This window comes from Serinus canaria, chromosome 3 (assembly GCF_022539315.1).
Source record: "Serinus canaria isolate serCan28SL12 chromosome 3, serCan2020, whole genome shotgun sequence".
NCBI lineage: Eukaryota > Metazoa > Chordata > Aves > Passeriformes > Fringillidae > Serinus > Serinus canaria.
Window position 1 is genome coordinate 57,133,490 of NC_066316.1, and position 112,568 is coordinate 57,246,057.

General features: G+C 37.7%; 1 protein-coding gene across 1 annotated transcript; it reads left to right on the top strand.

Moving 5' to 3' along the window:
* Positions 1–6,706: 6,706 nt before the first annotated feature.
* On the top strand, positions 6,707–92,372 carry AHI1 (Abelson helper integration site 1). Its single transcript, XM_030236175.2, has 25 exons — positions 6,707–6,776; positions 10,766–10,837; positions 11,670–11,791; positions 17,642–18,252; positions 18,811–18,971; positions 19,277–19,490; positions 20,379–20,583; positions 22,067–22,162; positions 23,598–23,783; positions 24,753–24,893; positions 25,917–26,049; positions 27,037–27,160; positions 29,364–29,593; positions 30,625–30,728; positions 31,529–31,647; positions 34,605–34,735; positions 35,961–36,101; positions 38,059–38,261; positions 45,780–45,897; positions 66,447–66,505; positions 71,882–71,941; positions 74,263–74,425; positions 75,836–75,936; positions 86,176–86,255; positions 89,844–92,372. Exons 2-25 carry the CDS (start codon positions 10,828–10,830, stop codon positions 90,079–90,081), a joined length of 3,750 nt encoding a protein of 1,249 aa, XP_030092035.2. The 5' UTR covers positions 6,707–6,776; positions 10,766–10,827; the 3' UTR covers positions 90,082–92,372.
* The last annotated feature ends 20,196 nt before the right edge of the window (positions 92,373–112,568 follow it).

Here is a 112,568-nt window from a genome sequence, read left to right on the forward strand (position 1 = left end):
GACAAGAGGGTAAAATCATTCTTCATTTCCTACATAGAGAACATCAGAGAAACCACAGCTAAGCTAAAGAATTATGGACAGCAGAGGGATTGTACAGCTCTGAGCCCTGCTCGAGCATCTCAGCCTGCAACATCCAGCACCAGCCCTGCTTTGGGAAGTGGTTCAGCAAAACTGCTGTGGTGATCTGCTGTAGCCTGCTCCACATTTCTGTCAGGGGGAGCACATGTCCTGCACCCAAACTTGTTCTTCCTTGATTTTGTTATTCTCCTGCTATATTGCTGTCACCACCCTGCCTAAAGAGTGCTACCCACTCTTTACATGTGGGGCTGCCAAACACAGACAGAGAAGCAGCACATAATAGGGCCTGAAATGCAACTCACATGTCTGAGTTTTCTTTTAGTTCTGTTCTTGGAAGAGTCTGTAAGAAAGTGAGAATCTCTTTGTATTCAGGCTCCTCCAAGACTGGTGCATGCCAGGTCATTGCTGCAGCTCTTTGTGTTTAGCAGTTCCTGTCACTGCTGTTCCAAATCACAGGACTCAGACGTGAGCTGTGCCCTGGAGCCCATGCAGGGGGAGGCTTGCTGAACTCTTATCAGTCCTTCCTCTGACACCTAATGGTGCAACTTAACCCTTTCACCACTCTGTTCAAAATGTTTAGAGCCACTGGGGAGTCCTTGGATGAGGGTAAGGGCAATTTGGCAGCAGAATGTGAAAGAGAAAATGAAGAAAATAAGCATAACAATTATTCCACTTCCGGTTAGAAAACCAGAGGACAGACTGTGTGGAGAAATTTTGCATTTTACCCAACAGTTGTTCAAGTGCTTCCAAAGATCCCTGCAAATGCCTGCTATTTGTAAAGTGCTGTTCTGGTCTTTTTCTACACACTTAGGCAGTTTTATATAATGATCAGTGCTGCGGTGTTTTGCTAACTGATGGTTCCAGTCAGTGATGAAATCAACTGTCTAGAAACGTCATTGAAACAAGATGATTGTTTATAGTTCTTTACTTCTCTGACAGTTTCAGAAAAGAGGGACAAGCCACCTCCATTTTCCACACAAAGTGTATATTGACATTTCCAAGTGCATTTTCTGCTTGTCACTTACATATAGGTTTATTTCCATGCTTATTCTTGGGTCATTAACTTGCATAAAGTGGGGATGTTCTAACCAGTTTAATCTTTTTGAAATTAAGTGTTAAAACGGTAAGGCAGAAAATGATGGTTATGTTCCATTCAGGGCTGTTTGGAATGGTATCAGCTTAAGACACTTGAGTCACAGAGATTTTCAACAGTATGTCAGCAAGGTGAGAATATTACCTTCAGGTTTAGTTTAACATTTTGACAAATTGCATGTGTGTGGGGGGGCATGCATATGTGTGAGTGTGTTTATGTGTGTGAATATAACCTACTATAACATCTTTGTTTACAATCAGTTAATAAAAGTGTTAATGGCAGTTTCAGTTTAATAGATTTTGTACAAACCTCCTCTATTCTTTCATCATTTTTATGTCCCTACGCAAAAAGTCTTTGTCATTATATTCCACAGCAAACTGAAGACAACATTGGAAAAATTTATTGGTTCCTTTTTTTCCTGACTCTCATGTAAACTCCCAAGCTGAAATCAGGAAATTTTTTTTGCATTAGAAATCATGGAAAAATTGCTGATCAGCTTTATCATTTGCTCCTATTATATTTTAATTCAAAGTAAATTTCTAAAAGATATGCCATTTACATGTGCTGTGTGTCCCAAAGACTGTAGCATACCATGTTCTGGTTTTGGCATAGAAAGTGCAGAAATATGAATCACCACAAACAGTGGGCTGGAAGGTGAATGAAAGTGGGGTAAAAAATTAAACAGATGATGCTGTCAGCAACTGGAATTATCTTAATAACTTTTTCCAAACTAGTTTTGAAAAAATTTTAAACTTTTTAACTTTTAAAAAGTTTTTTACTTCTCGGAAAAAAAAAGCTTTTCTAGCATTCAGAAAGTTTTGAATTGTAGTGCAGTTGTCTACAGGGTTAAGATACAGGAAAATAAAATATTCAGTGGAACTACATTTGAAAATGTGACAGAATAAGGACACACAGATCACCAAAGCAGACCCAGACAGGTGAAATGAGAAGGACGGTACTTGTGTACCAAGAATCTCAGCAGAGTCCCATCCAATGATAAGTGCTGTAGGATCCAAGTTCTTACATTCTATGACAATATATTGACACAGTCCTAGTAGGAATGACACAGTCCCAGTACTCAACTGTAAATATGAAAAAAGATTTATTATTTAGGCTCATCAAAGACTGGAAAATGCATGAAATCTTGCCAGAAGGATCACCTGAAAAGGTGCCTGAATTAGGACAGATGACTGATAGTAAATCAAGAATTCCCAGGCTGTTAGAGAACGGATAAAACTGCAACTGTTTTCTCAGCTGGGGAAAATAATGCAAGATATCCAGACTCTAGTCTCACAAAAGCCAAAAAAACACCCCAAGTCACAGAACAACACCAAATAACTTTGAAATGAAGCCAGAGATGATTCACAGAATATTGCAAAGTGAAGGCCTGACAGTCTTCTTGAGAACATCCTATAGCAAGAGGATGGGCTGTTAATGAATCACACAGATTTCTGGGCAAGACACCTGATTTCCAAATGCGATGCTCAATAACATCAAAATTGCTATTTTGGCCGTCACCCCAAGTCTAACCAAAGAGCACTGCCAGGTACCGTGACAAAACTGTCTGAGAAGAGTAGCCTTTTTTAAACTTTAAAATCAAGAACCTTTGGTTTACATGAATCAGCAGCAGCATTTCAGTGATGTGGGGCTGGTGGTGGGTTCCATGTCTGTCCTGCTGTGATCTGTGCCTTACAGGCAGACTGTGCAAGGCCTCTGCAGGCAACAGCATCACCTTAGGGGGGCAGATCCCCAGCAGGCACAGTTCAGCATCTGCTAGCAAAAGACAGTATCAAATACCAGAAATTTCCATTAGACAGTGACCACGGGACCTGCAGAATGTCTCACAGGAACCAAAAGAAACAGGAACAATTTTTGGGCCAGGCCATTTATTACAGAGAATTGGTGCCAATGTTTTTTTAAAGAACAGCACTTCTGGCAGAACTTTCAAAGCCAACAGTGCATGGGGGACAGAAAGCAAGTGCCAGATGGCAGCAAGCCTTGTGTGTGCTCTGGGAAATGGTGCGCTCAACAGGTTCTGAAAGCATCCACATTTACTGAGCATGAAGCTCAAGAAAAGCCCTTGGGGCTGCAGTACAACAGGAGAACGAGGCAGAGACACACTAAGGACTATACCTGAGCAAGGGGTGCTGGTTTTGAGTTCACATTTCAGCTTTTTCTCTGATCTTGTTCCACTGGTTGATTAGTGAGGGAAATGGCAATATCAGGCTGCAGAAGTGGCTGTAGTCTGAAGCATGGTCCCCTGTACCAGCCTTTTCAGATGATCACACAGGAAAAAGTAGAGGAGAGCAACCACCATTTCCAGCATTCCTTGGTTAGAGTACAAGAGTCTGGGGTACTGTGAGAAACTCCACACTAAGGGCCACATGCTTGGAAAAGGCAGCCTCTAGTAGACTGTGAAAAAACTTTGCTGTATTACAGAATTTTAGCTTTGGGAGAACTGCCACCCACAAGAAGTTGGTAATACACAACAAAAATAAAATCCATGGTCATAACTGGTCTTGTACCTATTCTGGAGAGAACTTTGAGAAGGTAAATGTGGCTCAACAAAGTCAATGAGAATAAAGAACATTCTTAAACTCTCTTCTGAGAAAGGACTGCTTACTTGCCCCCAGTGAATTAAGGGGCCCACTTCAGGAGTAGAAGACAAGTTAAGGACAGAACTAACAGTGAAATCTTTTCAGTTCAAAGACTTTCAGATCTCTGAGAAGCAGCCACAGAAATTCAGATTGCCAAATTAACACCTACAGGCATTTCTACTGCCAATATCCACTTATTTGGGGTCCACCAGCTTTCCAGCATAGTTAGTCCTTATGACTTGCATTCAAAGCACCAGAAATTTAGCATACAAGATGCAATCATCTCAGGATGCAGAACATTTTGCACAATTGTTCTCTAATTACTAAAGAAATTGATTGTTGAACTTTAACTTTTTGACCCTTCTTTTTCTTATCAATACAATATACGTAAAATTCTTCTCTCAGTTGCCCCAACTCAGGCTTCAGCTTATGTCAAACAATCAGATCGTTTGCTCAGAATACCAAATACCAGAAACATGATTATATTATGCTATCAAGAGAAAATAACCTACTGATCAGTTAAACAACTAACTTCTGCCAAAATATCACTGCACCTTTAGCACTCTCTAAGTTATCCAACCACAGATCTTGTTTCTATTTTCAGCACTCGAGTGACACCTCGAGGCTGTCCCTGCATGTGACAGATCTTACCTTCTGTTGAAAGCTAGGCTCTGAGAAGAACCTTGATCCATTCTTCATCATCCTGGAATTCCTGCAAGATTTTCAGAATGTATCTGGTATCTACAAACTGTTCACGTGTAACCCACAATATGCCACCTTAGCTCGTATCCCTTTCTTCTTCCCACACATCCCAAATGTAAGATGATGGAAAGCTTTCTCTGTACAAGCCCCCGCAATTGAATTATCAGGTGAACACAGGGACCACATACTTTTGAAGCCATTGAAAAACTCCATACACATGTATGTATGTATGTATACCATGTATATGTTCCATATTTTTCATAAGCCTTGCTTTTCTCCTTCCAGCAGATCAGGAATTGCACACTTGTCTCTGCTTACAAACAGGATGTGTTGTGCTTGGAGTATGCTTTCTTTTCTTTGGTTTGTTCCACAGGCCATCAAAGTACAGACAAAACTCACCCTGGTATTTTGGGGGCTGTACAGGTTCCCCTGCATTCTTTAGGTGCTGCTCCTGACTTGCATTGATTTTGCAATAATGAGCAAAGTCCAATTTTTTTTTTTTTTAATGTCACTGTCAGGAAATGGAAAAAAAATATTTGTGACACTGACACAGGAATACACATTGCAACATCTTTAGCTGTAATGGAAGTGTGATTAGCAGCCTCAGTAACTGCTTAATATCAGCAGGTCATGTTTTGCACTGTGCAAAGTACACCAGAAGAACTGTAAGACACAGGACCTTGTAAGAAGTAACATGAGGTGAAAAAGTCTTCTTTAGATCAGCATGTCAATCCTTGGCTTGCAGCAGCTTTCTATCTGGAACATTCTTAACTCCAGAACAGTGATTTTTAACTAGTCCAGGATGAAAGGAACCAACTTAACATAGATTTGCTTTATCTATTATTTATGAGTAAGAACTGCAGTATTTTCATCTGTCTCTACCCCCCAAAAACCCAACTAAACAAGACAGCTAAAGAGGTCAAATTTATTCTCCCCTGACACAGAAAATGGCCTTGACCACTACTTGCTTGTAGAGCTCAGATGGCACAAATACCTCGTGTTTGTCAAAGGTGCAATGGTCACAGAAATCTTAAAGACATTCTTGTGAAACAAGTATTCCTGGAAACTTGGCACAAGCTTTTGGTAGTAATAGAAAACCTGTTAATGTCTCATGCCAGACTTATTTAGAAGGCTTTATAGCCCATCACTGCAGGTCAAATTAGACAATATCAAATCTGCTTTCCATGTCAGTGACTAAAAATGACTGGTTTTGAGTTTGCCATAACTGAGCCTCTCAGCTGCCAGGAAGTTAGTTAGGAAGGACTATCTGGATTTCTGGTCCAATCTCTTGTTCAATGCAAGGCCAACCTGAAAGTGAGACCAGGTTGCTCAAGGCCATTATTTAATGGAGTCTGGGGTACTACGAAGGACAGAGAGATAAAATAATGGAGATACACTAAGGATAAAGGGAAGCACACAAATGCTGAGCAGTTGGTTTTAATTGCATCATGCCAAGGCAGCCCAGGACACCTGCCTAAGGCAATCTGAAATATCCCCACCTATCAGTGAGTGCATGCCAGCATTTGAGAAAGCAGAGGACAGCTGAGTACAAAAAAAGAGATAATAGTGACTGTCACTAACAACACATGAGGAACAGGGAAGCCAGGTTTCAGAAGGCACATTCTTTTGGAAACCAGTGTAAATTCATTGACAGAATTTGAGGGATGCAATGCTTGGGAACTGTGTCACAAGCTGAGGATCACAAGCATTTGCTCACCTCTAATTTCTGCGAATTGCTGCCAATTGAGGCTAATTTTACTCAACTTTACTTCTGAAACAAAACAGCCACGTTCATCGAAAACCTTGCACTGATTTCTCAAAGCTTCTAGCCTATGAGAGACCTTTGCATCAAAAAAAGAGAAAGCCTGTGTGCACTCCCAGCACTTGTCGCTTGCATTCCAGGCACCCGGCACTTGGCCTCCCGAGCCCCACAGAGCCCATCACCCAGGGACTTCAATTCTTCCGCAAGCAGCTTGTTAGGCTGAACTCTGAGAGCTAACATGTACTTTCGACACTTTTCTCTAACAGCGGACCCCTGTGAAGGCTCCCGTTTCTGATGTTTTCCACCAGTTTTTGTTTGTTTGTTTGTTTTGTGTTTATTTCCTTTCCCCGCGCTTCCCTGCGCCCGCCGTTTCCTTGGGAGCCGCGATTGTTTGGGCGGAACCACCGGCGCTGCGCTGCGGAGGGGGGAGCGGGGCCAAGGAAGAGCCCACTGGCGGAGGGAAGGGGGGGAGGCGGGGCGGCCGCAGCCGGGCCACGTCGCGGCCGCCACGGGAGCGGACGGGGCCGGGTGAGCGATGGCCGGGGTGAGTGATGCCCTCGGCGGGGAGCGGGGCCGCGCCCCGGGCCGAGCCCCGCCGGGCGGGTGCCGTCGCTCGCCGCAGTGCGCGGCCCCGAGGGCGGGTAGGGCTGGGTAACGCCTCCCCGCCGCTGTTCCCTCCCCCGGCTCCCCTTCCCGCCCCGGGGCGGGGGGCTCAGCCTGGGGGCTGGGCACGGCTGCAGGCGCTCGGGGGCCGCGCCGGGACCGCCGCCGTTGGCGCGCGCAGGAGGGGATCGGGAGCGGCGCTGGGCTGGGAAGCGGGAGCGGGAGCCGGGGCGGGAGCGTGGTTGGGCTGGGCGGCGGCCAGCGCGGGCCGGGGAGCGCGGGCGGGCTCGGCGCGCTCCGGCGGGGAGCGGGAGCGGGTGGCGCACCCGGCGAGCGTGGCCGGAGTGGCCCCGCCGGGAATGTGCCGGGCAGGCGGGAGCGGCGGCCTAGGGCGACCCGTTCGCTGTCGCTGTCTGGTGCCGGCGCGGCGGCACGGGGCAGTGCCGCGGGAAGCCCTAATCCCCGCATCGGTGGTGTTTCGCACCCCTTCCATCTCTTTTCACCAGCTGTGTAGTTCAGTGGGGTGACATGCGTGAGCATTGCAGTGAACGCACAGTGCTTCTCCATGCCTGGCACCTTGGGCTCCAAAGCGGGGATGCCTCCCTGGACACAGAATGCCCACCTGCATGCACATCACATCCTCGTTGAATAATTCCCTCGGTTCTTCCAGTTGTGGTGTGCGGTGGGAATGTTCCTTTATATCTTTTAAATCTACCACTATTCTTCCGGGCACAGCAGAATGTCACATTGGAAATTAAAATACTTACGGTGGTCTCTTGCTGAGAGCACTTTTTTATAATTAGTGTCTAAAATAAGGCAGAAACTTAAAGCTTAATAAACAATAAAAGTCTTCTGTATTTCCTTACATAGAACTGAAATCAGTGATTTTGCCATCAGAGTCTGTTCACAACTTTCTCTTGACTAAAGGTGCCAAATTTCTGGAGTAAAAACCCCAACCTGACAGTTCCTATGAAGCAAAAACTTTCTTATAAATTACTACTAGAAAGCCGAGGGTAGCACCAGCTTTTTAAAACACTTTTAAAAACACTTTTTAAAACTTTTATTAGTATGAGTGTGAAGTTTTCACAGGCACATCTAAACTGGTAGAAAACTGCTGCACTCTTATTCATTTTTACATGAGTGTTTACCTCATCTGTCAGTTTTCTGGACTTAAATACTGAATTTTCATTAATAAAACTAGATTGTTTTTTGATGTCAGATTTGTTAGTAGTGAAGAGGAACAGATTCATCTCCATGTAATTTTGCTGCATAATTCTGAGCTGAAGCTCTTTTACATCTCAGAGTAATGATCCCTACATGTAGATAAATTAGAGGCATACAAGTAAAACCCAAGTTTTCCCCCATGATCTAAAGGATGAGAAATAAACAAGGTGTGATGTTCTACTGGTTTTCAGCCACTGAAGTTAATGCTCACTTAATGCCACAAAAGGAAAATGAGGAATGTAGTTCAGGAAAATCCTAAAGTGTGTAATTATATTTTGTCATCTCAGTTTCCTAAATGGTTATAATTGGGTAGAAAATTTTTCACTTCCCATTGCATAGTACAGATTCTATGTGTACTGCTCATTGTAGTATGGGTTTGATTTATATCTTTTATTAGTGGTCAGTAAACGTAGGTTTTGTTTATAGTGACCTTTGTGGCAGGTTTAGATAAAATCCCTGTATTACAGATACAGAATATAGCAATGCAATGGATGTTGTAAAATACTGTGAAAAGAGGAAGAGTTTAATGTAGAATCACGTTATAAATACAAATAGAATATTGGAGAGGAGCAAACTAGGTTATTTTCAGGAAAGTATAGTAATTGGAAGTTTAGGCTTTATGAATTTGTTTTGCTATTTATTCCTGCTGGCTGGACTATGTCACTTTCGAGAGACTTGTTTTTGTCAGTCTTGGATTGTCTTATATTTACAAACATGGATGAGATCCAATCTGATCAGCCAAAAATGCCTTTTACAAAATTAATGGTAACTGAGCTTTCTCAGACTGGGGCATGGTGGTTGCTGAACTTTGATACACAATTAAATCTCTCCTATTCTAAGGTGAGATTACACTAAGTAAACAGCCTTGTTTTATCCTTGTTGATTAATGATCTATATTTACACAAGCCTGATAGTTGCTTTAATGCAGCCTGTCAAAGAGCATGAAGCTCTAAATTGGAAATGCCTATTAAACAATAGCACTGTCATTAGAGGACTTTATCTCCTAATTTTATTGCCACAACAGTGTAGACATTGAATAAACAAACAGTGATGCAGTCATTGGTGAATTTTACGAATTCTTCTTTTTACATAGAGGGCTTGTAGATGCAAGGCAACCCTAGCCTTTGGTAAGATGTTTGTTCCATTATAATAAAAAATTATCTGTAAAATTATATCTTAACCTGCCTATAGGTTGGTCGGGGTTTTTGGTGGACTGATTTATTTAACCTTTGACCAGAAACTTATTTCTATACTTAGAATAGGTATGCACTTACTTAATTTTGCTTTTGTGTACTATATTGTCTCTCGTATTTTTTGCTTTAATTTTAAGAGCCCTTCAGTATTTAAGTTCTTGTTTTTAATTAGTTTTTGAGGGCTTATTGAAATCATTCAGCTAATTATAAGATGCTTTTCCATGTTTCTGTGGTTCTGTCAGTGATTAAAGTGATAGAATTTGCTGTATTTGTTGAATTTATTTAGTTTTCTACTCTTCTAAATGATGAGTTTTCTAGCCAATTGTGAATTGACTACTTGGAAAGTAGGACTTAGTAACTGCAGTACTTTTAAAATGCCCATTAGGTTTAACCAAGTAGAAATTGCAAAAGCAGTTTTATTTTTCAGTGGCTTCTCTTTTAATTTATTGTAAGAAGTGTTATTTTAACAGTTACTGGTTTAGTAGTGACAATAAAGTTTTGCTGTGGGAGTCAGAACATTTTAGATAGTGAAAATATTGCAACCTCATCAGTGTCATTTCAGACATAGTTTGATGAGTGTTAGGTGGCCAAAATGGTGTGAAAATAATGCAACCACACATCCTGGCAGTGTTTAATGCTGTGCCTTAATTTGTTGGGATCAGTGCAGTCTGGGTGTGCAGTGAATGTGGAGGTACTGGTGTCTAACAGGAGCTGTTCCCTAGGGAGAGCTAGGAGCTGTTACCTGGTGGTCTGTGGGGGACACAGGTACCAGAGTTCTTGCATGGAAGGCTGCAGGGAACATCACACCTTCCTAGGAACCTACACTTCATTGGTTCTGCTGTTTACAAAACAGCTCTTTGGATTAAACTTTTTTGTAGAGCAGTCTGAATTTTCTTGATGAAAAGATAAACCTGTGTGATATTTTTATTTGCCTTCAAGCTTTGTTTGGATTGCATTTGCAGGCTTTTTTCCACAACCAGGAGGGCCTAACATTTTTTTTTTCTTTAGAGAAATGAGTTTCATGTAGTTGCTTGTCTGCTCTGAAAAAATACAAATGCTTTATATAAACATAAATATTTAGAGATTTGTAATAAAGTTAGATTTGCTGGCAGATACTAACCTTTGTATTGAAAACTATCAGCCAGCCTCCTCAGTGATACTGTCAGGAGAGGAATCTGATTAGAATGGCTTCAATATAAATGGTTTCATTAAATAAACTGTTGGATTTTTTTAGAAGGCTGGAGGACTACAGTCCTGAATTATTTGGCTACCACCCAGAAATAGCTAATTCAATTACTGTAATGCTGGGGTTTTTTTTCCCCTCAAATAATAAGTATCAGAGCTATCAGAGCTGGGATTTGATAGCAGAAAATTTCTAATTTAGACAAACAGGGAAATACTTATTTCTAAATAAAATGTAGTCATCCCTAATACTAATTAGCACAGATTTAATTACTAACTTGAAGTCTATGGACCACTTATGCTAATGACAGTTGTTAAATACTTTAAATAGAATGGTGAATTCTGAGGAAGAAGCAGCTGTTGTGTTGAGCCACCTCTGACTGAGGACTGAAAATGCGAGCAGGTAAGGATACTTTGTGTTTAATTTCCTGTGTATATTTTATAGTTAGAACTAGGTGCAAATGATAGAAGTTATTTCTGTCCTATATAAATCCTTAATGCTCCATTGTCACCTTTTAGAGTTCATGATTATAGCTGGTTTTCAAAGTGGTAATATTTTTTTATTTTAAAAAATAATTCAGTGGCTTTTACCAAAAGTTGTAATGACAGTGGTAAATATGCTGTAGCTGAAAATTCAACAGCCTTTTTCAGTGGTGTTCTAGGTTGCATTTTGAATTCTTAGTTACAGATTAAGCATTACCTGAGGGGAACTAGAACACCTACTGCTTCGGGGGTTGAAATGCTGCTGATGGCAGTATCATGATTCACAGAAAGGCAAGAGTTCCAGCTCCTGGCTCTTACAGGTCTGTCTCAGGATGGTGCTGCTCTGGTTTCAAGACCCAGTAAGAACCCAGAGATGCTGCTTCTCCTGGAAGACTGTGTGTCACCTCTGCTCATAAACAGGGAGAGCAGTAATCTGTCCTCTGCTTTGGCTAGCCCAAGTTTTGTGCTGATCCTGTGTGTGCTGTTCAAAATGTGCCTTCTTCAGGAGACAGGGTAGATGGTGCTGACTTCAGCAACAAGTGAAAGACGCGTGTGTGTGTGTGTGCAAAGCTGCTGAGTTATCCTTGCATGGGTTATGTTGCCAGTGGAAATTCTTATCAAAGTGAATTTCTTGGTAAACTTTCCCTGATAAATAAATCTCAGCCTTTGCAATTTCAGAGCATGACTGTTCACCTTTTTTAGCAATGGTGATTAATGAGATAGCAAATCATACTCTTGATTTCTTTTTGCAGTTGAAAGTGAGGCGAAGGCAAAAACCAAAGTCCGCTTTGAGGAAATCTTCAGACACCGTGCTGCCCTAGCAGAAACAAAGAAACCAAAGAAAAAGAAGTTTGACTCTCAAGAGAGTATTGTGGTGAGTTGCAGCACATGCAGGCTTTGGTTGCCTTCCTGAACACCTTAACAGAAAAAATATCAGGAAAATATATTGCAGAAAGGAGATGTAAGCATTTAAAAAAAAAAATGAAGTGTAAAGTATGTGTCTGCACATACCCCTTGTTTTTGGTGTGGCTTTTATTTTCTTCTTTGTGTACCAGCAAAGCATCCTTGTAGCTTGGAGCTATGGCAAAATGATGTAGACTATAATAGTGGTGGAAAGAAGTGTCACCTGCAGGCATGCACTTGTTAAATGTCCACCAGTACTTGCTTTGCCATACCCATTTTACATAAAATTTTTCACATTTTTCATACAATTTTCATGCAATTTTTCGTAAAATGTTTCCAATTCAGTACTGACTTTACTGGGAGTTAATTAGAGGTTTGAGGGCTAGTAGAATAACCTCTGTGAAAGTATTTAATTTTGAGAGTACTACATCTCTGTAATACAGGCAAATCTGTCTAATACAGCTGTGATTTGAGAACTGATGAAAAAACATAATAGTATTAGAGATAATAAATAATTATTCCATTTTCTACTTTTTCTAATCTCAGTAATCAGTGAATTTCTGCATGTGCTGAGCTTTGTGTCTTGAGTGGTTCCTTGTTCACATGTCAATTTTTTTTGAAGATTTTGACCTTAGCTTGTGACTTGCAGCTTAGGAAGGATTCTACCACCCCGACTTTATAGTTAGATGACATTTTTGTTTGTGGTGTCACTAAAGGAGCCTCAGAAATCCCTCTGAGTTATGGTTCATATTGTAATCTTTTTCCTGAAGAGGAGAATAAAATTTTCGTATGAACTTCTTCTATATATACCTGATTATTGACTTAGAAGATTTTTTACAAATCTTAGAAGATTTGTAAAAAATGTAAATTGTTTAGAAGACAAATGTTCTGTTTTTTTATTTTCCTCCTGATAGGTTTTATATTTTTAGTCATTTTTCTTACAATTGTGTCCATATCAGATTCTGGAAATGAATGTTCCTTCATTAATACTCATTTAAGACAAATGGGTGGTATTTCATGTGCAATCATAAATGTTAGATGTAGTTAATATATATTAAGTATATTCAGAATAGATACATTAAACTTATTATTGCTGAATATTTGGTCTTAGGTTGACAATTTGAAGTTGGATTTTGTATGGACTTCTAAAAAATTTATATTCCTTGATGTATATGCTATTTAGTCAATAGAAAGAATCAACTTGATGTCTAAAAATAGTACAGAGAGTTAGAAGATGGGGTTTTTTCCTTATTTACTGGCAAATATGTAGATAAAAGACTAAGTTCTTTCTCAGTTAAGTTTACTTTTTTATAAAATGTGAATTTTTAATTCTGTAATATATAAATATTTTTGAACACATAATTGTATGTTCATATGCAACTACATATTACTTGTAAATATTTTAAGCTTGCTTTGGTTTTAGAATTGGTTTCTATCCCAGAAGTCTCTGATATGAAACGTTAGTGTTTTCGAGTTTTGTAGAAACACTTGAAGTCACAGTGACCAGAATCCATACTCAGGGGTATGCAAGCAAATTAAGAAGCATTTTTAGAATCAGGGTGGAAGCTAAAATTTCTCACTTTGTTGAAGCTATAAATATTACAAATTAAACCACTTAAAAATTAAGGATTTGAGGAGAGCTTGTATTGAAACATATTACTGACCACTTGGAGTATTTCCTTAAAGTGCAACAAAGTTGCAGGAGCTCAGGTTGGTATTTTCCATGCTGGTTGCATTCAAATGGAAATTTCTGTAAAAGCTTCAGCAAATAAACAGCAATTTCTCTGTAAAAAATAAATGTGTGTGGGAGTGGAAGAGTAGGTTGATGGAGGGGGTTGGCTGGTTTTGTTCCTGTTTTCTCAAGTTCATATGATTTAACAGTACAAAGTTTCACATATCTTGAAATAATGTGAAGTTTGTCAGTGATGGTTGGCTTCATGTCATGCACTTGCCATAAATGGTCTCCCAGCTTTGCTCAAAACCAGGTCATGGTTCAGAGCCTATTTCCACTTGAAGTGTTCCAGTTTGTTTTCTTTGTCTTTACTCTAGCCTTTTTTAAAGATTAATAAGACTTGTTCCCTTATAGTCCACTGTTTCTTTGAAACTTGAGTTCTGGAGCTGCAGGTGGTTGCTCAGGTTTTAAATGACAGAGGTGAGGATAAGGAGAGTGCCTGCCTGCTTGCTTGCTTTGCTTTGTGTGCCTATTGCCTGGAGAGCCTGCCTGGACAGCAGGGAAGCAGTCTGCTTGGAAGAGGAAAGGTTGATGTCTGTAGGGCAGGATGAGTTTGAAGCCACAACTGATTGGAATGAAGAGCTTGTAATGGAGATAGAAATACACATCAGCTGTAGCCAGTTAAAGCTCTGCTTTGCTGTTCTGTAAATAGCTACTGGGGCAGTGGGTGTGAAACCTAAAGGCATTGTGGAAAAAACAAGCAATTGAAACATAGTCAGAAAGTGAATTTGCTAATGTCTTTTCTAGGGCAGCCACCATATTTACTTTTTACCAATTGTGGCTCCTGTTACAGCTTGTTAGAATGAGGCAAGCCGCAGATCAGGCATTGTCCAGGTACATTAAACATGAAAGTCATCATGAAAATGAATGAATTTATTTCGTTCAATCTAAATTATGTGGCTGAAGAGAGGATGTTTAAAAACTTTCTACCAGATGAAAATGTTAGATCACTGTATGGAGGCAAAAATTTCTTTCTTAGACTTTAATCTGATCAGATTGCATTATTGGGATGGACAGGCATTGGTAACTTGGGTTTTGTGTTCAAGGCAGGGCCGCAGCAGATTTATCTGGCTTGTAGGCTGAAAGGCACTGAATAATTGTTGAGATTTCCACTGGATTTTACCCCTTTGTTTCTTGTGCATAAAATAAAAGAATTGATAATAGTTGACTATATAACTGATCCACACATTTTCTCAATGTTTTCTGTTAGAATTTGGTGGAAAAATTCCAAACACATAATTTTATCCGTAAATTAAAGTTCTTCTAGCTTTGAGTGTCTATATCTCATAGCCTTACGCAAGCAATGGCAGTAGAATTGTTTCCTAGTGCATTAAGATTTTCTTAAGCATCCCACCCAACAAGCCATCATCACAAGTACATTCAGGAACAATTCAGCTGTAGGTTAATGGTCTTTTACAACCAGTACATATCAGTGCTTCAGTGGGCTGGCAGTCCCCAATTTCTCAAGGTGTGCCTGTGTTGTTATGGGTGGAAATTCAGGTACCTCTGTAAATCAGGTTACACTAGTTTCAAACACCCATGACAAACTCACTCTACAATGCCAGCTTCCACTCATGCATGTTTGAGAAGTCCTTGGGAAGAGATGTTAGTCCTTTGAAAAGGCGTTGTCCCTGATGACAGCTCTGGGGCATGAATGGCAGTGATGTGACCTGTGATTGCCTAATTGTGCTGTGAGCCTTGAGTGTCAGCCCATGTGTGTGGCCCTTGGCTGGCATCCATCCCCTGCTCCTCTCAAGCCATAGTACAAGCAAGACTGTTTTCAGGGGGGAGTGCTTCCTCTGCCCTGGTGTAATGTGGCCACAGAGGTGTTGTGTCTTATTTGTTCCACATTTTAAGCTGAGAAAGCCAGGTTTGGGTCAGCAACCCTCTGGAGTTACTCCAGGGACAGGCCTGTCTTACTGAGCTGCTGTTCCAGCCTAACTCCTTTCTCTAACTCAGTTCAGTCTGTATGTATTGATGATTGCTCTTAGTTGGTATCTCTCAGTCCTATGTTTCAGAGAATCTATACCAGTATTCCCACCTCTGCCGGAATCCTAATCTGAAGGTTTTTTTGAACCTCTTGGCATCTTTCCTCTCTGTTTAATTATGTCGTGTAATTACAGCATGTGGGAAAGGTGGCCTGAATTGAGATTGTAAAGGCTATTTATCTGAGGAATTTATGTTTGAACTGCTGAGGCAGCTTTGTTCTGCCTGCAGTATCTATTAATGTTCCTGAAATTTGCTGTAGTTTATTTTAGGAAAGGGAAATGGCCTCAAGTTGTACCTGAAGAGGTTTAGATATTAGGAATTTTTTTTTCCATTGAAAGGATAGTCAGACATTGGCTGCCCAAGGAAATGGTGGGGGTACCATCCCTAGAGCTGTTCAAAAGTCATGGGGATGTGGCCTGTGGGGATATGGTTTAGTGGTGCTGGGTTAATGGTCGGACTTGATGATTTTAGAAGTCTTTTCCAACCTAAGTGATTCTATGAATCTATTATTTTTTGTTTATGGGCAGTAATAAATAACAAGTTCTAATAAGTATTTCAAGCCAGCTTTTGCATCAGGTAGATTTCCTTTAAGGAGATTATTCTTGAGTATCAGAGTTATTTCAGAAACTCTTGACCAGGTCATAGATGAGGGCTTTTTGTTTAGGATTTCTCAAATAATTCTACTACTTGCACTTAGTGGATTGATGTTTTATCAAATACAAAATCAGCAAGACTTTAGTTATTGGCCACTGTTGGGTTTTAATTGTCAGTGTGTTTTAATCTTAATTTCTCATACTCTACAGTGAGAGTTATTCACAGAAATAGATAAGGAAGTGAGCATTCTATTAGGAGCATTATTCCATTCTGGGGTTATTCGTAGTTTATACAAAGCTTTAATTATTTTATTTAATTATTTTCTTTTAATTATTTTCTTTTCCTTATTCTGTTCTGTATTTCAAATTGTTTCTATGAAATTTTCCACATCCTCTTGAATCATTGACTTAGAAATAAATATGATGTTAGTGGTTTCTTTAAGTGCGTATAAGAATGAAAATGAAAGGACAATTTTTTCATACTTACTACACATATTGTCCCTTTTTGCAAATGTTTGAGACAAACATGATTCTATGACTGGGAGTTGTGCCCTGACTAGAAGGGAACAATGTTGGTGTTTATTGAGGAAGAAAGTTGTGGCAAATAAAAATTTGTATGCAGATATGTATATTTTCTCCAAACTTTTACATTTGCTTTTGTTGTGTTTTAAAGCCCTTTCTAATGTTTCATGTTGAAGCTCTAAGAGAGTTTTCTGTATAACAAAAGCATAAATGAACCTCAGTGACTTTTTAGGAGTTACATCAAAGAACAGACATCTCTGTGTTGACCTGACAGAATTAGATCTCAGTTACTTGCTATGATCTTTGGGATTATCATAGAATCATAGCTTGGATTGAAAGGAACTTTAAAGGTGATCTAACCCAAGTGCCCTGCCATGATCAGGAAGCTCAGAGCCCCTTCCAGCCTGACCTTGAATATATCCAAGGAGGCAAGAAAGTGGCACTATGACCTTTAGTAGCCAGAAATTGAAACTTGAAGAAGAAAGTTTACAATGTGTTTTTATAAAATCATCAAGAAGTGCTTAAACAAATGCATCAGCTAAAATTTAGTTCTGACAAGTGGCTTTCAGTGTAAGAGACTGCAAACAACTGAGCCTGAAATCTGTCTCTAACTTGGATTTTCATTAGATGAAAGTATTTGTTTTTGTGGTGCATGAAGTCTTCTCATCCTCCACAGTGTAAAACACTGGCATCTGTTTGTGCAGTAGACTTGTTGTTTTCCTTTTTTTACTGGATATGTGTAAAATCATATGAAAATGTAGTGTAAGGTGAGGATGAGGTGCCCAAATACCAAATGGTTTTTTTCAGTGTGAATTTTCTGTTGACTTTCAATCTGTTTCTTCTCAAATTGAAACAACAAAATAACTAGATCTTTGATTTAATTTTACTTTGAGTAATGTTGCTGAAGGAATAACATGAAGTGCAGTGTTTATCCTTGGAACATAATTTTTAGTAAAAATATGTTATATGTTCTTTTCATTTATAGCTTGATACTTTTAGAAATAATATTGATCTGTCTAAGGAAAGTGTGAATGATGAAGCAATTATAAACAACACATATAATCCTGAAGAAGAGAGCCCAAGATTTACAAAAAATAAATTAAGAGAGAAAGAGTCAATTGCAAAGAAAATAAACAATGATGTTGTTAGTGGAGAAGAGAACAAGAAGCCAAAGTCAAACAGAAAGAAAAAGAAATCACTGTTACAAGAACAGTTTAATGAGGAGGACGATTTATATGAAGCTAAATTGGGGAGTTTTGAAGAAAAGACTAATGATTTTCCAAAGAAGAAAACAAAAAGTAAATCACAAACAGATGTACCTGATCAAGAAGGTGATAGAAAGATCAAAAATTCCTTGACTGAAGTGAGAAATTTAACTGAATTAGAAGAGGAAGAGCAGCTAATTCAAGCCTATCAGCTGCATGTGGCTGAGGAAGAGGCAAATGCAATTAAAATGAAAATGAGAAAGAAACTTAAAGAACAGATGTCTGAATCTACCTCCACTGTTCAAAGGCATGAAGTTGCATTGAATAATGAAGTGGGCAAAAAGAAGAAAAAGAAGAAAGAGCGAGCAGTTTTAAGTGAAGCTGAAACAAGGTAACATGACAAACTGTACATGGTGTGTCTGTGAATCTTAAACAAAAGGTTTCATTTAAGATAGGCAGCAGCTTTCTGATAAATTGTTCATATTTTCTAAGTGATTAACTGGATGATTCTGTTATGAAAAAATAGTACTAAATCCTTTCTCAAAAGGCTGCCATGATTAATATTTAGCTCATGGATTCTTTTTAACTTATTTTTAAAATATTCTTCATTGCTATTTGATGTTTGTTTACTGTGGAATTCACCCTTAACTAATGTAAGATAGTTTTGTGCATGATTTTTTTTAGTGATAAGTGATGGCTGTGATTCAGGAAAAAGGTATTTGTTTAACTTTTCCACAGAAATGGTTCTGCAATTGTCTGGAAATTAGGTGGAAAGGAAGAGGGGAGAGCGCTGAAAAAGGCAAGACACTAATGGGGCTGGGGGCTGTTAAGTTTTCCAGGTACACAGATGATGAGTTGGAGAATTTCAAATGGATTAATAATGGCAATGAGAATTGTATCAATATATGCAGTGGACTGCAGTTGCTGACAGCAATCCATTACCTTACAGTGCAATGTCCCTTTCTGAGCTGCAGCATCATCATTCAGAAGCAGGTGGCAATGAAAGTCAGTCACCTGAAAGGTTATTTACATCAGAAGGACAGAAACTGGAGGGAAGCGTGGAAAAGCAGAAACCTAAAGCCAAGAAGGTTAAGAAGAAAAGCAGAAAAGGTCTGCCAGCAAAATGTTATAATACTGTACCTACTTTGCTGTGCTTTATTTTTGTGCTGCTACTGAAAGACTTGTCCATAGTAGTAGCAGCACAGAAGTGATTAAGTTGTTTGAGTTACTTATATTTCTTAAGTTACTCAATTGTATCTCTGTTCTTCCAATTCTGAGGTTCATTTAAGAGGATGTTTATTTGATAAATCAATCTAAAATCTTGAAAATTCATTTACTTTAAGTAGTTTTGAGTTGAGACAGAAGTTACTATGTTCCACTAGTGACAGTTTGTTTACTTTTGCTCCAATTTCTAGAAGAAACTACAGAAGCTGCTGCAGAAAATGATGAGGAAATGAAGAATTCAGAAATTTCAACCCAGTCTAAATTTGGTTTTGGCGATGATCTTGTTTTGGGAGTTTATATCCATCGATCAGATCAACTTAAAATTGATCACTTGGTATCTCATCCTGTGGTCAAAATCCATATTGTTGATCAGAGAAGTGGCTTATATGTGAAGAAGGATTATAGGTGACATTTAATAAACTGTTTCTATTATCACTATTACAATAAATAGTATACTCTTCCCTACAAAATTAAATATTAGGATGAAAACAAGGGGGTGTTTTAAGCTTGTGTAGTTGTTCATTAGTTTCTACATCTATGATAATGTGTATGTATACGTACCATAAATGAGGATGATATTTTTCTTTTCCTTTTGGCCCTTCTAAGTGCTCTGTAGTGCTGTATTGCTCTTGAGGCTCCTTAGGGCAGTGGTCACAGCACCAAGCCTGACAGTTCAGGAAGTGTTTGGACAATGCTCTCAGGCACGTGGTGTGACTCTTGGGGATGCTGCTGTGCAGGGCAAGGAGTTGGACTTGATGATCGTTGTGGATCCCTTCCAGCTCAGCATATTCTGTGAATCTGTGATATTTCCAACATAGCTCATTCTGTATTCTTCCCAGAGGAAAAATTTCTCAAATGTCGGAAATATGTAAAAGCCAAGATCATATAAGCAAAATTCTTGTAGTATAAATAATGTCTGCCTTTTATATTAAAAACTTTTAAAATCATTAAATGAAATCAAGTTCTTTATATTTTTAATTACTTCAGTTGCTTGTTTCCATTGTCATTATCCATAATTTTCCTGAAACCAAGTTTTAATGGGGCTTAAGCAGTAGACTCCACCATGATCATCATGCATTAATTTGCTAACAGTAACTTAAATATTAGGATTTTCAACTTCTGCCTGTAGTTTTTCTATATGCATTGCAAATTGTCTTAAATTTTCTGTGGGTTTAGAACATTTTTTCTAGAATCAGACAAATAGTATCTTATACGTTTCTTAGCTTTCAGTGATTGAAAATATTGTTTTGTTCAAGGTTGTTTTTTAAATGCACTAACAATTGTAATTCTTAGGAAATCTTCAAATAGCAAGAAGGAAGATTCATCTTATGAACAAGGAGAAATAGAGCACATTCTTCCTATAATGACACAACCATGTGACTTTAGAAAGTCTAAATCAACAATTCCAGAGTGGGAAGAGCAAGTAATATTTAATGAGCGTTTTACTTATTTTATTCAAAACACTGAGGAAAACCCTCAGGTTATCCTGTTTTTTGAGGTAAGGTGAAATATTTTGCATCTGATTTATGCACATTTTGCTTTTTGGTTTGTTTCTTCAACGGTATCTATTTGACTGAATCGGGTGTTTTATTTCAGTTAAATTGGGTTAATAGCATAGCTTTAAGGTGGAGATACCAAAAGTGGGGTTTTTTATAGGGAAGGAGCCTGTTTTAATAGTAGCAAGGAGTACAAAGCTTTCTTACAAAATCAACTCTCAAGCTTCTGGGGAAGGCTGGTAAGATATAGTAGATATCACTCTTTTCACATTCTTGAGATTTGAAAAGAGGTTTAAGTACAAGAAACTCAAAGGTAGAATTTGTCTGTGTGTAGCAGCACCTCATTGTACCAATGAGCAAACCATTGCATTGTTTCCATTAACATTTTATGTATCCACCTCTCCTGTCCCAGTCTTCATAAAGTAATTATTAATTTGTCCTCCATTACAATTATGTTTAAAGGAAAAATTGTAGGTCATATATTCAACATAATTTTTAGCTTAGGCATTTCAATATTTGTACAAAGAGATTCTGTAGAATTAACATAAAAATGGAAACCTAATACAATAAATATATTTCCTTCCTTGGGTTTTTTCCTATTTCAAATAGATTGAATATGATTTATTGCCATATGTTTCTTAATGCTTTTGATGCTTGTAAATGAACATATTTATAGAATTAAGAATGCTTAATTGCTTAACACAAAACTAATTATGTTTGTATGTAAAGATTCTTTAAGGAAATAATGTTGGAACCAAAAGTATGATTCCACTGAAAAAAGGCTGTTTGAGTTTAGTGTGGTTTATGAAGTACAGGTTTGGAAAAAGTATTAGTATAAGGGGTTTTTGTATGCCTTGTAAACTTCCAGGAGTAGTGAAATATGGGAAAATTCAGGTCCCTGACAGAAAAATGAAGATTCATAGGCGCATCCCTGTAAGTGTTTAAGGCTGGATTGAATGTGGCTTTGAGCAGTCTCATCTCATGAAAGATGTCCAAGCCCATGGCTCAGAATGCTGGGATCTTTGAAGGCTGCTCTCAACCCAAATTGTTCTATGACTGACTCAATGACAAAAGTGATAAAGCTAAGAAAGAAAAACTAACTTTTTACTGCCATTTCCTATCTAGATTATTATGCAGCTGGTTTTAGCCATCAGATTTGTGATCTAAATTATTTCTGAATTATTAGGAAAATTATACATTATTGCTTTTTCTCTTTTAGTGAGATGTAAGGGGAGCAAGAATAAGTTTTTTTAAGACTAGACTTCTTTTTTAATGGAGTTTATAAATAGTCATTAGGTAAATGCATAAGGACCTGTTATTTCTTGTTTCATAGTTGTGTGGAAGAAACACTGATTTTGTAATTTCTTAAAATTTAAATCTGTTTATTTAATGAATTGACCAAGCATATTTTCAGCAGTTTATTATTATTTACCATGAAGTATACATTCATTAGAAATACATTTATATTTCTGCTGATACTTCTAGGTCCTTGATTCTCCAAGTATGCATGAAGTGAGAGCCAGCTCTGATGTAAAAATTCAGGAAGGTCGTTACCGAAAAATTTGCTGGGCATTTCTAAAGGTACTGTGAATATTTAAATGAAGAAAAAAATTTTCAGATTTTATCTGAAAATCTCTAACTGTACTGAGGAGGAAAGCATTTTAAAATATTTTCAGCAACAGAGATGGAAGAAAAAAATCCTTGATTTGTTGGCTGTTCTCTTCTTCCACTCCATGAAATCCACACAGTAACAGGCTTGACTTTAAAGTATATGTCTTTTCCAAGAAAGTGGAGAATGTGTAAGATTTTTTTTTTGTTTGTTCATAAAGTACAGAAGGTTGTTTTCTTTTAGGGTTTTTTTTTGCTTATATGTGAATGTGAAGAAAATGACAAATCCCCTAATTTCTGTACCTCAGCTGTTCTGTATTCTAGTGGCATTTTCAGTTGTCCAGTCTTTGAAAAGACTACTCAACTTAATTATAGAATGCTTTTCATTTTCAGTTGCAGAGTTTGAAATGCTGTGGCAATTGAGATACAAATTTGCCAAATGTGAGATATGGGTAATTTAGCCAGCACATATGAACCTTTCTACCCTTTTAAGAGAAACTTGAATGTGTCAATTAGTTCTTTGAGAGCTGACTAACTTCACTTTCCCTGAGGATTGTTTATTTACACCTACCCCTGTGTGTGATAGTCATTGACAATCATTGAGCAGTCTACAACATAGGGGAAATGTGAGAAATACAGGAGAAGATAATGGACTGCAAGTGTAGGTGAAGGAATGGGGGCCTCCATAGCAATTCAACACAGAGATTCTTCTGAGCTCTGCCTAAGACAAACCTACCAGAGCCAGGAGTCTGTTAGCAGAGCTGGTAAGAACTGTGCATCCAGGCATTCAGTACAGCCTACTCCTGAACAGAGGGAAGAACAAATTTTCAGCTCATAAATAGGGAATTACTGCATCTGCCTGCATTATCCTTTTATCTGTATCAGCCAGAGTAGAAATGTCAGTTCAAGACTGACCAGTGTTAATGGCAGTGTTCTGTTATTCTTCAGTTCAGTAGAGATTACTCTGTCTCCTCTGAAGTTGGAGAGGTTACTGCACTGCTGTATCTTCTGCTCTGAACCAAAGCCTTACCCAATGCCCTTCGTTGCAGCATTCAAAGAGGACAGATCTGGAAGAAGCTGTTTGTGGATTGGCAGTACTTTGAGATTTGGTTGATTTTAGCAAGTAGTAGTTTAAAAAAAAAAGAAAATAAGTACTGCAGAGGTCTGCCCACTTTCAAGATATTACTGCTGCGAAGCATCTTTTGAAACTAGGCTGCTGTCTAAGATTTAATCCTCATTATTTGATCCTGGGAGGATTAAATACATGCTTAGTTCATTATCACTTTTAGAGTTAGTATATTTCTCCAGTGGGAAGTGATTTCAAGAGTTTATACTGTTAGGTTAGCTATTAGAAATTATCAATTACTTTTGTGTTCACCTTTCTTCCTCTTTTCAATCACCCTTCCAGCTTGTAGGTGCAAATGGAGTTCTAAACGTTGGTGGAAAACTTCGTCTGCAATTATATTACCCACCTTCAAGGACTAAGTCACATTCAAATGTTGTTGAGGTTTATGACTGGTGGGCAAAATGTCCTAGAAATCGTTACCCATCAACTTTATACATAACTGTAAAAGGCCTGAAGCTGCCAGATCATGTAAGTTAAATATATAATATAGAAATGTATTTGCAAATATGCAGACTTTTCTGTAGGAACTAGTACCTAGGTAGAGCATGTGAGTCTGTGTTTGTAGGCATGTATATAAAAGCTGTGCTTACATGCAGTAAATAAAATATATAATAAAACTGTTACATCTCAAGATAGGTGTTTCAAACTCAGCCCTTCATAAGTATCTTTGAAAAATAGGCATACTTTTCTACCTACAACTTTGAATATTTTGCCACTGGCATTCTGAAAACTTTCAGAGTACTTTCTTGAAGATTAACATTTCTTCTTCTTAGCAGAAATGCCATTTTTAAGTCAGTGAACTTGCATCTTTTCTCAAAGAATTTTTACACCTGTGTAAGTTACTTATCTTTGCTTCTCTGCACCCTCTAGCTGTAATGAGCTGTATTTTTTTGCACAAATGAAAGCTACTTTAAAAATAGGCTTACAGTGGTATGTGCTGAGATGAGCATTCAAGATAATTATGGTGTTTTCTTTTCTCTGACGCAAGTACAATATTGTTCTATTATGTAACTTCCCATTTGTATTTAGAGCTGTAATAATACCTTCTTCTGCTCACTTTTGTACTATGAAGGGTGGTCTGTGGAATCCTGGTGGGATGTGCACCTTCTCAGTAGTACAATACAATACAGTAGTGGAGTAATTCAAATTTTCAGTGGCCTTGATAGTTACTAAAGATAGGAGATAATTGAGTATTTGAAAAACTTGTGATACCATTGGATTGACACATCATTGGAAGCTTGGATTGCTTTCTGACTCCTGGTTACTTTAAATGACATTTTTCAATGCAGTTTTCATGTATTAAGCTTTTCCAATCTCTGTATTCCAGGTATAAAATTGCAAGACATTTAAATTAAAAGTAACTTTTACCCTTTTTAGAAATTACATTGTTCACTTCAAAAATATTTTTCCCTGACACTTAGTTTTGTTTGCCTTAAGGTTGGTCCTTCTTTTCACTCTATGGCAGCTGTTCAGCAGGAACAAAGTAATACATCACTTTCTGAGCTCCAGAGAGAAGGATGTGAACCTTCTTTAGAGGAGAAAAAGGAGCCATTTAAATGGTCAAGATTGCCTGGACAGGTGAAGTGTTTTTCTTTTAAATTTAAATGAAAATAATTTAAATATTTATGATATTTTTATAAGTATTATGAAGCAAGTAATTAATTAAAATAATTAACAAAGACATTAAACAAAACATAAAAATCTCTCATAGATAATAGAGGAGGCTTAACCTTGGCAAATATGATTGATTTAGCCATATTTAGTTAAATATAATTTATATCGTTTTTTCACCAGAACAGTCAGGTTCATTTTCTATCTGCAGAACTTGCCAAGAATTTGAAAGACTAAGAAGTAAGACAGGAAGCCAGTTCTCACACTTCAGCTTGATTAGAAATATATTTTCTTGACTTTTCTTTTGGTTTGTTGAAGACATTTCTAAACTATGAAAAAAGAAAGAGCTTACATTGAAGAACCACGTAGCTACTGTTGGATAATACCCTTCACCTTAAACTTTTAATTTAGTTTTGGAGAAAAAGGCATTGGGTCAAAAAGAGGTAATGTTTTGGGAGAAAGAAAAGGGGTCTAAAATACCAGTTCAGTTTTTTGAGATGTTTCATCTCTGGTACTGTCTTTAAAAGTCAAATATTTAAATACAGATGAGGAATGTTAAAATTATTTGGTGGAAGACCGAGGGTTAGAGTGCCAGTGGTTGGGTTTCTGAGTTCACACTACAGTCATTAGTTACCAAAAGGTGTGCTTAGGCTCCTTAAGCAACCTTGACTTACAGTCTACTCCACAGCTTGCATCACTGATGGTAGACATTTTTAAGCATTTCTTAAGACTAAATAATTTAATTCAATTTTTATTTTTTTAGTTTTTTTAAACATGCTAGTTGTTTGCAATAATGGGCCAGAAAGAGATACACATTCATGGGGCCTAGGTTGTGCTGCAAAACTGTCTCTGTTTATAATACATTGAATTTTCCTTTGCAATGCCATTAAGATGTTACTAGCCTTTTAGAGCTTCTGCATGCCAGAGCTAAGAGTGTGTTCCCTGCATTGGGTAGTTAATGTTCCTACCAATTGTTCCCTGAAAAGCCAGGCTTGCCGCATACCCAACAAGCCCCTGTTTTCCCTGCGAGGTGGAGATCTGGGCTGCTTCTGTATCCGCTTCTCTCATGACGGGAGAACGCTGGCAGCAGCATGTGCAGGAAGGAATGGCTATCCCATTGCTTGTAAGTTGAAATACATTTTGGCTTTTTGCTTGTAATCCATCTATTTGGAAATGCAAGATTAAGGGAAGGTAATTTTTAAATTGTGCTTTTTTAGAGTTTCTGGTCTGTAGTTGTGATTAGACGATTGTTCTGTGCATTAAAAAGCTTTCGTGAAAATGCTCTTTCTGTGTTGATAGGGCTGGAATTGGCTTTTTCTATATGAATACATATACACAGTTTAATGGTATGAAATGACACCATTTCTGCCCAAGGCCTAATGGAACTACATCTGTTTGCAGAAAGAGCATAGTGTCTGATGACAATGTTTTTTAAGGGAAATAACATTTTAAGCCTCCACCTCACACACTTTTAATGTAAGTTTTTTTTCTAACCTGTCTGGAAGGTTAGATACTGGAATGTTACTATTTCCAGACAGACTACTGGAAGCTGCTCTCTTCCATGGTCCAGTTCAGCTGAAGTACAAACATTCCTTGTAACTCAAATTTTTGACTGCTTCATCATGGTAGCTTCAACTGCATAGTTCTTAAACCTTGCATAAAAGTTCTGAGATTTAGAGAGAGCAGTATTTCAAGTGTACACAAATAAGTGTTTAAATGCAAGGAACAGTAAATCTAGATTCCTTTATTACACAGCCCCATAAAATTATCTCAGTGTTAAAATATTTCCAAGATTGGCCAATTAGTTGTCAAAAGAAACCCAACATAATTGTAATCTGGTTCTAATAATGTAATGCAAATAAGGTGTTTCCTAAGGGGTGAGACATTTGTGACATCTGTGAACCACTAGATGGAAGTAGATGCTTGCTGTCTGTTCGTATCTAGCAATTATTTCAACCTGTTGCCTCAAAATGAGAAGATAAAGAAAGTGAGTTGATTTATGCTAGCAGAAAATCAGCCTAAGATTAGTCTAAACTTTGGCTCTAGTATGTACATCTGTTTGACTGCAAATACTTACAAAACTTTTATTTTTCTATTTCTACTTCCCTAGTGTATGAAATTCCTTCTGGACAATTCCTGAGAGAATTTTATGGTCATCTTAACATAGTGTATGATCTTTGTTGGTCAAAAGACAATCAATACCTTCTTACTGCTTCCTCTGATGGCACTGTCAGGTCAGTATGATGAGATGTTCTGGCAGATACCATCAGAAATTGAAAAGAAAATGGTCCAATTCAGTGTTTTACTACAAAATGTGCTATAATGTTTTAATTAAAGATTTGGTTACCGTATGACTAAAATAATATAAAAAATAGTGATTGGTTAATCACTCACACTATTTGTATTTACTATTTGATTTGTATTTACTGTTTGTAATGTATTTGTATTTGAAACCAAAGCTTTTCCAAAAACCCTAGTGTCTAAATCTACAGTGCAGTAAAAAACCAGAAGAGCTTTAATTTCGAGAAGACACTGAGACACTTGAAATATTCTGTTCCTGGAGAAATTGCCATTCTATGAATGCAGTATTAAGTTCCCAAATTTGAACACTAGGCAGGAAATTGAAAGTTTAAGATTCAAGTTATGTGTGTAAGTTTAGCACACTGCATATATGCATGTTGGTGGTGTTCTTTTGGTTTTTTACACTTAGTAAAGTAATTCAGCTTAAGTTGCTGTAAATTAATTTTGATACTGTTGTTTCTTAAATAGAATCCTCTACAAGTACAGTGTACTTCCCTACAATGTTAATGTTAAAATATTGATCTGCTCAGATTTAAAAACCAAAACCCTCAAAGCTGTAGATACATATGGAAATATCACTGGGACACTGTACAATTTTACTGTGAGCAACTTCATTGGTTTTCATAGTGCTTTTTAGGTTTTTAAGCCCTTCAGACCCTATCTATGATTTCTGTTATGCAGCTCAGTAATGGTACAGGCAGTTGCATAAATGAAATGCCAGAAGAATTGTTAAATGATATGTTGTATGTGTGGAACTGTTTTAGAAGGTGGGGTTTTTTTTCTGCTTGTATGTGGGCATAAAAAGAGTGTGTTGAGAGTTCAGCACTTTTTTTTAATTTGGGAGTGGATTAAGTAAGAATTTTTTATATTGAGGTAAATATCAATTTCAGTCATTCATGTTGGCTATAAGAAGGCTGAGCTGTTCCTCAGTTCTTGAATTTGTAGCAGCAAGTTGAAACTGCAGTGGTCTGCCTCCTTTTCTATATAGTTTGTGCAGTTACTGTACAAGTTATTAGTTCCTGTATTTGTTGTGAGTTGCCTTCAGCTCCTTAAAAAGTCGCAGCACCCCACTGCTTTAAAGTCATTATCAGTTTATTATTTGGATTATCTCATACTAAATTCTAAGGTAAAATTAAAGAGAATCCATGAACTTCTGTGAAATCTTCTTTATCTAGTGTTCTATGTTATCCTCAAGCCTTCCCAAGGTTTAGTCCCACGTTATTTGTGAGCAATAAGTTCATTTTTATTTTGTTAGATTAAAACCATTTTAAAAGATGGGTAAACTCTTTGTGACCTTTCTGCATCAAATTGCAGATTAATTGCTGTGCTCTAAAGGGTTGCAATTTTGTAATTAAGTCACCTCTGAGTAAGCTTAGAATTCTTCAGCAGCCACCAGAGTGGTTGCCTCACCAGAAGTGAGTGCCACAAAAACCATTCAATAACATTTTGTAACTGAATACCGTGTGTAATGTGCTGCTCACCTGTATTTAGTGATCTGGGTGCTGTTTTATTCTTTGTGGACTCATCTTTGGGGGAGGCTCACTAAGAAAATGCTTACCATCAAATAGAAAACACTAACAAAAACCTGATTTTACATCTATGGTTGGCAAAGGATAGGAAGTAGATTAATAGTAAGAAGTGAATTTATGTGGTGTCAGCATCCTTGAGATCATGATCACTGTGTGGCTGGTAATTATTATTCTAAAATTTTCTGGGATTGTATTTATATTTAGTGGCCCTATATGTTCCTTTGCGGCTTTTATTGTTCTAATATTTTTTTAATGAATTATACCCCAGAGGAGCTTAATTTTTTTTTACTCCTGAAAGAAAGAAACCAATTAATTTCATGGAATTCTTTATGAGTATTTTAAAATGAGAAATATATCCTATAAGTAAGTAGTCATCAATTAGCTTTGAAGACCAAATACTGTGTAAAGTAGTAAATTTTTCTTAATTCTTCTTAGAAAGTACCATAATAAAGGATTAAAAAGAGGTGGAACAAATTGGCAGAATAACAGGTATTAAGTGTTTGCAGGCATTTGCCTCTAGAACCAGTAGCCCAAAATATGGGCATCAGTTATATCTGTGTGTGTGACTGCTTTGTACAGTGGAAATTCTAACTTTGTTTCCTTTTAGAATGTGGAAAATAGAAATGAAGGCAGCATCTGCAGTGAGAGTTTTCCCTCATCCTTCGTTTGTCTACACTGCCAAGTACCACCCAGTTGCTGACTCGTTGGTTGTGACAGGATGTTACGACTCAGTGATTAGAATCTGGAATGCAAATGTGAAAGAAATCCATGGGCAACTGCTGCAGGAGCTTGATGGCCATAAAAGTTTCATCAACACACTTTGTTTTGATGCAGAAGGTATGTAGTTAATATTGCTTTTACAAATAGTTGTCTTTCCAGTTGAAGACCATCTTGAGTCCTACTAGTTTTCTTTACTTCATGGAGGCAGTGTATTCTTCTTAGGAAGAAATTATTTACTGGGAGAACGCTGAGGCACTGGGGCAGGTTGCCCAGAGAAATTGTGAATGCCCTGTCCCTGAAGACGTTCAAGGCCATGTTGGTCTGGGCTTTGTTCTAGTGGAAGGTGTCCCTCCTTATTTCAGGGAGGTCAGAACTAGATAATTTTTAAGGTCCCTTTCAAGCCAAATCAATTGTTAGAGAAAACGAGGTGGTAGTAATTAGATTGTGAGAATTTTAGCACTAGACTGAAGAAGTGGGAATGTGATGAACTTTTCAATATCGTCAGAGAATAGGAAACAGAGAGAAAGGAACGGAGGTTTGACCATTGTGAGTCATGTTAGCTGGTAGGTTGACAGCTGAAAGTGAATGTTGTACTGAGGTGTACTAGTGGAGGAAGAGCTGAAGATGGGTGAAAGTCAAAGCTCGGCTTTTTCTAGTATTAGTGACATCATTAGTAGTTAGGTGGTTCATTTTAGTCACTGAAGTAGGTACTACAAAGAGGAAAGCTGTATTTTTATAAAGAATAAATATTTGTGTTTAAAGAACAATTGTTGGGAAACACTATTTGTTCTAGTTCAAAGTTCTCTTAATGAATGTATAATAAATGTATAAGCATAGAGCTATCATGTGAAGCTTGTTGAGCTGTAAATGCTCACTTTTTGCTGTTTTTAGAAAATGAATAAAAATGAAAAAAAAATTAAAAGTATGTTCTGCACCTGAGTTGTTTAATGTATATGCTACATCCAGATTTATGGTATGAGGTTATGTCATGCAATATGAGCAAAGTGCATTTGCAATGAGTATATTATATCAAAAGAGATGGAAGAATTGGTATTTGCCTATGCACAAAAATGAGAGACCAAAGATTTTTTATTTTCTGTATTATTGTTTTGTGGGTGGTATTTTACTCATAAGACATTATTTCTCAGGACACCACATGTTCTCAGGAGATAGTTCAGGACTAATAATAGTTTGGGATACACCTGTCAGAGGAAGTTCTCCACACCTTTTTCAACACTGGAAGGTCAATAAGGTAAACAGGTTTCTTAACTAGCATTGTAATTTTTATGTGAATTGTTCCGAATCTAGTAATCTGATTTGAATGAATTTTTTTTGATACATTACCTTTTGTTTAACTGCAGAGCTGTATTTTCTTTAAAAATTGCTATAGAAGAACTGATACAATGTTCAGTGATTCACTGACTTAATTTTTTAAAATTGCTTCGCAACTTAATTGTGTTGGGCACTGGAACAGGCTCCCCAGGCAAGTGATCACACCACCAAGCCTGAGAAAATTCACAAATATTTGGACTTTCAAGGTACATGGTGTGATTCTTGGGGCTGTCCTGTGTAGGGCCGGGAGTTCGTCTTTGATGTTCATAGTGGGGCCCTTGCAACTAAGGGTATTCTAGGATTCTGTGATTCTGGTTGTTTTTTTTAATATATGTGAAACATGAAAATACTTGAAGTTTGATAACACTGTTTTAACAGGTAAATGCTTTGTTCTCTAGGGACAAAAATAAAATAGACCACAGGCTTTAAAAAACACATTTTTTCATACCTTAGAGCCCTGATATTCAGTCAGCATTTCTGTCATCAGCTTAATTATTTTAGAAATTCAGAAATTTGAAAATTCATTCACCAGAGAATCTGCCTCATGGTTGTAAAAACTTGATGTCTAGGATGTAATGCCTTAATATAGGAACAAACTTTTTCCTTAACCAAATAAAATAATTTGAGCAGAAAAATAGCCAATAATGTGTAAAAAGATGATATAATAAAGTGTAAACCCACAAAGTTATATAATTTTCTTTATTTTCCATCCTTCTGTAGGAAATAAAAGAAAATGATATCAAAGGGACACCAGTAAATCATTTGGAAGTGCATCCGAATGGAAGGCGTTTATTAATCCATGCCAAAGACAGTACCCTGAGAATTATGGATCTCAGAATGTTGGTATTTTTGATGACTAATCCTTTATGTTTTAAAATTTACATGGGGAAATAAAATAGTGTAAAGATATTAGTTGTGTGGCTGGGGAGAAAAAAAGATGTCCTAATAATCAAGGGCAGAAATGTTAGGGTTAGGAAATTATTTCAAAACACTGCTGTGTTACATTTTGGGTGATATTGAGTAAGTCTTTGGGTGATATTGAGTAAGTCTTTTAGAACAGATTATCTAAAATTTCCTCGATTACTTGGGAGCCTAAAGTGGCATGAAGAATACAATGTTAGTCTTCTAAAGATTGAAATCCCTTTAAAAATGCAATCTGGGCATGAAAAGAGTTTTGAAGTGGTAATATTTGTGTGTTGGTTTTGCACTTTTAAGACTCTGGGAAGCATATTTTGATGATGAAATGGAAGATGATTGTCATCATAAATGCTAAAAAATGCAGTGATATACATATTATGGTTTATTAAGCAGGCTGTGAGATAGTTTTGCAGTTTTTGATGATTTTCTCATTCTTAATTGGTATAAGCATGATTTTTTTAATGACAAAAATAAAAAGCAAGGAGATTATAGACTCCCTTGAGTTTGATGTTGGAGAATGAGCAGTTCAACCCAACCATCAAATCACAACAGCATGCTACTCAGAACTTTATAGCGTTGGATTTTTAATATCTTGATGGATGAAGATTTTGCAACTTCTGTGAGCAACATGTTCTAGTGTTCATTCACCCTCAAAATACTTTTTTCTTATTTTTAAACAGAATTAGCTATGTTTCAATTTATGTCCATTCCCTCTTGTACTTTCATTGGGTGGGAGTGAGCAGAGTCTCTCACTAGTCACTCACATATGATGATAAGATGCACTTAAACATTCTGTTCTGGAAAGTCAAATTAAAGATATGAAAAAATTTTATAAAATGTTTCATCCTTAATTTCATAGGTTTCTTTCTGCTCCTCAGCACACAGAAAACCCCTGGAGGTATTTAAAAGATGTGTAGATGTGGCCCTTAGGTGTATGGTTTAGTAGTGGATGGGACAGTGCTGTGTTAACAGTGGACTTAATGATCATTTTGAAATGAAGCAATTCTGTAATGGTACTGGATTGAATGTTTGAGCTAGCTGAGGACTCTACTGTATTATGGTACACGTTTCTCTTTTTCTGTAACTGATAAAATATAATGACCATGCTAGAAGCTGAGCTATCCACTCAATCAAAGCATGAAATTGCTGGATTAAGAGAGGAAACCTGTAGTTTTTTAGGCAGTGTTCTTCTGTTGCTCCTCTTTCTAAAACATGCAGAGAGTTTTATTTTGAGAGGGAAACATTGGCATGCATATTAATCTTTAAGAAAGGTTTTAATATGGGGTGCAATTTCACAATTATTTTAAGCAAATTTATCCATAGGACATACCATCTCCTGCAATCTCCCACACCTTTGGCCGTGTACTCCTACCATTTCTTTTTTATGATTTCTGTATATCTTTTGATGCAGGGTAAGTCAGATCAGTGAGCTGATCCAACTAAAAATTAGCCTACAAATACAAATGATTAATTTTCATTTCAATCAACTCTCTGATCAAATTTATCTGATAGCTGCCCAAACACTAGAGAACAAATGAGGGAGAGCCTGGGAAAATAGGGGTGGAGAGGACACCACCAGGACTGCTACTTTGACCACAGCCCACAGTTACATTGACTTCTAAGTCTATCAATAAACCACAGGGTCAGATACACAGCAGTGATAATTTTACACGTCAGTATTAACTGTTCATTCCCTGCATGAGAAAAGAGGGGGTGGAGGTCACAGATGAACACAATTCATTTTGATTGACAGCTGGTTGCTCTTAACTTTCCTCTTTCAACTTGCTTTTTTGATCTTTTTGGATAATGCTGCTGTCCAGTCACTTAGGTATGTGATCAGGATTTGGTTTTAGTTCAGCCCTCTCCTTAGGGTTTCTTATGAAGGTTAGCTTTACATCTTGCAGGGCTCTTCTCATGACATCTCAGAGATACTATCTTTCTTATTCATACAGCTAAAACTCTTACTTGGGCTAATATGGACTTGCTGTGGGATCATCTAGGGTGTATTTATTCGGAATATTGTTTAAAGTAATTTTCCTGTAATATTAAATGCACTGCACTTCTCTCAGCATACCTTCATTGTTTTTGCAGTAACAAATGTGAAATAATGCTGTCTTCTGTCCTTGAGGGCTATGGTGGCCTATTGCTGTTCTTCTTGACTTAGATTCTGCATTGTAGTACTGCTGCTGGGTTAGTCTCCATGTTGAACTTTGATATCTTTTTCCAGGCTATGCCTCTAACAAGCTGATTTATCCTCTTTCCATCCTTTTGTGGATTCTCTCCTACTTGATGCTGACAGACTTTGACAGTAGATCATTATTACGGTGCTGACCAATAGTGTTTCACTGAAAAAAGATTAGAATACCCAAGTTGAAAAATAATATCAAACATATTAATAGTAAATCAGCATTTATGTCTGATATTTGTTGATTGTACTGCTGGTTTTCTGACCAAGGAGACATTAGTCTGAAGAGCTGAAGAGAGGTGCTGGTTAGGTTTAATCATTCAAGCTCAAGAAGCATAATGAAAACTTTTCTAACAGAACTTGGTGCAATAGTGCTAATTTCCCTGTTTTTTTGCAAAGCCTAGGATCAAGATAGTGCAAATTACTGCATCTCTATCCATGGTCTAGATCTGAGAGTTTCCTTTTTCTGTTGAAAGACAAGGATGTACATTTTTATCTATACTGTCAGGTGCATTATGAAGGTTAGGGAAAATAAAGGGTAAATAAATACTTCACTCTGCAAAAGGTGTGTGCTTGCATATCTACTTGGGATGAAAAGTGTACTGATTTTGTTGAGAAATGAAGGGGGAACTGAGACTTAAAGTTACATTGCCTATTCTGAATATATCTTCTGTATTTGCAAACTTTCTTTAGCTTGGCAACGAAGAAATATGTAGGTGCCACCAATTACAGAGAAAAGATTCACAGCACTTTAACACCATGTGGTACGTTCCTGTTTTCAGGAAGTGAAGATGGAAAGGCTTATGTTTGGAATCCAGAAACAGGTAACTAATTATTTTATGGGCTTAGGCCAAATTGTCAAAGCTGAGTGGGAAAGGATTTTTTAAGGTTTATTGAAACACTTATGATATGGAATAAAACTTCAGTAAGACGTTCTTAAATCCTGAAGCTTTAACTCCACCTTCTAAATAGCTGTTATTAATCTCTGAGATTTAATTCTCTAGAGGAAATTAGTAGAGGTAACATTTGTAATATCCAGCATGACTGGAGCACCTGAGGCTCAGCTTTTTTTATACTGCAGCTCTTTACATGTGGTGAGGATCTTAAGATGGAATGCACAAAAAATGTTTTAGGTCAGGTAAGTTTTTCTGTTGTGTTGTTTAGATTTGAGAATGAGGCTCTTGTGCAGAACCACTTCATCTCTGTGGTGGGTGGTCAGAGACTGAATATTTTTAGTGTGTGGTATATAACATTTCACTGTGAATTAGTCCCCAAGCCAAGGAGTTTCAAAATAGCTAGCAAAATCTTTCTGAAAAAATGTGATGAAAATGTAGGGTAGAGGAGGTAAAAGAGATGAAAATAAGAATAGAAAGTAGCAGAATACCATTTTGGATTTGATGACATTATATTCTGTCTGTAATTGTAATTTATGTAGTATTTTAAAATAAAAAAGGTAAATATTTTGAAACTGGCAGATAACTAACAGTTCGGCTTTGAATTTCTTTCCGTGTTTCCAACTATGTTAATTTGCGTCTCTGTCGCTACATAATTTGCCTGAAAACTTTTTAACTTTTTGACTTTTGTTTACACACTGTATTTGCATTTATAGAGCCATCAGCTGAAGAGCTAATTTTATTTATCTTTTTAATAATTCTCTCCTCAACTTTCACTCCTGTTATCAGTATTATATAGCTGAAATCCACAAGTAAGATGGCTATCTTTGTACCATGCAAGCACAAACAAATACTGTGGAACGCCACCTTTCCAGAACGTGCTTATCAGAACAAGAGAACTCATCTAACCTGGTGCATCCTCCTCTGGCATTTCCTGCAGCTATTGCAACAGCACTGACTTTTCTGACTTACTGAATAACTTAAAAGCATGCAATATTTTCTTTGTCTTATGCCAAAATACAACTTTTCAATCAGGAAATTGACTGAAGAACGTTTATTTACAGTGGCAAACATTTCAGTAATAGCTGTTATTCTGCTGTATTTAATGCTTCAAATATTTTTCCATGGTATTAATAAACTTACTTCACTTCTGCAGGAGATCAGGTGGCCATATATTCTGATCTGTCTTTCACATCTCCACTTCGTGATGTTGCCTTTCATCCACACGAACACATGGTGTCTTTCTGTGCCTTTGGTCAAAACCATCCAATACTTGTATACATTTATGATTATAAAGGTACAGTGCAAATTTTCTTGATACTCACCTGTAAGTATTTTATTTTTAGAAGCAATTTGTTAGTATTTGTACTTCTTTTGAGAGGAAAAGAAAACAGTCATTTGAATATAATGCATTTCTTTTTTTCTGGGAGATACCAAAACTGAATTGAACATGATCCTGCACTATCTGTTCTATGTGATGCTGCTTTAAGCAAGGGGTTTGACCTAGCCAAAATCACCAGAGGTCCCTCAATTTTTTGGGGTTTCATTCTGTGTGATTTTTGCAGCACTTTATCATATATAGGCAGCATTATGCAAAACCCCTTTCTGCAATATCAAGGTAGATTATGAATCCAGAAAATACAATTATTTGGAAAACTAATTAGTAATTGAATTGGAATCTGATTAGTTTGTGCCAGCTGTGTTACAAAATAATGTTGAGGAGCTGTATAAAAATGAAAGAGTATATAAACTTCTGAAAAATAGTTCTTATAGCTGTGATGTCATTATATCAGTGGTATGTTTATTTCCCATGTTATATTGAGGACAAGATAGTAATAAATGCTAACTTAGAATTTTTGGTATACAAAATAAAATTCAGATTGTCCTTCACAGGCTTTTTTGATAGTTGTGTTCAATTAAGAACTTTTCCGTCTATGGAGTTAACGTGTTAATATGAATTGTGCAGTAATTTTTTTGTATTAAATATTTTTGCAGGGGACATAGATCTGTAAAATTAATCCTGTCTTTATGTACTGTGTTTTTAAGTAACATGTAGTAATAAGATTACTCATATAAAATCTCAGTGTTAAGATTCTCAAATCTTTGTTGAATTGGTTGACTTTTACAGGAACATTAAGTGGAATGACTTTGCAATCAATATTCAGTGCTATCCTCAATTAAGAAGGATATTGGTATTTTAAAAAACAATGAAATTTTTTGGGGTGAAGGGTTTCTTCAGAATTTTTTAATGAGCAGGCAGTGAGTCTAAAAAACTTAATGTAGTAGTTTGAAATATATATATATATATATATATATATATATATATATATATATATATGTGTGTGTGTGTGTGTGTATGCATACACATTTAGAGACCACACAGCACAGTTGTAGTTATTTGTGTCTTCTGACTGCTTACCTGCTGACAGTAAAGCTTTGCATAGGTTGTAGTCTTTTTTTGTATTGTTGGTTACTATCTTTATATTCCTTTTTTGGCTAAAAGCACTCTTTTTGCTTTCAGAAAATAGTCAAACTGTCACAGTGTTGAAAGAGTTAAACATATAGTAATACTAATTTTAGTCACTCACACAATTTTTAAGACTCTGACAGTGTGTATTTTAGGCACACCAACAGTTTTATTCGTGTCCTGGGCGGAACTTCTATAAAGAATTCTTTTAAACTTTGTTGGCTTGAGACAAAAAATTAGTACAAAAAATTGCAAATTTTTTGTAGTACAAAAAATTGCAAAAGTCAACTTGTCAGTCAGTGTGTGTCCTGTGCCTGTATAATATGTCTGTCAACTTATGAAAAATTGCTCAGGCGTCATAAACTCACTTGAACTAGGCTGGAAAAAATGTGAAATGTCACCAGCTTGAACTCAGTGCAGGCTTTACAACTTTATTGCCTTTGAAAAATTCCTTTCTCTTCCCACTCTTTCCCCCCACCCAATGCCATATTTCTTTATGAGGAACACTGTTGTTTATAAGCAATACAAAAATACCAGTTCTGTATGAGAGATTATTAAACACAAATATCTGAAAATGTGATATTGTGATCAGAAGAGTTAGGGGGAAAATGGGGTAGTAAGGGGATAATTTCATGTCACTTTCAGGTTTTCCCTATAGCACTGTTGGTACAGTTTTTGATGGTATTTGACTGAAGGCATGGCTGACAAAATGACTGTGATCCTTCAGTTTTTTTACCATGGCAGTGTAAAGCTTCACCTGAGACATTAATATTGGTTATTTCTACAGTTGCTCAACAGGAAGCTGAACTCGTAAGAGATCTTAGTTCATCACTTACCACAGCTGCACCAAGAGGGCCACACTTCATTGGCAGTTTTTCTGAAATTCCTGTACAAAAAAACTCAGTGATGTCTCCAGCAGATCAGTTTGCCAGTGTTGCAAGAGCATCAATGAGAATGCAGAAGGTGAAACAAAAACTTGATTCTGTTATGGTAAGTCAAATTTAATTAATTTCAGAAGTTTATAGTCTTCCCATATTCTGGAACTGGTATACTTAAAAAAAACACATATGTGTTGTCCTGGCATCTGGTCTTTAGAAATGCATACATCTCTCACTTATACTAATGCAGGTGTAAGTAGCTCTTAAGAAAAGAGCTATCATAATAACTTAATTCTGTTTTTCAAGTACTGATGACAAGGGAATTTTTTTTTTGTGCTAGTGCCCAATTCTGTTTGTTCATTTATATGAAATCAGGGATCCATAGATCATTATGGTCGAGATTTCTATCCACCTTAAAAACTGTATGTGGCATAAATGCTAGGGTTTTTAGGGAGCTGCAGGGCAGGAAGGAGAGCATGCCCTGTGCTGGGCACAGCTGTTTCAAGCCAGCTCATTGAAAGGTAATATGGACCCACTGCACAGCTGAAACTGGAACCAGACAGAATATGGCACCTCTGAGAAAACAGACTTGAGAAAGGTCAGAACCTACTAGAAACAGGAAACACCACAGCAGAGGAGAAATGCAAAGGAAAATGTGTCAGGGGGCACAAGTGAAGATACAGGAGGGGGGATGTGAGGAGTCATGTGAAGTGAGGAGATGTGAAAGAAGACACAGAAGGAGGCAGAAAGGTGATGCAAGAAACACAAAGCAAATGGAAATGCTAGAGAAATAACAGAGTAGGCTTGAAGGGAAAGACAGGAGATACATGAGGACGTGCAAAATAAAACACAGACGGTGGCACATCTCCGACTGTGTTGCAAACAGTGGAAGAATCCATGCTGGACAGATACAATCCCCAGGGATGTCTGGTGGAGGATCCATACTAAAGCAGTTGAAAAGAGCAAGAAAAAAGAAGAGTCAGAAAGTGCAAATTACTATGCACTAGTCTCGCTCTACTGCCCCACCCTTCCAGTGCCTTTCCAAGGGGACTGAGTGTAATGTAATGTCAAAATTAAGGAGACTGGGGATTAGAAAGGAGAAAAAAGAGGTGCCTGAAGTGAAGACAGACAAAAAGGGAGGAAAAGTGTTTTCTTTGGTTGGGTGTTTTACTATTTGTCTTGTTTCTCAATACTCAAATCGGTAATTAAAGCTTTTTTAATTGGCAACAAATTTAATTAAGTTAAATTCCCCAACTTGAGACAATTCTGCATGCAACAAGGATGCAGAATGTTCCTGAATAGCACTATGAAGTTATAATTACTTTTTACAATGACATGAACCGCATTTGAGTTTGCATTTACTCTTTTTCATTTTGAAGTACTTTTGAGTGCATGTAGATTTTTTTTAATGTAGTTTTAGGTTTTGTCTGCATTAATAAGTAGTGAATCACAAGAGAAGCAGATGAGTAGATGAAAGCTGTTGTTGCTGGGGTTGCTGTAACTACTGTCATGCTTTAGGGGTTTTACTTTGGATTAGATTTATTCTGGTTCCTTGGCTTTGGCATCCCCATTAGGCCTGAACTTTGAAACTGTCTGGAAGAAAGCTATCCCACAGACCTTCACACAGACCACAGATTTCTGAACTGTGAACTCCCAGTGAACCCCTTCATGAAACACCACATGGTAGCTCTCATGGATAGCAGTAGTATGCTGCTTCTACCTTTCAATTACACGTAGTCTGACACAAGGAAACAGTTTCTACTTTCTGCTCATTCTGTTCTGCTCACCTACAAAGTGAGCACTGGTGCTGTTAAGTTGTTTATCAGAGCAAGGCACAACTTGGAGAGAATGGAGCATGTAGCATTGTGCCTGGGACAAGTACTCCAGGAAGATACTCCAGGATAAATTTTTACTGTTCTGGATGTCTGGCCTTATGAAGAAAATAATGGGGTTACAGAATTTACGAGAGCCTTTATCATTGCAACTGTTTAGTCCCAGATTAACCAGTGGTTCTGGACTGTGGAAAACAAATCTGGTTTAGCAGAAGCATCTGCAAGTTCCATGTTACTGTGGGACTAGATGAAATAGATAAGCCTACAACTGTGAAAGAATAGCTTTCAGCCACTGGAGTTTTGTAACCCTAGATTTCCATTGACTAGTTTGGGATGAGTAAGTCAGCTGTGAGCAGAGTAATAATCAGTGGTTCTGACAGCATCCTCCAAGCCCTCTACCCATGTGGGAGATGTCCAAAAGTTCATCTGAGTCTTCTCCCTGTGTGAGTTTCCAAACAGTACAGGATGGTTGGTGAAAGAATGCACATCCAGTTTGCTATCTGTCACATAGCAGTAGTGTTTATAAACACTGAGAGTGCTTCCTTGCAGGACTTTATGAACCACTGAGATATGGGGACGGAAATTTCTTTGAAAGGAGTCTTGATACTCATCTTTTCAGTGATCCAACAGGAGACTCAGGTTACAGCGGTAGATACTTCTCAAGCAGGGATGGGATAATTTTTTGCATGTGGCTGCAGTATTGCCTGCCTGATGTATCACATTTTGGACAGCCCCAAAGTAAAATATACAACATTAAAACTTACAATTTCTACTAATTTGTAATTGGGAAGTAGTTTTTAATGTGTGTGCAATTCCCTTTCTCATATGAAAAATGATGTGTCTATGTAAGTGCTGGCTTTGCTGGAAGGCTTATTAGAATGCACACTCACATGAGTGGTTTGCTTAAGTGTTTGTCAAAGTAGAACTCTTAAAAGTTGCCACTCAGCCACATGTGTGAGAATGTGCTAATATTTCTGGGAACAGACAAGTGAAGATGGAGAAAGATGACTTTAGGAAACCACATGTAGGGTGGCTTGCTGCACTGTGGTCGTATTGGAACATTAAAAAATCCAGATGAGAACACAGGTGTTACCTTGTATGTATTTCACAGAATCATAGAATATGTTGAATTGGAAGGAACCCCCAGAGATCAAGTCCAGCTCCTGGCACTGCACAGCATCAGCCCCAAGAGTGACACCATGTGCCCGAGAGCATTGTTCAAACACTTCTTGAACTCTGTCAGGCTGGTGATGTGACCACTGCTCTGGGGAGCCTCTTCTAGTACCCAACCACCCTCTGAGTGAAAAAACTTTTCCTCATATTCAACCTAAACTTTCCCTGACACAACTTGAGGCCATTCCCCTGGGCCCTGTCACTGCTCACCACAGAGAAGAGATCTGTGTCTGCAACTTCACTTCGCCTCATGAGGAGACTGTAACTGCAGTAAGGTCTCCCCTCAATCTCCCCTTCTCAGGCTGAACAGACCAAGTGACCTCAGCCACTCCTGGCACAGCTTCCCCTCCTGGCCCTTCACCATCTTTGTTTCTGTCCTTTGGACACTCTCTAATAGTTTAATGTCTTTCTTATGTTGTGGCACCCGAAACTGCACAAGGCATTCAAGGTGAGGCTGCCCCAGTGCAGAGTAATCCTGGTCTTTGGGTCATGTTTGCATGCCCTTGTCACAGATATGTGGGAAATACCATGTTGGGACAAGCATGGTGACAGCACACCAGTAGACCTGGCCTAGGGTCACACCTGGAGTCATGTTTTATGAGACAAATGTGCTGGAACACAAAAATGGCAAATCTGCCAACGTGGGGGATCTCTTGTTTTCACATGTGTCAACAGCATACTGGATTTAAAACTTAAAAATTTAAAACTTTAAAACTTAACAGCTACTAGATTTAAAACTAACTTCAAAGCGTAGAGTTTAGAGTTCTGCAACATAGATACAGATTGCAAAATGTACTGTCAATACATTAAGTTTGGGTTAAGCTAGGTAGAGAATACTCTGATCCTGTATAAACTTGGGTTCTTTGTCTTATGGTCCATGCCCCCTTTCCAGGTCCCCTTAGAACCAATAGTTTTTTTATTTTTCTGTTTGTCTTCTTTTTACCTAAACATGAACCTTACCAAATGATAGATTAGGTTTCTTCTCTTCTGCAGCATTGCCATTCTTAGCCCAGAAATTAGAGCCAAGAGGTGATTATTGAGCTAAAGCTTTAACAATTCACAAAAGCTAAGACCTTTTGATAGAAAAGGAAAAAATTAATTTCTGTATGAAACCACTATGCAGAATTAGCTTCATTACCACATAGAGAAATTACAGGGTAGTGAATCTTTGCAGCAGTTGTTATTTTTCTCTACCTCAAGGAACTAATACTAGTGCATGATTCTGTTAATGGAGGTTTTTGATAGGAAAACATTTAACTCATCTCTGGCTCTTGGAAGTGCTCAAAAGAGTTTTTCATTCAATGTTACTATTTATGTTTTTTTCGTTTCCCTTCCATCTAGCAGTAAAAAAACCAGTTTGTAACTGTCCATAGCAGGGGGATGATGTATGTTGTGTGGGTATGGAGAAAAGAGCTTTCTTTGAAGATGTAGTATTCTAGCTCTGAAATTTGGCTTTTAGATGTCTGACACCTTTGTAGCACTTAAAAATTGCATTTGTAAATACTCTGTAGTACTAGTCTTGGAATCAACTGCATGTTGGCTGCTTTATCTCTCAATATATACTTTTGCCACACTGTCAAGTCTTAGAGCATTCTAGTTTTTGCCTCATGCAATTCACTTTCAATGTGAAAACTAGTTTCACTGAAAGTGTGTATTTGCATAATTTGCATAGAGCTGCCCTAACACAGAAAAGAAAATGCAAATCATCTTTCTTTAAGCCTGGCAAAAATTATGTAGGTATCTTTATTGTGATGAAAACAATAAGAATGTTTTAACTCTTAGTTTTACTCAATTCAAAGTAGTAGTAAACTGTGTCTTTGATAAAGCTGTGATTTATGCACGAAGAAAGCAGAGCCTGTTGTGAAAAATAAGTAAATTCATGGTTGGCTATCTTAGCCAACGATTAATTATTTTTCATAGAATAGTGTACTTCACCTGGAAGCAGTTGTGCTTGAATCACAATTCCTCACTTATTAGCTGAATGCTTCCCATTTCTGTTACAATGTTGTGCCTTTTTTCCCTCCTTGGGCTTCTTAGAGTTTTAAATAATACTTAAGAGCTAATGGCAGAAAGGTCATTAAAACCTGGTTTTGTCTCTGCTTTGGATGGGCAGTCTTTTATTGCTCACCTGAATTCAGCTGCACTGCCATGAAGGGGAGGAATAAATCGCTTCCTGTAAAACTGATTAAAACTTAATTTTTAATATCTCTTTTATTAAAAAGGTTTTCATCTTGTTTTTAAGGCCTTGGACAGGAAGGAAGTATTCTAATGGAACTTAAGCTGCATTTTAGAACAAGTGATTTTCTTAAATCCTCAGGACTGCACATTCAGCCCTCTGTTCTGTGTATCTTGTTGCATTTGATTTCAAAGCACACTATTTGGCATGTATTGTGAGAGTGTTTGCATAATACAGCAGGAAAATAAAGGGAAATGAATTAAGTGTTGTACAGGAATAATTTACATAGAGCTCCAAATCTCTTATATAATTTGTTCAAGGACCAGAATCAAGACAAGCTTAGCTTTATAATTCTTCCTTCCAGGATGAACTGGGGAGGCATCTTTTAAATGTTAGTTTTCAATATTTTGCTCTGTCCTGTTTAGCTTGATTTCCAAAGGCCAATATATTCAACCTGTCTTCATTTCCTGGTATTACCTAAAATCTAATTTTTGATAGCAAATTTGAAAGAGACTTCTGTCAAAGTATTTGACTGGAAAGTCTCTGTTTGTCTTGTGGTGTAGTGTGCACTTAGCAAGAAATTCATGCAAAGGGGAAATCTTCTCATTTATCTAGGGAAAGGTCTCTCCCTAGAGTTTACAGTGGATTAAATAAGATGAAACACTGGGAAGCTGAGATCAAAACGTTTGCAGAACAGATTATTTTTTCTGTGTTTGAGTAAATACGTAAGCTAATGGCTTTCCACAACTCTTTTGTATCAGAGAAAACTTTGTATTAATGAAGCTTATTTGCTTGCATATGTAAATGCAAGAAAAGCAGATTGATTTTGTTGTTGAAGTTATTCACAAAAACAGGCCTCCATTCTGATAACATTTCCCAGCTACTGTTTAATATCATTCATTTAAATTTGTCCACTGTAGTAAAATCTAGCAGGTTTAATGCTTTTTAAAAATCATGTTCAATACTTAATCTGATTTTATGTGTTACTTTTCTTTCTGTCAGTTTTGGATTATAGTCATTACAATTGTGCACTTTTGCTGCAAGATTCCTTGTTAGTCAAAGATAATTTTTGCTACAAGGTTTCCACATTAGAATTAAATCCATATTCCTGCACAAAAGCCAGACACATTAAGAGGAAGATCAGGTGTAGTGGTGCAGAGCAGTTGGTGGCAGATACCCTCTGGCCCAGTCAAGTAATTGAACACACATTTTTACTGCTATATTACCTGCATTTCAGTACACCTGCCAATACCCAAATACTATGCATTATTGAATTGAATAATATTTCTTGAAGTACAGAAATAGTAGTTACATAAAATATGTAATTTTTGAGATAGTTAAACCAAAGTGAATCTCTGATTGTCTCCTTTCTTTAAACAGAATTTACAAGCCAGTAATTTGAAAATTTGCAAAATATCACTGGCCCACCATTGAAGTTTAAGGTTCTGATCTAGAGGTTACTGAGGCCAAAGAAGTGCTCTGCTGATAGCGAGATTTTAGTTGGATTGGGTGACCATATGCTTTTATTCTATATGATGAAATAGGCTTGACTTTTGAAAGGATCAAGAATTATGTTATCTTATGTAAATAATTCTCATGAATTTTAGCATATGAATATCTTGCTTGAGGAAAGTTACAAATATTTTATTCAAGGCCTGTTTTTCTTCTGTCTTGGCTTTGGTGTATTAAGGCAGTGAAAATATATTTAACAAACAGTAAAATTCTCAATTGGATCAACCAAACACTTGAGATGATAAATTTTTTTTTCATAGACTGTATAGGATAATATGACAAGATTAAAGTTTGGGAATGGCTTTTGTGTTGTAGTTGTTTTGTGCATATATATATATATATATATATATATAGTCCATAGGAAAACAGATTTTAACTACATTATCTTTGTTGCTATGGAGATTAGGACTGTAATTATATTATGTGTAATTTACATGTTGGAAGTCCCTGGAATTTTGGTGTTTATTGCTTTACAGTAATCAGTTCTGTGCTAGGATTGGTTTAAGATTTTTTTTTCCTATGGTAGTGAGTATCTCTTCATGGATATAGTGTAGTTTGAGTACTCAAAAATGAGAAATTATTTTACATTTCTAAGTTTATGAGCGTATGTACATCTTGTTATTTTTATACATGAAGATGCCACAAAATGCTGGTTCAAACAGTTCTGTTCCATTGTTTGCACTGCTTGAGAGTTAGTGTGCATATATAAACACACAGTTCAGTTTATTGCTGTGCCAGTAATTTTTCAAAGTGTGTATCTCCAAATACTGAGAAGAAATAAATATTGCAGTTGTTAGTCTTCATCGATTTGAGCTTTAATTTTTTTCCTGGAATTTAATAGTTATTTACAGTAAACAAATATTTCTCTTCTAGCTATTGCATCAGTAAGTGACCCAGGAAATTACATTTCACTTTCTGATTTGTCTTCCTATTACAGGCAAACTCAAATCTCTTGCTTCCTGCACCATCATCTCTGTCACCACACTCCAAGCTAAGGCTGCCGGGTGCTCTGAGTATTCCACGGAATCCTCTGTATTCTTTGACTGCTGAAAGTGGTAAGTTTCTTCATTTCTTCACTCTTTGTACAGAAGGGGTGATAACTTCTATGAAAAAAAAAAAATTATTTTATGCCTTTTAAAATTTTGCTGTGCAGTTCTTTCAGGGACTAAGCCAGTTTTGTTATATGTGATACAGTTTTTTAAGTCCAGTGTGATACAGTCCAATGATGATGCATGTTTCTTTGTAAAATTTTTCTTTCTTTAAGCTGTACACCTATTTATTAGTGCTGTAAGTTCATAGAAGAGGATGAGTTTGTCAGCTTTTCTTAATTTAATATTTTGATATATATTTTAATGCTTACTGAAGAATCTTAAACATGGGCACTCAAAATGAATAGAATTTAAAAGCATATATACTACTACAAAACCCTAGTGATTGATAGTCTTTTTGCAGTTGTTTTTAATCTATTTTTGGATTTTTTTCCCCTAAAGATATTTTGTATTGAAAGATTAGAGAAAAAGGTAAGCAATGCAATTATGTACATTTGTGATGCTTACTTTGCTAATAATATCTGTTTTATTGATAATCACAGTATTTAATAATAAAATTTATAATTTCATGCCATTTTTTCTGGGCACCTGTAAAGTAAGACAGAAAATTGGCACCTTAATTTCAAAGTGTTTTTGTTTTGTATCCTTGAGAAGAGTAAAAAGAATTCCAGAGGGAGGGTGGAATATATAATGAAATAAAAACACGTAATAGAGATTTAAAATGTAGATAGTAAAGATAGGAATAATCTCTATAATTATATAGAATTATCTCCTAAAGGCAGACAATTTTTTTCCCAAATGAAGTTATGATTACTTTTTTTGAGCAGCTGGGGAAATGGTCCTTAGCATGGTGTAAAAGATAGAGCACTGGTCTCAGAATCACTCTTAGTCACTAATTCACAACGCAAATGGCCATGAGAAGAAGCCATGAGAACAGGAAGATTTTTAAGGGAAGGCAACCATAAAAATACTAATGGGCCACAATTGAAATAGATTTTTCTGTAAGAAAATGTTTTAAAATTGTGAATTACTTCTCTGTTGTTTTGTGGGCCTCCAGGTTGTTCTGTTGTGGTAGGCTTGTTTTCAGTGAATCGTGAAAATACTTACTTATCTATGTCATCAGTCTCCATTGGTTATAAACTGAAGATAAGTGCTGGTGTTCGTAGTGCCTAACTGCCAGATAAATTTTGCTTTTGAATAACAGAAAATCTGTACTTAAATGTTTCTATTGATTTATTGATTGTGCTGTGAGGACAGAACCTTTATTTTCTGTGTTGGTTGTATATATAAAATAGATTTTCATTTTGTGCTTTTTTTAATTGGGATGTTGCATTGTTAACAATTGCCCGTACTAGAGATCCAGCAGATGGTTACATATTCCTGAAGGTTATGTTGACAGTTCAGTTTTGTCACCTTTACTGTGCATTTAATGCTTCTTAAAGCAAAATGCAGAATTCCCATTTACATGTGTAAAGCTCTGTTTGCAGTATATTTAACCACGTGACTGGTGTTTATGCATACTCTAATAGTTTGGTAAGGTGGCAGCTGATATCTTGTAGTATGGGCAGCGTAGCAGCCTGAATATATGCAGCCCTTTCTTTTTAAAAGAAAGTCTAATTGTCTCAGTCTTGCCTGAGGTAGAAAACAGTGGAAAAACAGTGTTTCTATCTATATGTTACATGGGCAGTAGCAGTAATACAGCAGATCTTTCCCGATGTTTAAATCTTTTCATATCCAAATACATTTGCAGAATTAGCAGTTTGTGACTTTGTAATATAATACTTCAAATAAAAGTAATATTCACTGCTATCACTTTTAAATATGTGTGTTCATTTTGACAAATGGGTTCTGTATACCGTGACATATCGTGTGTTTTGGCTTTTCTTCAAGTGCGTAATTTCACAGATTTATAGGCTTTAACAAAGCCCCAGTCTTATTCTGCTGTTTATTCTGCTATTTCCCCACTTCCCTAAGAATAGTTAGCTCATGGATGCCAAGGCAGGACTGCCTTTGTTTCCAACCAGTTTGCTCTAAATAAAGTAATTAATTGTTTAATTATCTGATAGAGCGCTTCAGTATCTTTCTCAGTGACAGAATATTCTTTATGTGAGATGAGTAAAGACAAGATCATGATATTATTGACCATGGAGCCCAACCCTCCTCCTTAAAGTGGATTCACCTAGAGCTCAGGACTGTATCCATTTGGGTTTTGAATATCTCTAAGGATGGAGACTCCAAAACATCTCTGGACAACCTTTTAGAATATTTGACTGTTCTCACAGGAAAGGATTTTTAATTATCTTTAAATTATATTTTGTGTATTTCAGCCTGCTTTGGTACATGGGATTATTTCTCCACTAGTTCAGGACTTGGCATTTCCCATTGTTGAACTTCAAGAGGTTCTTGTTGGCCCATTTGTGTCTGTTGTCAAGGCACCTCTGAATGGCAGCACATTCCTCTGCTGTATCAGCTCCTCCTGCCAGATTTTTATCATCTGCAAATTCATTGAGGATGCACTCAGTCCTGTCATCCAGGTCATTACTGGAAAAGTTCAAGTGTGGACCCCAGTATAGACCTGTGGAGTGCACCACTGGTCTAAAGTCCCCAGTTAGATTTCATGTGAGTGGTTACAAGCCTCTAAACTCTCCAGCTCAGCCAGCTTCCAGTCTGTTGCACTGTCTGTTTTATACAGTGCACCCTTGAGCTGTTTGTTTGTGGGAATGTTGTGGGGGACAGTGTTGAAAGTCTTGCCAAATTCAAACTTAACTTCTACTGCTTTCCCATTGATTCTATGCAGCTCTGTTCAAGAGCATGGTTAGAATTATGTAAGAAAAACATAACAAATTTTGTCAAATAGTAATTAGCAAATATGTGCCACAAAGCAGGTACAATACATGGGTACACCTATTTTTATGTGGTATGTATAAAGCACTTCATTAGAGACATTTAATCAGATTTAACAGAATTAATTAAAGAAAATGTATGTTCTGTGCCTTCCTCTCACAAAGATTGTTTTAAATTTGAGGGAGAGGCATGGAACTGAGGTTTTCTTACTGTCTGTTATGATGGCTGAAATTTTTCATCAGGATTGTGACTCATTTTACCACATCAGGATAATTTTTGTGTCTGCCTCAGAATAGTTGTAGCTGTGCTCATAACAATGTCAGTAATTTGAAAAGTTTGCTGAATGTTTGTCTTTGGAGAAAGTCATCCCCTTTGAGATCTTCATTTGTAGTTTAGATTCATGAAGTCTTATGGGTGTTAGTACTGTAAGGAATCTCTCCCTATAGGTATGTAATATTTAAGGTTGCTGAACTTCTTTTCTACTTCCTTTTCTTTTCTTTTTTTTTTTCCTTCCTTGGTAATGCAGTTTGATTAAGATATGTCTTTGATAGTCAGAATTGAGGTTTTACCTTGCCTGTGCTGTATAGCCCTGGCTATGCTCATGCTTAGTGCTAGTTTTATCATACCTGGCCTGTAGTGCTGTTCTGCAGCACTGCACTGTAGCATTATCCAGAACTTTGTCTTAAACATTCCTGTCTCTTTCTTCTTATATGCTCCACTTTCATAACTTCTTCCAGCATGACCCATTTCCTAGTTGTTATTTTTTTAACAAATAGGAAAGTAGCAAAAACTTCAGCTTTTCAATTGCTCATTCTAGCTGACAGACATTAAAATCCCCTCTGGTTTTGTTTGCCTTTCCTCTTTAAGACTGAGAGCATCTTTGGACAGTGAAATCACCTTCCTATGAGACACTCTTTTGGAGGTCTGTGGCATGCCATGAAAGAAATATCCGGCATCTTTGGGCTTTATTCAACAGTGATTCTTCAGTAACTACCATTATGTTCAGGACATGCTTTCTAAAATAAGTTTTAGGTTTCAAGTCATTGTAATTAACAGTGACCCTAATTGTTAATTATGTGGGAGATTGAAGCTTGACTATAAATACTACACAGATCTGTTCACTGAAATTTGGACTTCAATAAAACCAGTTAATTAAACTTGCTCTTAAAAATTAATTACGTATGTGCTAGAAACGTGATGGTTCTTGTATCTTTAAAGAAAATCTCAAAAACAAAAAACACAACATTTTGGCAGGGTTGAGAACAATTAGAAATTTTCTCTCCATTAACACAACTGACAGTCAAAGGTGTTTTCCACCTATATAAAGGGAAAGCTTCAAAGCACTCTTTATTGCACTCTAAAAAAATTAACAAAACTGTCTTCACATTTAAGTCCTTTATTACATTTGATAGACTATTTAAAATTGCTTCTTTCAGTCCCAAGCAAATGGTGAAATAGGTTTCTACATCAAAGATATCAGAAATATTAATGCATCAGTTAAATGTTCTTAAAATACATTCTTTATTCTTGGTTTTTTTTTTAGTATCAGAAAAAGGAGGTACAATTTTGCTACACGAAGTAGCAAAATTCACATTGTGCAGAGATGCTGCAACAAAAGTTGCAGCCTCATATGTATGTTAAATCATCCCCCCCAATATTTAATACTTTCTCCCCAACTCTATCCCCATCTATCCTTCAGTACTACAACAGCCCTGAAGGAATTGGATGGACTTGTTTGGGTTTTTTGGGGATATATGCCTTTCACATAATTTTGTGCCACTCAAGGAAAAATATCTGCAGAAAGCTTGTTCAGTGTGGCCTTATTCTTTTCATCTCTGAGGATCTCTTAGGGGAAAGAAGACTTACACAAGCTGTAATTGAACATGTATCAAATGAACAATTTAATTCAATTTTGTTATTCTAATAACTTATTTTTTTCTAATTTGAGAACAATCATCAACAAAATATTCCAAAGAGACAGTAAAAAACAAGAGTGTATATTAATAGAAGAGTGCATATATGTGAACTACATAGTCCAAGTACAAGATGAAATACAGTATTTGTACTGTCTTGTGAAAGAGGTGTTTGAAAGAGAGAGGATGACTAAAAGAAGCCATGTGGTACAGGTGGGAGCATTGCCATCTTCCCTGCACTACTGTGCTGAAAATATGTAATTTTGACTTTGGGTGGGGGAATATTTTTGTTTAGAGGGAGTGCCAGTGGAAGTGCCCATTGGAGAAATCTGTTACTGGGATGCAGTCCATGCAGGCAAATTGAATAGCACATGGATCACTGAATACATACTTTTTTTATTCCCAGCATATTAGTGTTTATACTGTATTTTAACATAGGAGTGAAATATCTTCCTATGCACTTTTAAAGAGAAATATCTTGAGTATGTGCAAAAGACTTCTTGCCAAGAATATAAACATAAGAAAAGAACTCAATTTTGTTTTGAAAGAATATTGGGTATATCTGTTCCCTGTTGAATTGTAATGTATGCTGCCTCATTAGCTCACCCAGCAGCTTCATTTAGGTTTGCTGTGATGGTGAAAGCAATTAAGCCAGCAGGGCTGCACAGATCAGAGCTATGGAAATGCTGTAGCAATTTGCCATAAAAATGTCTAAGTTTCATTGACATTTTTCTTTTTATCTCCACATCTTCTTAAAATTGGGGCAGAAAAATATTATGGTGAAGAGAACCAAGTACACACCTAAAAGTGGTTCAGAACCCACACTATTGAAAGTTGAAAGTTGTTCCAGTGTAGTACAATCTGCTATAGGTAAAGATTGGAAACTAATTTTACTTTATTTATGAAAAAATTAAAAAAGGGAAGAAGGTAATGCATAATAATTTCACAAAGTTTCTTAATTTCATTAGCATCGGTGAGTCTGCTGGCCTTTTTTTGTGTTACTGATTGAGAAAATAATGAAGTGATGTTATGAGGCCTGTGCAAAATAGTTTAGTAGTATTTTCATTGTTTTCCTGATCTGTTTATCTTTTCTGTTTATTCTTACTCCTATTATTCCCTCCTTCTTCTACAGAGGGAAAAATGCAAGTTCCCCCTTCACTAAGGGATATTCCTAATGGCCTTGATGTGATCAGGCAGTCCAGTGGGTGAAATATGTTTTGATAGCAGTCTGCTACCCTTGGAATCTGGGACTGGACAGAAATGCAGAACACTTTCATTATGTACTATAGAGGTGCTGCCAACATAGGAAGTGATGCATGAGAATAAATGCTTGTGGAGTGGTTAGCTTCCTGCAAGCTGCAATCTGCTGCTAGTAGATATGTCATGTGTTTGAAAAAGGGGAATGTGCCTCAAGATGAAAGAAATAAGTGCCTAGTACTTGTCTCTCACTTTGCAGTTATTTTTCTATGGTCTTACACAGTTTGCTGTCTTCCTGCTCTGTCACATATCTGAAGAACTAATTCTGCCTGACACACTTTTCAGAAATTTAAACTTTAAAAAATTCTCAAGTGAACTATTCTTATATTTTTATGAGGTTAGATTTCTTTAAAAATGTGATCCGTTTCATTTAATTATTGTAGTGGGACACTGATACCAAAAAACTAAGAATTTTACCTAGTATTTTCTTTCACATTCCTAAATGTAGAAATGTGAGTTGCTTTCTGTTATTGCAAGAAATATATTATTGCTACTTTGAAGAATTCTCACATTTTCTGTAATTTGTAGGATGTAATTGATGTTAACTCTGTGACTGGATCAAGTATGTATGCTTACTTTCTTTTGGAAAATGAATTAAACATCCCCACCACCACTTGGTCTGTAATAATAGATAGCAATAGTGATAGTAATAATGCAGAATACCAGCACTTTCTAAGTGAGTAAACTTGACTTATTTTAGTCCCTTGGTTTTTGAGTATATTATTCTGTTGTAGGATTTTTTTTCTCCTATTAACCAAAGATAAACATTCTTTTACAGTCACTAAAAGCCTTGTTTTAACTAAAGATTACTGCATAGTCAGTGAGTATTTATTACTATGAATTAAGTTTTAGATCTAGTTAACAGAATTTCTCTTTATTTTTTAAAAGATGGAGGTAGGAGAGCTCAGTAGAGAGAAATCACCAGCTCAACACCACAGATCAGTTCTCAATAAGTGTCAACTGATGCAATTACACTGATGTTTTCTTAAAGTATTTTTACTATAAGCAGAAGAGCATTAAGTATAAAGTGTGTTTTTATATATGTTTGTTAATTTGAATGGGAACTCCCCTGGGGAAAATGATCATTCATTTTAAGATATTCATATCTCTCACTTTGACTTAAGGGAAGTGTGTAACAGGAGGGAGAAAGAAAGAAAATAAAACTTTTTTCGTTATTATTTGCTTATAACATTATGGAAGAACTGAAAAATACAGCTTACAGATATTTTTCTCAAAGATAGTTTTCTTTTAAAACAATAGGAATATCTATCACAAGATGTTATTATACCTTCTTCTTTTATAACCTATTTGGCCATACCATTTACATTTTGAAGTAGCTGTGACTCAGTTTCTTCAGTGCAAATAGATTACAAAGGCTCCTGATGTTCCAGCTTACAGCTGACTTTGGCAGTAAGTTAAAATCAAGAGTATCAGGACACACCTGTGCCTTCATCGTGGCTTACAGGCAGCTCAGGCCATTCTGCAGGAGAAGGAGCTCCCTCAGAGCTCTGTGACCCTGCTGTGCTGCCCGCATCATTGGGCAGGGTCAGAGTTCTGGCTCAAGGCAAAAATACAGGACCTTGTCTTACGATAGAAGAGTTGGGTGTTTACGTTTAGAAAATGAATAGTAAAAATTATTTTTTAATTTGAAAACATAAGTTGTATAAATAGATTCATCTAACCACAAAAATGTTCCAATAGAATAGTAAAGACGCAGAAACATAACCATTAACATTAATGACAATCTAGTTCTTCTATTGTAAAAGGTTGCTTATCCAGTTTCTTCTATCTGATTGATAAGATGTTATAAATGTCAGAAGAGTTTGTATTTTCTAGTTAAACTTGCTAGAATTGTTTATACTGAGATCAAAGATACACATGTTCCTTTTTTATATGTTCTTTCTCATATTTCTTCTAGGTAAGTTAATTAAAATATTTCTCTAAAAATTACATTAAATACAGAGCACAATAACAGCAATCTTTGAAGATTCCAAAAACTTTATCTAAAGAACACCATTTATATTTACTTGAAATTGGTGTATGTTAGGGTAATTACTGCTGAGCCTTCAGGCTAAAGGAAGTATTCTCAGCCAAATTATACAAGGGTGTGGATTAAATGAAGCATTACTCTCTGCTTGGCAGCCATGGATATAGATTGCAAAATCAGGGTGTGACGTAGTACTGTGGTAAGTCTCTGCCAAAAGAGATTTGGCCTAAGTGTGCCCTTACTTTCTCAGTTATGTGGATCCTAAAACAACTGAATCTAATTAATTCCTAAGTAGAGAGGTCCTGTTAACTGTTTTCACTCTGACCTTGTCTGTAATTTTGGGTTGTTGAGCCATGAGACAACAACATGCTTGAATGAACTTTCAGTTGGTCACTTTTCAGGGAGGGAAACAGTCCTGCCAAGGAGTGTGCAGTGAAGTATCAGTCCTCTTGTCTAGCAGAAAGCTCACATCAGCAAGGATGCTGTCTGTACAGCAGTAAACATGAGTGAATAAAATAGGGAAATTGATCCCTGCTTGTATTGCTCCAATCCTTCTGTTCCTGTCATTTCCAGAGGAGCCGGGAGGACAGTGCAAAAACCCCAGTAGCAGCCATGGTGCACATGGAGGGAGACATCTCCATCTCCCAAGAGGAGACCAAAGTACTTTGACTTCATTGCTGGTTTTGACAAGTTAGCAAATCCTAAGTGCATCAAAAAATTGAAAAATCTATGATTTAAACATACATTGGTATATGTAGTCTGTAGTATGCTCTGCAGTAGATTGTGTTCCTGATGCAGTTTGGTCATTGTAGCTTGATATGGATCATGTTGATCCTGTAGAAAGTAATGACAGAGGATGGTGGCTTGGAAAAGCATTAAGATGGCAGAAGGCAGATGCAGAGAAGTGAGGGCTTCTATAGGTGTGTAACTCAGACATTGGTGTTGTCACACAGCAGTTTGCTGTTATATACAGAGCTGGCCTCAATGTGCTGCCTTGATCCAGATGCAGTGAGACCTTCACTGGAGCCTGCATGCTCATTGTTAGCTTGCTTTCCTGCTCGCTGGAGGCTGTAGGGAACAGTGACTCGGTCCTTGTTGGCCTCAAATGAAGCACTAGAATTCTCTTAAAACTCTGCTTCTGAAAACTTGTATATAAGTGTTTTTTGCAATCTTGTGGCATGCAGTGAAGGATTGCAGAGATTCCTTTCTCATGTTTTCCTCTCACAATTAAGGCTCGGTTTCTCCAGTTTTTACTTCCTCAGGCAAAGAAAAAAGATTCAAGTGACAAACAGGCAAATTCAGAAAAACTCTTTTGGTGTCTCTCCTGCTCACTTGACCCAGAGCTTTGTTCTGGCTTGCTGGACAGTCTTTTTGCAGAAGGCTCTTACTCAACCATGTAACAGATAATATTTGATACTCTGTATCTCATATAAAGATTGACTCCGGCATACTGCATCCCATATGATTCAACATTGCACATCCCCTTTTCCTGTCCTGTCAGTCTCTACTTCAGCTGTCTATCTATGCTAGCTTCTGGTGCCTCATTGATTGGGGTTTTTTACAGATTAGCTGAAGGGTGTTGCAGTGGCATATGTTGATACAGGTCTTTCTGCAATCCTTTCAGGGCCTGACTGGTCAAAGGAAGCAGACTGCTGCAGCCAATATGCCAAATAATAACATACAGAAAATTGGAGCTTCTTTCAAAATATGTGTTGAGCATCTTATGGTGTGACAAATTGCCTAGTGGCAATTTGAAATGTCGTGAGAGTTCATTCACCAACTTCTGGTTGTTACTATTCACCTACAGAGCATAAGATTCACTTTGTGAGGTGTTGTATTTTCAGGTGAAGACCTTGAATAGGTTTCATTTTCCTACTCCTTGCATCTTTGAGTTTTCATTAATGGATAATCACATTTAAGCAGAGTTCACCTCTGTAGTAAAAAAGGATGAGCCTATCCTTAGAGTGTGTGTGTGGGGGGGAATTGTCTCTATACAGAGAAGGTATGTAACAGAGCTATGCATGCTGCTAGTTGAAGAACGTCTGTTGTGAGCTGGGCTCTCGCTAAAACCAAGCAGGTATTTCTTTCCTATAAGGATTCCAAGCATGTTCTTGGAATTTTTCATTTTTGAAATAATTTAAAACACAAGTTCTGAATATATATTGATTAATTGGTGGCAACTTTTCACTTTTTGTGTCCAGCAGTTCAATCTAATATAAAGTATGTTCTGCCAAATTGTATTTGCTTCTGATTTGGCTGCTTCTGCATAAAAAAACAGCAACAAGAGGAGAAGAAATATAGTTGTTCTACTGTTCTTACAAGATTTGGGGTGTAGTGCCCACCTAATGCACATCTATAACATACCACAGTACTTGATTGGAAATTTGTTTTCCTTCTGGTGCAGAACATAAAAGAAACTTCCATCTTTGTTTACTACTCACACATGTAAAGGATCTTCAGCAGTTGAAAATGTGGTTTCAATTAAGACTCTTCCTGCAAATCAGCTTTTCTTACCAAAACAATTTTCAGAGTAAGTTCCAGTAATCACTCAAAGAGAACAAGGTGTGTCCAAGGTTGTCTGTATCACCATTCATAAGTTAATAATTGGCACGTAAATGTGTGCAAAAACCACCTAGGAAGGTTTACTGAATATGGCTGTATAAAAACATATACTTTGAGGTTCCCAAACTTAAGAGTGTTACTAGACAATTTTCTGTGGTTTTCAGTTGTTTGGTCCTCTTGAAGAAGCAAATGTTTGTAGCAGTTGGCAATGAAGTCAGTTTTCAAGAAACTCAGATATCATTCATAATGCATAGAAATGGGTGGTTCCTTTTAGAAAAGGCTATGGAGAAGAATTTCCTGTCCTTGAATATTCAGACCTTAATCGCCTCCCTCTTAGTGATGATTATGAAAACTTAGCACTTGCTGCTTTTATGTGGGTTTTGGCTTATTGGAGATGCTGTATGAACATAGTCAGTAGGGATTTTAGCTGCAACTGGTAGTCAAACCAGAGAGGATGGGTGATATAATTAGGCTTACATGTTAAAGTACTGTAGTTTTTAACAATGTGGTACTATCTATGTGAGGATGTGAGAAAAGCTAGTATGGTATTGTATTAAGCATTTATATTGCATTTCATTATACTGTAAAAAATATTTAGTCAAATGCTATTTCTTCATTCAGAATTTAATTTTCATTATTATTTATGTTTACATCTTTAGATTTGCTGGACAAATAGTCTTGCTTGCAAAATTCCTATACAAACAAGGTACTAATTCACTGGATAGGACTGTTACTTCTACTTTCTCGCTTGCCACTGAGATAGTGAAAAGTTTTACTGTCTTCTAATCCCAATTTTAGCATTTTGTGTTCCTGATTGAACCTTTTAGAGAATTCTGTTCCCTCCAGGATAATCCAGAGTTTTAGAAATGTGGTCTTAGCCTAAAGCTGGACACAGCCACTCTTTATGAATCTGCCTGTCTTGATTTGCCTTCTTTTTACCTCTTCTCAGATCAGGTTCTGCTATTGTAAATTAAAGGGAGTATTGCCTCCTAATCATGTTCAATGCAAATATTTTCCATGCTTATTTTTTTGCACATCCCCCATCTAAGACCCAAACATTCTAAATATCCATTGCTGTAAAAGCAGTAACAGGTTGCTCTTGCATTCTAAAAAACTTTGCAAACCTTGCAGGTAAAGGAAACTGAAAAATCAATATCATTGAAATCTATGCCCAGTTGGATCTCCAATGTGTTGCTTTAATGTTGGACATAACATTTCAGTATATTTTCCTCTGTAACAGATGATACCAATATTAGTCTCAAGTGCTTTTTTAATATGTTATTTACAAGGAAATATATTCAGAGTTTTTTTACCAAAGTGGTTGCAGGCCATTATTTTATTTTCATGTACAATTGGATACTAATCAGAAAGGGCTTACTTATTCATACATGTTCTATTTACTGATATGTAGAAAATCCTTCTAAAAGTGGTTTATTCATAAAATTTCTGAAAACTCAAAGAGTGTGCATGTAGGAAAATTCTCATGGAGTAGCTTGGTTTCACCACACACATATTTCCATGAAACATCTGACCAGTCTTATTTCTGAACTACAAAATGGAAAGTAAACTTGGGGGTGTATTTTAAAGAGATGATCTATTTCTGAACATAGAATTATGTTTGCTGTGAACTTTTTTTCCTTACTCTTGATTTGAAGCAAAATTAAAAATCTTACATAATGGTTTCCTGATATAGTGTCTGCCAGTGGTCCTGCATTTTTAAGGTTTGATAATGTAATGATTGTTTGGCTATTTCATAGAATTTTCTAGTAATACTTTGTCAGAATTAATACTCAGTACTGGCTGAAAGTGCTAATGTCATAGAGAAAGTAGTGGCTATTCTGGTCATGATAAAGACCTGAAATATCAAGCTGATTTATTTTTTCCAGCATGTTGCACATGATGTTGGTGGTACTGTTTTACCTTGAATGTTAGGAAAATGCTACATAAGCATTTACAAGATGTGAAATTTTTTTTAGATTTTTTTCCAGTCAAGATGTGATTTGACATTGTGAGGCTTTCTGGGTAATATAGAAATTCAGAAGTTTATGCAGTAACTGGTTGTTTTTACTTAGCTGGCAAGACTTTGCATTGCAAAAATGGGTTAATGGCTGATTTTGAAAGATATTTGTGGTATCCTAAGCATATTTTCTTACAGCTTTCTACTTGTAGAATGACAAGCTAATTTGATTTAAGTAACTCTGAGTTACTAGCCATTGCTGAATTCCTGTTGTGGGAAGAGCCATGTGAAAAAATTACTTTGTTTTCCTTCCTTGCATAATTTTCATTCTTTGTCTTTTTTCTCTAGTTAAGTATGTTTTTTTTAAATACACAAGTAGAGTTATGAGGTCATAAGGCTCTTGACTTGAGAGCTGCAGATAGAGTTAAATTCTATTTAACGGTATTACATAGGAATTACCTGTATTAATAAATAAAATTTAACTGTTCTACATATTTTTAGCAAGCAGGTAATAATAAAGCCTGCTTAAGAGCTCCATTTCCTCTGATTCAGGGAGGGTAAGTTAAAGCAGAGGCAAAAACATTAAAGCCAAAAGTGAAGGTTGCTATTTCAGTGTTGGGCATTTACAGCTCCACGGGACTGCAGTTTTTATATTTGGTGATGACAGGGAGCACCACAAACTACATGTAATAAATAGAATACAAAATAAATTCCTTTTCTATTTTATTTTATTTTGTTTACTTTTAAATAGTCCAGGTCAGCTTTGCAAAACTAATAATGACTTTCTCAGGATATCTGCAGCACTAGAAGAAAAATAACTCTTATTAATACAAAGAATGCGTCATAGTCTGCATTTTCCTCACATCTTTTTTATCTGCTATCTAAAGCTTGTAAATAATGCTGCCAATCTGATTTCAGAAAGCTGATGTTATCTCTGCAGGCTTATTGATGTTTGCTGTAGAATCACCTTCTGTTCTCCAAGTTGTAGAAAGAAACAACTGGATACTATAACTTGTGCTCATTTTCAGTGATATCTACTGCCATTGTGATGTAATGTTAGAAGTTGTCGTAAATTAGCACGTTCCTGATTAGCATGAATTCAATAAATGTTCTTTACTTCAAAAGAATGCTTGGGACACGTGCTACTACTTGCATTGTTTATATATGGTACTGTAGAAACTTAACATTTGCAAGAAAAATGTAAGATGATGGTTTGATAAGATTACTCAGAAATAATTAGGTGGGTGTGTAGGCTGCTAAATGTATTTGATTTTAATCTCTAATTAAAAAGTTGGATTTTTAAATTGTTTTTGTGATGCAATAGTTTTTACTTCATTATGCTTTTTGTAAATAGGGGCCAAATTCTACCTCTTCATTGTGCCTAAGTACAGAATAAATGTTTTCAAATGAAACCCAAAGCCAGTGACAGATTATTTCTATAGTCCTCCTCATGGAGGATTATTCTCAGAGCAAACACACGTATGTGCCCTTGTATACCTTGAACCAGGAATGAAAATGATGGCTAACCTCTATGCATTCTTTTGGCTGATGGGAGATATAATTATGTTGTGGGATCTGGCACTGCCAGAAGCACAGTGTTTTCATGTTAGTGCTGTCTGATTCTGAGGTCTCTTATATGAGGATTGGAATTGGTTGATGTTACAGCAAAGGTATCTCTCTGTGGATCTACAGGTGTGAATTTAAGCCTTTCTCTGTTCTGCTGCTCCAGTGTTTACTTAACTCTGCTGCAAGGACAAGCTACCTGGTCACTTGAGCTGTGGAATCAAACAACCAGATGCATTAGCTAGAGAGAAGGAAATTACTGTGTTAAAGCACACTAGAGCAGTTGTGTCTCTCACTTCAGGAAAACTGTGACTTGCTCATGGTTTGGGAAGCCAGGGTTCTCCTAGTAGCTGCAGCTGAGGCATCCACTGGGAAATCACATGCTGTGTTAAAGAAGCTGCAGCACGATGTATGGAGCTGCATGGTCCTGAATTGTGTAACTCCCTAGAGTTTTTTTTCCAGATAACTCTTTTTCATACCAGTGTTTCATAAGCAATTGGTTGAAAAGGTGAACATTACTTACTTTTTCATTAAAAGTGTATGCTTCTGTACAGACTTTTCTATGTAGTGTAGATTTTGAATGGCAAAAAAAGCCTGATCTATTGACATAATTTCCCAAGATTATTTTGTTCATTTACAAGTTTTCATTGTATTAATAGGGATGGGGAAGGGAAACAAAAATAAGTGATGCTTTTCCACCTATCAGCACAGCTGTTTCAGCTGAACGGGGAGATTTGGGATGGATTTGGGATTTTTATACCTGCCATCTAGATCAATTTCCACTAACTGGAGGAGTGATGTCTGGCAGCAGTAGAGCTGCCAGAGCTTTTTTGTCTCTGATTTTACTGAGGTGTATATAGCATGTAAACAGCTCTCATATACAATGGGCAACATAAATAAATAGGTGTTTCTCTGTATAACTTATGAAAAGTGAGACAGTAAACAGAGAGGGATTCTATTTGTCCTATAGATTTTGAGGTTTGGTTTTAGGTGAATAGATTTAGTTTAATAAATTGGAACCCCACCTAGAAAATGAGAATGACATTGAGGAGATAGTTTTTCCAGATGCTTTGATAGAAGAAAAAGGGGTGGAAGTGAGGAGGAGAGTGCTAGTAATGGCATGGGCTGACACTGGGTGGACTTCTGTCAGTGCAGAATACTCTGCAAGAATCTCATGGTGTTCGTAGAAGACCGTTGCATTCAGTAACGTTGCCATCACAGCACCTTTGTATATACAGCATGTGAGAGCTGCCTGTTTTAAGCACATGCATTTTAAGTGGTTTGCAAGATCACAGAATCACAGCATTGTTTAGGTTGGAAAAGGCCTGCAAGATCACTGAGTTCAAGCTTTACCAAGTCACCTTGTCAACTTGACCATGGCACTAAGTGTCACATCCATTTGTTTCTTGAACACTTCCAGGGATGGTGACTCCAACACCCCCTTGGACAGCCCATTCCAATGCTCAGCAACCCCTTTCATGAAGAATTCTTCATGATGTCTAACCTGAGCCTTCCCTAATGCATTTTGAGACCATTTCTTCTTGTCCTGTCACTATGATACAGATTAAACTTCGCTAAAACAGTTTTCAATGCACTTTGGTCCAATCAATTCTGCTGTTCAGTCTGAATATCTTCAAAATCATAGGTGCTAGACTAAGTTATGTAGAACAGAACTGGAAGTGGGTTTTCACCTAAAGCAATGGATATTGGTGAAACATCTTCTTTGCTGGTGAAATGAAAAGGTATGCTTGTTAAGTAGGTGCATCCACTCATTTTGTGTGAACTGCACCTGAAAATGTTTCTGGTGGCTTTTTTAATGTATTTGTGATCATGTGTTTAAATAAAGGAAAACAGGTTCTTACCCAATATATAAACAATCTTTTTATATAATGAATTCTCTTTGATCTGTTAGACCATAATTGGTTTGAGCATAAAGTCTTTGAGGGAAGATTAATATATATTTAGATCATTACAAAATTATCTTAATTCCCTTACATTATAGATAGTTTGAAAAATAGTTTCAGAAATAGCTGAAAGCTTTTACTTTAAAAACCTCAAAACTTTCGTCTGAAACGTTTGGAACCTAAAGTAGAGATTATATTGTGCACTAAAAGATCCTTTCATCACAAAGGTCATACTTTTGGTCATACTACACTAGAGGACTGTGCTGAAAACATGATTCTTGTTACTGGAAACAGTTTTAAAGCCACAGAAGATGAGTAGGAAGAGGAATGAGCTGATCTACACATATTCATCTCATATCTGACTTGCCTTTTTTTCCAGTGTTTGTTATTTAATTGGATGTATTTTAACTACGCTGTGTTGCAAGAGACCATGATACAATTCATAATGTGTGCAATAAGAAATACCATTTCCTAGAGGCATTGTTTATTTTCATGTCTTCCAGGATTTTTTGTGGGTTTTGAGACATTAGCAATTAGTATAAACCTAAATAAAACTCAGTTAAAAACAGAATAATGTGTGACTAGAGTAGGTAAGATTTTTTTCTCTCTCTCTGCATGCTTTAGAGGTGTCTGTCACAGAAATCTCTGAATTTTAACATATTTCAGTTTTCTTGCATATATATTTGTCCTTTGCTCTGTGATTTTCTGGGAATTTTCCAGGATGAACTTTTGGATTATTTCATTAGCTATAGATTCTATGTGACTGGAAGCCTTAGTGATTTATTATGCTCAAATACCTTTATTAATATAAAATAATTTATTAAGAGCATTTCAGAAAGTGAGAAAAAGCCGTCTTTTGAAAAGATCATTAAAACAGGAGTTCTTCTGTAACAAATGTTCTCCTGGCCTTTTTTAAACAGCATTTTTTCACAAAAACATTTCACATTGGGTGATTATAGACAGTCCAGTAGGATAATAGTGGAATTATGTGACTGCTTAGAAAGACTTCTTTCCCTCTTCTGCTTCTCATGCTATTAGTTTAAAACAAAATCGCTAAAGATGCTGTGATTTTAAAGGAAGGGTTTCTAATTATTACAAGCTCTATTCAGGTGCTGCTGTCATATCAATTTCTATATAAGTCAAGTCTATTTGATAGTGAACTCATCTACTTTGTGCATTTCAGTCCAGCTACTTAGAATTTGATCACCTCACACTGATGTGAGGTTATCTGGAGCAGAGGGTAGCTTTTCAGTGAAAGCTTGCAGTAAGACTGAGACTTGGTATTACAGACATGTTTTGGACAGGACAGCTGCCTGACTTTTGGCTTCTTTCCTCTTAGGCTGCAGTCATACTGGCAAAGAGTAAATTGCCAGAAGTGACCGAGGGGAACTGAGGGTACCCTTTTATTTCTCTGTTCAAATTGTGTAGGAAACTACCACGGTTCCAGACTCCTCTCAGGGAGGAGTTCTTTGATAGGCTCACGACATAATTGTAGCAATAGGGTTACATGGACCCTAAAGAGGAGCTGTGCTGCTGTTAAATTGTGTGAATGTGAAAATTCTGATCATTTGAGGTAAAGGATTAACATCTGTTGTTTTGAGATGCCTGATTTCCAGCTAGACATTGACAGTAAGTTCTTCTAGACGAAGTATGATCTTCTCATGTAAAATTCCATGTAAAGGAAGCCACTGAAGTATCAATGCAGAGTAATAGGAAATGCAGTTATCCAAATATTGGTACTTTCATTGGGAAGATTATCTTCTCAAGATATATATGATTTTGAATGTGAAGACAGCACATAAGAAAGAAGATTGTTGGAGAGCACAAGTAAAGCATCTGCATCAATAAAAATGCTTCTCCCTTAGTGATTCTGAGGCAACCTTAAGAAAGGACAGTCCAGATTACCCTGTGAGTTGGGGCTGTTTTGGGCTTGACCTTACAAAGGATTTAATGACCTTTCTATGAGCTCAGACTAAGTGAGAGTCCCAGCAAGTCACGGTGTCCTGTAAACTTAAATTTTAGATCAAGAGGAAATGTCCTTCTGGAATGCAGACCTCAGTGTCAATATAGTAGTTTAAAAGCATGTACAGCCTGGATGGGAGAGAACCAAAGCAAGCACTCTGAGGCTGTTAGTCACACCTGCTTGAGGTCATTTACATGCTTCATCAAGCATGGAACCATATCAAGCCCATAGCTGTGGAACATTGCTTTAAATTTCTAATGCTTCATTTGGGGAAGAAGGGATGGATATTCCCTTGCTTGCTGAATGGAGCTTGTTTTGTGAATGAGTGAGATGTGAACAGGTTTTTTAGTTGGTTTAGGTTTGTTTTGTTTGCTTGGCAGTTTTTAATATGACCATTTTGAATGTAGGGCTACAAAAATGGATGCTTGATAGTTAAAAACAAGTAGCAGATAGCCCTAAAGTCTACTTTGGGGTAAGCAATTGGCATGATCATAGAATATTTGTGCCCAGGTGTGCTGTGGTCTGTTTATACCTCAAGCAAAGTAATAAGAATTTTCTATTTGTTTTGTCTCTAGTCATGGAAAACACTGAGTCTGAACCAGTGCCAGCTCCTAGAATTCCATACAGCACTCCTTATATCTTTGAGTAACACATCTGTCTGTCCTACACTTGCAGCATAGCAGTTCTGTGCTGCCCTTTATTGGGGCTGAATTGGGAATATCAGTCTAACCATATAGTTTTCACCTGATAAAGAGCTGAATATAGAGGCTACACAGGAGTACTGACATGCATAAACATAAAGTCCAGGAGCACTTGGAAGTAATGCATGTTTTCCTTAGAAATATATGAAGGTCAATGATGTTACAGATCAAAATGCACATTAATGTTGTTTTTAATTAAAACTTGAATATTGTCCCAGGCAAACAATTGTTTTTATCAAATATTTTATATATCTTTTATCTTAGTATGGGTTTGTGTGAGTTGGCACAGCACTCCCATGCTCAAATTGGCTGTCTAAAAAAAAAATTACCATGCAGATATTTTATTGGTTTTCAGTTTGTTTGTTTTTTCTTCAAAGATATAACATGTATATGTAGTAGATGATACTACCATATGTAGTATCATCTCTGTAGCATCTGGTTTTCTGACTTTGTGAGTGTGTGGATAACAATATTATTAGGAGTAATATCCCCACTGAGTTTTGGCTGGTGCTGAACAAATGTTTTAGCAAATAGCTTGTTTGAAAAAATGTTGTCTTCAGGACCACTGTCTTAAAGTATGGGTTGAATTCAGAAAACGGTTTACATTCTCATCTCTTTCTTCTTCTTAAAAGAGATGGGAAAAAGTAATAAAAGCAAAGTAAGCCTTTCAAAATAAAGTATTTTAGAATTTATACAAGATTTTTCAAAATTATTAAGATCAAAATGTTTTTAATTCATACATGAAGCTGAATAATCCATTATTGCATTTATTTAGGATTTCTTACAAGTTGATTAGTCACAAGCTGATTTACAGGAGCATGGATTAACTATCATTATTTGAGCTTGCAGCTTTTATTCTCGTTAGAAATATCTAAATATCTTAATGATTAAACATTTATGAGTAAATCTCCTGTGAAAGTCAAAACCACTAGGCTTTAGAAAATATACTGTAGGTGGAGTTGTGCAAGTTTCCTCGTGGAGCTCTGCCAGTACTTGGGAGTCTGAATCTGAAAAGTCTCCTTTATTCAGATACTAGACTCCTCAAAAGCAGGGTTTTGGTGTGGCAAATGAAAATGAGTTTTCAGAACTTATTTTTCTTTAAAAACAAAATTTGTTTCAAAGCTAGTGTCTCACAGAGAAAATCCAGTGAGCTTAACTCTGTGTTGCCTGGCATTTCTGTACTTGAGAAACTGTTCTCCAGCGAAGCGGTAGCGTTTTTCGCTGTCATGTTCAACGATTTTCCGATTTTTTTTGTATCTTTTCTTTTTAAGATGTTTTCTTAAGTATACAGCTGAGGAGACCAATAATAAAAAGATAAATCCATAGATGATGAAAGGATTTTCCTGAGCTTAGTAGTTAACATAATAGTCTGAAAAGAAAAGAATTTACAAGTACTTGTTCAAGTGTGCTATGTAGAGAGTGAATAAAATAAACAGCAAGATGTGTTGTGATAGGAACTCAGATGATCAAAGGGAACCACTGAATAGGAATAGTTATTCTTTCAGATAAAATAAGGAAGTAATTCCTTTGTGAGTTTTTGTGATCATTTCTGTTGGAAAACTTTGTATGCATTACTTGGAATTTCAATGAAGAGAAAAGCAATACAGCCTAGATAATAGTGTCAGCTTTGAGCACGAGGTGGCATGTGGACATAGCTTGAGCTACTTCTCCAAATCATTTGAATGGAAATATTGGATTAGTTAACCTTGTGTCAGGTCTGTTAGTTAAATAAACCCTCCAACTGTTCCTGACTGAAGGATGCATAGTTGTGATTGAAAGATGCTGCTGCTTTTCATTAGAATTTTGTCAAATATACCCTGCTAACATAATGATTTTAAAATAAAATGGTTTATTCGATGGAAAAGGATAACAAGCAGAAAATTCACAGCCTTTTCTTTTCACAGGGTGCTTCAGCCCAGTAGGAAATCCTCTTAGTCGAACACTATTGGGTAGACTACAGAAGGTAAGGAATTCTCTCTTTGCATTTTTTTTTTAAATTGATGTTTAACTATCAAATGTCACTATTCACAAGTTCTCTCTCTTGTAGAGAGGTTTTTTTTTTATCCTGTCTTTATTTTAAAAAGAAGTGTCTTCAAACCAATTGCCTACATGGCCAAATTAGCTTATGCTGTGACCAGCTGGTAGTGAGATCAGATATCTGCAAATCAAAAGCTTTCTATTTTTTTCATGACTTAATTTTTGTTGTTGAGAAATAAATAAATAAGATCACACTCATGTGTTTTTGTTTTTTACTAAAAAAACAGGCATTGATGAGTAGCTGAAAGAAAAGCAAAGACAATAACTTGGAATTAAATTCTCATTGCAGCGCCATGTTTTCATTGTTTACTCATACTTCATCTTTTTGTAACAAGTTAAATCACAGTTATCCTCTGTTTACTTAATTATTTATCTCTTAAATATTGATTGTAAGCTTCTCCTAATTGTATTCGTTATTCATTTATTTCTGGTTTCCTGATCACCATAATAAAAATCCAACAGAATCTTTAAATGCCAATAATTGCAACTGTACATTTGATGAACCTGTATTAAACACAAAATGTATGGAGAAACTAGTGAAGAAAGAAGCAGCAGTGCTTCTGAATACTGAGTGCATTTGTGTCTCCATGAAGCTGGGCCTGTTGTACTGGAGATGGTAATCCTCCTACTCCCATGGACAGAATGGCATATTCTGTTGTAATTGCACTAATGTTAATTCTTGAGAGAAATGTAATAAATTGACATAAGTTACCTTGGGTCATTTATATCGGTTTTACAATTTCAGTTTGGGGTTTGCTTTGGATTGCTTTAGGATTTTTTGGACCTACCTATTTTAAGAGAATCTGTTAAGATAGTTGTGGAAAGCTTAGATACATAGGATTCACCCAGAAATTTTGAAAGCATGGTTTTACACTGGTGTTGTGTTAGTTGCTAAATGATTCCTGTTTTCAAATATTTAGCCCTTATATGGAATTTTTTAGGGAAAAATATATATTGTTCAACCAGTATTGTAGTGTTTTCCACCAGAGCAAGCTTGGTAAACATTTGCAGGATCAACTGTTTTGTGAAATGCTAGGTAGCAGCTAATTTAAAATAGGGGTTTTTTTGAGAGGGCTAAATTAAGATTTTGAATATATTTTTACTCCTTCTATTATAAATGCATTAATATATATTAATGCAGGTTAACCAAGTAATAAATATAAAAAACTAGCATTTTAAGAAATAATTGAAGAGGTTTTGAAATAATTGAAGAGGTTTTGAATCATTTCAGGAGTTGGAGTATTTAACATGTTTTTGAATTGGTCTTTTTCTGTCTTTTCTCTCTCTTTTTTTTTTTTTTTTTTTTTTTAATTTTTGTAGGTTTACTGCAGCAGCTGTGTTTGCATTTCTGATTTCTGTTTGTACATTGCAGGTATCAATAAAGTGCAGCCTGGTGCAGTTTTGGTCCTTTCTTCCTCTAGACAAATTATAGATTACCATGCCTATTAAATATTAAAGGGCTGTAATCAAATCAGGATTGTAGTCATCTGAAGCCTAAGGAAGTAACTTTACAGTGTCTATGGACACATTAATTATGACTGAAGAAGAGTTTATCATTCTTGCCAATTATACTTCTAGCATAACTTTAATTTGGCTATTAATACTAGTATTTGTATTTCTGTTTCCCATAGACTAAATCTGTGGTTAGTTGTCCTGAGCTAGGACCAGAGAATACAAAACAAAATACAAAAGTGCTAACAGTATCCAGCTGTTTTCTTCTAAGTCTCATCTTACATAGCATTTAATTTAAAACTTCACTTAGTAAAGAGATTGCATAGCGTTCTTAGGTGAGGAGACAGTTAAGTAAATCTGTAACCTTTAGGATATTAAAGAAAAAGACAATGGAGCAACAGTAAAATCTCAGATTTATTCTGTAGAATTTTCAAGTGTTTTGCATATTAACTTTTAAGCCAACCAACAGTTTTCAATTAGGCTCTAGAAGTTAATTTCTTTTTCTTTCTTGTTTAAAAAAAAACTAATCAAGAAACTACCAAAAACTAAAAGCAGCAACAAAAGAAATCTGCTGAAGGCAACAGCCTCAGAATGTTGGCTGTTACACACTGAGGCACAGATTTACACAAGAGAAGCTGTAACACACATTCCTTGTGTCTTTTCTGAAGTGTTTGCATGAGTAATATTCCCAGTTTCTCTTACACTGTGTCAGCAGGTATGGAGGGGTGGAGTGGAGGGAAGCAGTGCTACTGGGAAGCATCCAGGCAATAGATGTTTGTCCTTCTTCATGTCCTTGAGTCTGTCACTGATGGGAAAAGGAGAGAGCATGACTTTGGCCATGTGTGCATACTGGGGTTCACTCCGGTATGTGTAGGGACTTCCTAAAATTAATCTTAGAAAAGTTATTTTCCACGTGCTGCTATTAAGAGTTAATGGCTAAATAGAAGTTGGATTTAGTCTATATGTTTATTTTGTTACAATGAAGAATAAATTTACATATAAGGAAGAAGCATATGAAACTATATGAATAATTTTTTTTCTTTAAATTTTAATATTGTAGTAATAGAAGTATATTGGTTCAGTAGTAGAAATTAAATCCTGACATTTTTACAGAAAAAGCAGCAATAAGATATCACTTGTACTTTTTCATTGCTCCTTCTCCTAAGGGAATGAGCACTATCTAATGCCCAAATTCTGTATACATGCCACTATGCTATACATGCATCAAAAAAAGAAAAGCTCCATTTGAGCAATCACTGAAGCTGGCGCATTTAAAAGAAGCCATAAACATTTTAATTAGGACTATTATCAGGAATCTATAAAACTTGGTACAACAATGTATCAGGTTACTCTCACATGCAATGGTCTCTTTTGTATCAGCATCTTGAAACATTTTTGTTTGGTTTTGAGTTAGAAATGTCAAGGGTATCTAAGAGGGTTAGTCATGGATAACCAGTGTGATACTCCATGGTGTAGAACTCTGCATCAACTGATGGATCTATTTATCTTCCTCTGAGGATGTTCCTTAATGCTGGAAGCTCCTAATAGCTTTGTTCAACCACAATCAGTGTGACATGCCACACTTTTTTAGCAATCATTTTGTTTCTGTTTCTCACAGATGGTCTGCCTCCCAAAAAGACCAACTCCACAGGACAAAGCTATAGCCACACATCTGTTCCAGTTCAAGAAAAGGATTAGCCAGTTTCCATCCTGCAGGAAAAAAAGGAGATATTAATATTGTATTAAGAATGATGTATTCATACCATTCAATATGCCTGTTGCTCTTTTCAGAATCCTGAAAATGTGCCCTAATCTTGTGACACAGCATGTAAAAAATTACATTTCTAAGTTAAAAGGCCACTAGTTTTTGTTGGATGTTTCTTGTGGTGTAACTGGTGCTTGGCAGTGCTTGAGGAATGGCTTGGCACTACTCAAGGGATGGCAGGGCACAGCAGAGGCAGCCTTGCTGTGTGTGTGGCAGGCAGCCATGGCAATTGCCCTTGACAGCTGGAGGTAGAGGTGTGTGCAGCCAGTGACGTACTCAGAGGCACCTCTTTGGATTGTTGTTGCCTTAAAAGTTTAAGGCAGTGTCTGAGAACATTCAGCATAGTCTTGGGGTGACTCATAGATGTTAGCTTGTTATTTCCACACAGCTTGCTCTCTTCAAGCTGTTCTCCAGTGTTTGAGAGCCACATAAATACTTTATTAAAAATGAGAGAGAGACAGATTGAGACACAATAATGGGGCAATATGAGTACCTGAGCTAGATACCTAAATAATACTGCTAATAATTCTGATGAATCATTTTTGAGCAACAGGAGGCACTCCCATCCCACAGGCTAAGCACATTGCCTGCACAGTTCTCTTAGCCTTGAAAATGAGAATTAGCTGAAACCTGTACAACAGTGCTGACTACCAATAGACCACTGAACAAGCAGTGTACTCTGAACTGCAGCTCCACCAGTCTTTGTTCAGAATTTGTTTATCAAATCAGGCAGTTACGCCTTTTTTTTTTTTTTTTTTTTTTCCTTCTGTGCTCGTACTTAATTATTCAGAACTCTTTAGGTGGTAGGCTTAGATGTTCTGGTAGATGATAGGAGCTGAGTGCAACTGTTTGCTTTTATACTGAGTTCATCTGTAACTGCTGTGTGTGTCTGTAACTAGTGTGGCAGTACCAAAACAATCTGGAGACTGGATGGAGTTCAGGATAGTCTGTGATTTCTTTCCCATATGGAATAAGCCCAGCTAAATTGTAGAAACCACACTGAGGGCAAGAATCCATTCTCAAGAATGGCATTTATTCTACTGAGGATTTGCAAGGATTTTCTCTGTAATTTTTAATGATGTTCCTTGGACCACCATAATGAAAAAAAATTTTTAAAAGTGCAAACACTGAAAATAAAACAACAATACATTTTAGATAGAGTTTTTAAAAGCAGAAGAAGAGAAAGAAGTTCATGCAAAAGATGTATTTGGAGTGGCTGTAAAATATGAAAGAGATAAAGTATGTTGGATTAGAATTTTCAGATTTAAATGGTTATAATGCAATATATCTGTTAGAGGTGGAAATGTTTACCTCACAAAGCACGCATTTAACACTTCTAAAATATTTTTATTGCTGTGTAATATTTCTATTCTGTATGATAGTGTGTATCCTGTGATGCACACAAAATGAAGGGGAAATTGGTTTCCCCTTTGTTTAGAAGACCATTGAAAAAAAAATTAAGTAACACCAGCAAAGGATTTCCACCTCTTCCTTTTTTTCCCCCTAGTCTGTTGTTCCTCTGCTAGTTTTCGTAATTTTTCTATTCTAAATCTTCTTTGGGCTTAAGCATATTTTACAGAAATCAAATTGTTTTAAGGTACAGGCTTATCCTGATTATTGCAATATATACCAAATATTCTTTTGAATTCATTGAAAGTCTGAAGAGCAAGTGGTGAGGAGAGAACAATTAAAATTAAAGTACTGGTTATTAAGACCAACCTAAAATTCTCCATTATATGGAAGTAACATTTTTGCATATTGGTTCAGAGGTAAAGTCCACTGCAACAACTTGTGAAATATGCAATTTAGTGTTTGCAATGCAAACAAGCTTGGACTACATAGTCTTCAGTCCAGTTGTGTCTTTAGTGCAATGTACATACTTGAAAAATTTAATATCTTTTTCTAAACATCTACCAGCCAATAGCCAATATTACTCAGTGTTGCTTAACATCACTTCTGCTTTTTCTTTTTTGAAAAAAGTATTTTGTTGTAGATAATTCTTACTGTCTTACAGGAAAAATGAAAATACAATCATAGTTTAGCAAAATGTTTCATATTAAAATTTAAAACAACTTATTCTTCTAGAATGATGACAGCCTGACGGGAGTGGGAAGAGGAAACAGTTGTCCCCCTGGGCAAGAGACAGTAAGTATTATGTAATTTTTTGCAATATATTCTGTACCTGTTATATTGTATCTGCTTTTGAAAGCATGCTTTTTTTTTTTTTTTTTTTTTTAGCATGATGGACAAGGACATGTTTTTTCTACTGTAGATTTTTTAATTCTTACAAAGATGTTCATAACTGTATAACTTCCTTACTTTTGGGTTTATATCAATCTTGAAAAACAATATCGTAAAATTTTGTGGAATATAGGTTTTTTTTTAAATTTTTTGCTTGGACATTGACCTAAATAAAACTTGACAAATCTTTAAATTTTACACCAGAAGAAAGTCCACTGCTTTCGGTGTAATTGTGAGTGGTATGTATTCTATACATTCTTCTTTGGTTCTGAGGTGCATTTCTGATATCCTGTTATGGTCATTTTTTGGATTATATTTTGACAGAGAATATAATGGCAATTTCCACATTTTATTTAAATTGCCAGGCTTACTAAACCAGTTGTATTACAGGACATATTGGTATATTAATTTCTTATTTCTGAGAGGCTTGATTGGTTCAAACTGTTTGTGGCAGTTTCCATGTGGCTGAATTTTTGTATTAAAAAAAATACAACATTTGCACCAGAAGTATCTTGCAAAAGATCCTGCATAAAAAAAGTAGTTCTTGCTCTGCCTTTCATTGTTTTTCATGCTGCCAAGTAATTAGTGTTGCGTTGCTACATTCTGTTTTGGGTTTTGGGTTTTTTTACCTTTAGTGACCTCATGGTTTTCATGAGATTGTCACTTAACTGAAGTGGGCACTGTTAGAGCACCTCTTACTGGACGTGGTCATGGTGCTCATTAGTGTGCTTTAGTTGGGATCTGTTCTGCAGTTCATATTTCTGTACTGCCAACATCACCTGTAATTACTGTTAGCTTTCTTAATGCAGAGAGGAGAGTTACGATAAAACACATTTCATGGTTTAGCTTCTTTATGTAAATTCAGGACTACTGAATGCATATTTAGGTAAATTTCCAGTCTACTGAAAACTATGCTACTACTAATTCTTTGGTGCTGACCCGCTTACAAATTGCCACATAAAATTTACAATGGTAGAATTACTTCCATCTTTTCCCATTCATAACTGATTTAATCTGTTTAATTGGTGACATGGAATTATGGAAATACAAGTGACATTGGCTATATTTCTACACACGCAACTTGCAGGTGATCTTGCTCAAAGCAGAAATGCAAATATAAAAAGCACTGTGGAATTTAGCAGTCTTAAAATTGAAATGCATGCATGAGTAATAAAAAATAAGGGGTTTTTTCCTATCCATATCATCATAACTTGGCTGTCTCCTTCAAACCCATTACCTCTCCTATTGCTCCTAATAATCCCTGCTTCTGACCTCTACTTACAGTGTAGTAGAGGAATATGAGGTGAAGATTGTTTGAGGAATATGAGGTAGGAAAGCAGCATTCTGTGTGTGTAAAATAGGTCATAATTTTGCTCTTCACTTATGATGAGGGAAGTGAGCAATTCCCTTGTTCTTTCAGTTCATTTGTTTTCCTTTCATGCTTCTCTGCTCAGAGTTTACTAGGACAGATTTTCGTTCATAGGGCATAGGAAATAAATAAGAAATTATACTTGATATTTTCATAATCAGGGTAGAAAGCAGGCTTCTAGTAGTTTATTGTATGTAATATCCATGGTCCTGATGACTGTTGGTATTTTTTTTCATATAAGTATAGCTGCACTGAATTTCACTGTCAAATAGATTTATTATGTGAAATGAAATGTAAATGTATTTTTTGCAGATATTTATAAAATTGCATATCCAAATGCTTACTGCTAAACAAAACGAATGAAAAACAGAAAAGAAAAAAGAAAAAATGGAGTGATCAAAGCAAAATTTTGCAATGTCTTTTTGTATTAAATTTTTCCTTGGATAAAGCTGTCATACTGTTGAAGTATTTATTCAAACACATATGCTTCATGAGCACACAGAGAATGGGATCTGAAGGTGGTGTAACAATTCTGAGAAAGTGACTGTATGAAGTTTTTTTTTTCCCTTTTGCTTCACAAGCAAATTGCTTATAAAACTAACAGCTGCTGTTTTGAAGCTAATCTTAGTGAATTGAATGTTCTTAACCATTTCTGCAATCCCACAGTCCTTTATCTTGCCTCTCCTGCTGCTTTCCCACCACCCCTGATCCCATTAGCAAAACTTGAGGCAGCCTCAGCTTTTACCAAAGTGCAGCTTTGGTTTCAGCTGCTTTTCTGCAAGAGGAAGTGAATGTTGCGCTTTTTTCTCTGTGGCATGGTTGTGATAAAGCTGTGGTGTTCTTATCTCTCTTTTAGGTAGTGGCTCTTTATGACTACACAGCGCATCGATCAGATGAGCTAACCATCCATCGCAGTGACATTATCCAAGTGTTATACAAAGATAATGATAACTGGTGGTTTGGCAGCCTAGCAAATGGACAGCAAGGCTATTTTCCAGCTAATTATGTGGCTGGTGAAAGTAAGTTTACTGCTGTCTTCCTGGTATACCGGTGTGGGTTTAACTGATGCTCCAAGATTTTACTGTGCTGTTCTGCTTATTGTTCCGAAGATAGAAATTTATGTAGTACACACGTGGCATAATGATGACTTATTGTGGTGCAAAAATTGTATTAAGTTAGCTAACCATTGCACTTTCAGCTTATGGAATAAGTCAGCTTATTACTGACTTAATTATCTGTCAGCTGGATTGATCCCTTGTCTCCTCTAACACAGAGCCGCCTAATTCAGGCCCCAGCTTGGCAATGTTTTAGGACACATCAGAGTGTTTCGCAAACATCTTGGGGTTTTTTCTTAGGCAATTTCCATTAAATCTAGCTTTTGTACAAACTCTTAATTTTCCCCCTGCTCTAATGGAGAATGTTCGGTTCCCAAATATCTGGATTTCAGTATGAAGTTTTAAAAGAACAGTAATGGTTAAATCTCACATCTGAGCATTGAAGTTGCTACAAGGTCCTTTTCATTAAAACAGTTTTGATTAAACTGATACAGACAAACCTAGATGAATTTGAACAAATAATGTAGGAAGCATCCTACTTAGTCCACTGCTGTAAAGATGCTCAGTGTGCTGGTGTAAATATTCAGCCTGTGGACACAACATATGGTTGCACACTACAAAGAATTCATTTGCCTTCCTAAACTATCAAACTATCAGTTATACTGGTATTTAGAAATCTTTTAACCCAACATTTCTCAAGATGGTTTTCCCCATTTTTTAGTTCCTCCCTATGTCTTTAAAGTGAAATCTAGTATTTAAGCCTCTTTCCTAAAAAAAAACTTGCACATAACATTGTGCTCACTTGATGTGTCAATTAAAGTTATATTTACTATGCCCTTCCCTGTTGTCTTCTCCTTGTACATCCTGTGCACTTTGCCCTGTCTTTCCTCCTTGTAAGATAACCCAGAGAGAAGTCTGAAGGAACAGTCTTCAGTGAGGACCTTAAAAAACGTTCTGAAAGACAAACAAAGACAAAACCTAAATAAAATTTTTGAGGCAGTTGTAGAATTGTGAAAAAAAATCTCTGGTAAATAATTTGCTATTGCAGTTGATGATCATCTTATTGAATAAAAAGAAATATGTAAGATACGTTTAAGTATCCACTGCTTCCTAACAGTATGGACTTCATTCTTAGGTAAATGTTTGAATGGTTTTGTACAGTAACCAATATATAAATCACATTTAAATCTAAACTTGCTAGCATAAATAAAGGTTTATGGGAGAAATTTTCATAAATTTTCATACAACATTTGCCTTCAAACATTTTTCACCTGTTTTTGTTCACATCCTCGTTTTGGCTAGATTGTAATGTCATGGTTGTTCAAAAATTCTTTCATAGCTCTAATAATGGTGAATTATGGTTCCTCTTTTCAGAAGAATGTGAAGATCAGCCTTCAGGATTAATACCAGATTCTGCTCCTCTCCTACCAGAAGGACCAACAGAAGCAGAGGAAGGTTTTCTGACACTAGATAAGGTAATAATTTGAGAAGGAAGGATTCTCTAAGTAGAGATAGATTGTCATTTGTGTGCCACATGGACTGTATTAACTTTTGATTTTTTTATGTAAAAAATACTTATGTGTAGATCTCGTTCCAGGCAAGTGAGTATACTTCCAGTAGAAGTTTAATATTTATCTTGTATGGAATCAGCTGTTCCATCACGTGGCAATTAAATATCCTGATTACTTTCAACATTCTAATGGGTGGCAAATCTCCCATTGACTCCAAGTTTACAGAAGTTATGTGTGCGTAAGCATTCCAGTTTCTGTGATTTTTATTAGTCAGAATATACAATATGTACAGAAAAAAAAAGTAATAGCACCTGGTTTTTAGTCCAGGAAAAAAAATGGACATTTGATTTTTGTGGACTGGCCGTTTTTTTTCTCCTGAATTTTAGAGATTCCGCTATATGCAAAGCAGGCCAATTAACTTTCTCTTCTTCAGAGGATTAGAAACTTTACATGCTCATGTTTCCCTTCTGTGAAATAAAACTAATGATTGCTTTCAAACATGGGATATCTTCTAAGAAAAAAATTAATTAAAAATTAGCTCAACAAGTTTTAGAATTCAAGACATTTTTATTTCAAACTGTTTGTATCCTTAATAAGTGTACTTTCCACAACTGTTCATTTTCATTTGCTGAGATGGTACTAACACAACTACTTTAAAAGTATTGTTCAGATTTCTTTCAAATTATTTGACTTTTCCATGTACTTTAATAAAATTGAATCTAGTGTTTTGTGTCTGATTTGCAAGATTCCAAGCATATTCTGTGTTGCTTAGCTACAAGTTTGGGGACTTCTCAAATGATTCATCTAATCTTTGCTCCGTGGTGTATACAATCATAGAATTATTTAGGCTGGAAAAGACATTGCAGTGTTCAAGGTTAAAACACTCAAGACTATTTCTGTTGGCCTTTTTTGTGCAGCTTCTGTTTTTAGTAGGTGAATATAGAGATAGCATTTAAGAAGTTATTGAGATTACTCACTTGACAGTCTTGTTGAAGCTGGCTGTCTTCTTGAAGCCAACTGCTATAAATTGAATTACTGAGTGTTTTGTTCCTAACTACACTTGAAAAATCACTACACCGAGTAGTAGTAATTAATCTGAAGTATCCTTTACCTCTCTGTAGCTGAGAAATTCCTAGGCAAACCATTGTCCAGGAATTACAAGGGTGCTCTACTTCCAGATACTTCTGTAAAGGTAGACTGGAATAAATATAGGAAAAAACACATTACTAGTGATTTCTTTAATTTATTGTCTGCATGGCTAGAGGCAAGGAGGGTATCCCAGAGTATGCTTTTGAAATCACCCAGTTTCACTCATACCTGGATTAGAAGAGAGAGAAGTGCTGCTATACCTATTTTTATTAGACTTGGTCATTGTTATCTACATATGTTTTTCTGTTTTAATCTGGTAGGAATTTAGTCAATTTACTGTATCACAATACTTTTATGCACACCAGCTACTGTTACTAACATTTGCAACCCATATTTTTTATTCAGCTTTATGAGAAGCAACATTTGATTAGTTTTGATTGCTTAGAATTTCTCAAGTGTCTATGGCTGACATATTTTCTAACACTAGATTTTTTATTACTGGTAGTACTTGTTTGAATAATACTGGGTTTTAATATTATTAATGCTCTTAAATTGAATTCTGCTTGTACCTTGAGTTAAATTAACTACATATTTAACAATTAGTTGGAATTTTATAGTAGTCTACAAGAAAGACATAATGAATCAAATGTACAGTATTAGTCGAAAACCAAGCATATACATTGCTTTTCATCTTGCACAGCAGCCAAGGGTAGTACAAAATAATACAGAGTCTAGAGGGAAATTGTGAAACAGGTCCTGGAAAAAATTATATAAGGGGAGATTAAACTAGCAAAGAATGAGTACTGGAGACAGCGTACAAAGCAGTACCTGATGTGAAGTCAATGCGTTCTTCTTTCTTTTACTTTTCTCTCCTTCTGCTGTTAAACAAGATCAGAGAGCATTAAACTGGAATCTTAGTAGAAGAACACATCTACTATTGGTAGAAGGAAATTTTAGTTTATGCCATGCTTAGTTACCCTGGTGAATTCAGCTACTACAAGACACTCTTAAATGTGTGTGCTTAGGGATTAATTGCTTTAATAACGTGTTTTAGGCTGATGTAATGGCTGAGATTTCAAAAGCATTGGAGTGACTGGAAAAGACAATTTGGTGGATTTTTTTAAATTTCAAGTCACATCAGCACCATATAAACCATCAAGAGGATAGTGAGCTTAACCAAATGATGAATCAAATCTCGGTAAGATTTATGATGCCTCGAAGTGTAATAGGTTTACAAAAGCTGCAGAGTTCTGGATAGAAGAAACAACTTGTCATTCAGCTGTTGGCCAGAATGAATGAAAGTTTTACAGGGCTTTGGTTTTAGGCAATACCAGAGACTTCTGAGACAAAACTGCTAAGATGACCACTGAGGGGGCTCATCAGTTATGGCAGTTCCTGTCTTGCAGCAGTGACACAGCAACTTTTCTTCCTATTCCTTTCACTTTTTTTCAGTATATGACCTGATGACGGGAAATGTCAATTTCCTTTATATGGCAGATAAGAAAAACTTAGCAAAACCCTGCATTTTGTTGCTTTCATTTTTTAATCCAAAAATATTTATTGAGTAATTAGGGTGTTGCTTAAGTTGTTGACACAAGCAGTAAAATACAAATTAATATTTTAGTTACTTGTTTTTTGGACACAAGAATGTTTCCCAAATACTTAGTTATACCTAGGTCTGTTATATCGTTTGCTCTTTCTGGTTTTTTTTTGAGGATTACTCAAATGTTTAGCACTGTTGAGACTGCAAAACAGTTACTGTGAAAATCATCCTAGCAATTACTTGTGAGATTTTGATTCAAGACTAAATAAGGCACTTAAAATATTGACTATGACTATGGTTTTAATTACTGAGAACACCATATAGTCTAATTAAGAATAGTTTTCCAACTGCAGATAGTTTTCCACAGGCATATCTAGCTAATCGTCAGAGCTTTACGAGTGAATAAAGTAGAATTATTAACATTATAAGAGGGTGTAATACTGAAGATCCAATATTAAGCTTTGCAAATAATTTCTAGAAAATCTTTAGTTCAAAGAACTTTCTTTCAAAATACTTTCTACCATCAGTTTTGCATTCATAACAATAATTTTATGCAAACCTTGTTTTCCTGCCTTAGGAGTTACTTAACTCCTGAGCCACAAAATTAGGTCATAATCATCTTTAATTACAACATGCATGTAAACTGCCAATTGAAATTTCATGGAGTGAAGTTCTCACTGCACTGATGATAAGACCATCTCTATTTCTTGGAATTCTTCAACTGGCTGCTTCAGTTAATGTGTTGTTTTCAGGTTCCTTAAGATGAAGGTGGAAAGGACAGGAATTCAGATAGGGTTCTATTAGAAACTGTAGTGTGGGTTTTGAAAAGTTTTGGCCAATCAGAAACGTTTCAAAGTCGATAGAGTGTCTTTTTTTTTTCCCCCAAAATTTACTGCTGGCTGTAATATCTTGTGAACATGTTTTTTAATTCAATGGCCTTCCACTCACTACATGAAATACCTGTAACTGGATTCTGAATATGAAATATGCAATGCCATGTTACATGAGAATAGTAGGAAGTACTAATAGACAAAATAGTAAATTTAAAACTTCCGTTAAAAGTGTAAGAAAGTATTTTTTCTGGTATATTTATCTTTGGAAAATGATGTCAAGATGTAAATAGAAAAAAAAGAAAAGGCTTACTGGCAAGAACCACATTATTATTGCACAATTTGAATAATCTACCCAAAGGTCATCAAAACTTAATTCCATGTATATTTAAACAAAGTTAGGGATTACCATTGTTCACATAAATAATTCATGGTCTCACTCTTCTTCCCCTAGAGGAGGTCCTTGTCAGACTTTTGAATACTTTGCCCAGTGTGTCCAAAACTAACCTAACTAACTAGCCAAGCAATTGATGCTTTTCCCCTGGGCTTGAGCTGTTTACATGTGGGTGATGGTGATTTTCTGGTCTTAAAATTTATTTATTAAATCTAAAGATTTAAAAAGCATGGAAAGCTTGTTCCATATTTCAGAAATAATAACTAGAAGTTTTTCTATTTGTTTAATCAAACACTTTTATTTTATAGTTTGTATTGTTTCTATTTTCTCCATTAATGTTACCTTTCTTCAGGTTACTGAGGAACACTTCAGAGACTGATTATCTTTTAGGAAGAGGAGGGGGAAATAGGAAGATGTGATTATGCTAATGAGGGAAATACTAAGGAATTAATACAATGAAACTCTTGCAGTGAATAGAGCTGAAGACTTTTGACACATCATGAGGTCTGTTCATTTTCAAGGTTCAGGGAGATAGCAGAAAAAAGTGATTTTCAATTGAATTAGAATGTATTGTAGTGAAGTTCATAATTTTGGGCTTCTTTCCTAGCTAATATGATTACAGATCTCTCTTTCTGAATATATTGACATCTGGGCTAAAAGAAACTATACTTTTCTAGAATCAAATCTGCAAAGCTACAGCGTAGTCTTCCACATATATTGTTTAATAGCATTATTATAAACTAGATTTTTTTTATAAATCCTACAAATGAAGTAGTAATTACTTTGATTATTCTTTAAGAAATCATTCATCTGAAGGAAATGTTACTATGGCACCACCTATGAGGAATGGGCAATTTTTTTTTAATCTTTACCCATTATTGACATATTTTAGCTTTTGAGTTCTTTAGTTTCCTATTTCTTGGTACTCCGTTTTTCCTTTAAAATGCAGTTTATACTGTTTGAGATAGAATCATAGAATGTGAAGGGGTTGGAATGGACCTTAAGGATCATCCAGTCCCAACCTGGTGTCCCTGCCCTCTGTCATGGGCAGGGACACCTCCCACTAGACCAAGTTGCTCAAGGCTTTATCTGAACTGGCTTTGAACACTCGCAGGGTTGGGGCATCCACAACTTTCTTGGGCGACCTGTTTCAGTGTTTCTCCACCCTCACATTAAAAAATTTCCTCCTAATATGTAACCTAAATTTCCCCTCTCTCAATGTACCCATTATTCCTTTTCCTGTCATTACAGGCTGTTCTGGGAATGGTATTCCCCAGTTCAGTGCCCCCACTGAGGCTCTCCCCATCCACACACCACTCTCCTGCTCCCATTTCCTCCCCCATCTCTCCACTGCACCAGAATGAAGTTGAGAATTTGAGGCACTAAAGGTGAAGATCGTGGGTTGCGATAAGAACAATTTACTGTAAACAGCAATGAGATAAGAAAATGAACAGTAACATCAGCAATGTTAATAACAAAAGTGTACAAAAGAGAGAGTGATTCACATCCAAAGATGCTCTCTGTGGAGCCTGCTACAATAAATTAGTGCCAGATGGCTTCTCCCCACCAAGTTTTGGACTGGAAGGAACACCCTCCTCCAAGAGTCTTTTTCCCCCACCCCTGGCAGTGATGTGAGGTCCTATCACATTTGAGTCCTGACTGTGCCTCTCCCCGCTATTGCATAGAATTTAATCCTGCCCTGGCTGCAATCAGAACACAGAAAAAGAGTCCCTCTCCAGCTTCTCTGTAGGGCTTCTTGAGACACTGAAAGGTTATGAGGTCTCCACACATTCTCCACACAACCTTCTCTTCTCCAGGCTGAACAGCCCAAACTTTCTCAGCCTGTCTTCATAGGGATGGTGCTTCAGTCCTCTAATCAACTTTGTGACCCTCCTCTGGATTTGCTCCACCAGTTCCATGTCTAGAACTGGGCACAGCACTCCAGGTGGAATCTCATAAGAGCAGGGTAGAGAGGCCAGATCACCTCCTATGACCTGCTGACCACACTCCTTTGGATACAGTCCAGGATTTTTTTGGCCTTCTGGGCTCTGAGCACACATGGCTGACACATGTTGAGTTTGTCATCAGCCATCACCCCCAAATCCTTCTCCACAGGGCTGCCCTCAATCACTTCTCTGCCCAGCCTGTAGGTGTGTCTGGGATTGCCCCAACCCAGATATAGGGCTTTGTACTTTGCTTTGTTGAACTTCATGAGGTTTGCATTGACCCAGCTCTCAAGCTTCTTGAGGTGCCTCTGGATGGCATCCCTTCCCTCCAGTGTGTCAGCTGCACGTGCAAGTTGAATTACTCTCTCTTAAACGTGTGTGGTGCTACTTTGATTGTAAGCTGGTAGCTGTGTCTTCTGTCTCAAGAAATATTTACACATTGAAAGAGAAGGTATCTGGTTTATAAGCAGATTAATACCTGTTGGGGGAAAAAAGAGAAGGGGCAACTTAATGCATAGAGATTTATGTAGGTGACCAGTCTGTTTAAGGATAGGAAGAATCAGGCTGAGCCACTGAGTTGGTCAAGTGGAACCCAAAATGCTGTTTAGTGGCACGTACTATGTCAGGAGCAAGCTGACTTCTCCCTTCCCCATTTTTCTCCTCTCTTTCTGAAGAGAATTGAACTTTTTAATGCAAATGTTAATGCAAAGCTGTGATCCCATATAAATTCCCAGAGGCCAAATCGTTAAGACTGAAAACAGGTGTTATAAACCATATTGCTTCAATCTGAAGTATCTTGTCTCCACTCTTCCTCCTCCCCCTTTTGTTATCCCTCAAAAGCTCGTGTAGTGGATTTGATTTCTGAGATGCAGTATTTGCTGGTGTTAAGCCATGACCGCAGTTTACACCCAACAGATTTTTCCTTTTATGCAAAAGAGAGAAATTCATGCCAATGTCTGTCTTGTATACTGAGCCATGGTTCTTCTAGGTTCTCACATCTAAGCTAATACTCTTAGATATAAGGGCCAGAATATGGTCAGTCTGATTTACACAGGCTTGTTCTTTAAAAACACTAAGGGGGGAGGAGGGGGGAAACAATTGTAAGTTAATTGCATTTTTAATAGGAAGGTCATGGCAAAAGAAATATATGTAATTCTGCTAGCAAAGGTCTTTGCCAGTTGTTCATTTAATGGGAAAATGTGTGGATGGATGCAGAATAGCAGGGAAGAAAATGATGAGTGAGGTGTGGTGTCACATTTCTCCTGAACTTGACTTGTTAGAACAGTTTTGACAGCAGGCATTGGCATAGTTTTGGGTAGTTAAATACGTGGCTGTGAATCTTTTATCCTCGGACTGCATAATAGAAAACGAGATACAGAGTTAGTACTGAGTGTAGTGTCCTAAAGACGAGCATGAAAAGGCACAGAGACATGTTCATTCTTGCCATCTGTGATCCAATGAGTTTTTAATTAGATGAAGTTCTGTAGAAACAGCTTCTATGGGAGAGTTCCTCTGTAGGCTTTAGAGCAAACTCATTTACTGTCATGGCTTGAATCATCCGAATAGGTTTCCTGCATCACTCTCTTCTGTCCATCTACCTCCTAGTCTGCCAGAGAATCTCTGCAGACCAGTCTTAGGGACAACTCTTGTACAGCCTAGAGGAGAGCACCATCAAAAATGTAGATTTGGGATGGGACTATGTCCTTAGTATTTCCTTTAGATGCCCTCTGCTTCAGATTCTTTTAGAAAGTGTGTTCTGAAATACCTGGTTGCTCCCACAAATTTCAGAGAAAGTTACTGCTGTGGATTCTATAGCAGGGATCAGGAACTTTATATGCTTTTGAGTATTTTGCCTTTATTTATATTGCTTTGGTTGCTTCTTATGAGGCAGCAAAAGAGAATGTTAAGTATGAAATGAAAGAGCTGTAAAGCAAGCAAGCCCTTTAGAAAAGGAAAATATGTACTTTATTACAATTTTTCACTTCTATGATCATAAAGCAAAAAAAAGTTTGGAAAAGCCAAGATTCTACAGTTGACATGAACTAATGTTCTCTTCTGGTGGGCTAGATCTCACAAACAGGGGGAGAATTAGAACATGGCAACAAAATTGAACACCATTAGTGGCACTGTACAAATAAGCTCATTTTTTGTACTTTGTTCAGCATTTGTTCTTGTGAACAGAAAAATATTCAGAAGTGTCTGAAACGTGAAGGTGTTTTTCTTTAAAGCAAACACTGCCCTAATAATGCTATATTAATATTTAAGCTCTGTAATCTGTAGGAGTGTCTGGCTCACACCATGCCTGTTCCAGCCCCAGCTTTACTTCATCCTAGTACAGAGGCAGTGATGATAGTGCAGAGCTGTTTGGAGCTTCCTGGGAGATTTGCCCATGCATAACAAATGATTGAGAGGTTTAGAAATGGACAAAGCTGAGATCAACAGCCTCCTCAACTCCTCCATATTCCAGCCTTCCCTGGCTTGCTCCTGACATTGACATGCCCTTAGTGAGTTCCCAATGTGTTACCACACCTTCTTTGCCAAAGATCTGCATGTTTTCCCAGCCTCCACTTCTTCCTCCTGATGCTTCATCCCCTTGTTTCACCAGCTCCTGCACTGCCTCCTTGCATCTGCCACTGATCCCCTTGTTTCTTCAGTACTGCTACTTCTTACATCACTAGGATGGGAAAAGAAGGTCAAGGAGTAGGCTGAGAGGGACACAAAGGTGTGTGGGACAGACAAAAGGATGTAGTGGCAGCAATATCTGATTCATAAAGATCTGGACTCTAGTTCCTCCTTTGTTACATGCTTGAAAGTTTGTAGGAATGAAACAAAAAGGTCATAAACAGTACTATGGAGTGTTGGGAGTCTGTCTCCACAGACCTAGGAATTCTCATGAGTTGCCATGTGAGATGAACAGCTATCTGAATGTCTCCAATTGTGTGCTCTTCTTTCCTTGGTACTCATACTAAAAAGCTGTGCTTTAATATATGAAAGGCTATGTGATGAGTTCTTTTTAAAGCAGATCATAAGAATTTTCAGTTAAGCAGCTTAGTTAAGTGAATAGTTTAAACTTCTAACTGTAAAAAAAAGGATAATTTTCTGTGTTTAGGTGTGTGAAAGTATTAAAAATCATATTGTATTTTTTATAAGAGGTCAGTCTTCTGTAGCAGCACTTCAGGGAATTCTACAGTTCTTTGGAATGGTTCATACTTTATTATAGTAATTGTACAGTGGGAAGATTCTGTAATATTCACTCAGAAATGTGGGTAAAATGGTTCAACATCATTCACACAGGATTTTCTGAAAAATATCTTGTTTTCACTGTGAGAAGAATGAATTAATGATTGTATGTATGGCAAGGAACCACAAGGTTATAAATGCTGAAGGAAGTATTAATTACTTGGAGTCATTCCCTTTACAACACTCCCTTGTATTTTTCATATCAGTGGTATTATATTTCCTTCTTTTGTGTTTACTTTTACCATTGACTTAGTCTCAAGTTTATTACTGTATTAACAGGGATTTTGTGTGTGAAATAGATGATTTTTCTTCCTAGCCCTGCTAGTGCTACATCATTGTATTCTAATAAGCTGACTTTTATCTAAACTAATCCAGCAATCTGTGTTTTTACAGCAGACTAATTCTAATGACTAATGTTTGAACATGGGTGTTGTGTGCAGTGTAAATGTATGAATTCAGTAAGTCAATGGGAGCTTGATCCTGTTTATTCTAAGTCAGCAGAAAAATAATATTAAACTAATAAAATAATCTGTCCCTGAAGACTCAGGAAGGGCATTCACATTTCCTTATGGGAATTCTTCCATTACGTTTGAGACCTGTTAGAATTAGGTTTATTTGCAGAGGGAGCAAGTTTTACAGAGACCCTCTTTGGAAGGGAGAGAATCACTTTGGAAGGGAGAGAATCTGCTTTTCCAGATTTGGGGAATCTTTTTAGCCCTGAACTACAGAGTAACCTGGAGTGATTTGAACTGCTTTTGAATGAAACTTGCAGGATTAAAAAATACATGTTTTTCTTGTGAAAACAATGCAATAAGATGGCTTTATAGCATTCTGCTTTTTTACTTGAAGAAGCACAAATAACAATTCTTTTAAAACAATGTGTGTTTTAAGCTGGCTTCAAGCAGATTACTAACTTCTTGTTTCTACATATACCTGAAAACTGTCTTTTATTGCAAGTAGCCTTTTTTTTTTTATATAGCAGGGCACTGTTTCCTTGTTTGTAACCACATAGGAGTTAACATTTTATGGCTGATAGACATTCTTTTTCAAACGAGGTATATTCTCTCCTTATTCAGGAAGCTGGTGGGTTTTCTATGCACATGTGTTGGCCCCGTTGTCTGTTGTCTTTTTACCTTCCTGCTTTTATTGTCTCTTTTACAGATGTCACCAGTCACCAGTAAGTCAGGGGACCTGCAAGTTACCTCCAAGCATGACACAGATAGAGACTCACCTGCAACACAGTAAGCAAGAAATGCTTAAAACCATTTGCAGTCTTCTTCCTACAACTGTTGTTTGAAAGCTGTGAGAAATGTTGGAAGGGTTGATTTTTTTTTTCAAGCAAAACAAAAAGTTAGCTTTAGGGTGATCAGTGGGAGAGTGCTTCACACCCAAAATGTGAAGGAAATAACAGTTCATGTGCATGTGCACATCCCCAGAAGAGCAAGGACTATAATGTACATGGCAATCAAAGTCAGGGTTACGTGGTTGCTCACTAGCATCCCTTAGCTATGTATTAGGATTTATTGCTGCAGACTGAAAGCTATTTTTACACCTTCTAAAAGTTAATTAATGTAAATTCCAAAAGGTTTTCACCTTCTAAAAAGAATGCCAGCAGCACCTTTGATGATGACACTTGTGTTTCTTAAAAATCGTAGCTCTCTGTTGCGTGAAAGCTGTAAGCACATTAGATCTCAGCATTTTGAACAGGAGCTTCCACAATATCTTTAGCTTTTGCAATCATTTTTGCTTCAAAAATTGATATCTGAAAATACTTCCTGTGTTTGCCATTGTATCTGTCACCTAAGCAAGGTTATTTCACTGATCATTTTCCAGACCAGTTCCTTCCTCATATAAATAATCTACATTATGCTGTAAATGCAGATACATGCCTCATTTGAACCTGCCTTTTCAGGTATCTATCTGCATTTATAGCATAATGTAGATTATGTAGATTATTAGTAGATACAAAATCTGAATTTGTATCTCCAGCTGTATCTTGATTTGAAAATAAATTGTGAGTGGAAAGCTTAACTCTCAAGCATGATGAGGAGTGAACTGTGCAACTACACATTGGCAGAATTCAGTGTTGAATTTTGGACACAACTATTCTAGTAGTATATTCATTAAGGAAGGAAATGCCTTAAAAGCACAGTTACTGTGACAGTTGACACAGTCTGTTAGAAGTCAGTATCAAAAATTTGGGATAACTCAACTCCATTGGTAGGACTTCAGGAAACAGTAATTTTGAGTGACCTTTCCAGAGCATCCTCTGAAAAATGTGGCACCACGAATTTAAAATGTGGAATCACAAATGATTTAAGAAGATTCCAGAATTCTGAGTCATACCAAATACAAATTTTCATTTTAATTGAAACTCATGCTATCCTGAGAAGATGTCACACTGAAGGAATGGAGCCCAAAAATTATCTCAGTTATATTTCAAAAAGGTGAGAGAAGACACCTACGTGCTTGAATCACTGGAACGTGCTCCCTCATTCTGAACCCTAGGGAGCAGGAGCATCATGGAGATTCTAGTCTGAAATCATGCATGCTCCATGACATAGCACTTCACAGCAGTGACCACATGGACCAGTTTTTTTTCAGAAAAGACTACAAGCTATTGCCTTATTTTGAAACTAGAAAAGAATCCTCTGACACTGCTGATGCCTCTAGTGTGAAAAACTGTCAATATTTCTGCTTATAGGTACTTACACAGCACACATCAGATAATGAAACAGCTCAGAAACAGGGCTGCCTATTTTTCATGAAAACTCTCGCTTTACTTTTACCAAAAACATAACCTGTCAGGACTCTAGTTTTCTTGGTCGCTGCAGTCAATGTGTCTTGAAATATCCTTAAAAATTTACATACATGCAAATGTTGCCATCTTAACTGGAAAGGGTTTATATTTCAGCATCTAACAGCAATATCAACATCACTTGAGATCCAGTCCAATCTGTACTTAAATATTTGGTCCACCTAAAACATGCTGTTGTTTACCTGTTTTCTGTGAAAATACACTTAATATTCATGTCTCATCGATGTATATGATATGAAATTTATTTACTGCATAATTCCTAAGATTCAAGTGGTTGTCAAGTACATACACACTTTCCATATGGAGGAGTGAAACTTTAGTACCTGCACAACTTGCTAAGCTAAATGAATGTTTCCTTATTAGAATAGTATTGTTCACTGCAGCCACAATACCTGCTGTAAAAGACCATGAATGACAAGTCCTTATGAAATGTCTGATTTTTGAGAATTTCTGGGTGTAAAATAAGGTTTTGCAATAGTAAAACAAATTTTGTACAAGATGGTAGTAGACCTTTATCTTAGCCAAGCAGTTCATGTGTCTTCTGCAGACTCTAGAAGAAATAGAGAAATTATGCTAAGTGATTTTAATCTAAGTTTTGATACATCATCACATCTGATGTTCAGATAATAAAAAGATGAAAACTGCTTCTCAAAATTAGAGTAGCTTTATATTGGAAATAGCATAGTAACCTTCGAATAGTAATGATTAGCTGCTGCTTGTCAGCACAGCCAGTATGTCCTTAGGTGTGTTCCCATAGTATGGTTTCCTTGAGCTGCACTAGGGAGAGCTCTGCATTAATTTACACAAGACCAGCTGAACACTGGGTTTGGTTACATTGGCACTTACAACACCGAATAATTATGACTCTGTAGCCCAGTTTCCTCATGCAGCAGTACTCCTCAAATTGTTCTAGGAATCCTAACACAGAGGTTCTTAGACTCTCAAACCTTTTCCTTAGGATCTAGTTCCAGTACTAGAGCTGCAGCAATCCACATATTCATGAGTATACAGTTTAGCTTTAAAAAAAGTTCCAACTACAGGCAGATATTCATCAGTTCATTAGCAAGGCTGATGTGTAAACATTTTCATCTGTAAAACCTGATTACATTAGGACAGTCTCATCAACAGTGCAGCGCTTGTAACACCATTTTTGTGGAAAAGACACATAATACATTCTTCAGTCTTGATTCATCCCTTTGCTTATGTGTTTCAGCAGCATTAAACAGTTCAGGTCATAAACCAAGACCTGTTGTGCTGGGCACAATACAAATTTTGAGCAAAGACAGTACCTTCCTTTGAAAGATTAGAGTCAAAGTATTGTTATGTATTTATAGTCAAAGTTACAACTTCTGCCAAGAGTGGGAATTCATGGTGAAAGTGGTGTAACATCTGCATACTCCCTGCCATCATGTGCAAGACCAGTTAGAGGCATCAGCTGGAACACAGGAGCTTGACTGATCCTTTTGGCACTGTATGAAGGCTGATAAGCAGAAATAAATAGACATTACAGCGATTTCTGACGCTGTCCTTGTTCAGGTATATTACAATGGAAAAACTAATCTTAGGCACTTTGACTGCATGTCTTACTCTTGTTGCATAAATAAACCAGGAATCTCTCCCTGATTTTAAGTATTTTGGTGTCTGAGCTTAGGAAAGTGGAAAAAAAAACAAGTGCAATTGCTTTTGTGAGAGAAAGAGACTAGTAATTTGTATTTTTTAATTACATCTATCGTCTGTTGATCAAGATGAGCTGATTTTTAAGATCATGAGCAGTTCTTTTCAAAGCAATACTATGATAAAAAGTAGACTAGTGGAGGGGTGTCATATTTTGTCTTCATGGTTTTTCTGTCTTTGTTCTGCTGTGGAACAGTAGTTTTTGTAGTTGTTTCAGCATTGTGCTCAAGAGGACAGGCAGACAATTGCTCTAACACATCAGCTGTAGGTGGAAAACGCTCTAAATTTGGGCTAACTTTGTGTTTCTTTTACTCTTTTTATATCCACCTTCCTCTAGAGGTACAAAGAAAAAGAAGAAAAGGATACAAAGGAATGAGGGAGAAAATCAGCACAACTTAATGAGCGTCGATACTCCTCTGTCATCAGTTACAACTAATGGTGTTGAAAACGAACCTGCATCCTGTGGGGTGGAATTGAAGAAGAAGAAGAAAAAGGCAGTGAGAGGCTCAAACTTGAGCACAAGTGGAAGGACAAATATTGCCTTTGAGCTCGAGCACCATGACGCAGAGGCGTAATTTATTTCTGAATACTGGGGCGATGTTCATTACATGCGTTGAAGGCTGCAATTATGATCTCTCTTCCAGGATTAACAACAAACAAATAAATTAAAATACTTAAATATGCAAAATGGTACCAGTTGTGACTTACCAATAGTGCAAACCTGTTTTGGATGACTTTTGCCCTGGCTTCCTTGAAATCAACAGAACTTGAAGGTTCAGCTCCTCGCTGGCCTGGAAAAGAACTGAAACTGTCAAATACAATGTTTCCTAATTTGATATCTGATTAAACTGTCACTTAGGCATTTGTGTAGGCTGTAGATCAATCCATGGAAAGCAAAGAATCAAGTGAAAAAGTGTGATCTAGAGCAAAATATGCCCAACCACTACATAAGTTATTAAAGTAGCATTTTAAAGTGTGCTGTAAGTTAAATGAGTGTTCAGAATTGTAAAATACCAAAAGAGTGCTGACATTAAGGTTTACCTGAAAACACAAGCTTTCAAAAAATATTTTCCTCACATCCAGTACATGTTTGGACTGCATTTTGCAGCTCTGAAGTGAGTTATGGAGTAACTACCTATGCAACTACACTGTCTTCAGTAGGACTACTTGTTTTTACCAAAATTAATTAGTGTTGCAAATTCCAGGCAGTTGTATTTTTCAAATGAAGTGTGCTGCACATAGTAAAGATTGATTGCAGTTTTGTCAGAGTTCCTGGCTGCTTTGGCAGCAGTCATGCCAAATATACTTTCTTTTGTCTGAATGAAATATTTCATATCCTACTATGCTGTTTGTTTTACTTGTAGTCCTTATTCACTTGTAAGCATCGTTACTCTATTTTTTACTTGAGTATTATTTTGTGAACTTTTACTAATGACTTCACTGATTATCTACGATGTTAAATAATTTATGTTTTATATTAAACAAAACACTTCCCATCAGTTAGTGTTGGTATTTTTTTCTGGCTGATGATGTCCAGTTTATTTTTACTCTGCTAGGAAATTCTTTCTCCTCCCCCTCTGAAGCAATAAATAACATAAAATTAGAAAGCCCTTATTTAGTAGACAGGGCACTTGATTCCATTAAAAAAAGAAGTGAAAATAACAATGCTGGGCACTGATGTGTGAAATGCACCCAGATGCAGAGGACTAGTTGCTGTATATTGTAATATCTTCCTTGCACATGTTTTGAAGCCAGAAAAATCTGTAAACTTTTTTTCTTTTGAGTAAAGCACAGCAGCAAATCCTCTCTTTTCGCCCCACTGGTAGCTGCTATTTGCCAGCAGTCCTAACTTTGCTCTGCCTGGAGTGTGTGCATGGAGCCTTGCCCTAAATGGGGCTTGCATGTGTGTACTGGAAACTTTGTAATGTCTCTTTCCCCAGTCAGAGGTGGTGTAAAATTGCCTCAGTCCTGGAGCTGCCTGATTCTGTCCAGGCTCCCCACCTCTTATGTCCCTGCAGTGCATTCCAGCTCATCATCCTGTGTGTCATGTGGCATTTAGAGATTTTATAACGGGGAAAAATCTCGACATCTTACATTTCTTAAAATGTCCTGGGTCACATTTAAAACAAGGGCAGAGCGTGACATCAGGCTCCACATCAGGGAGAGCTGAGCAGCAGCCAAGATCTGGGAGCTCATTGGAAAGCATTGTAAAATGTTAATTTGCCATTGTCGACACTGAAGACAGAAATAACACTTCAGATAAACACCACGGAGAGATGGTAGTTCTAATCAAAGGCACAGCACCTCCTTTCATGCTTGCGAACTAGGGCTCCAATTATGTTCACTGCTCTGAAGCTGAATAGAGCTGCTTTGCCACACTTTCCAAATTGAGAGGAGAGGCAGCAGTAGTGTCTTCCAAGGCACAGTTCCAAATAACAATTAAGCAGAAGGAATCAGATAAGAGCCAAACATGAAAATGCAGGAGTTGAAAATAAACTTTTCATAATGTTTTCTTGTAATTGCAATAGCTTTTGGTTTGCTTCTATAATTTTTTTTTTCTTCCCTACCACATGGTTGGTTAGAGACTTCTTTTCCTTTATACACAGCGTCACTGTGGTGCTACTTTTCTGCATTCATTTCACAGAAAAGGAACAAAAATATCTGAAATTTAAAAAGGTTTATGATCCTTCAGTATTAAAATTAGAGCCTTCACCCTAAAATCTATAACAAATTATGAGCATGGCACAGTGGCAAAGACAGTTTTTACCTTTTGTTCAAAAATATGGTTGATGCATTCATTTTTAGAAGAACTGCTTTTTGGTATTAGTAGTTCTTATTCTTCAAACATTTCTGTTGGGATTTTAAATGTACAAAAAAAGGATAAAACTTTTAAATGCTTTAATGGTTTAAAAGGAAGTTTTTAATTAAAAAACTATATAATGCTTCTTGTTTCTGTGTTAATGCAATCTACATATTTTCTAAAATCACTTTACAGTGAATATCATGTATATTTGCTGAATATTGTTTAAGTACTTAGAGGACCTAAATTTCAGCGGAAGAAAAGAATTCCAAAAGGATTCAGATTGCCTACTGAAAATTTTCCTTTTTTTTTAAATGAAGCATTATGGTGTCCTGCAAAATTGCTCCCTGAGCCATGATGTGTGAATTAAAATGCAAGAATTTTAAAAGTCTCTGTGAGACTTCCTTAGAGGGTGGCACAAGTTCATTGCTGGAACAAACCTGATAAAATGTTGCTTTAAAAAGTGTGAATATTAGATATTTATAGCTGCCTGGCAATAGCAGCATCGTGGGTCTTTCATTGTTCTGGTATTTGTAGGTTTTGTGAGTGTGTGGTTACACCGTAGAGTGGCTACTATGTTTTTATGATAGAGCAGAGATACTGAGAACTGTGTGTAAATCAGCAATGCAGAAGAAAATGCGCGGCCGTGTTTTTCCTGTGTTTCCCAATAGCCATCAAATTGCATTTCGTTTTTTCCTTAAAATCATTTGAGGAACAGACATCATAAAACATAATAAGTGTATTTGTAGCATCACTTAATTCAGAAGGCAGTAGGGGATGGATCACAGTCAAACAAGGGCTAATGAGAACACAGAGGAACATGACAACCGAAAGTCTCTGTTGACTAGTGAACTAAATCTGCCGGCTGGACGCAATTGTCTGACGGAGAATTGAATGTCAGGATCATTTAGGGTTAACAATGGCCCATTGCAAGCAAAAGCAGACAGCTATGAAAAATAGCCGGCATGGTAGTCATTCTGCAGGGACCGTGGATGCAAACTTGATAATGAGGCACTTCATTCACTACATCCTTCTGCTCTAATTACTCAGGTGAATAGGAAATACTTCGTTGAAGGCGGGAACAGACTAGAGCAAAAACACTTGTTTGGTAAACACAAAGAGTGATGGGGTTTTTTAATGAACCTTGTCCAGCACGTATGAAATTAGTATGTATGCAGTGCAACCTATTTTATGGATGTGGAAATTGGGAGGGGATAGAAATATTTTCTGACTAGTGGAGGGAGGCCAGGAAGATTCATGTAAAGATTGGTACCCCAGGGACTTTCCTTTAGCATTTTGTCCAGTGCCCATACAGAATATTGCAAACAAATTGACTTATTTTAAGTACACCTGCACTTGTAAAAATATACCGTGTTAGTTCAGTCAAGGGGGTTTATTGCTTGGAGTTTAGCATACATGCTTTAGGAACAAAACTGCTGCATGTAGGGAATAGAAACAAGAGGAGGTTTGAGAGGGGGAAATAAGCAACTTGAGAAGAAAGCTGCTGCTTGGGGGAGACTTACAAAAATGTGGCAATTAGAAATTGGAACTTCAGAAGAAGGAACAGAAGATAGCATGTAGGTGTGTTATAGCAGACCTTTGGTTGCTTTAGTCATGTTTTTTAGACTTTAGAAATTCAGATATTTAACCACTTCACTTTTTAAAACATTTGTTTGTGCCATTTACAGAAACTTTCAGGATGAACTCTTGGAACCCATGAGCAACATTTTGTGTCCCCCCAGTAAGTCTTAGCTCTCTGGTGTTCTAACTCTGAGCTACAGCCTACGGAGTTCCATGTAGTCTGACTTGCAGAGCTGTTAGGAGAGGTGAAACTTTCATTCCCTGATTTGTGGTACAGGTTTTCAGGAGTCACCTTTGTTGTTGTCCATTGCAATAGGCACCTCTGCCTTGATTCAGTCCTCTCCAGCCTCTTCATCTGGTGCAAAACAGCTGCAGCAGAGATTGGAACTTCAAGAATCAAGCTGCTCTTTCAAACATTTAATGTCATAGGATCCCTTTCTTACGTGTAGATGTGTTCTGCTCATAGTGGTTTTGACAAGAGTTTTGTCTTTTGTTCATCTGTTGTGTGCCGGTTGCTTGCTGCCCTCCCCTTCAGAAGGGTTTGTTTACCAGCTCTGGGGTGTTTGTGTAGAGTGCCAGTCCTGCAAGCTGCTCAGAGTAGAGGGACCCCTACACTCAAAGCTCCAGCAAAATCAGCAAGGAACGAGGTTTGAGCCATGACATCATGGCTGCAATGAGTGTATTCTAACTTTAAAGGCCTGGAAAACATTTTCTCTCCTGCACTCATAGATGAAGATGCCAGCTCTGCATTTCATAAAAAACTTCGTCCACCTGATTGTTCATGAGGACTTTGTCAAGCCAAATGAATTTTCAGTGTGTTTGACTGTGACAAGCAAGTTTACAAGTCCTGTGTAATGCTCAAATTCAAACAATCAGCAGAAGCTGCAGATGCCACTTTTAGCGGAAAAAAAGTTTCCACACCGGTAAGGCAATATCAGTAAAATCTATGCTCTGAGCAGACTTCAAATTTTTGTTGCATTTATATCTCCTGCAAAGGCAGGGAGTATAATAAACTAGTGTGTAGCAGCTGTAAATTTTCTGAGGATTTATCTAACCACAAATACATCGAAATGGGGAAATAGGTCTATATTAAACTGTGCAAGATGCTGCTGGAACTCAGCCACTTCTGCAACATCCTGTAATTAATTTATTATGACAGGTCTGGCAAACTGAAACACCCAATACGCTTGCGACAGACTGTTATGATATAGCTGTTTGAAAGCTCTGTAGTCACATAAAATGCAGGTATTAAAGGAAAAAGAAGAAAAGGCAGCCCAGTGTTACCATTATTTTTCTGTTATGTAGAAATTTTTCACCAGATTCACATTCACCAGCATCCTGGAGTGCACATGGCAGACTCAGTACCTCTGCCTGCACTAGCTGGGAAGGAAATTATTGCAGAATATATTGGCTTAGATCCTACTGTTCTGGGATCAGAAGGAGAGTTAATGAAGTTCCATGGACGTGTTCGACTGAGGGACCTCTTTTCACACATTTTCTGAGTCAGCGCAGGCCTAGCCATGTCTTTTGGTGATGAAGTTAATAAGAGGAGCTGAGACACTCAGTGGTGGTTTAACTTTCTTCTTGGTCAGTCCATATTTGTTTTACTGCCCATGTTTAAGACTCTTGGTTTCATTAAACAATAGTGAAAGAGTTCCAATGAAATTGTCTGTGAATTGCAAAAATAATTAGTACAGACTTCTCACAAATCAGTTTTTTAATGTCTCTAGTTCCTACAGAGGTGACAAGAACAGTTTGTCCTTGCATTCAGCTGCTTATCCTAAGTTCATTGCCTCAGTTCTCAGGTAAAATAAATACTGAAATTCATCTTTTTCTGGATGTTCTCTTCAATGTTGAACATCCTGCTATTAATCCACAGCTAAACATAGCTAATTCAGCACTGTGCAATGGTATAATTTGAAGAAAATCCTCTTTCTTGGCTCCCAAATTTTTGCTAAGTAGAATAGGCTGGATTGCTCCCTTGCTTGCACTGCATGTCTTAAAGTGCACAGGTTAAGCCCTTGCATATCCATTGCTGTAGGTGAGCTGTGCAGAGTACATACAAGTAGTTATCATCACCAAGTGTTACTCACTTGGCAGTGCTGTTTTTTTATGGACCATAATCATTCCTTTAGTTTCACCTCAACGTTTTTATTTTGCAATTGCATCATCAGCCTGCTTTCTTTCAGTGTATGTCATCAGGATTTTGACATCTTTGTACAGACAATGTATAAAGCAACTTCATGTTATGTTCTGCATTCATTTTAGAGCTTGATGGGGATATACAATCATGGATGTAATAGTGACATCAGCCCAAGGTTCATTAAAATCAATGCCATCCAAAGCCAAGCTTGAGCAGGCTGCATAAGCCTATAATAAGCTTATACGGGGTTGGTTAATCCCCATTGTTGTTTAGTAGTATGTCATAATAAAAAAGTGACATCAGGGAAAGGGCAGAAGGGGCAGTAAATGTGCTCTGCAGTGTGGCCAAGTGCTCCTGACATCCCTTCTCCTTAAGCAGCAGCATGGGCAGAGCTGAGCAGGTCCAGGTTGCATTGGAAGCTGACTGAAAGTGGCTCTTCTGTTACCTGAGACAGAGCTAGAGAGCCATGCACATCCCAGGGTGGCTTTCCTTGGTGATGCACTGTGGGTGTGTGCAAGCAGAAGGTGTGGAGCAACACGTGGCCCTGCACTGGCTTCATTCCCAAGGATACAGCTTCATTGGACATTGCAGGCCCTGTTCTCCATGGGAAACATCCCAGAATCAGGACTCCCAGTTTAGACCCCAAAGGTTCTAATTTGTTGCCTGCATCCAAAGGCTTGGATAAGAAGGAGGTGGGCTGCCCTTAGGGTCAGCAAGGGCACCCAGGGCTCCCTCCTCAGGAGCTGGTGCTGAGCAGGGCCAGGGTGGGGCTTCCTGCTCCCCAGGGATGAGTGCCAGTCACTGAACCAGCACTGGGAAGCAGGGAGGAGGCTCTGGGCGACACTTTTGCCTCACACTTGGTTGAAGTGGTAGCTGCAATTGTCTTTCCTTGCTGTTCTTTCAGTCAGGGTTAGATTTTCTCTGAAAGCAGAAAAAGCCCTCAATGGCAGCTCTTTGAGTTCAGTGTCTCTGGCATTTTGCCCTTTGTACTCTGTCAACACAGCAGGATGACTTTTCAAGTCATGTTTGGGAACCTGGGCACCTGGCTCTTCTGAGACTTACTTGAGGCAGTGTTTTTGATACCAGTTTGTGGGACAAGAGTTTGAGACTTGGCTGCCTCCAGTTAGATCCCTGAGTAGCCTGAATTCACAAGGAAAAGGATTGCCTGATAATTCTGAGGTTTTGCTCATTGGTCAGGTTCTGTGTTGGAGGAAGAGACCTGTGTAGACATGATCTAAGATACAATTTCCTGATGGTTTGTGCTATCCTCCAGCAACAGCTGCATTCAGTTTGCTTTATCAGGAGAGCTGATATTTTTAACAATGCTTAGCATTGATTGTTTTTTCATGCCAGTGAAACAGAAGGTGACACAGAACAAGTGATGCTGACAGCCCTTACCAACATCACTATCCACAAAGATTTCTCCTGAGCCATGATAACCAGAAGAAGAAAGCTGTAAGACTCAAATATCTTCCAGCCTAAATGTACATACAAGGCCTGCCACCAAAGGGGATAAACCTAATATTTAGCTCAAGTTGCTTGTTCTAAAGACATGTTTTGCAAGGAGAGGAAAGAGTGACTAGTTCAACTTCAGCACATTGGGGCTGACATTGGTCAAACACTGTCAAGGTTTGGTCTTTTTGGAGGCTGAGGTTTCTTCATTGAGTCGTTTGAACTCCACCAGTTTCCCACACTAAGATCAGTGCTGTAACATCTGTGAATGTTTTAGGTTATATTTTTTTTTTCTTCTTCTTCTTTTAGTGGTTTTGTTCCCTTTTTTTTTTTTTTTTTTTTTTTTTGAATGTGTGGTAAAGCATTGGAAATTTTTATAATTGAAGAAATCTATTCCTAGTTCATTTGAACTGTTGGTATGTTTTTCCAGAGCATTGCCATATTTTTCTAGAGCTAGAATTAGCTAAATTGAGACACTTGCTTTCTAAGGACCCAGCAATGGACCAGCACAACTTCCAAGTTGAAGATGTGTGTGTTTGTGCCTGCAGCAGTAGCTGAATGCTGGTTAACCTCACTTGCAGAGTTCTGGTGTGAATTGGAGTTTCTTGTCATGACTGCATCTCGCAGGATCAGATTGAGTCCTGTAAATTGAATAAGAACTCAGCCAGAGAGAGGTAAAGAGCATTTGCTGCCATTTGAACCTGTGCAATACCAGCAGAGAAGTGCTTGAGCAGGGCGCTGGCAGTCTCTGTGCACAGTGCAGCAGTGTGGAAAACAGGCCTGGCTCTCTGCAGATTTGTAAGCAGTGGCACATGTCACATGGGATTAAGGACTCCTGGAAGGACATGCAATTTGTGGTGCTGCTCCCATTCTCCCTCCCAGCCGCCCTCAGTTCCCTGCTGGCCTCCTGCCTCCTGTGTAAGCTGAAATGGAGAAATGGGATGGGTGGCAGCGTGCCAGCTGCCCGGGCATCCAGCGCCGCTTATCTCTCTGACGGACACCCTGCCGTCCATCCCGGGGGTGACTCACTTCTTGTGCCTCCTGTGGCTCAAAGAACTCACTCACTCCTGGAAAAATCCGTGCAAATATTGATATAGCTGCCTTGTTTTACATCGGCCCTTTTGAAGGCTGGCTTTTTTGTGTAGGCAGGTTGGCTGCTGGTTTGCCGCTACCGTTGCACCTTTTGTGACTGAAGGTGTGAGTGGAAGTAGGTTTTGCTTCTTCTCTCCTAAGGTGCTAAAGTGTCTGCTCTAGGAAGAAAAGCATTTGGACATGCTTTGGAAAGTTATATTAAAAGCTGTGGTCTGGGTTCTTAGTGCTGTCTGAAAACCAAGAAAACACTCTGTCAAAAGATGTGGAAATGATTATTTGTTTCCACCTTGCTGAGTTTAATTTACAGCTGGTTTTGTGAGCTTCAACTGAAATCAGATTAGTTAACTTTAATCTGAAACTTGTGTCTAAGTACTCAAAGATTTAATTCATTTGCTATATTTTATCAGCATTTACTAAAAAATACCAGCAGTGATTTTACAAATTTTGAAAAGAATATGATTACCTTGTCATAGGAAATATTGAAAATGTTGACAGTATTTCACCAAAAAATTCTGTGCTTACTTAAAGACCATTTTGGGGAGAAATCTTTCTATGGAAAAGTACTGATGTTGGATATTCAAATCAACCACTCATTGGGCAGTAAATTGGTCTAAGTGAATAAGAGTGCATGATAAGTGACATGACTTTTGCTTTCAGGAAGATTTTTGATAATGTCTTAAATAATGCTTTTTATTATCAAAAAAAATACATGGGGGGGGAATATATGGTCAACTATGACAAGGAGTTGATGCATAACTAATTAAAAAAGAAAAGCTGCATTCAAAAAAGAGTTATCCAAGTTTAGTTATCATACCAGGGAGATATTGCAAGGGAGGTCCCTGAGGTCAGTTCTCTGTCACTTCTATTCACTATTTCCATTAATGAGCTGGATGGTGTAGTTGTATTTATAAAATGTGTGCGTGACACCAGGAGTTTGCAGACTGTAGGACATGAACAGGATTAAAATCATGTTGGAAAATGAAGTAATGGTGCAAATCAGTAAAATTGGAACCAGTAAGATTTGTGCTAGAGGAAGAAGGAACCAAAGACAAAAATATAAAGTGGCTTTCCAGTTTCATTGCAGAAAAATGTGAAAGGTGACAGGTTCAAAGGCAAGCTAAGTGAATCATCAACACACTATGTCTGTTTGGAAAAAAGGGTCACCTGAGTGATATTAACAGAAGTGAAGTGTGTAAGATCAGATTATTACTTCTTCCCAAGTTATGCTGGTGAATCTTCAGCAGGAATACTTTGCTTTAGTTTTAGGCACTGCATAATGGAGCTGGCAGACAAGATAAATATGGTTCAGGGAACAGCAGTGGGCATGACAAGAGATTTAGAAACTTACAAAAAAGTGCAAGGGATTGGAATTTTTAGTGTAGAAGAGGTAAGGATTGGGAGACACAATAGGGATGTTTAAGGTTTTTACAGAAAGCAAGAAGTGAGGTAGCTCAGTTTGGTACAATCTATGCCCATGTGATTTCATTACAAAGCTCATCTATTTTTTTTTTCTCTCTCATGGAAGAATTTAGTTTTTTCTTACAGCAGTGTGGTGGAGCAAAAAAAAAAAAAGTATTTCTGGGTCCATTTAAATTATATGATTATATATTTCCTTTCTTTCTCTTTGTTGTGTGTACTATTATTAGTTGTCTTTTTTTTCCTCTAATATAGCCCCTGTAAGACTCACTTAGATCAGTGTTGGTGCATAACAACCATTCTTTGAGAAGAAAATTGCGGTGAAAATTTTTTATTCATTATCTCCTCTGTCATAAATCTCTAGCTGGAGCAAAAATCCTGACCCTGAATCTTTCTCCAGAACTCATGAGCCAATGGCTATTCAGCTTTTATTGTGCTTCTCCAGTGATTTATGGCATGACCTTGGGTAAATTGAACCTTCACCTCAATTTCCCTGACTTTAGCTGAAGATACTAATATTTCTCCTGTGGACACCCTGAGAGCTAATCTGTGTAAGGCTGTCTTGACAATGTCCAGTCCTCAAACAGAGTCCTAAAAAAGTTTAGCTGTCACATACCTGTGACTCAGTAGTTGAAAGGCAGTCTGTATTTATGGTGGGACTAAGTTTTGAGGGTTTGGGGATTATTTAAGTACTTCTGTAAAATCATGTTTTTCAGTCTTATGGCTTGGAAGTGCAATTTTGATTATTGTATTTTTGGGGCTGGGACTATCAGACATGAGAGCAAAAAGCTCTGGAAAAGGCCTTTGTTTGTAAAGGTGGATTACTCAGCTGTAGTTGGGCACTATAATGTATTACAATACACTGCTGGCAGCTATAATAGTAGAGCAAGCTCCACTGGAGCTCCAAAAATCTGGGATGGGACTCTGGCCAGAAAAACTGAAAGCCTTGAAGTACGTTCCATGGCAAGGAAAGAGAGGTTGCTTCTCCCCTCAGGTTTCTTGCATTCAAAAGTGATAATTACCATCAAAACAGAGAGAAAAGATAAATGCTGGATAAGCTGGCAAGGAAAGGACCCAAGATTCTGTCCTCTATAAACAGGAATGCCTGCCCAGCATATATAATGCTGTCTTGATTTGATAGCAAAACAAAAAGGTACTAAAAAGTAGTTGAGGAGATCCTGCTTATTTTACAGAACATGAGATAATAATGTCCAGTCCATAGATAGGAGGGTCATGCTGCAAATCCAGTATTTATCTCAATTGTAAGCACTCTCTCCTTAAGGAGTGGAAGTAGCTTGACTTTGAAATGGGATTAATAAAAGGTGTGACCACTTAGGCTTTTGAAAAATATGCAGGCTTATATGATGACAGCAGGTAGAGGTATTTCTGGTGGGTCCTGACCTCTGCACCTTCATTTTATTAATTCACTGAGCCATATGTTTAAACTAAAATAAATACTGTGGTACAGCTGGAAATGTCCCACTGTTGAAGAACTTGGCCTCTTCCCTGTCCATTTCTCTTCTTTCGTGATCTCAGTTGGTGAATGTTCTGTAATGTCCTCACTTTTTTTCTTTCTGGGGCCTCTTTCTCCACAATACAGAATTAACAAGATTTCTGTTCAGGAGATCAGGTAGTCTGCAAATGCAGCCATTTGGTGGACAGGAGGGAAATAATAGTCAGGAAATTAACTACACCGTGTTACCATGTTTTGGTTTTGTTGTTTTATTTTCCCATTTCCACAAACTCTCCACTCAGAGTCTGAGAAATCACTTTTTACTTGGTAGTAAAATGTATTTTCTCCATCACTGTTTTAGTTTCAAGCTACATAGAGTACATGTGGACTTTATGGCACATGCCTTGAATAATCCCACCAGCCATTCAAATAATTTGGGGTTTGGTGTCAAATGACGGAAGCTGGACAATTTTTCTAAAGGAGTTGCTGATACACAGCTGAGTGCACACAATCAGTGCATTTAATTGTCCACTGTGTGCTGCATGCTTGTCCCTGAGAAGGCTCCAAAGTGCTGGGGGGGGCAACTTTCATCTCACACCTCTTACCCAAACGGAGCCCCTTCAACTTTAAAATGTGGAAGTTCTGCAGACAGAGATGTTTTTGAGCTTTGCTGCTGGGCAAGTCTTGCTGGAGTCCGTGGGAGCTGCTGGGCTTCCCTGCTCTGGAATTCCCTGACGAGGACTCGATTTACCTCCTCCTGGGTTCTGGCAGCTGGACTTCAGAGGACCTAAACCAGAAGGAGCTCCAGGAGCTGGGTCTGAGCAGTGCTGTCCCCTTGCCCAGCTCTGAGCTGGCACAGCCCTGCCAGGGTGCCCCTGGGGCGCTGCCCTTGTGCTGCCACGGCCGCAGAGTTAAAGTGCAACCCCAGAGTCTGGCTCCTCAGCCGCTGGTGCCTCGTGCAGGTCAGGCTGGCAGCACCTATTGTTCTGGAGCATTTGAAGGGCATCCAAGTTTTGGCATCATTAGATTATTGCCATGGTGCTGGGGCTGCAGATCCTGTACAATAAAAGGGGTTTTACTTTATGTTCAATCACTATTAGCTGTTATCTGCAGCTTTCATCTAGTCTCCATTAATGAAAGAACAAATAATTCCAGGGACTAAGTAGATGTTTGACCATTCAAATATATGCAAAGTGATACCATTTATAAATGGGAGGAAGTTGTTTTGCAAGCCTAGAATTCCATTTGCTGTGGAATTTCCATTTAACAGTGTGAATCCAGTTAAATCTTGAAATACCACACTTTAGGTTTTGTCATACTTCATCTCCCCTTCAGCTGAAGGCTCCTAATGGCTGATATTTCTAAATCCCATTCCAGTTCATTAGAGGGCGATTATCTGTTGACACTATTAACATTGCTGCAAAAAGGAAAACATCAAGCTGTTCTCCACGATCTTGCTGACTGAAAAAGAAGCAATTGAACTGCAGCGAGGAAGATTCAGGTAAGACTTTGAGAAAACATTGTGTGAGGAACTGAGAGCTCTGAAGAAGCTGGGCATCTCCATCCCCAAAGAGTGTTTTCTATTTTTATGGCCAACAGAATATGCACAACTGCTGCTGCAGTCTCCTGGCAAGGGAAATGTTTTCCCTTTCACTGAGTCTGCACATGGCATTCACTCTCCAAAGCGAGGGCTGTGGAAGGCACGGGCAGGCAAGTGTTGCTGCACTGCAGCCGATGATTGCCAAAGGGTTGCGTCACAGCCCGGCTTTCCAGCAGCTCCAGCCCCGTGGCAGCCCTGGAGCTCTCGGTCTGCAGGCATGGCTTTCTTTCCCTGGCGCTGCTCCTCGGGGCAGAGTGGGCGGTGTCAGCGAGGGCCAGGAATGTGGCTGCTGCTCAGATCCCCAGCTCCTGGGGAGGTGTTTCGAGCTGGCCTGTTTGAGGTGAAGCAGGAAGGACTCAGTAGCTCCGACACCGGCGCTGAGCTCCTGCTGTACCAGCACAACTGAGCATTTGTCCTCCATTTCCCCCTCTTTCCTCCCAGACCTATGCATTATTCTCTGTTTACCAAAACTGCCTTATTTACAGCTGCAGAGGCTTTGGCAGAGCTAAGTCTGGGTTTTGTCACAGCTGAAGAGCAGCTGCAGAGCATCCTTACCAACTCTCCACCCTGAAAGCTGAGGCACCAAAGACTGAAGGTAAAAACAAGCCCAGATGTTGCCTGAGTGTTTGACTTTGTCCTGCCATCACTCAGCTTTCAGTGGTGGGTAGGCTGCTGTCAGAATTTGTGACAGATCAGACGGACAGTTAGTTCTAATTCCAGTTGCTATGGAAAAACTGATGGTGGGGGAAAAAAATAACCTGGATGAAATAAACTTTCTGCAAGGCAAGAAACTGCACTGCTAGTGAGGTTAGACATGCACCCAGCATGTGATTGGAGAAGGGGAAAAAAAGAAAAGCCCAGTGCATTTTGAGAGGGGCATTTTAAGGTATCAGGTGATGGAAGCAAGAAACAAGGACCTTTCCCTCTCTGCAGCCACTGCAGTGAGCCTGGTCCTGGAGGGCTGGAGAGACCCTTCACTGCCAGGTGGATTCCCCAGAGGCTGTCAGAGAAGTAAATACACCCTTGTTAATGACAGCTGCTTAGCTAGAGAGTGAAAAGGAGGCCAATATGTATAATACTCCAATGGCAACGATGGGCATTTTCTTTTTAATGGAAGGAGGTATAAATAGCAGGAATGAGATGAAAATGAGAAGCAAAACTTGGGCTACATGTAAATGGAAAAATCTTTACACTGAGATGATGGGATCATCCCCTCAGGGCAGTAGGGGAAGCCTGTAGTTTAGGACCTGAACAACCAGCCAGAGAAGGAGCACGAGGCACCACAGTGCAGGGAACAGTCCTGCCTTTTGCACTTGAATTTCCTCCCAAGGCTCCTTTGCCACTTCTCCTGGAGGATCTGAAGGAATGTTTAATGTGGACGGCTCAGGCAAAGTGCAGCTTTGGGAATTCTTATCTCTCCTCAAAGTCTTATCTTTTATTTCAGTTGTTTAGATTTGCTGACTTCCCGTCTACAGTGCTTATCCAAGTTTATTGTTCAGTTTTACTATTCCTCACTTAACAATTGCTCCTTTACTCTTGACGGTGCTTCTTGAGTGATTTCTCTGTTTATCTTTACCACTGAGTTCAGGTGTTAGAAGTAACATGCTAACTTTGGAGCTGCCTCACCAATCCAAAGATGCAAATTTTCCCCACAGATTTGCTGGGGTTCTTTTACTTGCATAGCAGCCTTTTTATTTGTAGCATAGCTCTGAACTAGATATGATTCTTGCATTTCTCTACTCATGTAATTTTGTTCTAGTTCAGATAGCTTTTGGTTGGGTTTTTTTTTTTTTTGGTTTTTATTTTTGATTGGTTGTTTTCTTTCTCTGATCCTTTCTAGGCAAAAAAGGGTTAATTAGCCTCAGTAAAACATTGACAGTCACTGGGGACTGCTGCAACTGAGATGAAAAACAAGACTGCACCTGTATGCTGGCAATTTCAGATAGATTCTGGTCAACTATTTTTCTCTCCTGCTTTGTTCTGCCAGCTGCCTCAATGCTTTGGATGCAGGTGGAAGGATGGACTTTGCTATCTATAAAAAAATTAAATGGTGAGGACCAACTTCCGTCTCACCTCCCCAGGGATCAAAGTGATTGCCACAGAACATGGCAAAGCAGGAAGCAGGCTGCACGTGGTCTCCATGTGAAAGAAACAGGCTGAGAAATTTTCCCCTTTTTGCCTCCTTCCTTTCTTTGTCACCCCCTTTTATTTTTCTTTTTTTTTTTTTTTAATTTGGAAGACAGTGAAAGCATGAAGGAATCCCAAACTGATTGACCATAACTGGGGGAATGAGCCACCACTGTATAGTACACACCCTGCAATATCACTACTGCAGTTCCTCGATAGAGGAGCTACTGCAGCTCCTCCAATAAGCAAAAGAAAGGCAAAAGCTTCCTTGGGAGCTCTGGCTGTATGTCCTGATGTGTGCCTATGAAAGAAATTCTCACAGAAACCATGTAGATTTATGTCATAATATGCACTTGTATGATGAAAATGAGGAGTCCCACCTGCCTGTGAAGGTGCCTTCACTGCAGAGCAACAGAAAACACCTGCACTCTTGGAAGGTCTGAGATCTATTCTTACAACAATATTTTATTATTAGATAATTCTCCTAGCAGCAAATTTTGCTTGACACAACAGGAACTATCTGGGGTTGTGCCACGCAGTGTCTTACAGTCAGGCTCTCCTTGACATTTCTGACCAGTGTTGTGATAGAAACAAATAACAGGTGAAGAGCAGTAGTAAGATCTGACATATTTAAATGTGAGTGGATTATAAGACTTGCATGATAACAGTCTCCATGAAAGGGCTTTGCGCAGGGGGAAACCCCCAAAATGTCCATTGGAAAAGTTAAAGAGTTATGCACTGTTTGTGTGGGTTTTGAAAATACTGTCAGAAGGAAAAGACCTCTCATTTTCCCCCTCTTCTTTCAGTGATATGAACTGATGCGTAATTTGGGTTGTTTTCCTGGGTTGTTGTTTTGCATCACTTCTCCACAAGCCCACGCCTTCAAAGTGCCATTAAAACAAAAAAAAAAAAAAAAAGGAAAAAACCCCAGAAGTTGCTAAATGGAGATCTGTGAGTTACAGCAGCTGAAACTAACCCACATGCATATTGCAGTGAAGTGTATGGGGACTTTGGAGGAGGTAGGTGGGTCGGGTTTGTGCAATTTTATTTTGAGCTGCCTATGACCTTCTAATGCTAATCTGTCTTTAAACAGTGTATATTTATGTGTATAACATGGGTAGCTAGTTACAAAATGACACTTGCTATTAAGAAAGATTAACTAAATCTCACAAGTCAGGGCATGCAGTACCCCAAAAAGAACGTCTTGTCCTCTTCTCCACCAGTGCAGAAAATACTGACCTGGTTTGCAGGCAGTTCTTGCCTGTCCCTACAGCAGCAGGTACCACCACCTGAGGTGTGAGTGAGGCACAGGAGGATGGAGGCTGGATGGAGGACATTACCTGCTGTGGTACAGGCACAGTGTGCTCCTGTGTCCCTGTGCTGTTTGGCCTTTCTGATGTGCAGTGTCAGGGCCACCCCTGCCTTGGCGTGGCAGCTCTTGCCAGCCCTGGCTGTGCACCCCCAATTCCACAGGCAGTCATGGGACAGCACTTTGTCCCACGTGTGTCCTGCAATTAGGGAGTGCTCCTGTACCTGTGCTTGCCCCGGGGTGCAAGTGAGGTTATGCTTTCTGCTGCAGAGAAAATCAAAGCCTGTAATATCTTTGCATTAGCTCAGCCATTGATCTAAGAAGCTGTATCAGGTAGTCTAATAAAAATATTGCTCTCCTTGTAAACCTTGTCTGACTCTGTAGTAAATGAGTTACTTTTCCTGATAGCTGATGGGAATTTGCTTGGTGCTTGAATGAGTTTCTGAACTTTCTATCCTCACTGTGAAGTTTTATCTTTTGTGTGGCAGAATATTGGCATCATTAAGATAAATAATTCACTGTTTCTCTTTCATAGGGACAGTTACATAAAGCAGTTATGATCCTATCCATATTCCTCGTTTTACATCCAGTTGCATCAGTAATAGTTAATTTTGTTTTACCAGCAGTGCTCTTTGTAAATAGGCAATTTTATGCTGTTGTGAGCTCACATTTGACATAATTTTCAAGTTATTTCAAATTGTTCTCCAATGGTGGAGCTGAACACTGAAATACTCCAATCTGTCAGCAAATAGTGGTAACAGGAAAGTGAATGCTCATTGCTTGAACAAATGAGCACGTTTTTACCTCAAATGTAAATGAGCCTGAAAGGCAAGTTGATTTCCTGAAAAGAACTTTTTTCTTCCTTTTTGGATGAACAAACTTTGGATGGCCCCAGTCAGTGGAGAAGGCCCGAGTTGGATGCTATGTTGATTTGCTGTTAGCCTTCCCCCTGGCAAAGTTTTGGGTTTAGCCCATGTTGACTGGGCTTGCATGTGGGGAGAGGCTGGGAATGGCATCCAAAGGCGTGTGTTTTGTAGTGTGAATGCAGATATGTTCTTGGCAGGCAGGTGGTCCTGGACATGTCTGATGATGAGGAGGGTTTTGGTACTCCACCTGCTGAGCACATTAAAGGATTCCCTAGTTCAGGCCTTTGTGCTTTACACATTTTAGTCTCTCCTATGAAATACTGAGATTTTTTTCTAGGCAGAAATCCCAGAGCTACTAATGTCATCCTTGCCACACCGAGAAATGAAACCTGATCATTCAGTCTTGGATCCCTGCAGAAACTTACACAATAATTTTTGTGTAATGAAATGCCCAGTTACCATAGTGCAACAAAACTGCGTTCAGTAATAACCAAATCCATAGGATTTTATGAATGCCACAATGCTGATTTTCAAAAGTGGAAATTACATAATGAATCTTGACATTGACCTAAAATAAAATCAAATGAAGGTGTCATATCACTTTCTCTGCCAAAGGTTTGTTTTGACTGTCAGAAGGCAGTAGTGCACAACCATTACTTTTTCCTTTAACAGTACTCACCTCTGAGACTTTCCTTTGTGTGGCAAAGGTATGTGTGCCTAAGTGACATGAAGCTGAATTTTCTTTCAGTCACAAAGCACTCAAGTTTCTGAAGTGCTGAAGCTGTATAGAAGTGCTGAAACAGCATAGGTGTTTCTGAAGAGGTTTCAGAAGGTTTCTCATTCCTATCTAAGCTCTAGCTGCAGTTCTCTTGCAATGCTATTGAACTATTCCAGTAGCCTTAATGTGATCAGATATGAATATGAGGAATAAATGCTGATCTTGATGATGAAGTAATTGCCTAAAATATAAATAAGTGTGGTTAGTGAAGCTTTGCCTATATTAATATGCTTGTTCACTTTACCTGTGCTTAACAGAGAAGGGCATTCTGCATATCTGTTCAGTGAAGGCATTTGCATCTTTTCAATTACTTTTCTTAAATGTAAACTATTGGTGTCAAATGTTGCCCATCTTCTGAATAATCAAAAGGTAAAAATTATAATTTAAAGTATAAATTAAAAGATCATTAAGGCTTGGGAGTGCAGTACTTCAAAGTTAGGGGAGTCAGAACTGAGGTTTGACATGCAATTAATTCACCCTCCCCTCACTCCCCACTTTTCTGTATATTCATTACAACACTGATCTTAATTACACAGTCACATTTATGTGTGCACACACTCATGCACATATTTACATCTGGCTCCCAGCCAGTGATTCCCATTGCTCCCAGCTTGCCTTTACACCCACCTTGCCCCACGCCCCCGGGCGCTGGTGCTGGGCAGCCTGGTCCTTGCCCACAGCAGGCTGAGCGAGGAGCAGCAGGAGGGACCAAGGCAGCTCGGCTGAGCCCGGTGTGACATTGCATTGGCCTTGCAGCACAGAGCAGGGTGGTGGATGACCAAGTGCAGCCCCTCACCCTCAGAGAGGTGGCATGTCCTGCCCAGGAGGGGAGCTGCCAAAAGGAGGTGAGCCCGTGACGCTCCTGTGCTGAATGAAACGCTCAGAGGACAAGACTTGGTCAAGTTTATATGAATCCTCATAGGAGTAAGAGTCACAAATTACACTTCTGCCTAAAATTTTGAGTCCCTGATCCACAGTGTAAAGCCAGGAGAGTTTCTTAATTGAAACCAATATAAGAATATTTAAACTGGTTATTATGGTTTGAGACCAAATGACAGTGGGGAGCCTAAATGGGTTTTTAATCACAGTATATGTAATGCAAAACAAAAAGTCAGTTAAAGTTCACAGACTCATGCTATGCTAACTAGGCCTACCAGGGCAAGGAAAAACGAGTTTTCCTCAACCTCATTCTCAGAAAGGGCTGAACTGTTTTTGCTACAACTTTTTTTTTTATTCTTCGACATTTCTCTTTATTTGTTTTCCATTCTAGAGTGTGTGCTCTAGTCATTCTCCTACCTGTCTGTGGTTAGTGTTATTCAAAGAAGACACGCTGTAACTGAAACTCTGAGTTCCCTCCAGCTAGCCCAGTACCACCTCCATTGTCTGAGAATCCTGAAAATAGTTAAAAATATGTTTTTCAAAGTGGACAAGGCTGCCTTTCTAAAATTAGAGCAAAAAAATCTTAGCTAAGAAGAGTCGGGGTTTTCATCAGAACCATGTACATGACCAATTACCCTGAAATGTGGTGATAATGTATGTAAATATTTTTCTACTGAAGAACATTCACCAGCTACATTTTTGGCTGAATATCAGCAATTTTGTGGTGGAGGATGATTGTGCAAGGTGTATGAAGATGCAAATGGTTCAGTCTTCCCTGTGTGTAGAAGAAACATCTGGATGAAGTGTCATGTCTGGAGTACAAGTTCTGATTTTTTAACAATCTTAAGCAGTAACTTGCTCAAGCCTAAAATAATCAAGGCTCAGACTATTAATGTTTTGCAATATTTTTAGCAGCCAATAAGCAATCAGTGTGTTCTTTTCCACACAACCCTGATGAACAATTCTGAAAAATAAAGCTGTGTCATAGATTACACCAGACCCAATGAGAATGCAGCAGTTGTGCAGCCCTGAAAGCTGTGGATTCTCTGATACTCGAACCACGGTGGGAGGCCAGACATTCACAGGCTGCCCTGGAGCCTCTGATTTTTTTCACTCAAACTTTTTAAGTCCTCCTGAAGAAGATGGCTGCGACACAAGTTGACCAAGCATGTTGTCCGATCAGCATGGACAGCTGTGGCTCTAAACAATGGCAGCCATTGTTAGGTCAATTTTAAAGTAGGTCCTTAAAGTTAATGTGATTATGCAAATGTTGCCCTAACTACCATGGCTGTCTTATATCCTTCACAAATGAGTGCATTGTCACTTTTCATTATGTGCATACAGTCCTGGTGGTTTGGTGGTATCATTGTATCTCTTGGAAATGGACCATGTAAAGGCCATTCACTGTTGGCACTGCATTGTGCTCTTCCCCAGGCAGAACAACCTTGACCCACAAATGAGGGTGGTAGAGATTTTCAGGCCAAAACCTGCGTGTGTTATTCACATGATTACTCCCATTGACTTGGCTGGAAACTCTTGCAGCAGGCATGGAAGAATTAGGTTAAAATACAGTTGTGAAATTAAGTCCAGTCTACTATAAACCACAATGCATCTGAACCAATCTGATAACCTTACTTCTAAGATAAAAGGTTTTGTATTATATCACTTGCAGCATAAATTGAAAAATTACCACATTATTACAGGGGGAAGAAAACCCCAAACATGTCAGACGACTTCTGTGTATGATTTTTTCCATAGTGTCTATATGATTACTATTATTAATTTGATTTTAGTAATGAAATACCCTTTTACAGAAATCCGTGATCACAAACAAGGAAGCTGAGAAATCTCAGGATCTGTGTGATCTGGAAGGTGGCGGATTTCAGACGACTCATCAGTTGGGGGACATGACTGATTTCAGACTCTTGGTTGCATTGCTTTCAATGAAAACCAGTGACTTGCAGTTTCAGTTCTCATCACAGAAGATGTTCTCACAGCAATCTCTTGTTTGGATGGTTTTCTCTTTTTCTGAGTGTCGAGTCTGATGTTTGTCTGAGTTCTGTCCTTTGTGAGTTTTTGTTCTGGTGAACAAGAGCCTCCATAAAGCAAGCCCATGATACACAGATTCAGACTGCTGGTTGGGATTTGGGTCTGCTCAGTAAAATATCCTTCCTTATTTCTAAAAAAATACACAATATATATATAATAGGTACAACAGAGACAGAGATTTGCATGCACTCACCTAACATGAGTGAAGGTACGAGAAATTCATCACCTCCCAGGGAAATAATTGCTGACTTGCAGCAGCTGTCTGATGACCACAAACTTCCTCAGCAGATTCAAGGGCATGGAAACTGCAAGAGTGGCACACTCCATTGCTTGGTGATGTTATTCTACATGCAGCTTCTCAAAACATCCTCATCACTGCAACACTTCAACATTGCTCCAGAACTTCTGTGTCCTTGGCCACCCTGTGTGTTCAGTCCAGAGAAATCTGGTCAGTCCAAACCTTCACATGTAGCAGCTGGGCTCTTCTTTCACAGTTCCTGGTTTTACTGGAAAGTTTGGATTGGGGTGTGGAAACCTGCTTTGGTGGAGCAAGGCTGAAGCTGTAGCACCCTCAGCATCGTCTTCAAGAGAGTACAGGGTTGCCTTTGGGACATTGAGCCTTCTGGAAAAGTTCCTGTGCTCTAGAAAAAAGAGGATTTCTGTTATTGAAAATCCTTTGGAAAAAGCTGGTTATGGATATTAAAGATAGAGAGGTTGTATCAGAGAGCTTTGTTAACAGAAAGGCAAACGAAGGTATCAAATAAATTTGCACATTCACTGTGCTCAATCTGTCACACAAAAACCAAGTTGCTCCATTGATGAACTGCCAGAGAGGATGGTAACAAGTGTTTTCTGGATGTGAGACAGACAGCACAGCAAAACTTGGTAGTGACAAAAAGGATGGGGGGGCTGCGGGAATAATCAGCATCGTATTTTAATAATCATGCTTGCTGCTTTGTGATTTCTGTGGCAAAATCGTGGTGTAGGTGTGTGTCAGGTTCAGTCTCCCTGACCACGCTGGGTCTGGCTCTGAGATCCCAGCAGTAGCTACTCCAGCTGGCTGCAATGAAGGTTGGCAGGTTTAGAGAGCCCTGGCTTTCAGAGCAGTGGTGGAGGAGGGACTGTCACATCGGTTCTGTAGCTTATCACCATGCAAACTGCATTTCTATTTGTTATGGGTTTTCTGTTAAAGGATGTGGCCACAAATCAGAGGTTGGCAAGAAAAGGATTACTGCAACCTCTTTGATTAAAGAAAGTTAAGGGTGTTTCTGTGTTGGTGATAGCTCAGGAGGGGAGCCTGTGAGTTGCTGCTCCTGGACTGCCACCGTGGGACCTTCATGGGGCAGAAGGAGAACCCATCTCCTTCCTGGGCAGGTGGGAAGCTGCTGAGAGGGTGACAAAGCTGAGTGCAACATGGCCTGGTGAGCCTTGTTCCTGGTGGGCCTTCCAGCCAGGAGCATATCACCACCAGTGAAAGGCTTCTGTGTACCTCCCTGACTGGAAGATGTTACTTGAGA

Bases quoted from the DNA above. Each gene is read 5' to 3' on its own strand.
- AHI1 (XM_030236175.2), top strand. The intron at 26,050-27,036 runs GTAAGTTGAAAT...CTACTTCCCTAG, and splicing joins GAATGGCTATCCCATTGCTT to TGTATGAAATTCCTTCTGGA. The intron at 34,736-35,960 runs GTAACTAATTAT...TCACTTCTGCAG, and splicing joins TGTTTGGAATCCAGAAACAG to GAGATCAGGTGGCCATATAT.